The sequence below is a fragment of the Erinaceus europaeus genome, chromosome 20 (assembly GCF_950295315.1).
Source record: "Erinaceus europaeus chromosome 20, mEriEur2.1, whole genome shotgun sequence".
Classification (NCBI taxonomy): Eukaryota; Metazoa; Chordata; class Mammalia; order Eulipotyphla; family Erinaceidae; genus Erinaceus; species Erinaceus europaeus.
In genome coordinates, this window is record NC_080181.1 from 37163242 (window position 1) to 37285137 (window position 121896).

At 43.7% G+C, this 121896-nt stretch overlaps 1 protein-coding gene and 1 long non-coding RNA gene across 2 annotated transcripts; one reads left to right on the forward strand and one right to left on the reverse strand.

Annotated features, from left to right (window-relative positions):
- The first annotated feature begins 56590 nt into the window (after window positions 1-56590).
- TUBGCP5 (tubulin gamma complex component 5) lies at window positions 56591-121479 on the forward strand. Its single transcript, XM_007533890.3, has 23 exons — window positions 56591-56796; window positions 59277-59330; window positions 60962-61070; window positions 64292-64388; window positions 65535-65614; window positions 70482-70617; window positions 71509-71623; window positions 73139-73228; window positions 75223-75316; window positions 76226-76472; window positions 82249-82451; window positions 85593-85708; window positions 88042-88310; window positions 94579-94777; window positions 95671-95859; window positions 98829-99011; window positions 103657-103741; window positions 103967-104087; window positions 106123-106301; window positions 108942-109067; window positions 111201-111289; window positions 118188-118288; window positions 120907-121479. Exons 1-23 carry the CDS (start codon window positions 56651-56653, stop codon window positions 120951-120953), a joined length of 3075 nt encoding a protein of 1024 aa, XP_007533952.1. The 5' UTR covers window positions 56591-56650; the 3' UTR covers window positions 120954-121479.
- On the reverse strand, window positions 85695-105078 carry LOC132534847 (uncharacterized). Its single transcript, XR_009546552.1, has 3 exons — window positions 104959-105078; window positions 92080-92218; window positions 85695-85806 (listed from the first exon to the last, which is right to left on the reverse strand). It is a non-coding gene; the product is annotated as an uncharacterized LOC132534847 (long non-coding RNA).
- Window positions 121480-121896: the final 417 nt, after the last annotated feature.

Sequence of the window (121896 nt, forward strand, 5' to 3'; positions counted from 1 at the left end):
CCCCCTCTTCCTTTACCCTCCCCTCTCCCTTTCTCTCTGTCCTATGCAAGGACAGTAACAACAACAACAACAACAACAGCAAGCACAACAATGATCAAGCAACAAGGGCAGCAAAAGGAGAATAAATGATCTGCAGGAGCAGTGGATTCCAGGTATATGTATCGAGCATTGGCAGTAACCCTGGAAGCAATCAATAAATAAATAAATACATACATACATACATACACATATATATATATAAACTCATAGAGAAAATATACAGGTAATATACATGTATACATGTGTCGGTGTATCCACTTTGTAAATAAATGTACATGCACTTTTGTTTATCTAGTGAAGCAGACCTGCAGGGGTCTACCTTTCTCTCACCCTTCTGTGTTTCCACTCCTCTCTCCCTTTCTCTCTGTCCTATGCAAGGACAGTAACAGCAACAACAACGATAATAATAACCACAACAAAGTTCAGGCAACAAGGGCAGCCAAAGGGGAAAACATGGTCTGCAGGAGCAGTGGGTTCGTGGTGCAGGCCCCTAGCCCTGACAATAACCCTGGAGGCAATCAATCAATCAATCAATCAATAGATAACGAATACATAAATAAAAAATACAGGTATTATACATGTATACGTGTCTCTGTGTTTCTACTGAGTCAAATGTAAATGTGCTTTATTTATATAGTGAAGCAGATCTTCAGGGGGCCTATCTTTCTCTCCCCCATCTCTCTTTCCCCTCCTCTTTACATTTTTCTCTGTTCTCCGCAAGGACAGTAACTATCACAACAACAATAATAATATTATTAATAACCACAATATTCAAGCCACAAGGGCAGCAAAAAGGGAAAAAATGGAACATAGGAGCAGTGGATTAGTGGTACTGGCACTGCGCTATGGCAATAACCCCTTGTGGCAATAAATAAATAAATAAATAAATAATACAAGTAATATACAAGAATATGTCCCAGTGTGTGTTTCCACTGTGTAAACGTAAAAGCACTTTTATTTACTTATTTATATTTTATTTAGATACCTAGCCAAGAGAATTTCTTTTCATTGCTAAAAAAATGTCACATTAATTAAGCTTAGCAGGTGGTGCCTCACCTGGTTAAGCACTCATGTTAAACTGTAGGAGGACCTGGGTTCAAGACCCTGGTCCCCACTTGCAGTGGGAAATCTTTACAAGTGGTGCAGATGTGCTGCAGGTATCTCTCTGGTTCTCAAAATCTCTGTCCCTCCCTTGTCTCTCAATTCTTGACTGTCCATTCCAAAAAATAAATCAAGATAATAGAAAGCAAAGAAAAAAGAAGAAGAAGAAGAAGAAGAAGAAGAAGAAGAAGAAGAAGAAGAAGAAGAAGAAGGCGGCAAAATGAAATATCCCAATATTTCAAGGGGCTGCTCAGAACAATGCTTTCCTTATTATGATCCTCACAGCATACCATATTCAGAAAGGAAAAAGACACCGCGTTTTTTTTTAACCCAGTTTATTTAATTTATTTATTCATTTATTTATTGAGGTGTTAATGTTTTACATTCAACAGAAGACTAGGGCTCTGATGCCAGAGGTCTCAAGTACCCCTAGATGGCTCTCTGCCTCTACAAAACCAATCGATCAACCCGTGCATCACTCCAACCTTCCATCCATCCATCCATCCATCCATCCATCCATCCATCCATGCTTCCTTCCATCCATCCATCCATCCATCCATCCATCCATCCATCCATCCAACTATCCATCGACCAATCAACCAAGCTAAGTACAAAAGGAGATATAACCTTGAATGATAAAGACAGTCAAGCCTGCACAGATACGTTGCCAACTGGGCAGTTCGGCTGAATAGGGCAGAGGAGCTGATCCAGGGAATGTGGTGGGGGGTATGGGTGTGGGTGTGGGTGGGGTGAGCAGGTGAGTCTGTGAGCTGGGTCACGTCAGGGACGCGGAGGGGGGGTGTGGGCAGCTGTCACAGGCGAAATGTCAAAAGCGCTCGAGCTGGTGATCAGGGCACCCGGAAGTGAGGAGAGACAAGAGGAGAGGAGCCGACAGGAGAGGACAGGAGAGGAGAGGAGAGGACAGGAGAGGAACTGAGAAACCCACCTGGACAGAGGTAGCATACCGGCATCCAGCAAGGCAGGCAGGCATGCAGGCAGCTGTGGCCTGGGCTCCCTGGCTCCTGGGCGCACCTCCTCCTTTGCTCTCTTGGCTGCCAGCCCCAAGGTCCGTCGTCGGTCAGCGCTGTCCTCCCGTTCTTCCGTCCCTCTGTGCCAGGGCCCAGGGGTCTGGTTGCTGCCGCCTGACATAGTGGCAGGACAGTTGGGCTGCCCAGTGCCAGTGCGCCTGCGCACAGAATCCTGGGGGGGGGGACATCACAAAGGGCTGGAAAGTTTGCTAGGCCACGAGGACCCCGCCCACCCAGTTGACCCCTAGGGAGGCAGTGGTGGTGGCAGCAGCCATGACACCCACCCTGAACTTGATCTGAGGGGTGGTGGCCAGCCACCAGAGCCAGAGCCCCAGGCAAAAGCCAGCGCAGGTGGGCAGGGCTCCGGGGCAAGGGGCACGGTGGGGGCGGGTCAGGGGGCGGGGCCGGCATCTGACAGCCCAGGGCTGGGGTCCAAGGGCCGCCAGGACCCTGTCCAAGCAAGTGCACTGACACACAGACAGACTGACTGACTGACAGCCCCCACCCCACAGACACCCCCCAGGGCCCTGGGAGCCCTGAGCTGCCCCGGATCTGGCGGGCAGCCACCTGGACACAGGCCTCCATAGTGGAGGCCCCTGTAGACCCCGTTGCCTGCTGACAGCGGCCCTCCTCCCCCTCCCTCTCCCTCTCCCCCTCCCCCTCCCCTTCCTCATCCTCAGAGGGACTCACTCAGGGCCCTTGGCCTAGGCAAGCCAGGGCTGCTGCTCTGGCTGCTGCAGCTGCTATCCAGTGGGTGGGTGCAGGTATCTGGCCCTGTCAGTTCCTGATTCTTGGGACCTGCCTGCCTCCAGCTCCACCCACTCTCCAGTCCAGCCCCCTCCCCCTCCTCCGCAAGGATGCCCCCTTTTCCCCTTGCCCCCTGTCCCCCAGCTCCCCAACTGTCATCTACTGTTTGCCTCCTTTCCTGCCAGCCTGCTGCTGCCCTCCAGCCCTGGGGGCCCTGGGCCAGCCCAGCTGCCATCTTCACCATCCTGCAGGGGGACCTGCCCTAACGCCCTGCCACCACAGGCACACACAGCCCTGCACCTATTCAGGGGCTCCCCTGCCTGCAGCCTGCCCCCCAAACAGTCTCCTTCTGCCCCTCAACCCCCTTCTAACCCCTGTCAGGGCCCCTCACACACACCTGGGCATGAGTATCCCACACATGCACATCTCTCCCCTCCCCCTCCACTCCATTTGCACTAAGGATGGCAAGAGTCTTTTTCTCTGGGTATCCCCAGGGGAGTTGGGTCTGTCCAATGTCCTGGGGAGCCGGAACTGCAAACAATCTACAATGTAGCATTTGGATCTCAGGCAACCCAATCCCAAGTGCGCTGTGCAAGCCTAGGACTGGCGAAAACACCCCACTCTGAGCACAAGGTCTGCCTGGGGCAGTGGCTCCTCCAGTGGTCTCAGAGACAGGCAGAGGCAGAGGCAGACAACGTTTTCAGGTTCAAAACCTATACTTCCCAGAAGCTGGTCCATCAGTAGGGTAAAAAAAAAAAAAAAAAAAAGGCTTTTTTTTTTCATTTCCCCCTGCCTGACTCTCCTGTGTGATGCCTGTTTCTCAGTGAAACAAGGGAAAAAATCTTTTGGGGAGGGAGCAGGACCAAGATGCAGGCAGGTGGACTCCGTGGAGGGTGGATGGGTAGGTGGACCATGCCCTGGCTCCAGAGCCCCAGCTGCTGTTCCAGGCGCTCTCTGATTCCAGAGATCCCCCTGTGGCTTCTCATGAGACTATTTCCAAGACTGATCCTCAGGATATTGAGGATTCAAAAAATAGACAGGTCATATTGCTGTCAAAAGGAAATCCAGGGAGGTTGGGCAGAATGTCAGAGGGTTAAGAGGTGGTGGAGGAAACGAGGGGACAGGCAGAAGGATCCACGGTATGGCCCCCAGACCCCCACCTGCAGGGGAGTCGCTTTACAGGGGGTGAAGCAGATCTTCAGGGGCTCTATCTTTCTCTCCCCCCTCTTCCTTTCCCCTCCCCTCTCCCTTTCTCTCTGTCCTATGCAAGGACAGTAACAACAACAACAACAAGAAGCACAACAATGATCAAGCAACAAGGGCAGCAAAAGGAGAATAAATGGTCTGCAGGAGCAGTGGATTCCAGGTATATGTATCGAGCACCGGCAGTAACCCTGGAAGCAATAAATAAATAAATACATACATACATATATACATACATACATACATATATATATATATAAACTCATAGAGAAAATATACAGGTAATATACATGTATACATGTGTCGGTGTATCCACTTTGTAAATAAATGTACATGCACTTTTGTTTATCTAGTGAAGCAGACCTGCAGGGGTCTACCTTTCTCTCACCCTTCTGTGTTTCCACTCCTCTCTCCCTTTCTCTCTGTCCTATGCAAGGACAGTAACAGCAACAACAACGATAATAATAACCACAACCAAGTTCAGGCAACAAGGGCAGCCAAAGGGGAAAACATGGTCTGCAGGAGTAGTGGGTTCGTGGTGCAGGCCCCTAGCCCTGACAATAACCCTGGAGGCAATCAATCAGTCAATCAATCAATAGATAACGAATACATAAATAAAAAATACAGGTATTTACATGTATACGTGTCTCTGTGTTTCTACTGAGTCAAATGTAAATGTGCTTTATTTATTTAGTGAAGCAGATCTTCAGGGGGCCTATCTTTCTCTCCCCCATCTCTCTTTCCCCTCCTCTTTACATTTTTCTCTGTTCTCCGCAAGGACAGTAACTATCACAACAACAATAATAATATTATTAATAACCACAATATTCAAGCCACAAGGGCAGCAAAAAGGGAAAAAATGGAACATAGGAGCAGTGGATTAGTGGTACTGGCACTGCGCTATGGCAATAACCCCTTGTGGCAATAAATAAATAAATAAATAAATAATACAAGTAATATACAAGAATATGTCCCAGTGTGTGTTTCCACTGTGTAAACGTAAAAGCACTTTTATTTACTTATTTATATTTTATTTATTTACCTAGCCAAGAGAATGTCTTTTCATTGCTAAAAAAATGTCACATTAATTAAGCTTAGCAGGTGGTGCCTCACCTGGTTAAGCACTCATGTTAAACTGTAGGAGGACCTGGGTTCAAGACCCTGGTCCCCACTTGCAGTGGGAAATCTTTATAAGTGGTGCAGATGTGCTGCAGGTATCTCTCTGGTTCTCAAAATCTCTATCCCTCCCTTGTCTCTCAATTCTTGACTGTCCATTCCAAAAAATAAATCAAGATAATAGAAAGCAAAGAAAAAAAGAAGAAGAAGAAGAAGAAGAAGAAGAAGAATAAGGCGGCAAAATGAAATATCCCAATATTTCAAGGGGCTGCTCAGAACAATGCTTTCCTTATTATGATCCTCACAGCATACCATATTCAGAAAGGAAAAAGACACCGCGTTTTTTTTTAACCCAGTTTATTTAATTTATTTATTCATTTATTTATTGAGGTGTTAATGTTTTACATTCAACAGAAGACTAGGGCTCTGATGCCAGAGGTCTCAAGTACCCCTAGATGGCTCTCTGCCTCTACAAAACCAATCGATCAACCCGTGCATCACTCCAACCTTCCATCCATCCATCCATCCATCCATCCATCCATGCTTCCTTCCATCCATCCATCCATCCATCCATCCATCCATCCATCCATCCAACTATCCATCGACCAATCAACCAAGCTAAGTACAAAAGGAGATATAACCTTGAATGATAAAGACAGTCAAGCCTGCACAGATACGTTGCCAACTGGGCAGTTTGGCTGAATAGGGCAGAGGAGCTGATCCAGGGAATGTGGTGGGGGGTATGGGTGTGGGTGTGGGTGGGGTGAGCAGGTGAGTCTGTGAGCTGGGTCACGTCAGGGACGCGGAGGGGGGGTGTGGGCAGCTGTCACAGGCGAAATGTCAAAAGCGCTCGAGCTGGTGATCAGGGCACCCGGAAGTGAGGAGAGACAAGAGGAGAGGAGCCGACAGGAGAGGACAGGAGAGGACAGGAGAGGACAGGAGAGGAACTGAGAAACCCACCTGGACAGAGGTAGCATACCGGCATCCAGCAAGGCAGGCAGGCATGCAGGCAGCTGTGGCCTAGGCTCCCTGGCTCCTGGGCGCACCTCCTCCTTTGCTCTCTTGGCTGCCAGCCCCAAGGTCCGTCGTCGGTCAGCGCTGTCCTCCCGTTCTTCCGTCCCTCTGTGCCAGGGCCCAGGGGTCTGGTTGCTGCCGCCTGACATAGTGGCAGGACAGTTGGGCTGCCCAGTGCCAGTGCGCCTGCGCACAGAATCCTGGGGGGGGGGACATCACAAAGGGCTGGAAAGTTTGCTAGGCCACGAGGACCCCGCCCACCCAGTTGACCCCTAGGGAGGCAGTGGTGGTGGCAGCAGCCATGACACCCACCCTGAACTTGATCTGAGGGGTGGTGGCCAGCCACCAGAGCCAGAGCCCCAGGCAAAAGCCAGCGCAGGTGGGCAGGGCTCCGGGGCAAGGGGCACGGTGGGGGCGGGTCAGGGGGCGGGGCCGGCATCTGACAGCCCAGGGCTGGGGTCCAAGGGCCGCCAGGACCCTGTCCAAGCAAGTGCACTGACACACAGACAGACTGACTGACTGACAGCCCCCACCCCACAGACACCCCCCAGGGCCCTGGGAGCCCTGAGCTGCCCCGGATCTGGCGGGCAGCCACCTGGACACAGGCCTCCATAGTGGAGGCCCCTGTAGACCCCGTTGCCTGCTGACAGCGGCCCTCCTCCCCCTCCCTCTCCCTCTCCCCCTCGCCCTCCCCTTCCTCATCCTCAGAGGGACTCACTCAGGGCCCTTGGCCTAGGCAAGCCAGGGCTGCTGCTCTGGCTGCTGCAGCTGCTATCCAGTGGGTGGGTGCAGGTATCTGGCCCTGTCAGTTCCTGATTCTTGGGACCTGCCTGCCTCCAGCTCCACCCACTCTCCAGTCCAGCCCCCTCCCCCTCCTCCGCAAGGATGCCCCCTTTTCCCCTTGCCCCCTGTCCCCCAGCTCCCCAACTGTCATCTACTGTTTGCCTCCTTTCCTGCCAGCCTGCTGCTGCCCTCCAGCCCTGGGGGCCCTGGGCCAGCCCAGCTGCCATCTTCACCATCCTGCAGGGGGACCTGCCCTAACGCCCTGCCACCACAGGCACACACAGCCCTGCACCTATTCAGGGGCTCCCCTGCCTGCAGCCTGCCCCCCAAACAGTCTCCTTCTGCCCCTCAACCCCCTTCTAACCCCTGTCAGGGCCCCTCACACACACCTGGGCATGAGTATCCCACACATGCACATCTCTCCCCTCCCCCTCCACTCCATTTGCACTAAGGATGGCAAGAGTCTTTTTCTCTGGGTATCCCCAGGGGAGTTGGGTCTGTCCAATGTCCTGGGGAGCCGGAACTGCAAACAATCTACAATGTAACATTTGGATCTCAGGCAACCCAATCCCAAGTGCGCTGTGCAAGCCTAGGACTGGCGAAAACACCCCACTCTGAGCACAAGGTCTGCCTGGGGCAGTGGCTCCTCCAGTGGTCTCAGAGACAGGCAGAGGCAGAGGCAGACAACGTTTTCAGGTTCAAAACCTATACTTCCCAGAAGCTGGTCCATCAGTAGGGTAAAAAAAAAAAAAAAAAAAAAAAAAAAAGGCTTTTTTTTTTCATTTCCCCCTGCCTGACTCTCCTGTGTGATGCCTGTTTCTCAGTGAAACAAGGGAAAAAATCTTTTGGGGAGGGAGCAGGACCAAGATGCAGGCAGGTGGACTCCGTGGAGGGTGGATGGGTAGGTGGACCATGCCCTGGCTCCAGAGCCCCAGCTGCTGTTCCAGGCGCTCTCTGATTCCAGAGATCCCCCTGTGGCTTCTCATGAGACTATTTCCAAGACTGATCCTCAGGATATTGAGGATTCAAAAAATAGACAGGTCATATTGCTGTCAAAAGGAAATCCAGGGAGGTTGGGCAGAATGTCAGAGGGTTAAGAGGTGGTGGAGGAAACGAGGGGACAGGCAGAAGGATCCACGGTATGGCCCCCAGACCCCCACCTGCAGGGGAGTCGCTTTACAGGGGGTGAAGCAGATCTTCAGGGGCTCTATCTTTCTCTCCCCCCTCTTCCTTTCCCCTCCCCTCTCCCTTTCTCTCTGTCCTATGCAAGGACAGTAACAACAACAACAACAAGAAGCACAACAATGATCAAGCAACAAGGGCAGCAAAAGGAGAATAAATGGTCTGCAGGAGCAGTGGATTCCAGGTATATGTATCGAGCACCGGCAGTAACCCTGGAAGCAATAAATAAATAAATAAATACATACATACATACATACATATATATATATATATATAAACTCATAGAGAAAATATACAGGTAATATACATGTATACATGTGTCGGTGTATCCACTTTGTAAATAAATGTACATGCACTTTTGTTTATCTAGTGAAGCAGACCTGCAGGGGTCTACCTTTCTCTCACCCTTCTGTGTTTCCACTCCTCTCTCCCTTTCTCTCTGTCCTATGCAAGGACAGTAACAGCAACAACAACGATAATAATAACCACAACCAAGTTCAGGCAACAAGGGCAGCCAAAGGGGAAAACATGGTCTGCAGGAGTAGTGGGTTCGTGGTGCAGGCCCCTAGCCCTGACAATAACCCTGGAGGCAATCAATCAGTCAATCAATCAATAGATAACGAATACATAAATAAAAAATACAGGTATTTACATGTATACGTGTCTCTGTGTTTCTACTGAGTCAAATGTAAATGTGCTTTATTTATTTAGTGAAGCAGATCTTCAGGGGGCCTATCTTTCTCTCCCCCATCTCTCTTTCCCCTCCTCTTTACATTTTTCTCTGTTCTCCGCAAGGACAGTAACTATCACAACAACAATAATAATATTATTAATAACCACAATATTCAAGCCACAAGGGCAGCAAAAAGGGAAAAAATGGAACATAGGAGCAGTGGATTAGTGGTACTGGCACTGCGCTATGGCAATAACCCCTTGTGGCAATAAATAAATAAATAAATAAATAAATAATACAAGTAATATACAAGAATATGTCCCAGTGTGTGTTTCCACTGTGTAAACGTAAAAGCACTTTTATTTACTTATTTATATTTTATTTATTTACCTAGCCAAGAGAATGTCTTTTCATTGCTAAAAAAATGTCACATTAATTAAGCTTAGCAGGTGGTGCCTCACCTGGTTAAGCACTCATGTTAAACTGTAGGAGGACCTGGGTTCAAGACCCTGGTCCCCACTTGCAGTGGGAAATCTTTATAAGTGGTGCAGATGTGCTGCAGGTATCTCTCTGGTTCTCAAAATCTCTATCCCTCCCTTGTCTCTCAATTCTTGACTGTCCATTCCAAAAAATAAATCAAGATAATAGAAAGCAAAGAAAAAAAGAAGAAGAAGAAGAAGAAGAAGAAGAATAAGGCGGCAAAATGAAATATCCCAATATTTCAAGGGGCTGCTCAGAACAATGCTTTCCTTATTATGATCCTCACAGCATACCATATTCAGAAAGGAAAAAGACACCGCGTTTTTTTTTAACCCAGTTTATTTAATTTATTTATTCATTTATTTATTGAGGTGTTAATGTTTTACATTCAACAGAAGACTAGGGCTCTGATGCCAGAGGTCTCAAGTACCCCTAGATGGCTCTCTGCCTCTACAAAACCAATCGATCAACCCGTGCATCACTCCAACCTTCCATCCATCCATCCATCCATCCATCCATCCATCCATCCATGCTTCCTTCCATCCATCCATCCATCCATCCATCCATCCATCCATCCATCCATCCAACTATCCATCGACCAATCAACCAAGCTAAGTACAAAAGGAGATATAACCTTGAATGATAAAGACAGTCAAGCCTGCACAGATACGTTGCCAACTGGGCAGTTTGGCTGAATAGGGCAGAGGAGCTGATCCAGGGAATGTGGTGGGGGGTATGGGTGTGGGTGTGGGTGGGGTGAGCAGGTGAGTCTGTGAGCTGGGTCACGTCAGGGACGCGGAGGGGGGGTGTGGGCAGCTGTCACAGGCGAAATGTCAAAAGCGCTCGAGCTGGTGATCAGGGCACCCGGAAGTGAGGAGAGACAAGAGGAGAGGAGCCGACAGGAGAGGACAGGAGAGGACAGGAGAGGACAGGAGAGGAACTGAGAAACCCACCTGGACAGAGGTAGCATACCGGCATCCAGCAAGGCAGGCAGGCATGCAGGCAGCTGTGGCCTAGGCTCCCTGGCTCCTGGGCGCACCTCCTCCTTTGCTCTCTTGGCTGCCAGCCCCAAGGTCCGTCGTCGGTCAGCGCTGTCCTCCCGTTCTTCCGTCCCTCTGTGCCAGGGCCCAGGGGTCTGGTTGCTGCCGCCTGACATAGTGGCAGGACAGTTGGGCTGCCCAGTGCCAGTGCGCCTGCGCACAGAATCCTGGGGGGGGGGACATCACAAAGGGCTGGAAAGTTTGCTAGGCCACGAGGACCCCGCCCACCCAGTTGACCCCTAGGGAGGCAGTGGTGGTGGCAGCAGCCATGACACCCACCCTGAACTTGATCTGAGGGGTGGTGGCCAGCCACCAGAGCCAGAGCCCCAGGCAAAAGCCAGCGCAGGTGGGCAGGGCTCCGGGGCAAGGGGCACGGTGGGGGCGGGTCAGGGGGCGGGGCCGGCATCTGACAGCCCAGGGCTGGGGTCCAAGGGCCGCCAGGACCCTGTCCAAGCAAGTGCACTGACACACAGACAGACTGACTGACTGACAGCCCCCACCCCACAGACACCCCCCAGGGCCCTGGGAGCCCTGAGCTGCCCCGGATCTGGCGGGCAGCCACCTGGACACAGGCCTCCATAGTGGAGGCCCCTGTAGACCCCGTTGCCTGCTGACAGCGGCCCTCCTCCCCCTCCCTCTCCCTCTCCCCCTCCCCCTCCCCTTCCTCATCCTCAGAGGGACTCACTCAGGGCCCTTGGCCTAGGCAAGCCAGGGCTGCTGCTCTGGCTGCTGCAGCTGCTATCCAGTGGGTGGGTGCAGGTATCTGGCCCTGTCAGTTCCTGATTCTTGGGACCTGCCTGCCTCCAGCTCCACCCACTCTCCAGTCCAGCCCCCTCCCCCTCCTCCGCAAGGATGCCCCCTTTTCCCCTTGCCCCCTGTCCCCCAGCTCCCCAACTGTCATCTACTGTTTGCCTCCTTTCCTGCCAGCCTGCTGCTGCCCTCCAGCCCTGGGGGCCCTGGGCCAGCCCAGCTGCCATCTTCACCATCCTGCAGGGGGACCTGCCCTAACGCCCTGCCACCACAGGCACACACAGCCCTGCACCTATTCAGGGGCTCCCCTGCCTGCAGCCTGCCCCCCAAACAGTCTCCTTCTGCCCCTCAACCCCCTTCTAACCCCTGTCAGGGCCCCTCACACACACCTGGGCATGAGTATCCCACACATGCACATCTCTCCCCTCCCCCTCCACTCCATTTGCACTAAGGATGGCAAGAGTCTTTTTCTCTGGGTATCCCCAGGGGAGTTGGGTCTGTCCAATGTCCTGGGGAGCCGGAACTGCAAACAATCTACAATGTAACATTTGGATCTCAGGCAACCCAATCCCAAGTGCGCTGTGCAAGCCTAGGACTGGCGAAAACACCCCACTCTGAGCACAAGGTCTGCCTGGGGCAGTGGCTCCTCCAGTGGTCTCAGAGACAGGCAGAGGCAGAGGCAGACAACGTTTTCAGGTTCAAAACCTATACTTCCCAGAAGCTGGTCCATCAGTAGGGTAAAAAAAAAAAAAAAAAAAAAGGCTTTTTTTTTTCATTTCCCCCTGCCTGACTCTCCTGTGTGATGCCTGTTTCTCAGTGAAACAAGGGAAAAAATCTTTTGGGGAGGGAGCAGGACCAAGATGCAGGCAGGTGGACTCCGTGGAGGGTGGATGGGTAGGTGGACCATGCCCTGGCTCCAGAGCCCCAGCTGCTGTTCCAGGCGCTCTCTGATTCCAGAGATCCCCCTGTGGCTTCTCATGAGACTATTTCCAAGACTGATCCTCAGGATATTGAGGATTCAAAAAATAGACAGGTCATATTGCTGTCAAAAGGAAATCCAGGGAGGTTGGGCAGAATGTCAGAGGGTTAAGAGGTGGTGGAGGAAACGAGGGGACAGGCAGAAGGATCCACGGTATGGCCCCCAGACCCCCACCTGCAGGGGAGTCGCTTTACAGGGGGTGAAGCAGATCTTCAGGGGCTCTATCTTTCTCTCCCCCCTCTTCCTTTCCCCTCCCCTCTCCCTTTCTCTCTGTCCTATGCAAGGACAGTAACAACAACAACAACAAGAAGCACAACAATGATCAAGCAACAAGGGCAGCAAAAGGAGAATAAATGGTCTGCAGGAGCAGTGGATTCCAGGTATATGTATCGAGCACCGGCAGTAACCCTGGAAGCAATAAATAAATAAATACATGCATACATACATACATACATATATATATATATAAACTCATAGAGAAAATATACAGGTAATATACATGTATACATGTGTCGGTGTATCCACTTTGTAAATAAATGTACATGCACTTTTGTTTATCTAGTGAAGCAGACCTGCAGGGGTCTACCTTTCTCTCACCCTTCTGTGTTTCCACTCCTCTCTCCCTTTCTCTCTGTCCTATGCAAGGACAGTAACAGCAACAACAACGATAATAATAACCACAACCAAGTTCAGGCAACAAGGGCAGCCAAAGGGGAAAACATGGTCTGCAGGAGTAGTGGGTTCGTGGTGCAGGCCCCTAGCCCTGACAATAACCCTGGAGGCAATCAATCAGTCAATCAATCAATAGATAACGAATACATAAATAAAAAATACAGGTATTTACATGTATACGTGTCTCTGTGTTTCTACTGAGTCAAATGTAAATGTGCTTTATTTATTTAGTGAAGCAGATCTTCAGGGGGCCTATCTTTCTCTCCCCCATCTCTCTTTCCCCTCCTCTTTACATTTTTCTCTGTTCTCCGCAAGGACAGTAACTATCACAACAACAATAATAATATTATTAATAACCACAATATTCAAGCCACAAGGGCAGCAAAAAGGGAAAAAATGGAACATAGGAGCAGTGGATTAGTGGTACTGGCACTGCGCTATGGCAATAACCCCTTGTGGCAATAAATAAATAAATAAATAAATAAATAATACAAGTAATATACAAGAATATGTCCCAGTGTGTGTTTCCACTGTGTAAACGTAAAAGCACTTTTATTTACTTATTTATATTTTATTTATTTACCTAGCCAAGAGAATGTCTTTTCATTGCTAAAAAAATGTCACATTAATTAAGCTTAGCAGGTGGTGCCTCACCTGGTTAAGCACTCATGTTAAACTGTAGGAGGACCTGGGTTCAAGACCCTGGTCCCCACTTGCAGTGGGAAATCTTTATAAGTGGTGCAGATGTGCTGCAGGTATCTCTCTGGTTCTCAAAATCTCTATCCCTCCCTTGTCTCTCAATTCTTGACTGTCCATTCCAAAAAATAAATCAAGATAATAGAAAGCAAAGAAAAAAAGAAGAAGAAGAAGAAGAAGAAGAAGGCGGCAAAATGAAATATCCCAATATTTCAAGGGGCTGCTCAGAACAATGCTTTCCTTATTATGATCCTCACAGCATACCATATTCAGAAAGGAAAAAGACACCGCGTTTTTTTTTAACCCAGTTTATTTAATTTATTTATTCATTTATTTATTGAGGTGTTAATGTTTTACATTCAACAGAAGACTAGGGCTCTGATGCCAGAGGTCTCAAGTACCCCTAGATGGCTCTCTGCCTCTACAAAACCAATCGATCAACCCGTGCATCACTCCAACCTTCCATCCATCCATCCATCCATCCATCCATCCATGCTTCCTTCCATCCATCCATCCATCCATCCATCCATCCATCCATCCATCCAACTATCCATCGACCAATCAACCAAGCTAAGTACAAAAGGAGATATAACCTTGAATGATAAAGACAGTCAAGCCTGCACAGATACGTTGCCAACTGGGCAGTTTGGCTGAATAGGGCAGAGGAGCTGATCCAGGGAATGTGGTGGGGGGTATGGGTGTGGGTGTGGGTGGGGTGAGCAGGTGAGTCTGTGAGCTGGGTCACGTCAGGGACGCGGAGGGGGGGTGTGGGCAGCTGTCACAGGCGAAATGTCAAAAGCGCTCGAGCTGGTGATCAGGGCACCCGGAAGTGAGGAGAGACAAGAGGAGAGGAGCCGACAGGAGAGGACAGGAGAGGACAGGAGAGGACAGGAGAGGAACTGAGAAACCCACCTGGACAGAGGTAGCATACCGGCATCCAGCAAGGCAGGCAGGCATGCAGGCAGCTGTGGCCTGGGCTCCCTGGCTCCTGGGCGCACCTCCTCCTTTGCTCTCTTGGCTGCCAGCCCCAAGGTCCGTCGTCGGTCAGCGCTGTCCTCCCGTTCTTCCGTCCCTCTGTGCCAGGGCCCAGGGGTCTGGTTGCTGCCGCCTGACATAGTGGCAGGACAGTTGGGCTGCCCAGTGCCAGTGCGCCTGCGCACAGAATCCTGGGGGGGGGGACATCACAAAGGGCTGGAAAGTTTGCTAGGCCACGAGGACCCCGCCCACCCAGTTGACCCCTAGGGAGGCAGTGGTGGTGGCAGCAGCCATGACACCCACCCTGAACTTGATCTGAGGGGTGGTGGCCAGCCACCAGAGCCAGAGCCCCAGGCAAAAGCCAGCGCAGGTGGGCAGGGCTCCGGGGCAAGGGGCACGGTGGGGGCGGGTCAGGGGGCGGGGCCGGCATCTGACAGCCCAGGGCTGGGGTCCAAGGGCCGCCAGGACCCTGTCCAAGCAAGTGCACTGACACACAGACAGACTGACTGACTGACAGCCCCCACCCCACAGACACCCCCCAGGGCCCTGGGAGCCCTGAGCTGCCCCGGATCTGGCGGGCAGCCACCTGGACACAGGCCTCCATAGTGGAGGCCCCTGTAGACCCCGTTGCCTGCTGACAGCGGCCCTCCTCCCCCTCCCTCTCCCTCTCCCCCTCCCCCTCCCCTTCCTCATCCTCAGAGGGACTCACTCAGGGCCCTTGGCCTAGGCAAGCCAGGGCTGCTGCTCTGGCTGCTGCAGCTGCTATCCAGTGGGTGGGTGCAGGTATCTGGCCCTGTCAGTTCCTGATTCTTGGGACCTGCCTGCCTCCAGCTCCACCCACTCTCCAGTCCAGCCCCCTCCCCCTCCTCCGCAAGGATGCCCCCTTTTCCCCTTGCCCCCTGTCCCCCAGCTCCCCAACTGTCATCTACTGTTTGCCTCCTTTCCTGCCAGCCTGCTGCTGCCCTCCAGCCCTGGGGGCCCTGGGCCAGCCCAGCTGCCATCTTCACCATCCTGCAGGGGGACCTGCCCTAACGCCCTGCCACCACAGGCACACACAGCCCTGCACCTATTCAGGGGCTCCCCTGCCTGCAGCCTGCCCCCCAAACAGTCTCCTTCTGCCCCTCAACCCCCTTCTAACCCCTGTCAGGGCCCCTCACACACACCTGGGCATGAGTATCCCACACATGCACATCTCTCCCCTCCCCCTCCACTCCATTTGCACTAAGGATGGCAAGAGTCTTTTTCTCTGGGTATCCCCAGGGGAGTTGGGTCTGTCCAATGTCCTGGGGAGCCGGAACTGCAAACAATCTACAATGTAACATTTGGATCTCAGGCAACCCAATCCCAAGTGCGCTGTGCAAGCCTAGGACTGGCGAAAACACCCCACTCTGAGCACAAGGTCTGCCTGGGGCAGTGGCTCCTCCAGTGGTCTCAGAGACAGGCAGAGGCAGAGGCAGACAACGTTTTCAGGTTCAAAACCTATACTTCCCAGAAGCTGGTCCATCAGTAGGGTAAAAAAAAAAAAAAAAAAAAAGGCTTTTTTTTTTCATTTCCCCCTGCCTGACTCTCCTGTGTGATGCCTGTTTCTCAGTGAAACAAGGGAAAAAATCTTTTGGGGAGGGAGCAGGACCAAGATGCAGGCAGGTGGACTCCGTGGAGGGTGGATGGGTAGGTGGACCATGCCCTGGCTCCAGAGCCCCAGCTGCTGTTCCAGGCGCTCTCTGATTCCAGAGATCCCCCTGTGGCTTCTCATGAGACTATTTCCAAGACTGATCCTCAGGATATTGAGGATTCAAAAAATAGACAGGTCATATTGCTGTCAAAAGGAAATCCAGGGAGGTTGGGCAGAATGTCAGAGGGTTAAGAGGTGGTGGAGGAAACGAGGGGACAGGCAGAAGGATCCACGGTATGGCCCCCAGACCCCCACCTGCAGGGGAGTCGCTTTACAGGGGGTGAAGCAGATCTTCAGGGGCTCTATCTTTCTCTCCCCCCTCTTCCTTTCCCCTCCCCTCTCCCTTTCTCTCTGTCCTATGCAAGGACAGTAACAACAACAACAACAAGAAGCACAACAATGATCAAGCAACAAGGGCAGCAAAAGGAGAATAAATGGTCTGCAGGAGCAGTGGATTCCAGGTATATGTATCGAGCACCGGCAGTAACCCTGGAAGCAATAAATAAATAAATACATGCATACATACATACATACATATATATATATATAAACTCATAGAGAAAATATACAGGTAATATACATGTATACATGTGTCGGTGTATCCACTTTGTAAATAAATGTACATGCACTTTTGTTTATCTAGTGAAGCAGACCTGCAGGGGTCTACCTTTCTCTCACCCTTCTGTGTTTCCACTCCTCTCTCCCTTTCTCTCTGTCCTATGCAAGGACAGTAACAGCAACAACAACGATAATAATAACCACAACCAAGTTCAGGCAACAAGGGCAGCCAAAGGGGAAAACATGGTCTGCAGGAGTAGTGGGTTCGTGGTGCAGGCCCCTAGCCCTGACAATAACCCTGGAGGCAATCAATCAGTCAATCAATCAATAGATAACGAATACATAAATAAAAAATACAGGTATTTACATGTATACGTGTCTCTGTGTTTCTACTGAGTCAAATGTAAATGTGCTTTATTTATTTAGTGAAGCAGATCTTCAGGGGGCCTATCTTTCTCTCCCCCATCTCTCTTTCCCCTCCTCTTTACATTTTTCTCTGTTCTCCGCAAGGACAGTAACTATCACAACAACAATAATAATATTATTAATAACCACAATATTCAAGCCACAAGGGCAGCAAAAAGGGAAAAAATGGAACATAGGAGCAGTGGATTAGTGGTACTGGCACTGCGCTATGGCAATAACCCCTTGTGGCAATAAATAAATAAATAAATAAATAAATAATACAAGTAATATACAAGAATATGTCCCAGTGTGTGTTTCCACTGTGTAAACGTAAAAGCACTTTTATTTACTTATTTATATTTTATTTATTTACCTAGCCAAGAGAATGTCTTTTCATTGCTAAAAAAATGTCACATTAATTAAGCTTAGCAGGTGGTGCCTCACCTGGTTAAGCACTCATGTTAAACTGTAGGAGGACCTGGGTTCAAGACCCTGGTCCCCACTTGCAGTGGGAAATCTTTATAAGTGGTGCAGATGTGCTGCAGGTATCTCTCTGGTTCTCAAAATCTCTATCCCTCCCTTGTCTCTCAATTCTTGACTGTCCATTCCAAAAAATAAATCAAGATAATAGAAAGCAAAGAAAAAAAGAAGAAGAAGAAGAAGAAGAAGAAGGCGGCAAAATGAAATATCCCAATATTTCAAGGGGCTGCTCAGAACAATGCTTTCCTTATTATGATCCTCACAGCATACCATATTCAGAAAGGAAAAAGACACCGCGTTTTTTTTTAACCCAGTTTATTTAATTTATTTATTCATTTATTTATTGAGGTGTTAATGTTTTACATTCAACAGAAGACTAGGGCTCTGATGCCAGAGGTCTCAAGTACCCCTAGATGGCTCTCTGCCTCTACAAAACCAATCGATCAACCCGTGCATCACTCCAACCTTCCATCCATCCATCCATCCATCCATCCATCCATGCTTCCTTCCATCCATCCATCCATCCATCCATCCATCCATCCATCCATCCAACTATCCATCGACCAATCAACCAAGCTAAGTACAAAAGGAGATATAACCTTGAATGATAAAGACAGTCAAGCCTGCACAGATACGTTGCCAACTGGGCAGTTTGGCTGAATAGGGCAGAGGAGCTGATCCAGGGAATGTGGTGGGGGGTATGGGTGTGGGTGTGGGTGGGGTGAGCAGGTGAGTCTGTGAGCTGGGTCACGTCAGGGACGCGGAGGGGGGGTGTGGGCAGCTGTCACAGGCGAAATGTCAAAAGCGCTCGAGCTGGTGATCAGGGCACCCGGAAGTGAGGAGAGACAAGAGGAGAGGAGCCGACAGGAGAGGACAGGAGAGGACAGGAGAGGACAGGAGAGGAACTGAGAAACCCACCTGGACAGAGGTAGCATACCGGCATCCAGCAAGGCAGGCAGGCATGCAGGCAGCTGTGGCCTGGGCTCCCTGGCTCCTGGGCGCACCTCCTCCTTTGCTCTCTTGGCTGCCAGCCCCAAGGTCCGTCGTCGGTCAGCGCTGTCCTCCCGTTCTTCCGTCCCTCTGTGCCAGGGCCCAGGGGTCTGGTTGCTGCCGCCTGACATAGTGGCAGGACAGTTGGGCTGCCCAGTGCCAGTGCGCCTGCGCACAGAATCCTGGGGGGGGGGACATCACAAAGGGCTGGAAAGTTTGCTAGGCCACGAGGACCCCGCCCACCCAGTTGACCCCTAGGGAGGCAGTGGTGGTGGCAGCAGCCATGACACCCACCCTGAACTTGATCTGAGGGGTGGTGGCCAGCCACCAGAGCCAGAGCCCCAGGCAAAAGCCAGCGCAGGTGGGCAGGGCTCCGGGGCAAGGGGCACGGTGGGGGCGGGTCAGGGGGCGGGGCCGGCATCTGACAGCCCAGGGCTGGGGTCCAAGGGCCGCCAGGACCCTGTCCAAGCAAGTGCACTGACACACAGACAGACTGACTGACTGACAGCCCCCACCCCACAGACACCCCCCAGGGCCCTGGGAGCCCTGAGCTGCCCCGGATCTGGCGGGCAGCCACCTGGACACAGGCCTCCATAGTGGAGGCCCCTGTAGACCCCGTTGCCTGCTGACAGCGGCCCTCCTCCCCCTCCCTCTCCCTCTCCCCCTCCCCCTCCCCTTCCTCATCCTCAGAGGGACTCACTCAGGGCCCTTGGCCTAGGCAAGCCAGGGCTGCTGCTCTGGCTGCTGCAGCTGCTATCCAGTGGGTGGGTGCAGGTATCTGGCCCTGTCAGTTCCTGATTCTTGGGACCTGCCTGCCTCCAGCTCCACCCACTCTCCAGTCCAGCCCCCTCCCCCTCCTCCGCAAGGATGCCCCCTTTTCCCCTTGCCCCCTGTCCCCCAGCTCCCCAACTGTCATCTACTGTTTGCCTCCTTTCCTGCCAGCCTGCTGCTGCCCTCCAGCCCTGGGGGCCCTGGGCCAGCCCAGCTGCCATCTTCACCATCCTGCAGGGGGACCTGCCCTAACGCCCTGCCACCACAGGCACACACAGCCCTGCACCTATTCAGGGGCTCCCCTGCCTGCAGCCTGCCCCCCAAACAGTCTCCTTCTGCCCCTCAACCCCCTTCTAACCCCTGTCAGGGCCCCTCACACACACCTGGGCATGAGTATCCCACACATGCACATCTCTCCCCTCCCCCTCCACTCCATTTGCACTAAGGATGGCAAGAGTCTTTTTCTCTGGGTATCCCCAGGGGAGTTGGGTCTGTCCAATGTCCTGGGGAGCCGGAACTGCAAACAATCTACAATGTAACATTTGGATCTCAGGCAACCCAATCCCAAGTGCGCTGTGCAAGCCTAGGACTGGCGAAAACACCCCACTCTGAGCACAAGGTCTGCCTGGGGCAGTGGCTCCTCCAGTGGTCTCAGAGACAGGCAGAGGCAGAGGCAGACAACGTTTTCAGGTTCAAAACCTATACTTCCCAGAAGCTGGTCCATCAGTAGGGTAAAAAAAAAAAAAAAAAAAAGGCTTTTTTTTTTCATTTCCCCCTGCCTGACTCTCCTGTGTGATGCCTGTTTCTCAGTGAAACAAGGGAAAAAATCTTTTGGGGAGGGAGCAGGACCAAGATGCAGGCAGGTGGACTCCGTGGAGGGTGGATGGGTAGGTGGACCATGCCCTGGCTCCAGAGCCCCAGCTGCTGTTCCAGGCGCTCTCTGATTCCAGAGATCCCCCTGTGGCTTCTCATGAGACTATTTCCAAGACTGATCCTCAGGATATTGAGGATTCAAAAAATAGACAGGTCATATTGCTGTCAAAAGGAAATCCAGGGAGGTTGGGCAGAATGTCAGAGGGTTAAGAGGTGGTGGAGGAAACGAGGGGACAGGCAGAAGGATCCACGGTATGGCCCCCAGACCCCCACCTGCAGGGGAGTCGCTTTACAGGGGGTGAAGCAGATCTTCAGGGGCTCTATCTTTCTCTCCCCCCTCTTCCTTTCCCCTCCCCTCTCCCTTTCTCTCTGTCCTATGCAAGGACAGTAACAACAACAACAACAAGAAGCACAACAATGATCAAGCAACAAGGGCAGCAAAAGGAGAATAAATGGTCTGCAGGAGCAGTGGATTCCAGGTATATGTATCGAGCACCGGCAGTAACCCTGGAAGCAATAAATAAATAAATACATGCATACATACATACATACATATATATATATATAAACTCATAGAGAAAATATACAGGTAATATACATGTATACATGTGTCGGTGTATCCACTTTGTAAATAAATGTACATGCACTTTTGTTTATCTAGTGAAGCAGACCTGCAGGGGTCTACCTTTCTCTCACCCTTCTGTGTTTCCACTCCTCTCTCCCTTTCTCTCTGTCCTATGCAAGGACAGTAACAGCAACAACAACGATAATAATAACCACAACCAAGTTCAGGCAACAAGGGCAGCCAAAGGGGAAAACATGGTCTGCAGGAGTAGTGGGTTCGTGGTGCAGGCCCCTAGCCCTGACAATAACCCTGGAGGCAATCAATCAGTCAATCAATCAATAGATAACGAATACATAAATAAAAAATACAGGTATTTACATGTATACGTGTCTCTGTGTTTCTACTGAGTCAAATGTAAATGTGCTTTATTTATTTAGTGAAGCAGATCTTCAGGGGGCCTATCTTTCTCTCCCCCATCTCTCTTTCCCCTCCTCTTTACATTTTTCTCTGTTCTCCGCAAGGACAGTAACTATCACAACAACAATAATAATATTATTAATAACCACAATATTCAAGCCACAAGGGCAGCAAAAAGGGAAAAAATGGAACATAGGAGCAGTGGATTAGTGGTACTGGCACTGCGCTATGGCAATAACCCCTTGTGGCAATAAATAAATAAATAAATAAATAAATAATACAAGTAATATACAAGAATATGTCCCAGTGTGTGTTTCCACTGTGTAAACGTAAAAGCACTTTTATTTACTTATTTATATTTTATTTATTTACCTAGCCAAGAGAATGTCTTTTCATTGCTAAAAAAATGTCACATTAATTAAGCTTAGCAGGTGGTGCCTCACCTGGTTAAGCACTCATGTTAAACTGTAGGAGGACCTGGGTTCAAGACCCTGGTCCCCACTTGCAGTGGGAAATCTTTATAAGTGGTGCAGATGTGCTGCAGGTATCTCTCTGGTTCTCAAAATCTCTATCCCTCCCTTGTCTCTCAATTCTTGACTGTCCATTCCAAAAAATAAATCAAGATAATAGAAAGCAAAGAAAAAAAGAAGAAGAAGAAGAAGAAGAAGAAGGCGGCAAAATGAAATATCCCAATATTTCAAGGGGCTGCTCAGAACAATGCTTTCCTTATTATGATCCTCACAGCATACCATATTCAGAAAGGAAAAAGACACCGCGTTTTTTTTTAACCCAGTTTATTTAATTTATTTATTCATTTATTTATTGAGGTGTTAATGTTTTACATTCAACAGAAGACTAGGGCTCTGATGCCAGAGGTCTCAAGTACCCCTAGATGGCTCTCTGCCTCTACAAAACCAATCGATCAACCCGTGCATCACTCCAACCTTCCATCCATCCATCCATCCATCCATCCATCCATGCTTCCTTCCATCCATCCATCCATCCATCCATCCATCCATCCATCCAACTATCCATCGACCAATCAACCAAGCTAAGTACAAAAGGAGATATAACCTTGAATGATAAAGACAGTCAAGCCTGCACAGATACGTTGCCAACTGGGCAGTTTGGCTGAATAGGGCAGAGGAGCTGATCCAGGGAATGTGGTGGGGGGTATGGGTGTGGGTGTGGGTGGGGTGAGCAGGTGAGTCTGTGAGCTGGGTCACGTCAGGGACGCGGAGGGGGGGTGTGGGCAGCTGTCACAGGCGAAATGTCAAAAGCGCTCGAGCTGGTGATCAGGGCACCCGGAAGTGAGGAGAGACAAGAGGAGAGGAGCCGACAGGAGAGGACAGGAGAGGACAGGAGAGGACAGGAGAGGAACTGAGAAACCCACCTGGACAGAGGTAGCATACCGGCATCCAGCAAGGCAGGCAGGCATGCAGGCAGCTGTGGCCTGGGCTCCCTGGCTCCTGGGCGCACCTCCTCCTTTGCTCTCTTGGCTGCCAGCCCCAAGGTCCGTCGTCGGTCAGCGCTGTCCTCCCGTTCTTCCGTCCCTCTGTGCCAGGGCCCAGGGGTCTGGTTGCTGCCGCCTGACATAGTGGCAGGACAGTTGGGCTGCCCAGTGCCAGTGCGCCTGCGCACAGAATCCTGGGGGGGGGGACATCACAAAGGGCTGGAAAGTTTGCTAGGCCACGAGGACCCCGCCCACCCAGTTGACCCCTAGGGAGGCAGTGGTGGTGGCAGCAGCCATGACACCCACCCTGAACTTGATCTGAGGGGTGGTGGCCAGCCACCAGAGCCAGAGCCCCAGGCAAAAGCCAGCGCAGGTGGGCAGGGCTCCGGGGCAAGGGGCACGGTGGGGGCGGGTCAGGGGGCGGGGCCGGCATCTGACAGCCCAGGGCTGGGGTCCAAGGGCCGCCAGGACCCTGTCCAAGCAAGTGCACTGACACACAGACAGACTGACTGACTGACAGCCCCCACCCCACAGACACCCCCCAGGGCCCTGGGAGCCCTGAGCTGCCCCGGATCTGGCGGGCAGCCACCTGGACACAGGCCTCCATAGTGGAGGCCCCTGTAGACCCCGTTGCCTGCTGACAGCGGCCCTCCTCCCCCTCCCTCTCCCTCTCCCCCTCCCCCTCCCCTTCCTCATCCTCAGAGGGACTCACTCAGGGCCCTTGGCCTAGGCAAGCCAGGGCTGCTGCTCTGGCTGCTGCAGCTGCTATCCAGTGGGTGGGTGCAGGTATCTGGCCCTGTCAGTTCCTGATTCTTGGGACCTGCCTGCCTCCAGCTCCACCCACTCTCCAGTCCAGCCCCCTCCCCCTCCTCCGCAAGGATGCCCCCTTTTCCCCTTGCCCCCTGTCCCCCAGCTCCCCAACTGTCATCTACTGTTTGCCTCCTTTCCTGCCAGCCTGCTGCTGCCCTCCAGCCCTGGGGGCCCTGGGCCAGCCCAGCTGCCATCTTCACCATCCTGCAGGGGGACCTGCCCTAACGCCCTGCCACCACAGGCACACACAGCCCTGCACCTATTCAGGGGCTCCCCTGCCTGCAGCCTGCCCCCCAAACAGTCTCCTTCTGCCCCTCAACCCCCTTCTAACCCCTGTCAGGGCCCCTCACACACACCTGGGCATGAGTATCCCACACATGCACATCTCTCCCCTCCCCCTCCACTCCATTTGCACTAAGGATGGCAAGAGTCTTTTTCTCTGGGTATCCCCAGGGGAGTTGGGTCTGTCCAATGTCCTGGGGAGCCGGAACTGCAAACAATCTACAATGTAACATTTGGATCTCAGGCAACCCAATCCCAAGTGCGCTGTGCAAGCCTAGGACTGGCGAAAACACCCCACTCTGAGCACAAGGTCTGCCTGGGGCAGTGGCTCCTCCAGTGGTCTCAGAGACAGGCAGAGGCAGAGGCAGACAACGTTTTCAGGTTCAAAACCTATACTTCCCAGAAGCTGGTCCATCAGTAGGGTAAAAAAAAAAAAAAAAAAGGCTTTTTTTTTTCATTTCCCCCTGCCTGACTCTCCTGTGTGATGCCTGTTTCTCAGTGAAACAAGGGAAAAAATCTTTTGGGGAGGGAGCAGGACCAAGATGCAGGCAGGTGGACTCCGTGGAGGGTGGATGGGTAGGTGGACCATGCCCTGGCTCCAGAGCCCCAGCTGCTGTTCCAGGCGCTCTCTGATTCCAGAGATCCCCCTGTGGCTTCTCATGAGACTATTTCCAAGACTGATCCTCAGGATATTGAGGATTCAAAAAATAGACAGGTCATATTGCTGTCAAAAGGAAATCCAGGGAGGTTGGGCAGAATGTCAGAGGGTTAAGAGGTGGTGGAGGAAACGAGGGGACAGGCAGAAGGATCCACGGTATGGCCCCCAGACCCCCACCTGCAGGGGAGTCGCTTTACAGGGGGTGAAGCAGATCTTCAGGGGCTCTATCTTTCTCTCCCCCCTCTTCCTTTCCCCTCCCCTCTCCCTTTCTCTCTGTCCTATGCAAGGACAGTAACAACAACAACAACAAGAAGCACAACAATGATCAAGCAACAAGGGCAGCAAAAGGAGAATAAATGGTCTGCAGGAGCAGTGGATTCCAGGTATATGTATCGAGCACCGGCAGTAACCCTGGAAGCAATAAATAAATAAATACATGCATACATACATACATACATATATATATATATAAACTCATAGAGAAAATATACAGGTAATATACATGTATACATGTGTCGGTGTATCCACTTTGTAAATAAATGTACATGCACTTTTGTTTATCTAGTGAAGCAGACCTGCAGGGGTCTACCTTTCTCTCACCCTTCTGTGTTTCCACTCCTCTCTCCCTTTCTCTCTGTCCTATGCAAGGACAGTAACAGCAACAACAACGATAATAATAACCACAACCAAGTTCAGGCAACAAGGGCAGCCAAAGGGGAAAACATGGTCTGCAGGAGTAGTGGGTTCGTGGTGCAGGCCCCTAGCCCTGACAATAACCCTGGAGGCAATCAATCAGTCAATCAATCAATAGATAACGAATACATAAATAAAAAATACAGGTATTTACATGTATACGTGTCTCTGTGTTTCTACTGAGTCAAATGTAAATGTGCTTTATTTATTTAGTGAAGCAGATCTTCAGGGGGCCTATCTTTCTCTCCCCCATCTCTCTTTCCCCTCCTCTTTACATTTTTCTCTGTTCTCCGCAAGGACAGTAACTATCACAACAACAATAATAATATTATTAATAACCACAATATTCAAGCCACAAGGGCAGCAAAAAGGGAAAAAATGGAACATAGGAGCAGTGGATTAGTGGTACTGGCACTGCGCTATGGCAATAACCCCTTGTGGCAATAAATAAATAAATAAATAAATAAATAATACAAGTAATATACAAGAATATGTCCCAGTGTGTGTTTCCACTGTGTAAACGTAAAAGCACTTTTATTTACTTATTTATATTTTATTTATTTACCTAGCCAAGAGAATGTCTTTTCATTGCTAAAAAAATGTCACATTAATTAAGCTTAGCAGGTGGTGCCTCACCTGGTTAAGCACTCATGTTAAACTGTAGGAGGACCTGGGTTCAAGACCCTGGTCCCCACTTGCAGTGGGAAATCTTTATAAGTGGTGCAGATGTGCTGCAGGTATCTCTCTGGTTCTCAAAATCTCTATCCCTCCCTTGTCTCTCAATTCTTGACTGTCCATTCCAAAAAATAAATCAAGATAATAGAAAGCAAAGAAAAAAAGAAGAAGAAGAAGAAGAAGAAGAAGGCGGCAAAATGAAATATCCCAATATTTCAAGGGGCTGCTCAGAACAATGCTTTCCTTATTATGATCCTCACAGCATACCATATTCAGAAAGGAAAAAGACACCGCGTTTTTTTTTAACCCAGTTTATTTAATTTATTTATTCATTTATTTATTGAGGTGTTAATGTTTTACATTCAACAGAAGACTAGGGCTCTGATGCCAGAGGTCTCAAGTACCCCTAGATGGCTCTCTGCCTCTACAAAACCAATCGATCAACCCGTGCATCACTCCAACCTTCCATCCATCCATCCATCCATCCATCCATCCATGCTTCCTTCCATCCATCCATCCATCCATCCATCCATCCATCCATCCATCCATCCAACTATCCATCGACCAATCAACCAAGCTAAGTACAAAAGGAGATATAACCTTGAATGATAAAGACAGTCAAGCCTGCACAGATACGTTGCCAACTGGGCAGTTTGGCTGAATAGGGCAGAGGAGCTGATCCAGGGAATGTGGTGGGGGGTATGGGTGTGGGTGTGGGTGGGGTGAGCAGGTGAGTCTGTGAGCTGGGTCACGTCAGGGACGCGGAGGGGGGGTGTGGGCAGCTGTCACAGGCGAAATGTCAAAAGCGCTCGAGCTGGTGATCAGGGCACCCGGAAGTGAGGAGAGACAAGAGGAGAGGAGCCGACAGGAGAGGACAGGAGAGGACAGGAGAGGACAGGAGAGGAACTGAGAAACCCACCTGGACAGAGGTAGCATACCGGCATCCAGCAAGGCAGGCAGGCATGCAGGCAGCTGTGGCCTGGGCTCCCTGGCTCCTGGGCGCACCTCCTCCTTTGCTCTCTTGGCTGCCAGCCCCAAGGTCCGTCGTCGGTCAGCGCTGTCCTCCCGTTCTTCCGTCCCTCTGTGCCAGGGCCCAGGGGTCTGGTTGCTGCCGCCTGACATAGTGGCAGGACAGTTGGGCTGCCCAGTGCCAGTGCGCCTGCGCACAGAATCCTGGGGGGGGGGACATCACAAAGGGCTGGAAAGTTTGCTAGGCCACGAGGACCCCGCCCACCCAGTTGACCCCTAGGGAGGCAGTGGTGGTGGCAGCAGCCATGACACCCACCCTGAACTTGATCTGAGGGGTGGTGGCCAGCCACCAGAGCCAGAGCCCCAGGCAAAAGCCAGCGCAGGTGGGCAGGGCTCCGGGGCAAGGGGCACGGTGGGGGCGGGTCAGGGGGCGGGGCCGGCATCTGACAGCCCAGGGCTGGGGTCCAAGGGCCGCCAGGACCCTGTCCAAGCAAGTGCACTGACACACAGACAGACTGACTGACTGACAGCCCCCACCCCACAGACACCCCCCAGGGCCCTGGGAGCCCTGAGCTGCCCCGGATCTGGCGGGCAGCCACCTGGACACAGGCCTCCATAGTGGAGGCCCCTGTAGACCCCGTTGCCTGCTGACAGCGGCCCTCCTCCCCCTCCCTCTCCCTCTCCCCCTCCCCCTCCCCTTCCTCATCCTCAGAGGGACTCACTCAGGGCCCTTGGCCTAGGCAAGCCAGGGCTGCTGCTCTGGCTGCTGCAGCTGCTATCCAGTGGGTGGGTGCAGGTATCTGGCCCTGTCAGTTCCTGATTCTTGGGACCTGCCTGCCTCCAGCTCCACCCACTCTCCAGTCCAGCCCCCTCCCCCTCCTCCGCAAGGATGCCCCCTTTTCCCCTTGCCCCCTGTCCCCCAGCTCCCCAACTGTCATCTACTGTTTGCCTCCTTTCCTGCCAGCCTGCTGCTGCCCTCCAGCCCTGGGGGCCCTGGGCCAGCCCAGCTGCCATCTTCACCATCCTGCAGGGGGACCTGCCCTAACGCCCTGCCACCACAGGCACACACAGCCCTGCACCTATTCAGGGGCTCCCCTGCCTGCAGCCTGCCCCCCAAACAGTCTCCTTCTGCCCCTCAACCCCCTTCTAACCCCTGTCAGGGCCCCTCACACACACCTGGGCATGAGTATCCCACACATGCACATCTCTCCCCTCCCCCTCCACTCCATTTGCACTAAGGATGGCAAGAGTCTTTTTCTCTGGGTATCCCCAGGGGAGTTGGGTCTGTCCAATGTCCTGGGGAGCCGGAACTGCAAACAATCTACAATGTAACATTTGGATCTCAGGCAACCCAATCCCAAGTGCGCTGTGCAAGCCTAGGACTGGCGAAAACACCCCACTCTGAGCACAAGGTCTGCCTGGGGCAGTGGCTCCTCCAGTGGTCTCAGAGACAGGCAGAGGCAGAGGCAGACAACGTTTTCAGGTTCAAAACCTATACTTCCCAGAAGCTGGTCCATCAGTAGGGTAAAAAAAAAAAAAAAAAAGGCTTTTTTTTTTCATTTCCCCCTGCCTGACTCTCCTGTGTGATGCCTGTTTCTCAGTGAAACAAGGGAAAAAATCTTTTGGGGAGGGAGCAGGACCAAGATGCAGGCAGGTGGACTCCGTGGAGGGTGGATGGGTAGGTGGACCATGCCCTGGCTCCAGAGCCCCAGCTGCTGTTCCAGGCGCTCTCTGATTCCAGAGATCCCCCTGTGGCTTCTCATGAGACTATTTCCAAGACTGATCCTCAGGATATTGAGGATTCAAAAAATAGACAGGTCATATTGCTGTCAAAAGGAAATCCAGGGAGGTTGGGCAGAATGTCAGAGGGTTAAGAGGTGGTGGAGGAAACGAGGGGACAGGCAGAAGGATCCACGGTATGGCCCCCAGACCCCCACCTGCAGGGGAGTCGCTTTACAGGGGGTGAAGCAGATCTTCAGGGGCTCTATCTTTCTCTCCCCCCTCTTCCTTTCCCCTCCCCTCTCCCTTTCTCTCTGTCCTATGCAAGGACAGTAACAACAACAACAACAAGAAGCACAACAATGATCAAGCAACAAGGGCAGCAAAAGGAGAATAAATGGTCTGCAGGAGCAGTGGATTCCAGGTATATGTATCGAGCACCGGCAGTAACCCTGGAAGCAATAAATAAATAAATACATGCATACATACATACATACATATATATATATATATAAACTCATAGAGAAAATATACAGGTAATATACATGTATACATGTGTCGGTGTATCCACTTTGTAAATAAATGTACATGCACTTTTGTTTATCTAGTGAAGCAGACCTGCAGGGGTCTACCTTTCTCTCACCCTTCTGTGTTTCCACTCCTCTCTCCCTTTCTCTCTGTCCTATGCAAGGACAGTAACAGCAACAACAACGATAATAATAACCACAACCAAGTTCAGGCAACAAGGGCAGCCAAAGGGGAAAACATGGTCCGCAGGAGCAGTGGGTTCGTGGTGCAGGCCCCTAGCCCTGACAATAACCCTGGAGGCAATCAATCAGTCAATCAATCAATAGATAAAAATACATAAATAAAAAATACAGGTATTTACATGTATACGTGTCTCTGTGTTTCTACTGAGTCAAATGTAAATGTGCTTTATTTATTTAGTGAAGCAGATCTTCAGGGGGCCTATCTTTCTCTCCCCCATCTCTCTTTCCCCTCCTCTTTACATTTTTCTCTGTTCTCCGCAAGGACAGTAACTATCACAACAACAATAATAATATTATTAATAACCACAATATTCAAGCCACAAGGGCAGCAAAAAGGGAAAAAATGGAACATAGGAGCAGTGGATTAGTGGTACTGGCACTGCGCTATGGCAATAACCCCTTGTGGCAATAAATAAATAAATAAATAAATAATACAAGTAATATACAAGAATATGTCCCAGTGTGTGTTTCCACTGTGTAAACGTAAAAGCACTTTTATTTACTTATTTATATTTTATTTATTTACCTAGCCAAGAGAATTTCTTTTCATTGCTAAAAAAATGTCACATTAATTAAGCTTAGCAGGTGGTGCCTCACCTGGTTAAGCACTCATGTTAAACTGTAGGAGGACCTGGGTTCAAGACCCTGGTCCCCACTTGCAGTGGGAAATCTTTATAAGTGGTGCAGATGTGCTGCAGGTATCTCTCTGGTTCTCAAAATCTCTATCCCTCCCTTGTCTCTCAATTCTTGACTGTCCATTCCAAAAAATAAATCAAGATAATAGAAAGCAAAGAAAAAAGAAGAAGAAGAAGAAGAAGAAGAAGAAGAAGAAGAAGAATAAGAAGGCGGCAAAATGAAATATCCCAATATTTCAAGGGGCTGCTCAGAACAATGCTTTCCTTATTATGATCCTCACAGCATACCATATTCAGAAAGGAAAAAGACACCGCGTTTTTTTTTAACCCAGTTTATTTAATTTATTTATTCATTTATTTATTGAGGTGTTAATGTTTTACATTCAACAGAAGACTAGGGCTCTGATGCCAGAGGTCTCAAGTACCCCTAGATGGCTCTCTGCCTCTACAAAACCAATCGATCAACCCGTGCATCACTCCAACCTTCCATCCATCCATCCATCCATCCATCCATCCATGCTTCCTTCCATCCATCCATCCATCCATCCATCCAACTATCCATCGACCAATCAACCAAGCTAAGTACAAAAGGAGATATAACCTTGAATGATAAAGACAGTCAAGCCTGCACAGATACGTTGCCAACTGGGCAGTTTGGCTGAATAGGGCAGAGGAGCTGATCCAGGGAATGTGGTGGGGGGTATGGGTGTGGGTGTGGGTGGGGTGAGCAGGTGAGTCTGTGAGCTGGGTCACGTCAGGGACGCGGAGGGGGGGTGTGGGCAGCTGTCACAGGCGAAATGTCAAAAGCGCTCGAGCTGGTGATCAGGGCACCCGGAAGTGAGGAGAGACAAGAGGAGAGGAGCGGACAGGAGAGGAGAGGAGAGGACAGGAGAGGAACTGAGAAACCCACCTGGACAGAGGTAGCATACCGGCATCCAGCAAGGCAGGCAGGCATGCAGGCAGCTGTGGCCCGGGCTCCCTGGCTCCAGGGCGCACCTCCTCCTTTGCTCTCTTGGCTGCCAGCCCCGAGGTCCGTCGTCGGTCAGCGCTGTCCTCCCGTTCTTTCGTCCCTCTGTGCCAGGGCCCAGGGGTCTGGTTGCTGCCGCCTGACATAGTGGCAGGACAGTTGGGCTGCCCAGTGCCAGTGCGCCTGCGCACAGAATCCTGGGGGGGGGGTGACATCACAGAGGGCTCGAGAGGTTGCTAGGCCACGAGGACCCCGCCCACCCAGTTGACCCCTAGGGAGGCAGTGGTGGTGGCAGCAGCCATGACACCCATCCTGAACTTGATCTGAGTGGTGGTGGCCAGCCACCAGAGCCAGAGCCTCAGGCAAAAGCCAGCGCAGGTGGGCAGGGCTCCTGGGCAAGGGGCACGGTGGGGGCGGGTCAGGGGGCGTGGCCGGCATCTGACAGCCCAGGGCTGGAGTCCAAGGGCCGCCAGGACCCTGTCCAAGCAAGTGCACTGACACACAGACAGACTGACTGACTGACAGCCCCCACCCCACAGACACCCCCCAGGGCCCTGGGAGCCCTGAGCTGCCCCGGATCTGGCGGGCAGCCACCTGGACACAGGCCTCCATAGTGGAGGCCCCTGTAGACCCCGTTGCCTGCTGACAGCGGCCCTCTTCCCCCTCCCTCTCCCTTTCCCCCTCCCCCTCCCCCTCCCCTTCCTCATCCTCAGAGGGACTCACTCAGGGCCCTTGGCCTAGGCAAGCCAGGGCTGCTGCTCTGGCTGCTGCAGCTGCTATCCAGTGGGTGGGTGCAGGTATCTGGCCCTGTCAGTTCCTGATTCTTGGGACCTGCCTGCCTCCAGCTCCACCCACTCTCCAGTCCAGCCCCCTCCCCCTCCTCCGCAAGGATGCCCCCTTTTCCCCTTGCCCCCTGTCCCCCAGCTCCCCAACTGTCATCTACTGTTTGCCTCCTTTCCTGCCAGCCTGCTGCTGCCCTCCAGCCCTGGGGGCCCTGGGCCAGCCCAGCTGCCATCTTCACCATCCTGCAGGGGGACCTGCCCTAACGCCCTGCCACCACAGGCACACACAGCCCTGCACCTATTCAGGGGCTCCCCTGCCTGCAGCCTGCCCCCCAAACAGTCTCCTTCTGCCCCTCAACCCCTTTCTAACCCCTGTCAGGGCCCCTCACACACACCTGGGCATGAGTATCCCACACATGCACATCTCTCCCCTCCCCCTCCACTCCATTTGCACTAAGGATGACAAGAGTCTTTTTCTCTGGGTATCCCCAGGGGAGTTGGGTCTGTCCAATGTCCTGGGGAGCCGGAACTGCAAACAATCTACAATGTAACATTTGGATCTCAGGCAACCCAATCCCAAGTGCGCTGTGCAAGCCTAGGACTGGCGAAAACACCCCACTCTGAGCACAAGGTCTGCCTGGGGCAGTGGCTCCTCCAGTGGACTCAGAGACAGGCAGAGGCAGAGGCAGACAACGTTTTCAGGGTCAAAACCTATACTTCCCAGAAGCTGGTCCATCAGTAGGGTAAAAAAAAAAAAAGGCTTTTTTTTTTTCATTTCCCCCTGCCTGACTCTCCTGTGTGATGCCTGTTTCTCAGTGAAACAAGGGAAAAAATCTTTTGGGGAGGGAGCAGGACCAAGATGCAGGCAGGTGGACTCCGTGGAGGGTGGATGGGTAGGTGGACCATGCCCTGGCTCCAGAGCCCCAGCTGCTGTTCCAGGCGCTCTCTGATTCCAGAGATCCCCCTGTGGCTTCTCATGAGACTATTTCCAAGACTGATCCTCAGGATATTGAGGATTCAAAAAATAGACAGGTCATATTGCTGTCAAAAGGAAATCCAGGGAGGTTGGGCAGAATGTCAGAGGGTTAAGAGGTGGTGGAGGAAACGAGGGGACAGGCAGAAGGATCCACGGTATGGCCCCCAGACCCCCACCTGCAGGGGAGTCGCTTTACAGGGGGTGAAGCAGATCTTCAGGGGCTCTATCTTTCTCTCCCCCCTCTTCCTTTCCCCTCCCCTCTCCCTTTCTCTCTGTCCTATGCAAGGACAGTAACAACAACAACAACAAGAAGCACAACAATGATCAAGCAACAAGGGCAGCAAAAGGAGAATAAATGGTCTGCAGGAGCAGTGGATTCCAGGTATATGTATCGAGCACCGGCAGTAACCCTGGAAGCAATAAATAAATACATACATATATATATATATATATAAATTCATAGAGAAAATATACAGGTAATATACATGTATACAAGTGTCGGTGTATCCACTTTGTAAATAAATGTACATGCACTTTTGTTTATCTAGTGAAGCAGACCTGCAGGGGTCTACCTTTCTCTCACCCTTCTGTGTTCCATTTTTTCAATCCATACTTCAGTCCATCCTGAAAAGGTATCTATAAAAACTAACATATATTTATACCCGTATTTTCCCAGTTTTACCTCAGTTAAGTCTATCTCCCAGTAGGCACCTGGTCTTCTTCCTTTTTCACACACCCCAGAATTTCTAGACTGGTTGCTAACATTTGCAAGTCTGCAGGCTTTGCATTCTGCAACTATTTCCTTAATCAGTTGGCTCTTGTTGTGGATTTTCAGGCTGGCTTCTTGCAAAAGTTCAGCAATTTTCCTTCTTCCCCAGATAGGTGGTTCTGTGTATATGCTGTAGCAGGTGTTTGGCCATGGCTTGGGTTAAGATGAGTTTACCAGCAGCTGTCACCCACCAGTTACCATGCTTGTCAGCAAGATGTAACTTTTTTACCTGGAGCTCATCATCTCTTGTTTATTCTGGCTTATCAGGCAGGGTGAGCTCTCCAGGGTTCGGCAGACAAAGAGCTAATTCATCAGTTCTTTCTAATGCTACTTGTCTGGCTGTGATATCTGCTAGGTGGTTGCCCCGTGCCACAGGACTTTCTCCTTTTTGGTGTCCAGGGCAGTGTATTATGGTCACCTCATCTGGCATCCAGATAGCCTCTAATAGGTCTAATATTCTTGTTGGTTTTTGATAGCTTTACCTTCAGCTGTGAACAGTCCCCTTTATCGATATATAGCCCCATGGATGTGGGCTGTGGCAAAGGCATAGCGGCTATCAGTGTAGATTTTAAGTCTTTTCCCTTTTCCTAGGTTGAGAGCTTTTGTGAGAGCAATTAATTCAGCTTTTTGGGCTGAAGTCCCTGCAGGCAGGGCGGCTGCCCACACAGTCTCATGTTCAGTAGTTACCGCGGCCCCAGCATACCTTACCCCATCTCTGAAGCTGCTCCCATCAGTATACCAGTTCACTTCTGTTCCTTTTAAAGGCTTTTAAAGGCTTTCCTTTTCAGGTCTTCCCGGAGGCTGGATGTGCAGCTCAGAATCTCAGAGCAGTCATGTAAGGGAGCATCTAATTCGGGGTCAGGAAGCAAGGTAGCTGGGTTCAAGGATGATCTGGATGAGAACTGAATGACAGGTGGGTTTAGCAGCAAGCTTTGATAATGAGTTAACCGGGCATTGCTGATCCACCTGTCAGGAGGTTGTCGAAGGATTCCATCTACAGCATGAGGAGTAGTCAGTCAATTTCTGACCAAGAGTTAACTTATTTTTTTTAATTTATTGGGGAATTAATGTTTTACATTCAACAGTAAATACAATAGTTTGTACATGCATAACATTCCCCAGTTTCCCATTTAACAATACAACCCCCACTATGTCATTTATCATCCTTCATGAACCTGTATTCTCCCCACCCACCCACCCCAGAGTCTTTTACTTGGGTGCAATACGCTAATTCCATTTCAGATTCTACTTGTGTTTACTTTTCTGATCTTGTTTTTCAACTTCTGCCTGAGAGTGAGATCATCCCATATTCATCCTTCTGTTTCTGACTTATTTCACTCAACATGATTTTTTCAAGGTCCATCCAAGATCGGCTGAAAAGGGTGAAGTCACCATTTTTTACAGCTGAGTAGTATTCCATTGTGTATATATACCACAATTTGCTCAGCCACTCATCTGTTGTTGGACACCTGGGTTTCTTCCAGGTTTTGGCTATTACAAATTGTGCTGCCAAGAACATATGTGTACACAGATCTTTTTGGATGGATGTGTTTCCTTAGGATATATCCCCAGGAGAGGAATTGCAAGGTCATAGGGTAGGTCCATTTCTAGCCTTCTGAGAGTTCTCCAGACTGTTCTCCACAGAGATTGGACCAATTGACATTCCCACCAGCAGTGCAGGGGGTTCCTTTGACCCCACACCCTCTTCAGCATTTGCTGCTGTTACCTTTTCTGATGTATGACATTGAGAGTTAACTTCTGAGCATCCTTTGTAAACATAACCGTAGAAGCTATGATGTGGAGGCACAGTGGCCATCCGACTGCCACTGAGTCTAGCTTTTTAAATAAATAAGCTAGGACCTGTCACCCCATGTTGGGTGCCAGGTGTCGAGCTGCGCTGCGGAGGAGAGAGAGAGGAGATCTGGAACGAAGAGGGAACACAAATCTTAATTTGCACTGGCACCTCAGAGTTGTGTGAGAGAGAAGCAGCTTGGGCCAGGTGGAGGTAGCAAAAATGGCCGCCTCACGCAGCAACCTTCCCTGTGTCTAACCACCGAAGTGAAGGCCCAACAAGAGAGAGAGGTGCGGGAGAAGAAGGGTTTTTATGGGAGTAGCTCTCATGAGAATGGGAAGGGGGAGGAGTAACCATAGCACTCCAGGGTAGGATAATAACTCTCGTGAGAATGGGAAGGGGAAGGAGTAACCAAAGCACTTCAACTATCAAGGGGAATTGACAATGCCGAGGGCACAACATTACATCTCGAGGGAACTAGCAATAGCCTGAGGGGACAACATGGCAGATGTGACTGCATCTGCACAATTTCCCAGCAAGGACCCCTTTTGCTATCCCTTGCTTTTCATCTATGAAAAGGTGAAAGGGTTTAGTCACATCAGGCAGTCCCAAGGCCGGAGCTGACAACAGAGCATGCTTTAGTTGTTTAAAGACACTCTCATGAGCCTCAGTCCATTTAAAAGGCTGCCCTTCTCGGGTCACCTCATAAAGGGGTTTTGTTATTTCGGCAAAACTGGGGATCCACAGCTGGCAAAATCCCACCAACCCCAAGAATTCTCTTACTGCCCATCGGGTCGTGGAAGTATACCTCTGCTCTTTTCAAACCCTCGGGGAGGATGAGCCTCTCAGCCTTTCCACTGAGGGCGTTCTGCAGTAGCTGCCAACAATACCTTAGTGAGATTGCGAGTCTGTCGCTTGCTAGCTGCTGTCATTGTCTGTAGTTGGCATTCTTCAAGGGTCTCTCAGTTGTTAAAGACTTCCTCTACTACTGCCTGTAGTTCTAATCTATCTATTTTCTGGAGATTTTTTTGAATATCAGGGGCAACCTGGTTTACAAAGGCCATAATTACTGCTAACTTTTTCTCTGGAGCTTCTGGGTCTAGGGGAGTGAACATTCGATATGCCTCCATAATTCTTTCTAAGAAGGCAGCTGGGGTTTCTGTCTTTTCCTGTTGCACACTACTAACCAAATTGATGGGTCAGCATGCAGCTGCCCAGAGACCTCCCATTAGAATCCGGTGATAGACCTGGGGCTTCTCCTTACCTTCAGGTGAGTTAAAATCCCAGGTGGGTCTCATCAGAGGTAAACTGGCATCTATCAGGGCTGGGTTTAAGGCGGGGTTCCCATCTACCCCAGGCATGTATTTTTGGGCTTCCGAGAGGATCCTTTCTCTTTCTTCCGTGGTAAAAACAATCTGTAAAAGCTGCTGGCAGTCATCCCAGGTTGGCTGATGGGTAAAAATAACAGAATCTAACAGGTCAATGAGTGCTGCTGGTTTTTCTGAAAACTTAGGGTTCTGCATTTTGCAATTATAAGGGTCACTAGTGAAAAACGGCCAATACTGTATCAATTGTTCGCCGTTCTCATTTGGGGGTCCTAGGGCTCGTAGGGGCAGGGCCACTGAGTCGGGGTTTCTCTGGGCTGTATGGGCTCTCGTACGAGGAGGGTTCTGTAAGTCCTGGCCTGCTGCTGGGGGTTCCTGTGGGGCTGGGGTAAGTTGAGGTTGGTAGGGAGGAGGGTACTCTAGGAGGTCTATTTCGGGACCACCTTGGAAAATAGGGTAAGAGGGGGAAGTTAGAGGGGGTGTGGAGGGGGCAGTAGGTTGACGATAAGAATTCTTTAAAGCAAGAATGGTGGGTATCAAATCTTGTGGAGGAATAAAAGGTTTTAGCCAAGAGGGGAGGGGGTTCTCTACCAGATCCTGCCAAGTAAGGATATGAGAAATCTGGTCCAGGTGTCCTGGGTGTCTGAAGATGATGTCTCTGGGAGCACAGATAGTAGGTAGGTTCCATGTTCCTTCTGGGGGCCAACTGGTAGAGAAAGTTGGCCACTTATCTTGACAATAAGTGATCATCCAGTCTTGTTTTACTCCTAGACTTAAATTGTGAGCTCTCTGTTTGAATTCTTTGAAATTATCCAGGACCATAGTCAGAGGAGTCGAAGTAGCCTGACTCCTGACTTTGGACTTAAGAAAGACAAAACTGATAATGAATACAAAGACAACACACACAAGGAAAATACAGAGACAACATACACAAAGAGAATACAGAGACAACAACATTTTTAAAGAAAACTCTAGAGGCCCAGCCACCAACACTCCAAACCAACGGATGGGAGGACAGCCTCTTGCTGCTTCCCTACAGATGGGAGGATGGCCTCTCTCCACCGCTTCCCTACAGATGGGAGGACAGCCTTTTGCTGCTTCATGGGCACGACCCACTCTCCCCTTCCAAATTTGCGAGGGGGATCCAATCCCCTACAGCAGGGCCTGAGACATCTCCCAGGACCCTGGACCCCAGCCGCCCAGTGTGTCCGCCTTCAACTCCAAGGGTCTCTCGCTACAGATGCCTGAAGTTTGACCGGTCTTGCTGCTTCTCTACAGATGGGAGGACGGCCTCTCACACCACCACTTCCCTACAGATGGGAGGACAGCCTCTCACTGCCCCTTCCTTACAGATGGGAGAACAGCCTTTTGCTGCTTCGTGGGAGCGACACACTCTCCACTTCCAAATTTGCGAGGGGGATCCAATCCCCTACAGCAGGGCCTCAGACATCTCCCAGGACCCTGGGCCCAGAGCTGCTCAGCACGTCCACCTTCAACTCCAAGGGTCTCTCGCTATAGATATACTGGTCCTGAAGGCTCAGTGAGGCTGGCGTTCCTTCAGTGAGATGGGGATCCTGAACGAGACCCCAAATGTTGTGCCCAGAAGTTCGAGTCCCGATCTCACACAAGGAAGACCAGCATCACATGCAATAGCAAGAGCCTTTATTAGCAAGCTTAAGCTTGGGTCACTGACACCCTTCCACACAAGGGGCTCAAGAGTCTGCTGCTGACGACCTCGCAACATTGTTGCTCTTGGCTTTTAATAGTACACAGAAAAAGAGTGGTTGTTTTCAGTTTAACTGCTGTAACAAGGAACTGTTGGTTTCAATGTAAAAGTCTCTAACAAGTAACAGTTTGGTTTCAGTGTAACAGTCTCTAAGAAGTAACAGTTTCTAATCTCTACATTCTAATCTCCACACCCTCCTCTCTCCATATCTCATTGTCCTATCCAACAACAACTCTAATAACTACAACAACAAGGGCAACAAAAGGGAATAAATAAATAAATAAATAAGATGTTAAAAAAAAGAAATTCTGAAAAAAAAGAATTATTTAACTAGACTCTGACCTGAAAGGCTAATGATGACACTATATTTTTAATTATTTTTATATTTATTTATTCCCTTTTTGTTGCCCTTGTTGTTTTATTGTTGTTATTGATGTCCTTGTTATTGGATAGGACAGAGAGAAATGGAGAATGTGGGGGGGGGCAGAGAGGGCAGAGACACAAAAACACCTGCAGACCTGCTTCACTGCTTGTGAAGCGACTCCCCTGCTGGTGGGGAGCTTGGGATTCAAACCGGGATCCTTACTCCAGTCCTTATGCTTTGCACCACCTGTGCTACCACCTGACTCCCGGCACTATAGATTCTTTACTTAAGTGTTTATTAACCCCAGATACCTTCTGTTCTACCCCTACTTCTTCTCACCCTACTCTCTAGTTATTTGAGTAGTTATATACTAAGTAGTAAATAAAGTTTACCAGTCCAGTTTTAATCTCTGGCAAGCCCTTAACATGGTCACCACCTGGCAGCTTCCAGTATATATACCTTGACAATTGGCTGAAAGTACTCTGACAAATGTAAGCTAAGTAAAAGATAACCTCTAAGATATCCCTATTGTAACCAGAAAACAAGCTAATACTAAAAACTTTGAAGTTAACTGAGGCCCTTCTGAAAACTTATATGTACTTCTTTCTTATTTCATTTATTATTAGATAGAGACAGAGAGAAATTGAGAGGAAAGGAGGAGGTTGTGAAGGAGAGAGATAGAGACACCTTCGACCCTGCATTAGCATTCATGAAGCTTTCCCCCTGCAAGTGGGGACCAGGGGCTTGAACCTCGGTCCTTATGCACTCTAATGTGTGTGCTTAACCAAGCACACCACCTCTTGGCCCCCCAATGTATTTCTTTCTTAACTCAAGGCTGGACTCCACAGATAAACCAGCTTAAATAGAAGTTTAGCAAAAATGTGTAATGATCATTTGAGTATCATGCAACAAATGGCCTTCAAGGCCCTAGCTACAGGGAGAAATTTTTAATTTATAAGACAGAAGATGGATTACAGAAACTGGGTGGTGACAAGAGATGGACTTTCATAGTCATGGCTATTTACCAATGCCAGGCCACCTTATCAGTGGGGTCATAGTCATAGAATTTTAAAATCCCCTGATAGATACTATTGGCCTAGACCTCTAGTAGATCACCCTCTATATATACTATCACTGGTCACCTCCATCATCAACATCATCATAAGTCCTTTTATGGGCCTCTCCAGGACCTTTCCCTCAATGGAGAGCAGCAGTGATAATTCTTTGAAGGAAGCCTAGGTCAACCTATTCTACCACATGAGGAAGATTGGTCCTGAAATGAGTGTAGCCTAGAATGTCCCCATCTATGACCATGTACTTACAAGCTCATAATGACAAGGGCTTGGAAGTTACCTAAGCTCCTATGCTAAATATGAATACACATGGGTCCCAGGTCATATTGATGTGGTACACAATTAATCATATATATCTTGAATTTTAATATGAGAGCCACTCTGTCCTAATCCAGTGCTCAAGTTTCATAATTCTCAGCCTAATTTCATGTTCATAGTTCAGTCAAAAATTGTTAAAGTCCTAGTCTCCTAAATTACTCTTACTTAAAGAGATATCCTATCTTCCTCTCATCCTGGATTTCTAACTCTTATTGACTCTAATCCTATTCTTTGGCTCCCTCATAAGTTTAGTCCTCATACCCCATGCAGTTTTCCCATGTTTCATCTCTCTCATCTAGTTTCTTGACCATCACATGCCTTCCATCATGCAGGCCACCTCCCAGGACATGGCTAAGACAATATTCCTTTATTTTTAATTTTTAATTATTCATTTATTATTAGATAGAGATAAAGAGAAATTGAGAGGGGAGGAGGAGATAGAGAGGGAAAGAGAGAGATACCTACAGCCTTGATTCACCATTTATGAAGCTTTCTTCCTGCAGGTGGGGGCCAGAGACTTGAATCTGGGTCCTTGTGCCCTGTAATGTGTGAGCTTAATCAGGTGAGGCACCACCTGGCCCCACAGTATTCCTTTTCCAGGCACCTAAAAATACTTCACCCATGATCAACTAGAATAAGTGTGTCACGCTGTATCCTCATATCGTCTTTTAGGTTCCAGAATAAAGGAAATATGCTGACCCCTTCCTCTTATGGAAACCATTTATCTTGCTAAAACAGACTGAAGGTGATGTGCTGGGAATAAGCAGACCCCTCACCCACAGAGGAAGATTTACTCCTGCCTTCACCAGACATCTAACCAGAAACATCTCCAAAATAGATAATAAATCCTGTGACCCATGCCATGATGCTACTTCCATGCCAGAAAGAGATATAAAGCCACCAGCCTGCCTGACATTGAGCTTCTCAGATCCCCATCTCTGGGCTCCTAGATCCTGACTGGGGATTTTCAGCTGGACTCTCTTTGGCCTAGCTATGACTCCTAAGCTACTTCAGCTCTCCCAGCTACTTCAGCTGGGTTCTTCAAGCTCTCCCCTTGCTACTTCATTAAAATTTCTGTTGTCTACACTCCTGACGCTATTTGTCTCATTTTGCATCTTGGAATTCTTACATTTGGTGCTAAAACCTGGGAGGAGCTATGGAGGTGCCCTGTCTGCTATCATTTGTGTCACGCTTTCCTAACAATGAACATCTGTGAAAACAATTGACAATGTAGAAAGAAAAATGTTACAATATAATGACACCCATATAGGACAAACACATGGACATCATATCAAATGGTGTAAAATGTGTTTTGTAGTAACATAGGGAACAAAACAAAGAGTTCTGTTATAGGGGATCTTCTTCAAAGGGGTAAGAGAATACATAATCATAGCTACAAGGAAAAATAAATTTTAAAAAATCCAAATTGGCAGAGAACATTTAAGAAATTTATTATTGGGAGTCGGGCTGTAGTACAGCGGGCTAAGCGCAGGTAGTGCAAAGCACAAAGACCAGCATAAGGATTCCGGTTCGAACCCCGGCTCCCCACCTGCAGGGGAGTCGCTTCACAGGCAGTGAAGCAGGTCTGCAGGTGTCTATCTTTCTCTCCTCCTCTCTGTCTTCCCCTCCCTCTCTCCATTTCTCTCTGTCCTATCCAACAACAACAATAATAACTACAACAATAAAGCAACAAAAGGGAAAAAATAAATAAAATAAATATATAAAAAAAGAAATTTATTATTATTTGTGTGTGTGTGTTTTCCTGATTTTTTTTAATTGGGGAATTAATGTTTTACATTCAACAGTAAGTACAATAGTTTGTACATGTATAACATTCTCCAGTTTCCCATATAACAATACAACCCCCACTAGGTCCTCTGAATCCTTTTTTTTTTATAATTTATTTCTTTATTAGGGAATTAATGTTTTACATTCAACAGTAAATACAATAGTTTGTACATGCATAACATTCCCCAGTTTCCCATTTAACAATACAACCCCCACTATGTCATTTATCATCCTTCATGGACCTGTATTCTCCCCACCCACCCACCCCAGAGTCTTTTACTTTGGTGCGATACGCCAATTCTATTTCAGGTTCTACTTGTGTTTTCTTTTCTGATCTTGTTTTTTAACTTCAGCCTGAGAGTGAGATCATCCCATATTCATCCTTCTGTTTCTGACTTATTTCACTCAACATGATTTTTTCAAGGTCCATCCAAGATCGGCTGAAAAGGGTGAAGTCACCATTTTTTACAGCTGAGTAGTATTCCATTGTGTATATATACCACAACTTGCTCAGGCACTCATCTGTTGTTGGACACCTGGGTTTCTTCCAGGTTTTGGCTATTACAAATTGTGCTGCCAAGAACATATGTGTTCACAGATCTTTTTGGATGGATATGCTGGGTTCTTTAGGATATATCCCCAGGAGAGGAATTGCAGGGTCATAGGGTAGGTCCATTTCTAGCCTTCTAAGAATTCTCCAGACTGTTCTCCACAGAGGTTGGACCAATTTACATTCCCACCAGCAGTGTAGGAGGGTTCCTTTTTGACCTCACACCCTCTCCAGCATTTGCTTCTGTTACCTTTTCTGATCTATGACATTCTCACAGGAGTGAAGTGGTATCTCATTGTTGTCTTTATTTGCATTTCTCTGACAATCAGAGACTTGGATCATTTTTTCATGTGTTTCTCAGCCTTTTGGATCTCTTCTGTGGTGAATATTCTGTCCAAGTCCTCCCCTCAGTTTTGGATGGGGTTATTTGTTGTCTTGTTGTTGAGTTTGGCAAGCTTTTTATATATGTTGGTTATTAAACTCTGATGTATGGCATGTAAAGATCTTCTCCCATTCTTTGAGGGGTCTCTTGGTTTGGGTAGTGGTTTCTTTTGCTGTGAAGAAGTTTTTTAATTTGATGTAGTCCCATAGGTTTATACTTACCTTAGTCTTCTTTGTAATTGGATTTGTTTCATTGAAGATGTCTTTAAAATTTATGTGGAAAAGAGTTCTGCCAATATTTTCTTCTAAGTATCTGATAGTTTGTGGTCTAACATCCAATTCCTTGATACACTTGGAATTTACTTTTGTATTTGGTGAAATACAGTGGTTCAGTTTCATTCTTCTGCATGTTTCAACCCATTGTTTCCAACACCATTTGTTGAAGAGACTCTGCTTTCCCCATTTAATAGTCTGAGCCCCTTTGTCAAAGATTAGATGTCCATAGGTGTGGGGGCTCACTTTTGGCTCTCAATTCTATTCCACTGGTCAGTGTGTCTATTCACATTCCAGTACCAAGCAGTTTTGATTCCTTAGTTTTTTCTATGTTTACTATCATGTCGTCTGCAAATAGGGAGAGTATGACTTCTCTTCCAATCTGTATGCCTTTAATTCCTTGCTCCTGCCTGATTGCTATGGCAAGAACTTCCAACACTTTATTTATTTAATAAATTAAAAATAATAATTAAAGAAAAACAAACAAACAAACAAAACAGACACAACGTAGAAAGATGGATCAGAAAACACAACCCAACAATATGTTGTCTACAGGAAACCCACCTGACTCAGCAAGACAAACACAGACTCAAAGTGAAAGGATGGAAAACTATCATACAGGCCAATGGCCCACATAAAAGGGTTTGTGTGGCTATGAACCTCCCTCTCAGTACTACCTTAGTTGTGTCCCAAATAATTTGATAGCTTGTATCTTCATTTTCATTGAACTCTTGAAACATTTTGATTTCTCCCTTTATTTCCTCTTAGACCCAGTAGTTGTTAAGGAGTGTACTGTTGAGCTTCCACATTTTGGGACTATTACTAATCTTTTGTTGAATAGTAATGGTGATAGTGGGCAGCCCTGTCTAGTACCTGACCTGAGGGGAAATGCTTCCAGTTTTTCACCATTGAGTATGATGTTGGATCTAGGTTTGCTATATATAGACCCCAATATCTTCAGGAATTTTCCATCTATTCCCTTTTTTTGTAGTGTTTTGATCATAAAGGGATGTTGTATTTTGTCAAAGACTTTCTCTGCATCTATTGATATGACCATGTGGTCTTTGGTCTTGCTTTTGTTGATGTGGTGGATCACATGGATTGACTTACGTATATTAAACCAATATTGCATGCCTGGGAGAAACCCCACTTGGTCATGATGAACAATCTTCTTAATATACTGCTGTATCCGGTTGGCTAGAATTTTGTTCAGTATTTTAGCATCTATGTTCATCAGAGATATTGGTCTGTAGTTTTCTTTTTTGGTTGTGTCCCTGTCTGTTTTTGGTATCAGAGTGATGTTAGCTTCATAGAAGCTGGCAGGGAGTATTCCAGTGTCTTAAATCTTCTGGAAAACTTTTAAAAGTAGAGGTATTAGTTCTTCTTTGAAGGTTTTGTAGAATTCATTTGTAAAACCATCTGGTCCAGGACTTTTATTTTTTGGGGAAGTTTTTGACAACTGTTTCAATTTCATTGGCTGTGATGGGTCTGTTCATGTTATCCATTTCCTCTTTACTTAGTTTTGGAAGTTGGTAGGTATCTAGGAAATCATCCATTTCTTCCAGGTTTTCTAGCTTGGTGGCATATAGTTGTTCATAGAAGCCTCGCATGATATGTTGAATTTCTGCGGTGTCTGTTGTGATATCTCCTCTTTCATTTACTATCCAATTTATTTGGGTCTTCTCCCTTTTTTGTTTTGTGAGATTTGGTTTGCTAAAGGTTTGTCAATTTTGTTTACTCTTTCGAAGAACCAACGTTTACTTTCGCTGATCTTTTGTATGGTTTTCTTATTCTCAATGTTATTTATTTCTGCCCTAACATTAGTGATTTCTGTCCTTCTGGTTGCTTTAGGGTTCCTTTGTTGTTCTTCTTCTAGGTCTTTAAGATGTGCAATCAGGCTGTTTATTTGTGCTTTTTCTTGTTTCCTAATGTGTGCTTGTATAGCTATGAACTTCCCTCTCAGTACTGCCTTAGCTGTGTCCCAAATATTTTGATATCCTGTGTCTTCATTTTCATTAAATCTCAAAACATTTTGATTTCTTCTTTGATTTCCTCTTTGACCCAGAGATTGTTAAAAAGTGTACTGTTGAGGTTCCACATTTTGGGACTATTATTAATCTTTTGTTGATTGTTAAGTGTTAGTTTAATTCCACTGTGGTCTGAGAAAATGCTTGGGATAATTTCAATACTTTTTGAATTTGCTGATGCTGTCTTTGTGGCCTAACATATGGTCTATCCTTGAGAATGACCCATGTGGATTTGAGTAAAATGTGTATTCCAGTTTCTTGGGATGAATGACTCTGAAAATGTCCAATAGTTCTAGTTTATCTATCTCTTCATTTAGCTCCCTTATGTCTTTATTGATTTTCTGCCTGGATGATCTGTCAAGTTGAAATAGTGGGGTGTTGAAGTCCCCTACTATGGCTGTGTTGTTGTTAATATATTGCTGTAGCTCTTTCAGTAGACGTTTGATGTATTTAGATGGCTTCTCATTGGGTGCATAGATGTTAATAATTGTTAAGTCCAGGGGGTCGGGAGGTGGCGCTGTGGGTTAAGCGCATGTGGCGCAAAGCGCAGGGACCAGTGTTAAAGATCCCGGTTCAAGCCCCTGGCTCCCCACCTGCAGGGGAATCACTTCACAGGCGGTGAAGCAGGTCTGCAGGTGTCTGTCTTTCTCTCCCCTTCTCTGTCTTCCCCTCCTCTCTCCATTTCTCTCTGTCCTATTCAACAACGAATTGCGTCAACAAAGGCAATAATAATAACCACAACGAAGCTACAACAAGGGCAACAAAAGGGGGGAAAAAATGGCCTCCAGGAGCAGTGGATTCATGGTGCAGGCACTGAGCCCAGCAATAACCCTGGAGGAGGAAAAAAAATAATAATAATAATTGTTAAGTCCTCTTGATTGACTGATCCTCTGAGCATTAAGTAGTGTCCATTCCTATCTTTTTTAATCTATTTTAATCTATTTTAATCTATTTTAAAGTCTATCATGTCAGATATGAGAATAGCTGTTCCTGCCCTTTTGTGTGGGCCATTGGCTTGTATAATAGTTTTCCATCCTTTTACTTTAAGTCTGTGTTTGTCTAGTTGAGTTAGGTGGGTTTCCTGTAGACAACATATTGTTGGGTTGTATTTTCTGATCCATCTTCCTACTCTGTGTCTTTTTTTTTTCCTCCTCCAGGGTTATTGCTGGGCTCAGTGCCTGCACCATGAATCCACCACTCCTGTAGGCCATTTCCCCCCCCTTTTGTTGACCTTGTTGTAGCTTCGTTGTGGTTATTATTATTGCCCTTGTTGACGCAATTCGTTGTTGGATAGGACAGAGAGAAATGGAGAGAGGAGGGGAAGACAGAGAGGAGGAGAGAAAGACAGACACCTGCAGACCTGCTTTACCGCCTGTGAAGTGACTCCCCTGCAGGTGGGTAGCCGGGGGCTCGAACCGGGATCCTTACGCCGGTCCCTGCGCTTTGCGCCACATGCGCTTAACCCACTGCGCCACCGCCCAACCCCCCTCTGTGTCTTTTAATCGATGATTTCAGGCCAGTGACATTTATTGATATCAAAGATTGAAAATATTTTAACGCCATTCTTATAGAGTTTTAGAATGTTCTGATATATGTCCTATTTATGATGGTCTGTTTATAGAAGACCTTTCAGAAATTCTTTCAGGGCAGGCTTGATGATTATTGATTCCTTCAACTGTTGCTTGTCTGAGAAGGTTTTCATGCCTCTGAATGACAGTCTAGCAGGATATAGTATTCTTGGTTGAAACCCTTTCTCATTGAGCACTCGATAGATATCTTGCCATTCTCTTCTGGCCTGTAGTGTTTGTGTGAAGAAGTCTGCTGCTAATCTTATGGGTTTTCCTCTGTAGATGACTCTTTGTTTTTCTCTTGCAGCCTTCAGGATCCTTTCTTTATCCTTATTCCTTTCCATTCTAAATATGATGTGTCTTGGTGTCTTTAAGTCTGGGTTAATTCTGTTTGGGACCCTCTGGGCTTTTTGAATCTTTATGTCTTTGATGTTGTCTAGACTAGAGAAGTTTTCAGCTATTATGACCTGAAGAATGCTTTCTTCTTCTCCCTCTCTTTCTTCCTCTGGTAAGCCAATAATGCGTATATTGTTTCTTTTGAAGTCATCCCATAGGTCTCTGTTGTTGTTTTCAGCATCTCTTAATCTTTTTGAGATCTCTTACTTCTTTTTTAGTTGTCTCTAATTCATGCTCAATCTTGCTAATTCTGTCTTCAGCCTCATTGATTCTATTCTCTCTGCCCTCTACTGTTTTCTGGAGTTCATCTATTTTGTTTCCCTGTTCTGATATTGTTTTAGCTTGTTCAGCTAGTTGTGTTCTTAGTTCAGCTATTTCAGCTTTCAGCTCTCTAATAACCTTGAGATAGTTACTGTTTTCTTCCAGAGTCTCATTTGTTGTTCCTGTATTTTTTATTACAATTCTTTCAAACTCTTTACTAACTCCTGTGATTATTTCCTTAGCTAATGTTTGGATGTTGACCTCGTTATTTTGTGCTTCACCCTTTGGGGGGCTTTTAGCTGGACTGTTGTCCTGGTTAGTTTCTCCAATATTTCTTCTTGTTGGTTTAACCATTTTATATATTATGTTATGAGTTCCCTCTCTTAGTAATTTTCAAATTACTGATCACTATTTCCTGGATTGACTTGTCAATCCAGTAAGGTAATTAAAGGGTTCACAGTGGTGGAAGTTAACAGTTGTTTCAATAGTATTTTAATCCCTGAGTTGGAGCTCAGTGATTTAAAAGCCTCTTTTTTTTTTCTTCTCTGTAGGCTATGGGAGCCTGAGGGCTTCTAACTTAATCACTCCTAACCAAGAGATAAGGCAGGGTGTGGCAGAGATAGTCTGGTGGTTATGCAAAGAGACTTTCACAGCCCCACAGCTATGCCACCGAGGTATAGGTCTTCTCCTGAATTTGCTGGTTAGATCTCTGTCCCCCGGTGTCCCTCTCTGCCACTGCTCCAGATTCTGAGGGCAGTAGCAATGGAGACTCAGAGTTGCACTTGGTGAGTCTCCGGGGAGTCCTCTCCTCCCTTCAGCTGTCCCCTTGTTGGTGGGACAGACTGGAGGTGGTGTCTCAACTAATAGAGCGTCGGACTATTACCAGCCACTTAGTCTTTCCCTAGGCTCCTCTCTGTCACCAGCCACGTGTTTGCACTCACCTGTGATTTGGTGAGTTCCTGTAGTCATTCTAGTCCTGTCTTGTTTCAGTCCCAGGTGGTCTCCTTTGGTATTCCTAGTTGATCCGGGAGAGGAGAGGAGAGAAACAGATCTGCCAGAAATTTATTATTTTTTAATTGGGGGAATTAGTGGTTTACAGTGAAAAGTAAATAAAGTTGTTGATACATGTGTAAAATTCCTCAGTCATGGTCTAAGAGGTGGCACAATGGATAAAGCATTGGATTCTCAACCATGAGTTCCTAAGTTCAATCCCGAGCATTACATGTACCAGAGTGATATCTGGTTTTTCCTTTCTCTTTATCCTCCTATCTTTCTCACGAATAAATAAATAAATAAAATATTTTTAACAAAATCCTTAGTCTTCTGCAAAACACTCTGACTCCCTGCCTAGGTCTTCCTCCATTACTGTGCAACCAGGATCTGATTATTGAAAACAATGAATATGGAAGGCAGAGCCAAGATGGCAACTTGGAGGCACCTGCTGGTGTAAGCTCCAACAATAATGATTGGATAGGGTAGGATACTGGGGCATCAACAGGATGGTGAATAAGGGGTCCTAAGTGTGACACCAAGGAGGGGTCCTATAGCTCAATTTTGGGTTAGAAATCAGAGGGAAAAGAAAGGAAATCTTTTGATTATTTCTGAAGTGCACCCCTACCCCCTACCCCATAACCAGACCCCAGGGGCTGGAGAACTGCTATTAGCAGGCTCCCTGCTGAGCTTTTTTCTTTACCAAGATTCCTGGCTCACCAGGGGTGTCCTATCAATCCTTTTCCTTTTTGATTGCCTTCTCTCTCTCTTGTTTTCTTTTTCTAAGTGGCTAGAGCTCTATTTGAGTGACAAAATATCTGACCAATCAGAGCCTCACCCCTTCCTGGGAAAGCCGACCTGGAGGTTTTTTTTGTTTGTTTGTTTGCATTTTTAACAATTGGCTGTCTTTGCTCAGGCTGCCTGAACCAATCCGGAGCCATCCAGGCTGCAGACTGACTGTTAGGGTTTTTTATTCTATTCTATTTTATTACTATTATATATACACGCATGTCCCTTCTTCAGGTTGACCAAAATTAACTGTTATTGTTTTTTCCATTGCTAGGTGACTGGTTGTCCTATCAATTGTGAGAGGAACTTGTTTAACTCTACCTCTTACATCCACTCTCCCTTTTCCCTCCTCCTACCTAAATAATAAAAAAAAAAAAACCTCTTTCCTTTCACTTCTTTTTTTTCTTTTTCTTTTTTCTCAATCTTGTCTTCTTTTCTTCCTTCCTCATTCTTCTGCTTTCTGATTTCACTGATACTCATTTGTGAATTATTTGGGGGAATAAATCAGACTCAGAGTGGACTCTCTCTGTGTGTATCTCTTCTCTACTTCCCTTTCTCCTTTTGCTACCCCTAGAATTTACACTGGACAGTACATTTGCATAATTGTCTATTCTTGCTTTCCCTTTTTTCCTTTCTCTTTCTTTTTCATTTGGATTTGGTTGCCATTTTTTCTTGGACTAGAGGTGTTGTTTGGCTAACTGGTATTGGTTAAACTGCATCAATCCTTGCTTCAGTTACTATTGTTATAATTTCTGAGGATGGTGACTGCATTTGTCATAAAGGTATTTAGTATAACTGTTGGTCATCATTTCTCCTTTGGCTAATTCTGCTTCTGTTTCTATCCATGCTGGTCATCACACCAGGTTACCTTGCATTGCTTAACACTATGGTCTATTTACATAATCACTGTTTTGTCTGAGACCCACCCTGCCTGCAGGGCATTGGTTTAAAAAAAACACTAATACAGCTACAGGCCCTTTGAAATATAACTAAAATATGCCTACTAGCTATCTACAAAATGGAGGACTCCCTAACACTTCATCTGTACTATTCCAGCCATTATTGTTCAACAATTTGTTTGGCTTTGTATGTTAACTGTCTTTTCAGCTACCAGGTTCCCAGATACTAGCATGATGCTAACCAGACTTCCCTGGACAGACAACCCCACCAATGTGCCTTGGAGCTCTGCTTCCCCAGAGCCTTTCCTCACTAGGGAAAGAGAGAGATAGGCTGGGAGTATGGATTGACCTGTCAACACCTATGTTCAGAGGGGAAGCAATTACAGAAGCCAGACCTTCAACCTTCTGCATCCCACAATGATCTTGGGTCCATACTCACAGAGGGTTGAAGAATAGGAAAGCTGGGAGTCGGGCGGTAGTGCACATGGGGCAAAGCACAAGGGCCGGTGTAAGGATCCCAGTTCGAGCCCCCAGCTCCCCACCTGCAGGAGGTTGCTTCAAAAGTGGTGAAGCAGGTCTGCAGGTGTCTATCTTTCTCTCCTCCTCTCTGTCTTCCCCTCCTCTCTCCATTTCTCTCTGTCCTATCCAACAACAACTACAACAAGCACAACAACAAGGGCAACAAAATGGGGAAAAAATAGCCTCCAGGAGTAGTGGATTCGTAGCGCAGGCACCAAGCCCCAGCAATAACCCTGGAGGCAAAAAAAAAAAAACTAGAATAGGAGAGCTATCAGGGGAGGAGATGGGATATGGAGGTCTGGTGGTGGGAATTGTGCTGAGTTGTACCCCTCTTATCCTATGGTTTTGTCAATGTTTCCTTTTCATAAATAAAAAAAATTTTAAGTTGTTTATCCTAGCCATGACCACAGAATGCGAGCTCAGACCTACAGGGATGCAGAGGTTACATAGGCTCCTGTGCTGAATATGGACCCTAGATAAATCAATGGTGTTTATAGTTAACAATATTTATATACTTTTCCCATATTTGGGAAGCTACTCCTTTCCCTGATCCAGCTTTCTAGTCCTTTTTCCTACTATGACACCATCTCTGCAGATGGTAACTTGGGTCCACCTGCATATTAGATGTTAGACTCAGGCAAAAACTGTCTCTGTTTTTCTGTCTCCTTCTATCAAAATAAGTCAAGCCTAGAGCAACAACAACCTCAGCAACAACAACAACAAGGGTTCTTTTTAAAAAGATTTTATTGATTTATGAGAAAGATAGGAGGAGAGAAAGAACCAGACATATGCTGCCGGGGATTGAACTCAGGACCTCATGCTTGAGAGTTCAATGCTTTATCCACTGTACCACCTCCTGGACTACAACAAAGGTTCTTTACATAACTTTTAAATTCTAATACATCAAAATACCTAATACATCAGACAGGCAGACCAGTTTTCTACATTGGAGGGTTTTTATTGGATGACAGTACACACAAACAAGGTTTATCACTTTCATTCGGACTGGTGGTTTTCAAGCTCAGCAGTGGAAGGATTTAGTTTTGGCAAAAGCCTGTAAATATTCCCTGCCCTTGATAGCCCTCCAGCCCACTCCCTCCTGCTCCAGTAGAAAGGACTTGAGCAGGAAGTCAGATGCTAAGCATTTGGTTCAGGGGGTGGAGCAAGGAGGCCACCAGTACCCCTTGCTGCTGACTCCTCTCTGCACTCATGGGCACCTTGGAATATACCTAACAGACCTACTAGCTTTTTCCAAAACAGAGACCCCAAATCTTCATCTGCAATATTCTTGCCTTTAGGTTCATGACTAGCCAACAATTTGTTCTGCTTTATATTTTAACTCTTTTTTTCAGTCACCAGGTTCCAGATGCTACCATGATGCCAACCTGACTTCCCTGAACAGGCAATCCCACCAATGTGTCCTGGAGCCCCACCTCCCCAAACCTCTGCCCCACTAGGGAAAAAGAGACATAGGCTGGGAGTGTGGATTGACCTGCCAATGCCCATGTTCAGCAGAGAAGCAATTACAGAAGCCAGATTTTCCACCTTCTGCACCTCACAATAATCCTGGGTCCTTTATCCAGAGGGATGAAGAATAGGAATGCTATCAAGGAAGGGGACTGGATATGGAGTTCTGGTGGTGGGAACTGTGTGGAATTGTACCCCTCTTATCCCATAGTCTTGTCAATATTTCCATTTTATAAATAGTTTTTAAGTTCTATTTATTTATTTACTTATTTGTGGATGCTGGTGAAATAGCTTACTTGGATAGCGTGCTGCTTCATGTGCATGGCCCAGGTTCAAGTTGAGCCCCTAGTGTATAGAAGGAAGCTTCTGTGCTATGGTCTAGTTCTCTCTCCTTCCCTCCTCCCCTCCTTCCCTCCATGTGTGTGTGTGTGTGTGTGTGAGAGAGAGAGAGAGAGAGAGAGAGCACTAAAGGGGGAGAGGGTGGGGGGAGGGAACCATGCCAGTACTTATGGTTCAGGGAATCAAAACTTGTGGTCTCATGGATACAAATCCTGTGCTCTATAACTGTGTCAACTCCCAGGCCACTCTCCCAAAAACTTCTGTAAGCCTCCAGAAGCCAATACAGACTAGGCCAGGTATACAGTATCACTAAACTTACCACAGTCTCATGTATGGCAAAGCCAACAGAGATAACTCATATCATTCTTATCCTTCCCATGTGGACATCAGGATTAATTGGGCGGTAAAGGTGAAAATGGAGCCTTTGGCAAAACTGCAGATATGCATGGGACCATGACTTTGATGCACTTCTAGAAAATGTATTCCAGAACCATGCTGGAGGGGTATGCTATCAGGGAAAAAAAAAATGCCAGCATTTCTTCACACAATTCCCACAAATGGGTCCCTATCCCCTACAGAGAGATTGACTTTCGGGGTGTCTCTCTCGTTCTCCGGCAGGTGTCCTCCAGGGGAAAGGTAACGGGCTGGTTCTTTCTTGCTCATGACAGGGGTGACACGAGGTAAAAGACACCAGGGGACTCTTAGCGTGAATCTAGAATCTGAGTCCTTGAGTCCCAGAATCCTAGAGTCCGTTTATTGGCAAAGTGGACATGAGTTAAATAGAAAAGCAATGGAGGTAATTATTGTTGCAATATGACAGAAATTACAGGTTTCTTAACAGTCAGCATGCCCCTAAGGTAGGGGGCTGGTATGACAGGAATTGATGAGATATAAGACAGTTATTTTCCATAACACAAGCAACTTAATTATCCAAAGGTATTTGAGAGAAGCATAGGGGTTAAACCCGTAGGGTGAGACAGAGAGAAGATGGATATCAAAAGGCCATACAGTTTGGAATTTCTCTTGTCTGGGGTCTGAGGTGTGTGATGAAGTGTGTGATAAGGTGTGTTCTTCTGTGATCAGAAGGTGACTTTGAATAAGTGAATCTGCAGCCATGTGGCCTGCAGTTAATGGAGGGAAGTACTGGGGTATCTGTGGGCCTGAGAGTCAAGAAGGAAAGAACCAAGTCTGAGTTTCCCCCCTTATGCTCACCTCGGTTGAGAGAGACTTACCAAGAGGTTATCTTCTCAGACCTCCATCCAAAGATGGGGGTGGTTCTCCCTAAGCTCTATCAGGCTCACACATGTTCCCAACAATTGACTAGTTAGGCCCAGCCATAGAGACCCACAGAAGAAAACTGGGGTTCAATGGTGCCTTGAACAAGGTTTATTTATAAGAGACAACTTAAGAAAAAAATTTCCATTTCCCCTTCCAGAAAGGGTCACTGGCCCTGAGTCAATCAGCAAGTCACTGTGCACATCCTGAAACCAAACTGTCCGAGGGAGGCAGAAAAAAAAGTTATGTGTGTATATATTTTTTAATTTTTGAGATAAATAGCAAGAACTAGAATATAGATTTGGGATGCCAAGAAAAATAGTTATAAACACACACACACACACAGTTGAAATTGGAATAGAAAAGATTGTCTAGTGAGTTAAGGTGGTAGCACGGCGGGTTAAGTGCAGGTGGCAAAGCACAAGGACTGGTGTAAGGATCCCAGTTCGAGCCACCAGCTCCCCACCTACAGGGAAGTCGCTTCACAAGCGGTGAAGCAGGTCTGCAGGTGGCCGTCTTTCTCTCTCTCTCTCTGTCTGCCTTCCCCTCTTCTCTCAATTTCTCTCTGTCCTATCCATCAATAACAACAACAATAATAAAACAACAAGAGCCAACAAAAGGGAATAAATAAATAAAAATAAATTTTAAAAAGATATCTGGTGTATTAATCCATTTGAGCAATTAAAACACAGTGTCATAGACTGAGTAGCTTATAACAAAATGTTATTTAAAAAAAGGAGTCAGCAGTAGCACAGCAGGCTAAGTGCACATGACACAAAGCACAAGGACTGGCATAAGGATCCAGGTTTGAGCCCCCCGGCTCCCCACCTGCAGGGGAGTCGCTTCACAAGCGGTAAAGTAGGTTTGCAGGTGTCTTTCTCTCGCCCTGTCTTCCCCTCCTTTCTTCATTTCTTTCTGTCCTATCTAACAATGACAACAACAATATAACAACAACAATAATAACCACAACAACAATAAGAAAACAAGGGAAACAAAAGGGGAAATAAATAAATATAAAAAATTTAAAAAGAAAATATGATCCACTGTAAACCATTAATCTCAATAAAGAAAAAATAATAAAAGAAAAAAAGAAAAGATTAAAAGATTAAAAGGAGGGCATATAAATTCCCTTCTGTAAAGATTAGCTATATTGGAGCCAGGTGATGGCATACCTGGCTGAGTGTACATGTTACAATGTGCAGGATCTGAGTTCAAGACCCACCTGCAGGGGAAAAGCTTTGTGAGTGGTAAAGTGTTACAGGTGTCTCTCTCCCTTTCTATTATACCCTTCCTTCTTGATTTCTAGCTGTTTCTCTCCAATAAACAATAAAAATTATTTAAAATTTGAAATAAAAGGAAATTTAAAAGATTAGCTACACTGCTATAGTTTTCTCCTGTTTTAATTACTGAATATCAAATATTTACTGAATATCAAATATTCATTTACTGAATATCAAAGCAGAGAAAAACTGAGATGAAAGAGGAGGTAAAAAGAGAGAGAGAGAGCGGTGGGTGGTGGCACCTGGTTGAGCACACATGTTACAGTGCTCAAGGACCAGGGTTTGAGCCCCCAGTTTCCACCTGCAAAGGGAAAGCTTCACAAATGGTGAATCAGGGCTGCAGGTGTCTGTCTCTTTCCCTCTCTATATCCCCTTTTTTTTTTTCCATTTCTGGCTGTCTCTACCCAATAAAAATAAAGATAATAAAAAACATTTTAAAATAAAATATTTTAAAAAGAGAGAAACCTGCAGCACTGCTTCAGTTTGTGAAGTTCTCTCTTACCCCCCACCCCTTGCAACCTGCCACCTTCACCTCACCCCTGCAAGTGGGGACCAAGGCCTTGAACTTGGTGGCATGTGCACTCAACCTGGCACCAATGTTCCTCTTCTTAATGGAATTCGTGCAATCACAGTTAGATTTAGCTAGCATTCTGTGGCCTGTATGTTTGCAACCACCTTCCCCCAAATTCCTGGTATTTGGACAGGGAGCCTTTGCAGCCAAGTGGAACACTCATGAATAGAATTAGAACTCCAGTGAGCTCCCCACACCTTCAGATGTTGAGGATACAGCCAAAAGTCAGTTTCCAAGAAGACAGCCTTCACCTAAGCATGGTAGCACCCTAACCCTGAATTCTACCTCCAGAGCCGTGAGAATAAAATCATATTATTTACAAGCCACCTAACTGCCATGTTTTTCTTACAGCAGAAAAAAAAAAACTGTAAAGGTTATGAGCAATTCTTAGTGAAGTTAGTATAAAGGTACTAGTTTAATCACACACGTACACGCACATGCACACAAAGTTGCTCCACTTCTGACAGGCAAGGTTTATAAAATTATCCTGTGCGGAGAAGCAATTACTGAAACCAGACTTTCCACCTTCTGCACTCCATAATGATCCTGCGTCCATACATACTCTCAGAGGGATAAAAAATAGGAAAGCTATCAGGGGAGGGGATGGGATACAGAGATCTAGTGGTGGGAACTGTGTGGAGTTGTACCCCTCTTATCCTATAGTCTTGTCGATATTTCCATTTTATAATTTTTTTTAAAACTATGCTCTGGTCACTGGAGTCAGTCAGTAACGGCAGTAGCAGCACGCTCAGCCCGTGTGCCAACCTGCTCTGCTGACACCTGCTGTCTGCGGCCTCCGCAGAGGCTGAACTAAGAAATCACTAGAGATCAATCACCTCGAGAAAGAGAAGGGACCTTGCAGGATGACTGACAGGCCATAGCCAGATATGGCACCAGATAATGCAGGTGCACTCAGTACCTACAGAATGAAATAAGGCTGTGCTCAAAACATCGTAAGTTAAATAATCAACCAATGTGGAAAAAAAAAGAGGAAAGAGAGAGAGAAAGAAAGAAGAGAGAGAGAGAGAAAAAAAATGGAGGGAGAGAGCGCCCATTACTAATCTCACTAGTAATAACGGCTACCTGCGGAACAACCCAAACGCAGCCAGCAGGAACTGAACCGCTCACTGGAGAAACCTGCAGAGAATAGTGCTTCCAACTCACGCAGCGGGGCTGCAAACTCTCGCGAGAGTATATAGCTGCGGTTTAACAGGCGAGAGCTCGAACTCTCGCGAGAGTGGAGGCGGAGTAACGGAGGCGCGGCACTAGGAGCGGGTGGGAGCTAGTGGTGGAGCGGCCCAGAGTCGGGGTCATGGCTCGCCCTGCGCTGCTGGGCAGCCCGCTCGACAGGCAGCAGGAGCGCGACGTGAGGGAGCTCGTCCGTCATGTAGCGGGTCTCCAGGACGAGACAGACCCCAGCTTCCAGCTCGCCCTGAACTTCGTCTGGTCCAACTTCAGGTGAGGTGCATGGCGCCGGGTCTGGGGTCGCGGGGCTGCGGGTTGGGCCGGCAGCCTGGGGGCGGAGCCGCTCCTGAAGGCGCTCCAGGTGCTTGTCTGCCTAGAGAAAAATGGTCTTGTCATGCTCAGACCTGGTGTCAGTGTGGTGGTGTGTGTGAAACTAGATCATCTGCAAGCCGTTATTAAATATCTAATTAGGGAAAGAAACACAACTGCTCTTGGTGACACCCACCCCCTGCACCTTTCATCCGCGCTCTCCTTGACCCTGCTGTGCTTTTGCTTTTTCCAAGACGCTTAACAACACATATTATTGTTGACTGTGTCTCTTCTGCCCCCAGCTCCTAAAACTGCAGCTTACAGGAAGACAGTTATCTTGGACTGGTTTGGTTTTCTTTTTCTTTTATTTTGTTTTTGTCCCCCCCCCCCCCCTCATTCTCACACTTAGAAGTACACACCAAAGGGAGTCGGGCGGTAGCTCAGCGGGTTAAGCGCAGGTGGCGCAAAACGCAAGACCGGCATAAAGATCCCAGTTCGAGGCTCCGACTCCCCACCTGCAGGGATGTCGCTTCACAGGCGGTGAAGCAGGTCTGCAGGTGTCTCTCTTTCTCTCCCCCTCTGTCTTCCCCTCCTCTCTCCATTTCTCTCTGTCCTATCCAACAACGACGACATCAACAACAACAATAAAACCACAAGGGCAATAAAAGGGAATAAATAAATAGAAAGTACACACCAAAGCATAAAATGCAATTGATAAGACGATATCTCATGGAATTCATTTTAAAAATTGTATGTAGGGGGTCGGGCGGTGGCGCAGTGGGTTAAGCGCATGTGGCGCAAAGCGCAGGGACCGGCGTAAGGATCCCGGTTCGAGCCCCCGGCTCCCCACCTGCAGGGGAGTCGCTTCACGGGCGGTGAAGCAGGTCTGCAGGTGTCTATCTTTCCCCTTCTCTGTCTTCCCCTCCTCTCACCATTTCTCTCTGACCTATCCAACAACGAATTGCGTCAACAAGGGCAATAATAATAACCACAACGAAGCTACAACAAGGGCAACAAAAGGCGGGGGGGGGGGAAATGGCCTCCAGGAGCGGTGGATTCATGGTGCAGGCACCGAGCCCAGCAATAAACCTGGAGGAGGAAAAAAAAATTGTATGTAGTTTAGAGACTTGGGTGAAATCAGAACTAGCTTTCTCTGGTTTTTCATTAAAGAGAATAGAGATTACACAATAAGTTTTTGAAATAAACTTGCTACTTAAATGTAACTTCCGACAGTGCCCGAACAAGTTTTGTCAAACAGAATGCTGTATACCAAATAACTATTTTACTAATATTTCTGAATATAATTAGGTAGGTGGACATCATGTTAAGTTTTGAAAAGATAGAAATTACCTCATTTTTCTTCTCTTTTAATTTTACTTTTTATTATAGTGATTTAGTATTGATTTACAAAATTATGAGATGACAGGTATAATTCCACACCATTGCCACCACCAGAGTTCTGTCTCCATCACCTCCACTGGAAACTGCAGTAATTCTTACACCACAGATAAGGGTTGACTGTTGTGTCTATAACTACCTCTATATTTATATATATTTGTTCATTTTTTTTCTCTGGTCCTACCTTCTCTTCCTTTATTTTATTTTTTTAAATTATCTTGGATAGAGACAGCCAGAAATCGAGAGGAAATTGGGTGATAGAGAGGGAGAGAGAGACAGCTGCTGCACTGCTTCACCACTCGTAAAACTTTCCCCCTGCAGGTGGGGACCAGAAGCTTGAACTCTGGTCCTTGTGCATTGTAATATGTGCACTCATCCAGGTATGCCACCACCTGGCTCCCTCTTGTCTTCCTTTCTATGTCACACCTACACCTATTTCTACTTGTTGTTTTATTGTTGTAGTTATTTTTGTTGTTAGATAGGACAGAGAGAAATGGAGAGAGGAGGGAGAGAGAAAGACATCTGCAGACCTGTTTCACTGCCTGTGAAGCGACTCCCCTGCAGGTGGGGAGCCAGGGACTCACACCGGGATCCTTATGCCGGTCATTGTGGTTTGCGCCACCTGCGCTTAACCCACTGAGCTACAAATGTCCTTCTTTTATCCTCTTCTCTGGGTCCTGATGGAGTTTGGAGTTCAGAGCCCTGTAGTTGTCTTCCCCTAACATTTCTCCCCCTCTGGGACCAAAATTATGTTTTGGGGTGCAGAAGATGGGAGTTCTGGTTTCTGTAATTACTTCTCCACTGCATATGGGTGTTGGCAGGCCTGTCCATACCCCTAGCCTGTCTCTTTTTCCCTAATGGGATAGGGCTCTGGGGAGGTTAAGGTCCTGGGAAAACATTTTGTAAGTGGTGAAGCAATGTTGCAGATGTCTCTCTATCTCTTCTCTGGAGGAACGTGGGAGGCTATTAGAATAGTCTGGTTACACGTATGACAATGTAGATTAAAAGAATTGCTGCTTCTTCTTCTTTTCTTTTTTGTCTTTTAGATTTCATCGATTCTTGGACATCAACAGCCACAAAGTAGAAAAGATAATACAAGGGTAAGTCAATTTTATATGTTTGTATTTTTGTACATACTAAGAATTTTGTATGCATGTATCCTTTTTTAAAATCACATTCTTAGGGGGGGTGATACTTTATAAGATTGTTGTCACAGTTGTGAAGTTTCTTATTTCCCTGTGACAGGTGTCAGCACAACATACCCTCACCAGCTTTCATATTCTTCTGCTATAGGCCACAGGGTTTTCAATAGCTTTTTTAACCCTTTCCCTGCCTCCCTCCTTTAGAGTCCTTAGGGAGCTGATACAATAAGCCATAACTAAAATTTCATCCACTGTGACAGGGAGATAGCCCACCTGGTAAAGAGCATAATTTACAGTGTGTAAAAACCTGGGTTCAAGCCCTCCACTACCACATAGAAGCAACTTGATAGGGGAGGCTTCACGTGTTGAAGCAGTACTGTGATGTCTTTCCATCTCTTTCTGTCTCCTTCCCTTTCCCACCTCTCTCTTCCTCCCCCCCCCCCATCTCTTTCTCTCCCCCTCTCCCTCTCCTCGTCTTCTACCCTCTATCTTAAAGGAAAAGAGTCTGATGGTAGACTGGGATTGCAAAGGTACAGAGTCCCAAGGGTAACTCCGGTACAAAAAAAAACTTTTTTTACCCTCTGTTTCTCAAGTTTTTTTTTTTTTTTTTTTTTCCTCCAGGGTTATTGCTGGGCTCGGTGCCTGCACCATGAATCCACCGCTCCTGGAGGCCATTTTTCCCCCTTTTTGTTGCCCTAGTTGTTGCAGCCTCGTTGCGGTTATTATTGCCATTGTTGACGATGCTTTGTTGTTGGATAGGACAGAGAGAAATGGAGAGAGGAGGGGAAGACAGAGAGAGAGGGGAGAGAAAGATAGACACCTGCAGACCTGCTTCACCGCCCGTGAAGCGACTCCCCTGCAGGTGGGGAGCCGGGGGCTCGAACCGGGATCCTTACGCCGGTCCCTGCGCTTTGCGCCACGTGCGCTTAACCCACTGCGCCACCGCCCAACTCCCTCAAGTTGTTTTTTTTAATTTATTTTCCCTTTTGTTGCCCTTGTTTTTGTTATTGATGTCATTGTTAGATAGGACAGCGAGAAATGGAGAGAGGAGGGGAAAACAGAGAAGGGGAGAGAAAGATAGATACCTGCAGGCCTGCTTCACTGCTTGTGAAGTGACTCCCCTGCAGGAGGGGAGCTGGAGGCTCAAACCGGGATCCTTACACTGGCCCTTGCATTTGCGCCATGTGCGCTTAACCCACTGTGCTTAGCCCACTGGGCTACCACCCGACTCCGTTTCTCAAGTTTTATCTGTGCGTGAGATCATCTATTGTTCATCCTCTGGCTTATTCCACTTAAGAATACTTTCCAGTCCCATCCAGGCAGTATCAAAGGAGAAAATTTCATCATGTTTTACAGCTGAGTAGTATTCCATTATGTTTATATGCAACAACAACCACTCATCTATCCTTGGAAGTTTGGGTTGATCAAAATTGTGTTTATAACAAATAGTGCTTCAGTTGACCTAGATGTGCATAGATTTCTTCAAATAGATGTTTTTGTGTTCTTTGGGAAGACAAAATATAAACTGATACATTATAGATCTTCATTAATGTAACTTTTAACTGATGATTTTTTTAAATACATTTCAGAATCTATGAAAAATTTATTGTACATTCTGATCTCAGCAAAGCTGCTAGTTGGAAGAAATTAACTGAAGAATTCCTAAATGCATCACTTCCGAGCATTAACAAAGTAAAGGTATATCTTCTACTGCAAGTTTTTTAGTGTTTTGTTTATTTCATTTTAATGAGAGTGATATATATAGAGAAAGCCAGAGCATTGCTCATCTCTGCCTGATGGTGGTGCTGTGGATTGAAACTGTGACCTCAGAGCCTAGGCCATTCATTAGTTTTGCATGACAGTGATGTTATCTCCTCAGTGCTCTACCCTTAGTTCTGTGATTATGTGTTCTACTATTTTCAACTTGAGTATTATCAGTTTGACTAGTTATGAACCTAAAGGCTGGAATAGTGCAGATGAAGATTTGGGGGTCTGTTTTATAGATCGTTAGTATTCCTATTTTAGTTCTATTCCAAAGGACCCAACTATACTAGGTTTTTTTTGTTGTTTTTTTTTTCTGAGCCTGACATCTGATATGCACAATTTATTATTGTATGGGGAAATGATGTCATGGCTAGAAAAAGAAGCAGATGGATCAGGGAAGAGAGTAGCTCCCAAATATGGGAATGGGGTATAAATATTGTTGACTGTAATCTCCATCAGTTTGATCTGATCTGGGACCTATATTCATTTTAGGAGCCTATGTGACCTCTGCATCCCTGTAGATCTGAGCTCACATTCTGTGGTCAGGAGTAGGAATGTTCCAAGCTGCCCCAATTTCAGGACCCATCTTCCTCAGGTGGAACATAGAGTATGTTGTCCAGCCTCTCTTCGGAGGATGGGACATTATCATTATTGATCCAAGTTGAGGGCAAGGTCCTATGGGGGGGCCCACAAAGGAGTCTGTTTTGTTGTTTGTGATAGAGATGACTGGTAACAATGGAGAGAGGGGTTTATTCGAGGTCTAGGCCCATCATGTCTGGGAATCTCAGGACTCACTACTAGGGTCCCAGCTGATGGGGTGGCCTGATAGTGACTAAAGAGTCATCGTTAAAGTATGCCAGTCTCTTGCCCTTATTCAACTTTTGCAGTCCTTGCTTTGATAAGGTTAGCTTTGGAGTGAGTGAGAAAACTGTAATAGGAAGTAGGTGAGGAGGGTATCTAAGTCTAAGTAGACACTATTTCATTAGGAACTTTATACTGACTCACTGCAGACTATTGTGTACTTTTGCTTTCAGGTATATATATATATATATTTCCCTTTTGTTGCCCTTGTTTTGTTGTTGTTATTGATGTCGTTGTTGTTGGATAGGACAGAGAAATGGAGAGAGGAGGAGAAGACAGAAGGGGGGAGAGCTATGGTTTTGTTAATTAATCCTTTCTTAAATAAAAAAAAAAAAAAAGAAGAAGGGGGGAGAGAAAGATAGACACCTGCAGACCTGCTTCACCACCTGTGAAGCAACTTCCCTGCAGGTGGGGAGCCGGGGATTCGCACAGGGATCATTATGCCAGTCCTTGCACTTTGTACCATGTGCGCTTAAATTTTCTTCGCTGCTGCCAGACTCCTTCAGGTATATGTTTTGCCCTAATTTATGGATACATGTGCTTTATCTTACAGGACCTGGTCTATATCTAGGTTTGGGGACTTTGTTAGGTTCTTTGTTAGGAAGTGAACCACCTAGAATGGAATACTATGAAAGGAAAGGTCTCACCCGAGTAATGAGGGTGAATGGTTGACATTCCACGCCTGACGTCTTTGGACGCAGTCTGAATCCGAAGTGAAGCATGCTGATGTGGTAGTTGTTGCATTGATCAGGTTGGGATCAGCGGATGCAATATCATGTGGTATGAATTGAGAGAAGCATGCAGGAAAGTGAGCCCCACCCTAGAGGTTCTAGGACTGGGGGAAATATAGGCTCTATAGAGGAAGTGAGAGGTTCCTGCTGTCTTAGGGTTAAGAAGACAATCGATAGTCATTGCTGTAATCACATTATTTGGCAATTGGGTTAACTTTGAAATGTCCCGAAGGTGGGTTCATTGTTCTTAATAACTGTGTATTATTCCATTGTGTATATATACCACAGCTTTCTCAGCCACTCATCTATTGTTGGGCACCCAGGTTGTTTCCTGGTTTTAGCTATTACGAATTGTGTTGCTATGAACATAGGCGTACACATATCTTTTTGGTTGGGTGTTATAGAGTCCTGGGAGTATTACTGGGTCATATGGAAGATCCATGTCTAGCCTTGAGAGTTCTCCAGACTGCTCTCCACAGTGGTTGGACCAATTTACATTCCCACCAGCAGTGCAGAAGGGTTCCTTTGTTCCCACAGCCTCTCCAGCATTTGTTGCTGCTGTCCTTTTAAACTTGGTAACAGTTAAAGCATTTTTCCCCCCATGCACCAGGGTTATTGATGGGGCTTGGTGCCTGCACACCAAGTTGACTGCTCCTGACAGCTGTTTTTTCCTTTTCTATTTACTTGAAAGGACAGAGTTAAATTGACAGGAAAAAGGATAGGGAGAGCAAGAGAAACACTGTTTTCACCAGTCCATGCAGGGGATGAATAGGGGTTTGAATCAGTTCCTTGTGCATGGTAACATATGAGCTCAACCTAGTGCACCACTGCTTGACTTTAAATAATTTTTTTTTTGCCTCCAGGGTTATTGTGGGGCTCAGTGCCTGCACTAGGAATCCACTGCTCGTGGAGGCTATTTTTCCCATTTATTGCCATTGTTGTTGTAGTTGTTATTGTTGTCATAGTTGTTGTTATTGTTGTCATAGTTGTTGTTGTTGGATAGGACAGAGAGAAATGGAGAGAGGAGGGGAAGACAGAAGAGAAAGATAGACACCTGCAGACCTGCTTCACCGCTTGCAAAGCGACCTCCTGCAGGTGGGGAGCCGGGGGTTCGAACGGGGATCCTTATACCTGCCCTTGGCCTTTGCATCATGTGCGCTTAACCCACTGCGCCACTGCTCAACTCCCTAATTGTAATTTTTAAGACAGAACTTTGGTATATGAAAAACTTAAAAGTTGAATAATAACAAAAGAGCCTGTGTAATCTTTTCTCAGATTACCATACCTTTTCCTCCATCTTTCTTTGTCTTGTCCTTAATATTTTTGAAGTGTGCAGGCTAGTTATTACTTGGTAGGCTATTCCTTAATTTAGGTTTTCTGATCGTCCTTCATTATCATTCAGGTAGGTTCCTAAGATTGGGATTTAAGGTTTAATTGATGTTTTCTCAAGTTAGAAAAAAAATAGAATAGAATGTCATGGAGCTGACTTTTTTAAATCATACTATTTTAGAAAGCTCTTAGCAACTTCAGTGATTCATAAATTTTCATTTTTTTGTTTTAAAGACAGATGCACATTATTCCATACTGTTACTACTTCTATGTCTGTCTGATTCTCCTTCAAACAACAATTATGTGGAAACACCAAGAGATAAAGAAGTGGGTGAGTAACCAAATGCACAGATAAATAAAATAAAGAGAAATCATCCATTGCTTAATTAAATATTTTGTTGCTTTGGATGCAGCTATAATTGTTTACTTACAACAATTAATCCACTTTATATTGCATCAAAAGAAAAATTACTTAGAGAATTTAAGATAGTAAATATTGTTTCAATATTTAATTCTTGTTTCTCAAGTGCACTTTTGAGTTTGTTAGACTTTTCCCTCTATGGTTTTTCCCTTTTTTTTATAATACATATTTTTTTTTATTAGTGATTTAACAGTGATTGACAAGATTGTGGGAAACAACCCAGGTGTCAAACAACAAATGAATGACTGGGAAAGTTGTAGAATATATACACAATGGAATACTACTCAGCTGTTAAGAATAATGAACCCACATTCTCTGATCAAGTTTAGATGGAGCTAGAAGGAATTACATTAAGTGGGATAATTCAGAAAGAGAAAGACTAGTATAAGATGATCCCACTCATAAACAGAAGTTGAGAATGAAGAACAGAAAGGGAAATGCAAAGCAGAATTTGACTGAGTTTAAAAGTATTACACCAAAGTAAAAAACTTGGGGGAGAAGAGAGTATATTTTCTGCTCCACAATAGGGTGTAGGGTTAGGGACACAAGATTTTTGATGGTGGAAATGGTGTTAATATATATATTTCTACTAACTTATAGTTTTTTATAAGTCACTAATCAATATGAAGGGACAAATAGATTGAATGTCTTGAGCGTTTTAATGTATAGACTTCAGTTCCTTTAATCTAAGCACTTAAGATTTCAAATTAGTTAACTGAGTGAATTTCAACACTGGGCTTAAGTTGTTAATGCATTTCTAATAATACCTTTTTAAAAAAAAAAAAAATCAAATCATATACAACCTTAGACTAGGGAGACCCGAAGCAACTGGTCTTGTCAGTACATAGGCAATAGTTATTTGTAAATAGCATTAAATGACATAAATCATGGTAAGGTCTTGTATGGAACCTCTGGGATTTTGCTTGTTTTCCTTCATGCTTCTTTTGATCCATACCATTTGATACTACATCTGCTGATCTCAACCAAATCAGTGTTTCACTTTGGACTACAATACATTTTTATAAAGCTGATGAGATTCTCCTGTTAATGTTTTAGAAAAGAAAGATGATTTTGACTGGTGGAGATACTTGACAGAAGGTGAAGAAATTGATGTTGGTCCAAACGCAGACACACCAGTAAGTGGCAATAGTTTTTTTTAGGAAATGATTTTTATTATTAGTGATTTAGCAATGGTTTACACAGTTAAAATGTATTAGGTATAGGGGTCATGTTGTAACACACCCACTAGAACGTACTTGTTAACTTGTACAAGGACTGAGGTTTGAGCCCCTGGACCTCATCTGAAGAGGGAAACTTCACTAGTGGGGAACCAGTGCTGCAAGTCTCTTTTTCCCTCTCTATTTCCCTTCCCTCTCAATTTATCTCTGTCTCTATCCAAACAGGAAATAAGCAAAAGATAATAAGAAATAAAGGTCACTGGGAGCACTGGATTTGTCGTGCAGACATGGAGCCCCAGGAATAACCCTAGTGGCAATTTAAAAAAAATTTTTTTTTAATTCCAGGAGTGGGGAACTAGGCGATAACACACCTGGTTAAGTGCACATAATACTATGTGCAAGGATCCTGGTTTAAACACTCACTCCCTGAGCATCTCTGCAGGTGTCTGTTTTTCTTTCTCCCTCCTCTCTCAGCTTCTCTGTCCTATGGAATAAAATAAGGAAGAAAAAAATCTCAGGAGTGTATTTTCACATCACATGTGCATGATTCACTTCTTCCACCACCAGAGTTCTGACCTGCCTTCCCTACCCCTCCCCCCACTTTCCACTTCACTCTGATAATCATCTTAGTTCTCATAAAATTTAAGAATTCCTTTAAAATTTAAGAATTGCTTACTATTTATTTTTGTTGACTTTAATCGCCAGTATTTTGTCTGTGAGTAAACTATCCAATAGTTGTCTTTCACCTCTTTTTATTTAAGATTTATTTATTAACATGAGCTAAAAAGAGGAGAACAAAGATCATCACTGGCACATTCAGTGCCCTAGATTAAACTGGGGACCTCATGCTTCAAAGACCAATGCCTTAAACACTGTGCTGCCTCCTGGGCTTCTTTCTTTCACCTCTTAATTCACTTAACATTTAGTTTCATCCATTTTGTCAAGTCATCTGTTGATGGGTATTTAGAGTTGGTTCCATGTTTTGGTTATTGTCTGTAATGCAACTGTGAACTCTGGTACACTGTTGATGGGAATGCAGATGAGTGTAGTCCCTATAGAAAACAGTGTGCAGTGTCCTTAAGCATGGAGAGAGAGGTGCATATATCCTTTTAAATTGTTTTCTTGTCATTTGGCTATGACTTTGGGGGTGGTATTGCTGGATCACAAGGTATTTCCATTTTTACTCAAGGACTCCCCATAGTATTTTTCATAGGGGCTGCACCATTTTGCATTCCCACCAACAGTGTAACAGAGTTTGGCAATTAAAATATAGATGCATAGTCTAAAAGGTGAAATAATAGATCGTGTGTTGGATGTGTTTGGGTGAAGTCCTGAATTTAATCTCTGGTATTGTATATGCCATAATAACGGCTCTTGTTCTCCCAGTTTGTTAGCAATATTGCCATATATGTGTATGTGCACACCAATAATAGTTCCCATGAGTCCTTTTGCCTTGGAGCAACCTAATTGGAAAACTTTTTGTTTGCTAAGTAGTTTCTTAGTGAAGATTTACCAAGATTTTTGCACCAAAAATGACTGGTTCTACCCAGAGCCATATACAGATTTAACATAAACCCTATCAAATTTCTTCAAGAGAGCAGAAGAAAAGATACAAAAGTTTCTCTGGAGACAGAAAATACCCAGGATAGCCAAAGCAGTCCTGAAAGGAAAGAGTAAGAATGGAGGCATTATGCTTTCTGATCTCAAAACATACTACAGGGCCACTATTATCAAAACTGCCTGGTACTAGAGCCAAAATGGACACAAAGACCAGTGAAATAGAATTGAGAGCCCAGAAATCAGCCCTATACATATGGTCAACTAATTTTTTACAAGCACACCCAAAACATCAAATGGAAAAAGGAGGACTTATTTAATAAATAGTGTTGGGAAAATTGGATTTAAGCATTCAGAAGAATGAAACTTAATCACCACATTTCACCATATATAAAAGCTTACTCTAAAGTGAAACAAAGATTTAGAAGTTAGGCTAGAAACTATCAAATATTTAGAAGAAACTATAAGCTGAATTTTCCTCCCTATAAGCTTTTTTTAAAAAAATATTTTATTTACTTATGAGCTGGGTGGTGGCATACCTAATTGAGTGCACAATGTGCAAGGACCCAGGTTCAAGCCCCCGGCCCCCACCTGCAAGGGGAAAGCTTTGCAAGTGGTGAAGCAGTGTTGTAGGTGTCTCACTGTCTCTTTCCCTCTCTGTCTCCCCTTACCCTTTTGATTTCTTGCTGTCTTTATCTAAGCAGTAAAGATAAACTTTAAAGATTTCATTTATTTGTTAATGAGAAAGCTAGGAGGAGAGAAAGAACCAGACATTACTTTGGTACATGTGCTGCTAGGAACTGAACTCAGAACCTCATGTTTGAGAGTCCAGTGCATTATCCACTGTGCCACCTCCCAGACCACTTTCAACATCTTCACTGACTCAAATCCAGTTGCAAGGAAAACAAAAGCAAAAGTAGACCAATGGAACTACACCAAAATGAAAAGCTTCTGCACAGCAAAAGAAATCACTGCCATAACAAAGGAACCCCCCCACACACACACACAGAATGGGAGGAAATCTTTATGTCATAAATCAGGCAGAGGACTTATAACCAAAATACACAGTGAACTCACCAGACTTAACAATAAGAAGACAAACAATCCCATATTTGTATGGGAAGAAGATTTGGGCATAATCTTCTCCAAAGAAGAGATTCCCAGGGCCAACAAGCATATGAAAAACTGCTCAAAGTCACTGATGATCAGGGAAATGCAAATAAAAATGAGGCACCATACCACTTTATACTTGCGAGAATGTCACAGATTAGATAAGACAGAAACTCGAGCGAGCGTTGGAGAAGCTGTAGGGAAGAAAGGCACTCTCCTATATTACTGGTGGGAATGTAAGTTGGTCCAACCCAATAGAAAACAATCTGGAGATGCATTAGAACTTTAGAAATGGGCCTTATGGGAGTCAGGCAGTAGCGTAGCAAGTTAAGCGTAGGTGGCACAAAGCACAAGGACCAGAGGAAGGATCCCGGTTCGAGCCTCAGCTCTGGGGGTGGGGTGGGGTGGGGGGGGGAATGTCGCTTCACAAGCAGTGAAACAGGTCTGCAGGTGTCTATCTTTCTCTTCCCCCTCTCTGTCTTCCCCTCCTCACTCTATTTCTCTCTGTCCTATCCAACAACGATGACTACAACAATAAAAAAGGGGAGGAGTCGGAGGGTAGTGCAGCTGGTTAAATGCACTTGGCACAAAGCACAAGGACCGATGTAAGGATCCCCGGTTCCCCACTTGCAGGGGAGTCGCTTCACAGGTGGTGAAGCAGGTCAGCAGGTGTCTATCTCTCCTCCTCTCTGTCTTCCCCTCCTCTCTCCATTTCTTTCTGTCCAACAATGACGACATCAATAACAACAATAATAACTACAACAATAAAAAAAAGGGCAACAAAAGGGAATAAATAAATAAATAAATATAAAATATTTAAAAGTGCAACAAAAGGGAATAAATAAAGATTTTAAAAAAGAAACGGACCTTATGACCCAGAAATCCCTCTCCTAGGGATTTACCCAGGGAAAACAAAAACAGCTATCCAAAAAGACCTGTACACACAGTTTGTAATAGCCTAATATTGGAAGCAGCCCAGATGCCCAATGATAAGTGAATGACTAAGTAAGTTATAGTACATATATACAATGGAATACTATGCAGCTCTTAAAAGTGATACAGTTATCTCCTTTGTAGTATTGTGGTCAGAACTTGAAGACCTTATGTTGAGTGAGACAAGCCAGTAAGAAACAAACCAATGCTTAATGATCTCACTTATAGGTAGAACTTTAGCGCAAAGATCAGTAAGGGAAAACAGTGAAACTTGGACTATGGCATGTTACACCAAAGCAAAGGACTCTGTGAAAGGAGGGTAAGGGAAAAGATGAAGAGACATTGGGATCCTGTTGTGCTTCCTAGACACCAATTAAGGGGAGAGTAGAGGTTGTGCCTATGTGTTAAAGACCATACTGTAACCCTCCCAATAAAAGTTTTTTTTTAAGAAAAAAAAAGACTGCACCAAAACCATTGCCACTAGAAGTATCTAAAAAGATAAATGCATCCCTTAAGGAATTAGAACTTTTGGAATTTTTACCACTCAAAGGGATTCTAACCTTTACTTGTTATTATTAAGGTTTAGCTCTTTATTAATTAGAACCAGAACACTACTCTGACACCATGTGATTAAACTTGGACCTCATGGTTGAGAGTCCCAACAGTTTTAGCCATTGTGCCGCCTTACAGACTGCTCTGTCCTCCAATAGTCACCTTTTTTGTTTTTCTGCCACCCAGATTATTTCCACTCCTGGCAATCTCTTCATTCACTCTATATTTTCTCTAGATCAGAGGTGGGGACCCTTTTTTTTTTTTTCCTTTGGGCCATTTAATCTTGATGACATCATAGGTCATACAAAATTAGCATTTAATGTTGATATGAAGAAAGACCCTATACTTAATGAATTTCAAGTCACACCTGCAGTTGCCTTTGCAGGACCAGACCAACTGACTTTCAGAGCCATATGTTCCCCACCCCTGTTCTAGATAGGAGGTGAAAGAAGGAGAAAAAGAGTGAGACAGAGAAAGTCCTCAGCACTGCTCCACTGCTTCTGCAGCTTTCCTCCTGCAAGTGCTTCCATCTGGCTACCTGGGTCCTTACACATTTAGTGTAAATGGTATTTGGTATAGTCTATTTTCTGCTGGAATTTTCTTTAATCTTCTAATCTAAATAGCTCCAGTTGTTAGACTCAAAAAGAATAAGACAATATCTTTGTTTAATCAGAATTGGTCAGAAGAAAGTGAAGGTGAAGATAATCAACAGCCCTTAAGCAGAGAGGACTCTGGAATTCAAGTGGACAGGACACCATTAGAAGAACAGGATCAAAACAGAAAATCGGGACCTCATATCAGCTGGAAAGGTACAGGCATCATATCCTAATAGAATTTTCTTTTTTTCTTTTTTTAAGATTTTATTTATTTATTATTGAGAAAGATAGGAGGAGAAAGAGAGAACAAGATATCACTCTGGTACATGTGCTGCCAGGGATTGAACTCTGGATCTCATGCTTGAGAATCCAGTGCTTTATCCATTCATTGTGCCACCTCCCAGACCACACCTAATAGAATTTTCTAGAAGAAAAGGCAAACTTTGAGAATTCCATACAATTTAAAATATTAGCTCTGGGGCAGAAGGTAGATAGACTAATGGTTATGCAAATAGACCCTTGTGTCTGAGGCTCCAAAGTCCTAGATTCAAGCCCCTGCAGCTCTATAAGCCAAAGTTGAGCAGTGCTCTGGTGGGGGGAAAAAAAAAAAAATATATATATATATATATATATATATATATATATATATGCACTGTCCTTATCCCCTAGACCATTCATAGATTTTTCTCCTTTAGTATTTATGAAGTAGTATCATAGGATGAATGTTGAAGAAGGAAGTGTGCAATGTTTAATAGTTCTGAGAACATTATTAGTCCTGAATGTGTTCCTATAAAATATTTATTTTGTTTGGGTGTGTGTATGTTTGCTTTTTAATATTTTATTTTGACTAGAGACAGAAATTGCAAAGGAAAGTGGAGATAAGGAGAAAGAGTGACAGACACCTGCAGTACTGCTTCACCACTTGTGGTCAGGACCAGGGACTTGAACCTGGGTTCTTGCACATGGTAAAGTCTTTGTGCAGTCTGCACTATTTCCTGGCCCACTCAGTTGAATCTTCATGGGTTCATAAGTCCAAGGAGTACAGCAAAGCTGATCAGCTATTTTTGTTGTTAATTTCTATAAATGTAAATTTCCTTCTAGCAGAGGAGTCAGATGACCAAAGCTGGCTAGAACAGCATGTGGTTCATCAATACTGGAAAACCAAGTCCTCCAAGTTTCTTCATAGTTCACATTTGCACTCCAATTTAGCTGCTGTCTGGTAAGAAGCTAAAATTTTCATTTAATGTAAACAGAAAAAGAAAGCTTTTTTCTTGCTTTGTTCTTTTGAAAACTTTTGATTTATGATTTAAGTAATTTCCTGAAATTTAAGTTTTTTTTTTTATTGAGAATACAGTTGAACAGTTTTTAATCTTTTAAAGTGCATTGATGTATTTTTAAGGTAATTTCTTTTATTTATTTGTTTATTTTCCCTTTTGTTGCCCTTTTTTTATTGTTGTAGTTAATATTGTTGTTGTTATTGATATTGTTGTTATTAGATAGGACAGAGAGAGGAGGGGAAGACGGGGAGAGAAAGACACTTGCATAACTGCTTCACTGCCATTGAAGCAACTCCCCTGCAGGTGGGGAATTGGGGGCTCGAACCGGGATCCTTATCCCGGTCCTTGCACTTCACGCCACGTGCACTTAACCCACTACACTACTGCCTGACTCCCACATTGATGTATTTTACACAATTGACTAGAGCATAACTCTGTCCTGGCATCTCTAGCCAGTGTCAGAGATTGAACCAGAGTCCGGTACCTACAAGTCCTTTGCTCTGCCAGGTGAGCTGCCTCCTTGGCTACTAAATAAAATTTTTATTTAGTTATAATATCTTTTGACTTATTATATTCAAGCTGACTAAATTGGTACACATAAGGCACATCTTTTTTAATTCACTTGCATGGAAATAGTTACATTTTTTGTTTGTTTTTACTGGGAGGAATTAATGGTTTACAGTAAATACAGTTTTTTTATGTGTAAAAATTCTTAATCTTCTATAAGACTGTCACCCCTAGCCTAGGTTCTCCTCCACCATCATGCACCAAGACCTGAAGTTTCTCCCCCAGAGTCCTTTACTTTGGTGCTATATATAATTTTAAACATTTGTCTATACCAGTAATAAACATAAAATTGATTGATTTAATGAAACGGGACTACTATTGCACCTGTGTAGTGTTAGGGGAGGTGCTAGAATCCTAGGCTTCATACTCAAGCCATTGAGCCACATCACTGGCCACTGATTTTAATGACTTTTAAGTAAATGTGTCAACTGAAAGTTTTTTTTTTAATTTTTTTATATTTATTTATTTTCCCTTTTGTTGCCCTTTTTGTTGTTGTAGTAGTTATTATTGTTGTTATTGATGTCATCGTTGTTAGATAGGACAAAGAGAGATGGAGAGAGGAGGGGAAGACAGAGGGGGAGAGAAAGATAGACACCTGTAGATCTGCTTCACCACTTGTGAAGTGATACCTCTACAGATGGGGCTCGAACTGGGGTCCTTATGCCATTCTTGTGCTTCACACCACATGCACTTATAACCTGCTGTGCTACCTCCCGACTCCCTCAACTGTAAGTTCTTTATGCCTGTACCCATTATCATCTGAAAGTTAGAGAGGACACTTCTAGTATATGTTTATTTGTTTATAGATTACTCCTTAAATTACAGCCAAATTGTGTATGTTTTTGAGGCTTGCAACTATATTTAATGGAAAATTTGATATCTGCTAACAGGGACCAGCACTTGTATAACAGTGATCCATTGTATGTTCCAGACGACAGAATTGTTGTTACTGAAACACAAGTTATTCGTGAAACTCTATGGTAAGTCCTGTTAACTGAATAATGTGGATTTTATTAGTGGGGCGCAGGATTTTAGATAACATTTCATAAATAATTTGGGTTGAAGGAAAATTACATTATAACATTACGTAAGGTCTCAGTTGTGCACCATTAGAAATCAATATCTATATACACAACATTAAGTTTTCTAGAATTCTATCTTTCTTTCTTTCTTTTTTTTTTTTTACCCACCCACCTGACCCAGGGCCCGTGTCTGTTCACATTCAGCACAGGAGCCCGTGTGCCCTCTGCGTCCCTGTCAGCCTGAGCTCGCAGTCCCTGGTCACAGCTGGAACATTCTAGGCTGCTCTCCTGTCAGGACCCATCTTCCTCGAGGGGCAGAGCAGGCTGACCGGCCTCCCTCCAGAGAGCTGGGAGTCCCCACCATGGCTGCTCTGTGGTGAAGGCAGGTCCTGGAATGGGGCCTATGACTTTAGTGATTTTTGCTTAAGCTTGATAGTCAGCAAGGAGACGGGCTAAAAATACTGTCTGGGAAGATGTCCTCAGAGTTGAGAGTAGGTCTAGAAAGAGCATCTGATTCTGGGGTTCTTACCTAGGGTTCATTTCAAGATAGAATTCTATCTTTCAACATCCATCTTTTACTTGATTTACCTTCCCTTTTTCTCATTTTCTTTCTCCATCAGTTTCATCCTAGTCTAAAAGTTTGTTTTATTAAGTGTGTTCATTGGTTTCTCTGTAAGCTACCTATGGATGAAATAAGGAATTTATCTTTTCTTTCCCCATCTGATTTACTGCTGTGATTTTTATTCATGGCTATGTTAAAATCTCACTTCAAAACAAGAATTCAGGTTTACTCTTTATTTTTGTTAAGCAGAGCAGACTGTACCCATGCCCAGCAACAACAGAGTCTCAGAATATAGAATCTGTTCACAAAAATAACCATGAGAAATGCCACATAGAGTGCAAGTGCTGTGACTTTCACATTCTGGCCCTCTGCCTTAAAGCATAACATTGACCTTCTTAGAAATGGACAGGACCAGGTGGTGGCACACCTGGTTGAGTGTACATGTTACAATGTACAAGGACCCAGATTCAAGCCCCTGGTCCCCACCTGCAGGGGGAGAGCTTTGCAAGTCGTAAAGCAGTGTTATAGGTATCTCTTTGTTTCTCTCTTTTTCTATCAACCCCCCTTTTCCTTTCAATTTCTGGCTGTCTCTATCCAATAAAGATAATACAAAAAAAAAAAAAGGACAAATTGGACTATCCCGTATGTGGAGGAATTACTTTGATAATTGACAATGCTATTTAGACTTCTCTTTCAGATACAGAATATCATGAGTCTTAGGGTAATCAAATAAAAAGAATAGATGTCTTTTACTTTCTTTATTGGCTGACCTCTTTTACTCATAGTTCTGAACTTTTTGTTAAAAATTTTTTGATCAGGAGTCAGGCGGTAGGTAGCACAGCGGGTTAAGCACACATGGCGCAAAACACAAGGACTGGCCTAAGGATCCCGGTTTGAGCCCCCGGCTCCCCACCTGCAAGGGAGTTGCTTCACAAGCAGTGAAGCAGGTCTGCAGGTGTCTATCTTCCTCTCCCCCTCTCTGTCTTCCCCTCCTCTCTCCATTACTCTCTGTCCTATCCAACAATGACAACATCAATAACAACAACAGTCATAACTACAACAATAAAACAAGAGCAACAAAAGGGAATTTTTTTTAATGTTTTTTTTAAAAAATTCTTTGGCTTGGAGCTGGGCAGTGGCAACCTGGTTGAATGCACACATTACCATGCACAAGGACCCAGGTTTAAATCCCTGGTCCCCATTTGCAGGAGGAAAGCTTCATAAGTGGTGAAGCAGTGCTGTAGGTGTCTATCTGTAGGTCTCTCTATCTTCCCCATCCCTCTCAATTTCTTTCTATTCTGTCAATATATATATTTTAAAAATACTCTTTGGCATTACTGTAGTGAAATTTCTCTAGACTTATGGTATATTCTTTTCTTTTTTTTTCCAGGTTACTTTCAGGGGTAAAGAAGCTCTTTATGTTTCAGTTGATAGATGGGAAAGTAACTGTGAGAAATAATGTTATAGTAACTCATTTGACACAGGTAAGTTATTTATATTATAAATAAAATAATAGAAGATGTAAATTTTGGTTAGAGTATCTTTAGATTGGGAGCCGGGCAGTAGCGCAGTGGGTTAAGTGCACATGGCACAAAGCCCAAGGACTGGTGTAAGGATCCTGGCTCAAGTCCCCGGCTCCCCACCTGCAGGAGTCGCTTCACAGGTGGTGAAGCAGGTCTGCAGGTGTCTATCTTTCTCTCCCCCTCTCTGTCTTCCCCTCCTCTCTCTATTTCTCTCTGTCCTATCCAATGACGACAACAACAACAATAACTACAACAATAAAAAAAAAATAAGGGCAACGAAAGGGAATAAATAAATATTAAAAAATAAATACTATAAGTTAAACAACATTTTTAGAATCTTAGCTATATTTAATTTTAATAATGAAAATAATCTAAAGATAGTCTTTTTTTAACTTTTTAAAAATATTTATTTCCTTTTGTAGCCCTTGTTGTTTTATTGTTGTAGTTATTTTTGTTGTTATTGATGTCATTGTCAGGATCCTTATGCCAGACCTTGCACTTTGTGCCATGTGCGCTTAACCCGTTGCACTACTACCCAACTCCCTGTATTTAGTTTTTTAATTTTACTTGTGACATTCACACTTGTTTTAGACTAGTGTTTTCTGTTTTTTTAATTTTTTTTCTGTCTTAAGAAAGCTGTGTACTGTGTGTATTTTATCTTATATATGTTTTTAAAGTATAAATTATACATGCTATACAAATCAATACAAAAATCACATTATTTCCTTTGTATATAAAACTAAATATTTTTATTATGTTGTTTTCCACTTAACAATCATAAAATTAGAACAATCATAAAAATCATTTACAGTGGGGGGTATGGATTACAGAGGACTGACTTTAAATAATTGCAGTTTGCTTCTGTTGTAGAGCTGCCTGCGATCAGTACTAGAACAGATAGCTGCATATGGCCAGGTTGTGTTTCGGCTCCAGGAGTTCATTGATGAAGTCATGGGTCACAACCCTGAAAACATGTTACCTGGAAATGGTTCCATTGCTAAGAAGTCAACTGAAGCTCCCTTTAGAACATACCAGGCTTTCATGTGGGCCCTGTACAAGTATTTCATTAGTTTCAAAGAAGAACTGACAGAAATTGAAAAGTGCATCATCAATAATGGTATTTAGATATTTGTATCTTTTAAGGATAGTGCTATTCTCATTTCTGGCAGTGTTGTAATTTTTAAAAATTTAACAGTGGTGGTTTATGAGTTAACCTTAGTTTTTAAAACTAAGTATTTCAGAAGTATAATCTCCTACCTTTTTAAAGTGTGTTGCCACACCTCACCCCCTACCAAAACGCTAATATTCTTCCACCAAAGTCTACTGGACACCCTGTCCCCTTCCAAAACACTCCTTCCACCCCAGTCTCTTATGATAACCTCAGTTTCAAACAGAAGACTTGTCTTCATTTGGTTTTGCTTATTCCCTTGTTTTATTTATAGTCACCAAGTGAGAGAGAGCTGTAGTTTTGTCCTTTTATATATTTTTCCTTTGGTATTTCTTGCAAGGTTGGGTTTTTTTGGTAGTAAATTCCTTTAACTCTTGCTTATGTGAAAAGCTTGACATTACTCCTTCAAACCTGACTGATAACCTAGCTGGATAGCATATTGTTAGGTGGACGTCTGTTCCATTAATAATTTTGAATATGTTGTGCCAGTTCTTTCTAGCCATTAGAGTTTCTGTTGAGAAGCTAGCTGGCAGTATGAATGGGTCTTTCCCTACAGGTGATTCTTTGCTTTTCTTTAGATGGTATTGATATTCTCTCTTTATATTTTATCTTGGCCATTTTAATTACTGTGTGTCTTGGTGAGTGTAGATTTGGATTTTATTTTTTTATTTTTTGCTCTTCAAGGTTCTAGGATCTGAAGTTCTGTCTCCTTCAGTTTGGGAAAATTCTTGGCTAATCTTTTTTCAATTAAACATTCTCTGCCTTTCTTTGCTCTATCTAGCACCCCAGTAATGCAAATATTGTTCCCCTTGGTGGTGTCCCATAACTCTTTTATTTTTCCCCCCATTTTTTTTTTAACAATTTATTTCGTGTTGCTGGTTTTTGTGAATCTCTTCCACTACCCTTTGCTAATGCTCACCACTCTGACCTACAGCTTCTGTTTTTTACTTGTTTGCAGATAGACTCCACTATATTTTTGTAGGCCAGTTACTATATGCTCTGATTTCTATTATGACTTCTTTCATACTTTATTTAAAGGCTTTGTTGAAGTTTTCAGAAGAAAGATTTTTTTCATTTCAGTGAGAATCCTTAGTACTCTGGCTTTGAAGTCTCCTTTAAGAAAATTTTGAATTTGGGGATTTCCTTAAACTGCTGGCATGGTCCAGTATTGGAGGCTATTTCCTCTGTATTCTCATTATGTTTGAGTCTTTGTGAGGACCAGGGCTAGGAGTTTGTGTTTGAGCTGACCAGGGCAGTATCCGGGGTTCTCAGTCTCAAATACCCCACTTAGGCTATAACACCTATAATCTACCAAATTAGAAGTTTGAGACTAAAGGTATGTTAGAGACTGGAATCCTTCTCCCTGGTTGCACTCTACATAGTTAGTTGCTATAAAGACTTTGTTCCAGTATGACTGCTTTAAAACTGCTACTGCAGTTTTTAAATAAGATACTGTGGTCTGTATCTTATTTCCTCTTTCCCATTTGTAAAGTTGTGAGCACAAAGTTGGTAATAGTTTGAGGTGCCAAGAGTTTTGGTTCAGCCTGCTTACTTACCTAACTAAAGTTCTGTATCTTAGTGGTTTCTTCCAGTTATGGTTTATTGTCTCGTATTGGGGTAGCAGAAAATGAATGTGGTGTGGTCTAGGAGGTGGCACAGTGATAAAGCTTTGGACACTCAAGCATGAGGTCCTGAGTTCTATCCCCGGCAATACATGTGCCAGAGTGATATCTGGTTCTTTCTCTCTCCTCCTATCTTTCTCATTAATAAGTAAAATCTTAAAAAAAAAAAAAAAAAAAAGAAAGAAAGAAAGAAAGAAAGAAAGAAAAGAAAAGAAAAAAGAAAGACAGAAAATGAATGAGGCCATGGGTCTGGTGGGGATCTGGAGTCGCAGAGAAGGACCAGGAGGGCACTGAAGAGCAGAACCACAAGTGCTGGGCAGGCTGAAGCAGGGTTATAGGAAGAATTGAGGGGGCTGCACTTGGCAGGCTGATGGGGAGGACCTTCTTTACCTGAACTGCTGTCCTTTTTGTAGAAGCCTAGTTGCAATCCAAGACCATTTCTATAAAGTGTATGTTATGTATGATTATGTATGTTAAGATTTTGCAGTTTTTGTGTAGATTTGAAAGAAGACAAACCACATTGGCTTCTTGGGTCTGTTTACATTGCTGCCTGATTAAAAGGTTTGAAAACTTCCTTGACAAATATGGAAATATGAATAAATTCATTTTAAAAAACTTAATTTTGTATTTTAAGTTTTTTAAATATTCTTTGTTGTTGCCCTTGTTATTGTATTGTTGTAGTTATTACTGTTGTTGTCGTTGTTGGATAGGACAGAGAGAAATGAAGAGAGGGGGTTGAAAAGACCTACTTCACCACTTGTGAAGTGACTTCCCTGCAGGTGGGGAGCCGGGGGCTCGAACCGGGATCCTTATACCTTGCGCTTTGCACCACCTGAACTTAACCTGCTGTGCTACCACTCGACTCCCTAATTTTGTATTTTAAAACATACATATCTCTGAAAATCCAAATAGTACAAAAGGACTTATAGTGACATTTGTTTTTGTCCGTCTGGGCCACTTCCCCAGTTCAGTCTACCTCCTGAGGTTATATGATTGGTTATCTCTGCAGCACTACAAGCAATAACCACTTGTTTGTAAGTGGTTTTACAATATATACAGTAAGTTTTCTGAAACAGCAGTTCTTTTTTATATAGATCACTTTATTGAGGGTGAATATTGATTTACAAGATTGTTGTTCTCACATGTACAATTTTATCTCCCTATAATATTTGTAAACACACCACACATACTACCAGCTTGTTCTCCTCCAGCAAAGGACTCTGGACTTCCACTTTACTTTCAAGCCCTTCTGCATTCCTTCATTCCCTTTTTAAAATTTCACCCTGTATTTTCACTTTTGTTGTTTCTAATGTGGATCGTTAGAAATGTAGGTGAGATCATTTGTCCTTCTGACTTATTTCACTTAACATGACTTCTTTGATTTCCATCCAAAATGTGGCAAAAGAGAGGTTTTTTTGTTGTCGGTGGTGGTTTTTTTGTTTTTTTTCCTTTTTTGCTGTCAGGGTTATCACTGCTCTTGGAAGCCTTTTGTGCTTTTTTATCCCCCTTTTTGTTTTTTTTTCTGCTTGATAGAGAGTGAGAGACACAGAGGGGGAAGAAATCTACACCTCTACTCTGCCACTTGTGAAGCATACCCCCCCCCCCAATCCTTCAAATGAGGACCAGGGGCTTGAACCCAGGTCCTCATACAGGAAAATATGTACACTCTTCCAGGTATTCCACCAACAAATCCAATTTCATCATGTCCTATAGCTGAGTAGTATTCTGTTGTGAATATATACAAGTGCCTTAACCACTCATCTGTCATTGGAATTTTACATTGTTTCTACATGTTGTTTATAGCGGAGAACACTGCAGTGAGCACAGATGTACATAGATCTCTTCATGTAAGAATTTTTTTTTTGTGGGGGTCAGGCTGTAGCGCAGCAGGTTAAGTGTAGGTAGCACAAAGTGCAAGGTCCGGCATAAGAATCCCGGTTCGAGCTCCCAGCTTCCCACCTGCAGGGGAGTCGAGGTGAAGAAGGTACAGGTGTCTATTTTTCTCTCACCCCCTCTGTCTTCCCCTCCTCTCTTCATTTCTCTATGTCCTATCCAACAACAATGACATCAATAACAACAATAATAACTACAACAGTAAAACAAGGGCAAGAAAAGGGGAAATAAATATTTTTAAAAAAATTTTGTTGTTCTCTGGATAGATACCTAGGATGTTGCTGGATTGTATGGTAGGTTCATTTTTAATATTTTGAGGAATCTCCAGATTGTTCAAGGACTCCTTCCAACCAGCACTTTTTGTTTCTATCCCTTTTTAAATATATGGCATTGTATCACAGGTTTGAAATGGTAACATCTTTATTTGTATTTCTTTATTAATCAATGACTTAGGGCACTTTTCACATGCCTGTTGGTCTCCTGAATCTCCTTTTTAGCAAAATCTGTTTCAATCCTCTCTTCATTCTTAGTGTATTGTTTGTTACTGAATTCTGTTAACTCTGAATATTTTTATTATGAGACTTTTGTTTGATGTTATGTATAGCATGTATCAATAGAAATCTTTTCTAGTTCAATAGGGTGCTTTTTGCTGAGCATGCTTTCAGTTTGATCTAATCCCATTGGGTTTTGTTTTTTGTTTGTTGTTGTTCGTTCGTTTCTATTTTCCCAGCTGTTGAACTCCATTCTTTTTTTTAAAAAAATTATTTATTTATTTATTTATTAATGAGAGAGATAGGAGGAGAGAAAAAGAACCAGACATCACTCTGGTACATGTGCTGCCAGGGATTGAACTCAGGACCTCATGCTTTAGAGTTCAACACTTTATCCATTGCGCCACCTCCTGGGCCACTTGAATTCCACATTCTTCAAAGACTTTTCTGAAATAGATATTGTGTGGTATGTTCTACCAGTATTTTCATCTATATATTTTATGATGTCTGATCTAATATTCAAAATTTAAAACCACTTTGAATTTACTTTTGTGTATGATGAGATGTGACTCATCCTTCCGTGTATTGCCACTCAGTTTTTCCAACATTATTTATCAAAAAGACTTACTCCTCTTAATGTTCTGGGTCATAAATTAGTAGTCCATGTGTAAGGGCTTATTTCTGGGTTCTCACTTCTATTCTGTTGATCTCTGTATCTGTTTTTGTTCAGCACAGCAGTTTTGATTATTATGGACATGTAGTATGATTTGAAGTCAGGAAGTGTGCTATCTCTAGTCTTTTTTTCTCAAGAATGGGATTTCTAGGTCAGAGGGCATATGATGGTTTGTGTGATTTTGTAAGATGTTACCCCATTATTCTCTACAGGGTTACTGATTAGTAAATGTATGCTTTACCAGCAGTGTGTGTAAATATTTTTTTTCCACACTCTTATCTTGATTTTTAGATATAAACTGGTAAGGTGGTTTAGCCTTTTTCCTCTTGTCTGTTTGCTACTGCGGTTAAAAACAGTACTGTGAAGTTCTGTGTTCCCATCACCCAGCTTCCACAAATGGTGTCTCCTACATAATTACATTATGCTACCAAAACTAGGAAATCAGTATTAGTATAGTGTGTTAACCAGTCATGGGTTGTTGTGAGTTTCATCAGTTTTGCAGACACTTGCTATTAGGATGGGAGGAATATTTATGCATAATCCTATGGCATTATATCAGGTCTGCTAATTGTTGTTATCATCTCTACATGGTGGATCTATAGATCTATAGAGGTGTTGTTGTTATCATCTCTACATGCGGATCTATAGAGCTCCCTGAAAGAAACCTACAGTTGCCACCCCTTTGTAGCCATCCTTTCCTGCACTAATCTATAGCCCATTGCAATCTGTTTTTCATTTTCCCACTTTAGTTTTAATTTTCATTCCTTAATTATAAGTATGATGAAATGTTTTTGTATATTTAATAATTTCATGTACTTCCTTTTCTGTGTACTATCAGTAGCATTATTACATAGTATATATTTTACATTATATGTATATTATTATATAACCTTTCTATTACAATGTGTTTTCTTTTTAAGGAAATAAAGTCCTTGTAATATGTGAGATAAAACCCACCACCCTCCAGTTTGTCAGGCCTTTCCCTGTTCATATTTGGAAACAGATATTTTCCCTTGCTAATGAGTTTGATGTCTTGATATTTTCAGATACTACAATAACGCTTGCAATAGTGGTGGACAAGTTGTCACCTCGACTGGCTCAGCTCAAGGTTCTACACAAAGTATTTAGTACTGGAGTAGCAGAAGTTCCACCTGACACTCGAAACGTAGTCCGGGCATCTCACCTGCTCAACACATTGTACAAGGCTATTCTTGAATACGACAATGTTGGAGAAGCCTCTGAGCAGACAGTATGTGGAATTCTTGCCTATAAATTTTAAGTATGTTTTATTCTGCCAAATTAGTAATGGATAGCCTGGCAGAGAGAGCTCTTTAATTTTTAATGTAGTACAGTGGGGTGACCCCAAGGCCTCACACATAGATTTTTTTTTGACTCTGTCCTTTTTTTTTTTAAAGATTTTTTTTAATATTGATTTATTCCTTTTTGTTGCCCTTGTTTTATTGTTGTAGTTATTATTGTTGTTGTTGTTGAATAGGACAGAGAGAAATGGAAAGAGATGGGGAAGATAGAGGGAAAAGACCTGCTTCACCACTTGTGAAGTGACTCGCAGGTGGGGAACCGGGGGCTTGAACCGGGATCCTTATGCCAATCCTTGTGCTTTGCACCAACTGCGCTTTACCCCCTGTGCTACTGCCCGATTCCCGTTTGACTCTGTTCTTAGAGGTAAACAGATAGATAGCAAAGCATCAATCCACTGTCTGTCTGTGATGCTCCCATTTGATGCTTGGGAACAAACCCATGTCCTCACACATGAAAAGGTGTGAACTTACCTGCTAAGTCATCTTTCAGCCCTTGGCAGCACTGTCGTAAAACTAAGGCCTAGTTGCTCAGAGAGGTATCCCAGCAGTGGAGCAATGGACTTGAATGCTTGAAGTGTGAGTTCCATCTCCAGAATTACATATACAAGAGCAATGCACTGACTCTCCCACTCTTTAAATAAAACTATAAAAAAACAAAATAAGAAAACTATAAAAAAGTTCTTTTTAACTAACAAAATTCATTGGTGAGGCAGATGCTTAGGGTTTTGTTTCCCAATTTAAGGATGGAAAAAGCTGACTATCAATGCCAAGATCACCAAAGATGAAGCAAGAACAAAGCAAAACATAAAGGCAAGATGTGAAAAAAATGTTACGAATTTAGATAATTGCAAGAACCTTTTTTTTTTCAGAAGTTCCAAGTTCACCCTCCTCTCCATATTCTTTTTTCATTTTTTTAATATTTATTTATTTATTCCCTTTTGTTGCCCTTGTTGTTTTATTATTGTAGTTATGATTGTTGCTGTTATTAATGTTGTTGTTGTTGGACAGGACAGAGAGAAATGGAAAGAAGAGGGGAAGACAGAGGGGGAGAGAAAAATAGACACCTGTTAGACCTACTTCACCACCTGTGAAGTGACTCCCCTTTAGGTAGGGGAGCCAGGGGCTCGAACCGGGATCCTTACGCTGGACCTTGCACTTTGAGCCTCCTGTGCTTAACCCACTGCGCTACCACCCGACTCCCACAAGAACCCTTTCTTAAAAATACAAGTCTATTACATGGTGTATCTAAAGTAGTCAAATGTACTGAAGCAGAAAGTTGAAAGATGATGTTTAATAGCTAAGAGTTTTCATCTTACAGCATAAAAAGGTCTAAAGTTCTATTTCATAATGGAAAATACTTAACATTAATTGGACTATAGCTAAGATAATACATTTTAGGGTTTTTCTTAAACTAGCTTTAAAAATTCAAATTTTAAAATAACCTGGAAAGCTACAGGATTGTTTGGGCTTATATTTTAGTTGTTTCCTAATTTATTGGTATAACTTTGTTTTCTTACCATCTTGATACTATTTTAAGCTAGTTGATTTATCTGAGCTATGCATATATTTTCTTATTGGGAGCTACAGTCGAATGAAAATATTTTCTCATTTTTTAAATGGTGCTATTTTACTAATAGCACAGCTTTTGTGAGATAATGTATCCCAGTATAGAGTGTCAGTGTTAGACTATTGTCCCTGTACAACTTCAACTCTCAGAGTTCTGGTGTGGACCTGAGATTATATGGTCATCCCCTACTTGGTTTTTTTTTTTTCTTTAAGCCTTTGTTATCTCTATTTTCTTTTTTTTTTCTAAGCCATATATTTTTCTTTATTTTTTTTTAGAATGAATGCAAAATGTTTTCAGTATAGTTTTTTATGTTTTTGTTTGTGACTAGTAGTAGGATACAAGATTGACCTACTACCAAAGTACTATATCCCCTTCTTACCACCTCCCAAGGACAACCACTGTAATTGTCACAAGTCTTACAGTTTGCTTGCTTCTGTTGTATTTGTTGTTTGTTTTTAAATTCATATGTATCAGATCTCTAGATTCCACATCTGAGTGAAATCATCTGATAGTTGTCTTTCATCTCTTCACTTACTTGGCTAAACATAGTCACCTCCAGTTCCATCCATTTTGTCCCAATGGACACAATGTCATTTTTTTTTTAATTGCACAGTAGTATTCAATGGAATATATATCCTGTAACTTCTTTAGCCAGTTATCTGTTGATGGGCATTTAGGCTGCTTCTACTCTTTGGCTATTGTGAATAATGCAGCTATGAACATATGGGGGTGCAATATGTCCATTTGAATTAGTGTTTTGAGTGTCCTTTGGATAAATGCCGAAGAGGGATATTACTGGATCATAAGATAACTCCATTTTTATTTGTTTAAGGACTCTCCATACAGTTTTCCAAAGGGTCTGCATCAGTTTCTAAGCCTTTTTTTTTCCCCTATGTCACTTGACAGTACAGAGAAATTGAGAGGGCAGGGGAGGTTAGGAAAGAGAGAAAGATAGACACTTGTAGTACTTCCTTCACTCGTAAAGCATCCCCTCTCCAAGTAGGGACCAGGACCTGGAACCCAGCCATTGGTAATGAGTGTTTAACCAGGAGCATCACTATCCTACACTCAATAAGCCATTTTTTATTTCTGATTAATTTTTTACAAGATTGTAAGATTACAAGGTATATAGTTCACAGTGCACCCTTATATGAGTTTTTTTATAAGAATTTTAGAGTATAGGCTTTTAGTTTATTTTCAAAAGCTTAGAGATAGCATATTTCACGTATTTCAGAAAATCTAAGTGGGTGAGACAGCGGCGTAACTCCATAGAGCACACACCTTTCCATACTCTAGAGACCCATATTCAAGCTCCAAGCTCCTCCCTGCAGGGGGGGAGCTTCACAAATGATGAGGTAGTGCTGCAGGTGTCTTCTCTTTCTCTGTCCTCTATTTCTCCCTTCCCTCTCAATGTCTGTCAACTAAAGAAAGGAAGAAAAATGTTTGCATCTTGTTCCATCAAGAGGCAAATAAGTGCTGAGACTGACCTGTACATTCTTTCCAGGTCTCCCTCCTGTTTTCTCTCTGGGTAGAAACAGTGCGGCCCTACCTGCAGACAGTCGATGAGTGGATTGTGCATGGCCATCTGTGTGACAGTGCCAAGGAATTCATCATCCAGAGGTGGGGGCTGCTGATAAGTACCATGGGGGACATGCGGAGCACTGTATTCTCTTCTCTCATGTAGCAAACTGGCACTTAAATTAGTTTCAGATGATTCTCTATAGAGGGACAACAATTTGAGTGATAGGCCCGTGTTCTCACCCAAGGCAAATCTTATCTATTTTTTTTTCTTTGTTGGATAGAGACAGCCATAAATTGAGAGGAAAGGGGGTAATAGAGAGACAGAGACAACTACAACACTGCTTCACCACCTGCAAAGCTTTCCACCTACAGGTGGGGACCAGGGGCTTGCTCATAATAATATGTACACTCAACCATGTGTGCCACCACCCGGCCCTAAGTCCTATTTTTTTTAATTAATTAATTTATTTATTTATTGGATAGAGACAGCCAAAAATCAGAAGGAAAGGGGAGATATAGAGGGAGAGAGACAGAGAGACACCTGCAGCCCTGCTTCACCACTTATGAAGCTTTCTCCCTGCAGGGGAGGACCAGGGGCTCAAACCTGGGACCTCACACACTATAACATGTGCGCTCAACCAAGTGTGCCACCACCTTCCCCCCATCCTATTCATTTTTATAGAAGAAAGATATTGGGTACAAACAAAAAGATACCTTTACCAAGTTTTAATTCAGCTTACAGTTTTTCTTAGCAAAAAAAAAAATTAATGACAATTTGTGGCTTAACCAATAGTGCACACTACTTTCCCTATAATGAATTTGGCAGGGGCTAGGAGAAAGCTCATCTAGTAGGATGTGTGCCTTGTCATGTGGGTGACCTCAGTTTGAACCCCATTGTCATAAAGGAGTACCACAGCACTAAGGAAGCTCCCTCTATCTATGTGTCTCATCTAAAATAAAAAGAATGGAAAAAACATCAGCCTAGCAATGGTGAGATACCAAAGCCACCAAAAAAAAAAAGAATTTAGGTGAATCGAATGATTTTAGCTACCGCCAGTTTCAATTATCAACTTGCTAAGTGTTTGAAAATATTCCAACAATATTTAATCAGACAAAGAAAATCTTAGTCCACCTTACTCTTTATTCTCCTCAACTTTACTAACAGAAAGACATAGACTACAGTGCTTTGAGTTCTGTACTATTTTAAGTTCTGTACTCTCTACATATATTGTTCTTTTTTAATTAATTTATTTATTCCTGAGAAAGATAGGAATGAGAGAAAGAACCAGACATCACTCTGGTACATGTGTTGCTGGGGATTGAACTCAGGGCCTCATGGTTGAGAATCCAATGCTTTATCCCAGACCACCATACATTGTTTTTATTGAGAACTATCCATTTAACTGGTCAGTGTTCAAGAACGGTAACCATGTTTACACAGTGCTCCAATAAATGAGCTGGCCTCTCCTCAAATGAGTGTGTGTGTGTGTGTGTGTGTGTGTTTCCTGGGAACAATCCCAGAGCCTCTCACATGTATGATACTACTGAACTGCAACCCTGACCCAAATTCTTCTCTATATTTTAAAAGAAAGAAAGAGAAGAGTGGTCCGGGAGGTGGCGCAATGATAAAGCTTTGAACTCTCAAACGTGAGGACCTGAGTTTGATCCCCGGCAGCACATGTGCCAGAGTGATGTCTGGTTCTTTCTCTCCTATCTTTTTCATTAATAAATGAATAAAATCTTTTTTTTTTTAAAAAAAAAAAGAGAAGAAATCTCTGTTCCACCATTCATGAATATTCTTTTTTTTTTCCTTTTTTTTTTTTTTTTTGCCCCCTTTTGTTGCCCTTGTTGTAGCTTCGTTGTGGTTATTATTGCCCTTGTTGACGCAATTCGTTGTTGGATAGGACAGAGAGAAATGGAGAGAGGAGGGGAAGAGAAGCGGAGAGAAAGATAGACACCTGCAGACCTGCTTCACCGCCTGTGAAGCTACTCCCCTGCAGGTGGGGAGCCGGGGGCTCGAACCGGGATCCTTACGCCGGTTCCTGCGCTTTGTGCCACATGCGCTTAACCCACTGCGCCACCGCCTGACCCCCCCATTCATGAATATTCTTCAGTGCAGTTGTCCAGGGTACTTTCATGTAGTGCCAAGAGTCAAACCCAAGGCCTCCTGTGTGGTGAGACATTTAATTTAGTACTACATGCTTACTTTGTTTGGGGCATGAGAGATAGCATAATGGTTATGCAAACAGATCCTCATGCCTGAGACTCTAGGGTTCCAGATTCAATCCCTTGCACTGGTAGTAAAAAAAGAAATAAATAAATAAGGATTTCTTTGTTTTGCAGTCATTGATTATGACTGCATTTCAACTATATAAGCTAGAGCACATGTTATCAAGAAAGTTAAAATTTTAAATCTTTATGATTCTCTCTAGAAATAAAAATGTTCCAGTATATCACAGAGACTTTTGGTATGCAACTTACACATTATACAGTGTGTCAGAAAAGACTGAAAGTGAAGAGAGAATGAGTGACAGTGGGAGTGCGAGTTCTGGCAGTGAACAGGGGACTTCCAATAGGCAGCACACCATGGTGTCCTTCCTCAAGCCTGTGCTGAAGCAGATCATTATGGCCGGCAAGTCAATGCAGCTGCTAAAGAACCTGCAGTGTTCAGAGGGCATCACCTGCCAGGCCACAGCTCGAGGTAACAAGTCTTTTCCTTTCCTTTGCCTCCCCTGTATCCAGCCACTGCTAATCCTAAAATGAGTCATTGCTTTTGAAACTTGAGGATTATAATTTTTTTATTTTCATGGAAATTATCACCATCATCAAAAGTAAATATCATGCTGCTCTTGATCAAAAAAAAAAAGAAAGAAAAGGATTGTCCTCACTAAAATATTTCAAAGACAGTAGTAATAAACTGTGTTTCCTGACTCCTAACTCCTTAGAATTTGCCCTTATGTTTTTTCATGCTGTGTAGCATTTAGTTTGTGAGGACCAGGAAACTGACAGTAATTTGTTGAAGAGTTACTCAAACTTGATCATAGATTTTGAGAAAACTTTTATGTAATTCCTGAACTCTCTGACATAGAAAACATCAACTATATTTCAAGGTAAATCAACTGACAAGAACTTGAGAGGCTACCATAGCTGTTGTGTTTATAAATTATTTTAATGTTAGTTACATTATTTTGTATTGTAGCATCTCACTAATACTTTGATTTTTGTGGAAATTTTTTTTATTGAATAGTAAAATATAGTGAGTTTTCTTTTTTTTTTATAGTGAGTTTTCAAAGGCCACTGTCAAAAGTGTTTTTTTCCAATTAAGTTGACTCAAATTGGTGTTCTCATAGTGTTGTGCAGTTTGATGGAGACTTGATTTTCACATCCTACGCACAACATTTCTCTGTCCAATAGAATAATTAGCATATACTTTGGTTATTAGACGATGAACTTTGCAGTTGTTTAACAGAGGACACAAAAAATGTTTAGTACTATTATATAAAGAAATAAAATTAGGGGGTTGGGGGGGGTCGGGCGGTAGCGCAGTGGGTTAAGCACATGTGGCGTAAAGCGCAGGGACCGGCGTAAGGATCCTGGTTCGAGCCCCCGGCCCCCCACCTGCAGGGGAGTCGCTTCACAGGCGGTGAAGCAGGTCTGCAGGTGTCTTATCTTTCTCTTCCCTCTCTCTCTGTCTTCCCCTCCTCTCTCCATTTCTCTCTGTCCTATCCAACAACGAATTGCGTCAACAAGGGCAATAATAATAACCACAACGAAGCTACAACAAGGGCAACAAAAGGGGGGGGGGAAATGGCCTCCAGGAGCGGTGGATTCATGGTGCAGGCACTGAGCCCAGCAATAACCCTGGAGGAGGAAAAAAAAAAATTAGGGGGCTGGGCTCGGTGCCTGCACAACGAATCCACTGCCCCCGGAGGATATTTTTTTCCCTTTTGTTGCTCTTGTTGTTTATTGTTGTTGTTGTTATTGTTACTGTCATTGTTGTTGGATAGGACAGAGAGAAATGGAGAGAGGAGGGGAAGACGGAGAAGAGGAGAGAAAGATAGGCACCTGAAGACCTGCTTCACCGCTTGTGAAGCGACCCCCCTGCAGGTGGGGAGCTGGGGGGCTTGAACCGGGATCCTTACGCTGGTCCTTGCTCTTTGTGCCATGTGCACTTAACCTGCTGTGCTTCCACCCAGCCCCATGAAGATGCTTTTAAAATTTATATGGAAAAGAGGTCTGTCAATATTTTCCTCTTAAGTATTTGGTAGTTGCTAGTCTAACATCCAAGGGGTGTTAACGTCCCCTACTATTACTTTGTTGCTGTTAATATATTTCTGTAGCTCTTTCAGTAGATGTTTGATGTATTTAGATGGCTTCTCATTGGGTACATAGATGTTAATAATTGTTGAGTCCTCTTCATTAACTGATCCTCTGAGCACTAAGTAATGTCCATCCCTATATTTTATTTATTTTAGGGTCTATCGTGTCAGATTGAGAACAGCTATTACTGCTCCTTTTTGTTGTCCATTGGCTTGTATAATAGTTTTCCATTCTTTCACTTTGAGTCTGTGTCTTGCTGAGTTAGATGGGTTTCCTGCAGACAACATATTGTTGGGTTGTGTTTTCTGATGCATCTTCCTACTGTGTGCCTTTTAATAGGTGAACTCAAGCCATTGACATTTATTGATATTATAGAATGAAGATATTTTAATGCTATTATCCTAAACTTTTAGAGTGTTCTGATATATGGAATGTTTATGATGATGTGATTATTAATGAGACCTTTCAGAACTTCTTGCAGGGCAGGCTTGGTGATAGTTGATTCCTTTGACCCTTGCTTGTCTGAGAAGGTTTATATGTCCCCCTTAGTCTGAATGACAGTCTAGCAGGATACAGTAGTCTTGGTTGAAAGCCTTTCTCATTGGGTGCTCAACAGGTGTCTTCATATTCTCTTCTGGCCTTTAGTGTTAGTGTGGAAAAATCTACTGCTAATCATATGGGTTTTCCTCTGTAGGTGACTCTTGGTTTTTCTCTTGCAGCCTTCAGGATCCTTTATCCTTACTCCTTTTCATTCTAAATATGATGTGTATTGATGTCTTTAAGTCTGGGTTAATTCTCTTTGGGACCCACTGAGCTTCTTGAACCTTTATGTCTTTTATGTTGTCTAGACTAGGGAAGTTCTCAGCTGTAGATGCTTCCTTCCCCTCCCTCTCTTACTTCCTCTGGCAAACCAATAATGTGTATATTTTTTTGAAGTTATCCCATATGTCTCTGTTGTTGTTTTCAGTATCTCTTAATCTCTTTGCGATCTCTTACTTCTTTCTTAGTTTTCTCTAATTCATCTTCAATCTTGCTAATTCTGTTTTCTGCCTCACTTATTCTATGTCACCTCTGTTGTTTTTTGTAGCTCATCTGTTACCGTGTTCTGATATTGTTCAGCTAGTTGTGTTCTTATTTTTAGCTCAGCTATTTCAGTTTTCAGCTTCCTAATCACCTCGAGATAGTGTTTTCTTTCAGAATCTCATTTTCTGTTCCCCCTTTTCATTGATATTTCATTCAAACTCTTTCCTCACTCCTGTCACTAATACCTCAATTAGTATTTAGATCTTGTCCTCATTCTTATGTGCTCCTACCTTTGGGAGGGTTTTAGCTGGATTTTTGTCCTGGTTCATTTCTCCAATGTTTGTTCATTGTGTATGATGTGTAATGAGATCCCTCTTAAAAAGTCCACAGTTATGGAAATTAATAGTTATTTCAGTGTTATCTCAGTCCTTGAGGTGAAGCATGGTGGCTCTTAAACCCTCTTTTGTACTTTATCTTCCCTGAAGGCTTTGGGAACCTGTGGGCTTTTTAACAGTAAGGTTGTTTTTGTTTGTTTGTTTGTTTTGTTTTTTGCTTAATTAGTCCTAACCTGGAGATAAAACTGTGTGGGGGGAGAGATAGCACAGTAGTTATGCAAAGAGAATCCCATGCCCCCAGGTCCAAAGCCCCAGTCCCAGTCAGCTTCTCTGACAGCAGCAAGAGCCAAGCTGGGCTAAAAAAAAAACATCCTGTTTGTACTCCATGGGTTCTGAAGCAATTATTCAATGTGTCTCTGAATTCATGGGGAGAACAGTGTGGAAAAGCTACCACTTTACAGCCCCACTTCCAGACCACTGAGAGTGTATGTCTTCTCCTGAGTTACTCCATCAGGTCTCTGCCCCCAATTTCAGCACAGGACCTCCCTGCTGCTGCTCCAGCCTCCAAGGGACAGTAGCAATGGAGACTCACAGTTGCATTTGGTGAGCCTTAGGGGATCCTCTCCTCCTGTCAGCAGTTTATTTGTTGATAAAACTCAGACTGAAGATGGTGCCTCATCTGGCAAACTGCTGTACTATTACCAACTGCTTGGGAATAGATACGGGCTTTCAGCCCTAGGAATCTCTCCTTAGGCCCCTCTCTGTCCACAAGCCACACGTGTTTGCACTCACCCATGACTTGGTGGGTTCCCAAAGTATTTTGAGTCTTGTCTTGCTGTGTTCTCAGGTGATCTTCTTTCTTATTCTTAGTGACTGGATAGAGGAGAGAGAAACAGCTGCTGCTACTCTAGCCCCACCTCCAGAAGTCTCTCTAATAAAAGATTTTTAAATAAAATTTTCTTTTTCTTTCTGCCACCAGGGTTGTCAATGAGGTTCTGTATATGCCCTATGTATTTACTGATTGAGTCCTGTGAGCTAGGAATAGTCTCACCAGAGTGCTAGAGCTGAAGGGTTGACATTCCACACCTGGTGTCTCTGGGCACAATCCAAAGTGAAATGTGTCAAGGTGATAATGGTTGCATTGATTTAGTTGAACTCAGCAGATCAAATGGTGTGGATCGAATGAAGCCTGCAGGAAGACAAGTCATGTCTTGGAGTTTCCAAGACTGGGAGAAATATGGGTTTTTTGTTTTTTGTTTTCCTCCAGGGTTATTGCTGGGCTCGGTGCCTGCACCATGAATCCACCGCTCCTGGAGGCCATTTTCCCCCTTTTTGTTGCCCTAGTTGTTGCAGCCTCGTTGCGGTTATTATTGCCATTGTTGACATTGCTTTTGTTGTTGGATAGGACAGAGAGAAATGGAGAGAGGAGGGGAAGACAGAGAGAGAGGGGAGAGAAAGATAGACACCTGCAGACCTGCTTCACCGCCCGTGAAGCGACTCCTCTGCAGGAGGGGAGCCGGGGGCTCGAACCGGGATCCTTACGCCGGTCCCTGCGCTTTGCGCCACATGCGCTTAACCCACTGCGCCACCGCCCGACTCCCAAATATGGGTTTTTATAGAGAATGGGGAGGGTTCCTGCTATCTCAAATTTTAAGAAGGCAATAGATAATTATTATTGTAACTAAGTTATTAGTGAATTTGGTATATTTTGAAAATTTCATGGCTAGGATTTGCTGTATCATAAAGACCTTACCATGATTTATGCCATTTAATGCTATTTACATATAACTGTATCTTATATAGTGACATAGCCAGTTGCTTCTGGTCTCCCGAGTCCAAGACTAGGTGATTTAATATTTCAGTTAAACAGTCTTTATTAGAAATATATTAAAATATTGACACAGCTGAAGTAGTACTGAGAAGGACACTGATAGCCATACAATCACATATTAAAGAACAAGAAAAAGCTCAAATAAACGACCTCACTGCATGCCTTAAGGACTTAGAAGAAAAGGAACAAAGGAACCCTAAAGTAACCAGAATGACAGAAATCACTAAAATTAGAGCAGAAATAAACAACATTGAAAATAAGAGAACCATACAAAAGATCAGTGAACCCAAATGTTGGTTCTTTGAAAAATTAAACAAGATTGCCTAGCCAGACTCACTAAAGAAAAAAGGGAGAAGACTCAAATTAATAGAATTGTAAACGATAGAGGAGATATCACAACTGACAACACAAAAATCCAGAAAATCATGTGAAACTTCTACAGAGAACTATACACCACCAAGCTACAGAATCTGGAAGAAATGGAAGAATTCCTAGAAACATATGCCCTTCCAAAACTGAACCAAGAAGAACTACAAAACCTAAATGCACCAATCACAGACAAATCAAAACAGTTATTAAGAATCTCCCCAACAACAAAAGTCCTGGACCAGATGGCTTCACACATGAATTCTACAAAATCTTCAGGAAATAGTTAATATGTGTGCATATATCTTTTTGGATGGGTGTGATTGTATCCTTAGGATATATCTCTAGGAGAGGAATTATTGGATCATACAGAAAGCCCATTTCAAGCCTTGTGAGGGTTCTCCAGACTGCTCTCCACAGAGGTTGGACCAATTTACATTCCCACCAGCAGTGCAGGAGGGTTCCTTTGTCCCCTCAGCCTCTCCAGCATTTGTTGCTGCCACCTTTTCTGATGTGTGACATTCTCACAGGAGTGAAATGATATGCCCTGTGAATCTACTACCTTCTTTTTTTAAAAATTTTTTTATATATTTATTTTCCCTTTTGTTGCCCTTTTTTTTTTTTTTTATTGTTGTTGTAGTTGTTGTTGTTATTGATGGCGTCGTTGTTAGGACAGAGAGAAATGGAGAGAGGAGAGGAAGACAGAGCGAGGAAGAGAAAGATAGACACCTGCAGACCTGCTTTGCCACTTGTGAAGCGACTCCCCTGCAGGTGGGGAGCCGGGGGCTCAAACAGGGATCCTTATGCCAGTCCTTGAGCTTTGTGCCACATGCACAATAGAAATTGAGAGATAGGGAAGATAAATAGGGGGGAAAAAGGCCAGACACCTGCAGACCTCCTTCACCACTTGTAAAGTGTTCTCCCTGCAGGTGGGGAGCAGGGGCTCAAACCCAGGTCCTTGCACTTAGTAATAAGTTCTCTAAACCGGGTGCACCACTGCCCGGCCCCCTAATAAACTTTTTTAAAGATACTCTTAGTATTTCCTAATATTGGCTACCAGGATGTAGTTTACTTTACTTCTTTCTATGTTGCAGATGCAGAAAGAAAAAGTTTATATACCCTTTTCCTGGAATCTGTGCAGTCACGGCTTCGACATGGAGACGAAACCACTGCACCGGTCCTCTCTGAGCAGCAAGCAAACAAAGAGAACCTAATCAAGATGCATTCCATTGCTGAGAGGCATCTTGAACTGGATGATGTTCACGATCCGCTGCTAGCTATTAACTTTGCTAGGTGACACACCTGCAGTTTTTCCTTTTTTTTTTTTACTTGTGATTAATAGTTACAAGATTATAAAATTGGAGGCTGTAGTTTCACACCATATGCACCACCAAAGTTCTGTCTTTCCATCTTTCCACCTCCCAAAGATATAATCACCATAGTTCTCACAAAGTCTTAGGAACAGTTTGTTTGCTTCTGGGCTTTTTGTGTAAGTTCATGTATGTCAGTTCTCTAGATTCCACATGAGTGAAACTATTTGGTAGTTGTCTTTCATCTCTTATTTTGCTAAACATAATCACCTTTAGTTCTATCCATTTTGTCCCAAAGAACACAATATCATCTTTTTTTTTTTTTGATACACTGGCAGCATTTTCATTAAACAAAATGACAATATTTGATAACTTTTTTCCTGCCAGGTAGGGCTTTTCCACTTGAAAGCAAGAACTTTCATAGCATCTTCTTTCTGGTAAATTGACATAAACAAATACTGCATTTACTTATTTCAATTGTGTAATCGAGTCTCTAACTTGAGGAAATCTACAAATTTCTGTCTTCTTGTACCCTGGGCCCATGGGGAAGAAATGCTGCCACTCACCCAGAGGATAACTCTAAAAAGTCTGAGTCAGAAATGGGTGTCATATTGAGTCAGACCCCCATCAACATGTCCCTTGCTCTTAGCTGCTCAGCCCAGTGAAACCAGTTATTAATGCCCACATGTGCCCTGTTCAGTACCTGACTCTGAACAATCAGTTTGTGCAAATGATAGTTTAAGGAAAACTGATTATTTTTTCTGTATCTGTTGGCAATTCTAATACTAAAAGTAAAATACAGGACTTCAACATTTTGATAAAAGAGAATTCTATTGATAGCATCTTCTAAAAGACTTTATTTCTTTTATGTTAAAGGTTGTATTTGGAACAGAGTGATTTTCATGAAAAGTTTGCCGGTGAAGATATCTGTTTGGATAGATCATCAGAATCTGTGACCTGCCAGACTTTTGAATTAACACTGAGATCTTGCCTTTATCCTCATATTGACAAGCAGTATCTAAATTGCTGTGGAAACCTTATGCAAACTCTAAAAAAAGATTACAGGTATAAGGAAGTAGTTTAATTTATTGTTCTTAAGAATTGAGGGACCTGGAGCTATCTCAGTGGGTAAAGTGCATGCTTTACTTTGCTTGAAGCTGTAAATTAAGTCCCTAGCAACACGTGAGATTGTCATAGACAGCTAGGGGTGACATAGTCGGGGAGCTCCATGATGGGATTTTTTTTTATTATCTTTATTTATTAGATAGAGACAGAAATTGAGAAGGGAGGGAGTGGTAGAGGAGAGAGACAGACAAACCTGCAGCACTGCTTCACCACTCATAAAACTTCCCCTGATGGTGAAGACTGGGGGCTCAAAACTGGATCCTTGAGCACTATCATATGTGTGCTCAATCAGGTGCGCCATTACCTAGCCCTCCATGATGGGATTTTATATCCCCTTAGGATATAGAATGAAAAAAAAATTCTGAGGAGGCTGCTCAGAACTGTAATGCATGCACAAAACCCTTGCATCTTTTGTTTTTGTTATATTTCTGCTACTTTGTCCAATTTTCTACTGTATTTTACATGTTCTTCTGATTTCTAAAGTAAAATATACACTTTTTAAAAATATTTATTTATTCCCTTTTGTTGCCCTTGTTGTTTTATTGTTGTAGTTATTGTTGTTGTTGTTGTTGGATAGGACAGAGAGAAATGGAGAGAGGAGGGGAAGACAGAGAGGAGGAGAGAAAGACACCTGCAGACCTGCTTCACCGCCTGTGAAGCGACTCTCCCTGCAGGTGGGGAGCTGGGGTTCGAACCGGGATCCTTATACCGGTCCTTGTGCTTTGCGCCACCTGCGCTTAACCCGCTGCGCTACAGCCCGACTCCCCACTATTTTTTTTAATTGTAAAAGATAGCTTTTGCCACCAAAGTTATCATTGGCTGTGTACACAGCACACAACTCCACCTCCCCCAGTGGCCATTTTCTTTCTTTTTTTTTTTTGTAGAGACAGAAAGAAATCATGAGTAGAGAGAAGGAAATACCTGCAGCAATGCTACACCACTTGTGAAGTTTCCAAACCTTGCAGGTGGAGGAACAGGGGTTTGAACCCATGTCATCAGGCATAATAATGTATACTCTGCTACCATCAGGCCCCAATTTTAAAACTTAAAGGGCCTAAGTAGTGGTTCATTTGGCAGAACTCATTGCCTTTCATGTGTGAGACTACAAGTTTGAGTCCCACAAAAGAGCATCACAAACAGAAATGAAGGAGTTCATAAAAATGGTGGAACATTGCTTTGGTGTCTCTCTAAAAATATATCAACATTAAGACAGGAAGGGAGCTCAGTGATATTACCCTTATAGAGTCCCTGATTTCAGTTTCCACACTGCATATTTTTAAAATGCTTTGGAAAAGAGATAATATGGGACCAGGCAGTGGCACACCAGGTTAGGTGCTCACATTGCAATGTGCTAGGACCCAGGTTCAAGTCCCTGGTCCCCACCTACAGAGGGAAAGCTTCACGAGTGGTGAAGCAGGGCTACAGGTGTCTCTCTGTCCCCCTCTCTTCGTATCACCCCCTCCCACTTCAGTATCTATCCACCAATAAAGAAAAATATATTTTTTAAAAAGAAAAGAGATAATTTACCCAGTAAAATGACCGCCTTACCATACCTAAGACTATATGTTAGTACCCCAGTACATCATTGGGGGCAGCATAGCACTGGAGGAAGCTCCATTAGGTGCTATGGTATCTGTCTACAATGAAAGAGTTGACCCCAGAGGCTGTGGCTTTACAAATGTTTATGGGCCTGAAACACATTAAAACAAACAACAAACAAGGGTACAATTCTGCACAATTTCCATAACCCGATCTCCATATCCCATCCCCTCCCCTGATAGCCTCCCCATTCTCTATCCCTCTGGGGGTATGGATCCAGGGTCGTTGTGGGTTGCAGAGGGTGGAAGGTCTGGCTTCTGTAATTGCTTCCCCGCTGAACATGGGCGTTGACTGGTCGATCCATACCCCCAGCCTGCCTCTCTCTTTCCCTAGTAGGGTGGGGCTCTGAGGAAGTGGAGCTCCAGTACACATTGATGGGGTCGTCTGTCCAGGGAAGTCTGGTCAGTATCAGGGAAGTCTGGACAGACGACCCCATCAATGTTTACTGGAGCTCCACTTCCTCAGAGCCCCACCCTACTACGGAAAAAGAGAGGCAGACTGGGGGTATGGATCGACCAGTCAACGCCCATGTTCAGCGAGGAAGCAATTACAGAAGCCAGACCTTCCACCCTCTGCAACCCACAACGACCCTGGATCCATACCCCCAGAGGGATAGAGAATGGGGAGGCTATCAGGGGAGGAGATGGGATATGGAGATTGGGTTATGGGAATTGTGCGGAATTGTACCCCTCTTATTCTATGGTTTTGTTAATGTCTCCTTTCTTAAATTAAAAAAAAAAAAAACAGCAAGTCATTAAGAGGTATTAGTGGGGGTGGGGGGTGTCGGGCAGTAAGTAGCCCACCTGCTTAATTAAGCAAACATAGTGGGAAGTGCAAAGACTAGTGCAAGGATCCCAGTTCGAACTCCCACTTCCCCACCTGCAGGGTGGGTCGCTTCGCCAGTGGTGAGGCAGGTCTTCAGGTCTTTCTTTCCTCCTCTCTGTCTTCCCTTCCACTCTCAATCTCTCTCTGTCCTATCCAACAACAATGGGGAAAAATAATTGGTCTCCAGGAGCAGTAGATTCATAGTGCAGGCACCAAACTCCAGCAGTAACCCTGAAGGCAAAAAAAAAAAATTAAAAAATAAATAAAAAGTATTAATAGGATCTGAGAGATAGTCTGAGCAACGTCATTTATGCAACACTTTCATAGGACTCTGAAGTCCCAGTTTCTGCCCCTGGGACTGCTATAAACCAGAGCTTAACAATGCTCTGGTCAAAAAAAGAGGTAAAAGAGGTGTTAGTACTTCTAAACTTGTTTCCAGAATTTTTATCTTAAGAACTTAAAATTTTTCTCCCTTATTTCTCCAGGTTGGTTGAATATTTGCAGGCCATGAGAAATTTTTTCTTAATGGAAGGTGGAGATACCATGTATGACTTCTACACATCGATTTTTGATAAAATAAGAGAAAAAGAAACATGGCAGAATGTGTCTTTTCTTAATGTCCAGCTCCAAGAAGCAGTAGGACAACGTTACCCTGAAGATAGCACTCGGTAAGTCATGGGGGACATGTTTTATTTTAAAGATTATATAAAATAATCCATGTGCTCTAGCTCTGTTCTATGAATTTCTCTATGTCCTTTTAATATTTATGCTAACACTATGAAATTTACTAAAGTTACTTTACATATCAGGAAACTAAGGAGAGCTGAGTTAAGTGAGAGGACACTATGAAGTGGGAGAGATGGCTTGTCAAGGCCTAAGAGTCCCTTCCTGTGATGACAGTTATGCTGACTTATCCTTCCCACACCCCCACCTCTGTGCCTCAGGCCTTATCTGAAAAAAATGAGAACAAACTCCTCAAGGCTTCAGAGACTGTGATTCCTACCACATTCTGTTAGAAAGTTACAGCTCAGCTTTAGGGGTGGGAAATAGATTCTACCATTAATAGTCTGGATCTTTGGCACCTCGGAACAGATGAACGAAATGTGTCTCATGAGAGAATGTATTTTACTGTCTGACTCATTTTCCCAGCCTTCTTTCTTACACATTACACTTTATTCTCTTTTTTAAAGATTTTTTTATTATCTTTACTTATTTATTGGATAGAGATATCCAGAAATTGAGAGGAAGAGGAGAGAGATAGACACCTACAGACCTGCTTCACCGCTCATGAAGCTTTCCCCCTACAGGTGAGGACCAAGAGCTTGAACCTGGGTCCTTGTGCATTGTAACATGTGCACTCAACTCGGTGCACCACCACCAGGCCCCACATTACATTTTATTCTCCCACGACTTCACAGCTTATAGGCCTATATCATTTCCTGTTTCCCTAAGAGCTGTGCTTCTCACCCCACTCATTAGTGTCTTCTCATGTGATGTTTCCTCCCACCGTGTGCATTCCTTTTTATGTGACCAACAGTGGTCTAGTCCTCTGCACAGCTCAACCTAGTCTTCTAGGGTTCAGGAGGTAACTACTTTCTGTGGGGCATGTACTCCTTGGTGGGTAAGGGATTACCCTTCTAATGCCTCAGGAAGATTTTCTCTTTTTTATTTTTTTTAAATATTTATTTCCTTTTTGTTGCTTTTATTGTTGTAGTTAATATTGTTGATGTCGTTGTTGTTGGATAGGACAGAGAGAAATGGAGAGAGGAGGGGAAGACAGAGGGGGAGAGAAAGACGGACAGACACCTGCAGACCTGCTTCACTGCCTGTGAAGTGACTCCCCTGCAGGTGGGGAGCAGAGACTCAAACCGGGATCCTTATGCTGGTCCTTGTGCTTTGCGCCATGTGCGCTTAACCAGCTGCACTACCGCCCGACTCCCTCAGGAAGATTTTTATGAGGTACTCACTAATCATTTAGTGGATGAACATGTTAGAAGCTAAATAAAATAAATGCTGACCAGTGGCTGATGTGAATTGAGGCAGCTAGTACATAAACCACAGATAGACCTTTTCTTTCTCGGCTTGTTACCTCACTTCTTGCATCTGGCTCACACTTAAATCTTAGGTGTTTAACCAGCATCATCATGTGGAACTCTTAACCACAGGAGAGTGACATAACTTCTCTGTGCACTGACAAGATTTTTATAGAGACCAAATAATATAAAGCATAGCATCATTTCCATAACCTGTGTTAGTTTTTTGTTGTTGTTGTTCTTTTGTTTGTTTTTTCCTACTGAGAGTCACATTTCAACCAGCATCTGGAAGAAATGGATAAAGCGGGGCCAGGTGGTGGTGATCCTGGTCAACTTGAACGCACCTATTACAATGTGCAAGGACCTGAGTTCAAGCCGCCAGACCCCACCCACAGGGGGAAAGTTTTACAAATCTTTGTCTCTCCCTCTCTATCACCCCCTTCCTCTTGATTTCTGGCTGTCTCTATCCAATAAATAAAAAGATAAAAAAATTGATAAAGCTATACTTTAGAAATGTCCCATATTGTCAGTGCACATGCCTGCATATTCTCCCTGAATACCCTCCATCTCCACCTTCTCAACCTGAATTTTACCAGATTTAAGCAATCAAGGGGTATGTGTGTGTGTGTGTGTGTTTAAAACTTTGTCTCTTCTTCTATTTTTATAATCTTATGTATTTATTTTATTTTCAATATCATTTATTTTTGCTCTAACATTTCCCTCTGTTGGCTTTGGATTTCTTTTGCTTTTATTTTTCTAATTCTTTGACATTCAGATAATTTATTTGAGCTTTTTTCTTCATTTTTTTTATTTCTTTATTGGGAGATTAATGGTTTACAGTTGACAACGAAACAGTTTGTGCATGCATAGTATTTCCCAGTTTTCCACATAACAGTTCAACCCCCACTTAGATCCTCCTCTGCCATCATGTTCCAGGACCTGAACCCTCCCCCTTCTTTATTATTTTTTTTAAAGTAGTCATTTATTTCACAAAGATTTTGAGTATTTTCCTGTAGTGAAATAGCAGGCACTATTATTTTCTTCTATTTTTTACTACTACTTTACAAAATTACAAAGTAACAGGTTCACACTGTTCCCACCACCAGAGTCTTCCCTATACTGGAAACTATAGTGGTTCTCCCAAGGTCACAGATATGAGTTGATTATTATTTCTATAACTATTTTTTGTAAGCATTTTTTTTTTTTTTTTTACCAGAGCACTGCTCAGCTCTGGCTTATGGTGGTTCAGGGGAGTGAACCTGGGACTTTGGAGGCTCAGGCATGAGAGTTTATTTATATAACCATTATGCTATCTCTCCCCACCCTGTTTCTATAAATATCTGCCTATCTATCCAGATACAGATTTTTTTGTCTCCATTTTTTCCTATGGTCCTGCCTTCTCTTCCTTTCTAGTCATACCTACACCTACTACTACTTCTAAATATCTTTTCTTTTTTCCTCTTCTCTCTCAGTATCCTGATGGAATTGAGTTTCAGAGCCCTCTAGTCATCTTCCCCTGTCATTTCTCCCCCTCTGGGAGTATGAACCAGAATTCTTTTGGGGGTGCAGAAGATAGGAGTTCTGGTCTCTGTGATTGCTTCTCTGTCAGACATGAGTATTGGCAGGTTGATCCATACCCCTAGCCTGTTTCTGTTTTTCCCTAGTGGGGTAGGGTTTTGGAGAGGTAAGGTTCTAGAACACTGGTGAGACCTTCTGTCCATGGAATTCGATAGCAGCTGCACCTTGGTGTCTGAAAGGCAATAAGTTATGAGACAGGACAAAATGTTTAATAAATAGAAACCAAAAAGTAGGAATAGAACAGGTGAGAATGGGGATTTTACAGTGGTAAGAAGCTAGGAATTCTGTTTTAGGTAAGCTAATGATTTTTGCCTGAGCAACATTGAGGTGAGCTAAAAATATTGTCTGGGAAGATGTAGTTAAGAGTTGAGAATAGAACTAGAAAGCTGAAGAAAATCTATAAATACGATTAACTGTTTACCCCATCAATCTGACTCAGGACCCATGTTAATACTTAACACAGGAGCCTTTATTACCTCTGAGTCCTTGTCAGGCTGAGCTTACAGTTCATGATCACAGCTGGGAGTATTCTGGGCTGCACTTACTTAGAACCAGTGTTCCACGAGTGGCAGAGTAGGATGACCCAGCAAAGTGGGGCAGTCCTTACTATTGCTACTTTATAGTGAGGTCAGGGTCCTAGAGAGGGCCACAGGAGGGCTTATGGTAATGTTCCTGATGGAAGTGACCAATGATAGTGGAGAGAAGCGTCTGTTAGAGGTCTAGGCCCACTGTATCTATGAAGGGATCCTGACTTGGGCCCCAGGTGATGGGTAGCCTTGTACTGACGAGAGAGGACACCATTAACTGAGCCAGTCTCTTGCCCTTTTCAGCTTTTGCAGTCCCTTCTTATCTGATAAGCTTGGATTTTCTCCCAGCTATTAAGCATTGTCATTTGTTGTATCCAAATTGGTCTATAAGATCTGGCTTCAAGTTTGGGAGGGAACACACCAAGGATTTTAGTGGGGTCTAAATTAGCCTTGAGTTTTACTGCATTTACTTGTTTGATGGTTCTAATAAAGGTTGTCATAGGGACAATAGTTGTTCTTTAATTGATATAAATTTTTTGCCAATATATCTCTTGGCCAATTGTATAGAGTGTATCTTCTAAAGATCAAGGGGTGACAATAATGCTATGCTGTCAGAAGAGATTAGATGTATTTTAGTTACTCTCTTGTGTAGTTGAGTAAATAGAGTGACTGAGGGAAGTGAGGCAGGGGTGTAGGAGAGGAGGGTGTCTAGATTTGAGTAATAAATGTATGAGTGACAATTCATAGTGCCTTCTTTAGGCCTTTCTACTAGATTGCCAAATTTTGTATGTCTAAGCCTAATCCCAGTGAACTATTAAGCACTTATACTTTGAAGTATATAATTGCCCCTAGTTTATGTATATATGTATATATGTATATATGTACCCAGTCCCCTAGGCCCTAGCCTATATCTAGGGTCTGTAACTTTGTTGGAGAGTGTGACATCTGAACTGGAACTGGGAAATCTCATATGTTAGGAAAGATCTCACCTGGTTATTGGATGTGGAAAGCTGACATCTCAGGCTTGCCGTCTCTGGATACAATCCGAAGCAAAAGTCAATAACAGCATAACATAGCATGGTGGCATTGGTTGCATTGGTAAATACAGTTTTTCAAAGAACATTGTATATGATCAGAGTACCTTAATAAACTAAAAATAAGCTTTTCTTATTTAGACTGTCTATATCTTTTGAAAATATTGACACAGCTAAGAAGAAACTCCCTGTTCATATCTTAGATGGCCTCACACTTAGCTACAAGGTATGTATTATTAAACTACTTTTTGTATTGAGAGAAATGCCAGAGCACTGCTCTTGCATATACATTCCTGGGATTAAACCCAAGGCCTCAGGTATACAAGTCCTTCAATTTATCTATCAAGTTTAAACTAACTCCCTATTGGGGAAAAAAAAATGTTTTCATTAAAATTAAAACATACAAATTATAGGATACTTTTATTCTAATCTTGTACTTTTATTTTCATAGGTTCCATGGCCAGTAGACATTGTTATAAGTTCGGAATGTCAAAAAATTTATAATCAAGTGTTCCTCCTCTTACTACAAATAAAGTGGGCAAAATACAGTCTTGATGTTTTGCTATTTGGTGGTAAGGTTTGTTTTCAATATGAAAATTGTCATTTAATTTTAACCTTTTTTCAGAAGTATACATTGCCTTTACAGCAGTTTTGTTTTTGTGTTTTGTTTTCTTTTTCTAATAATTCTATCAGGGAAATAATGATTTCAGGACATAGGTACAGCCTCTAATCTCCTCAGAATGAGTATCTAGCATCTGTGCACCACTCCTATCACCCATCCAAATATTTTTCCATCATGTCCTCTTCCTCTCCTGCTCCCAGCTGTGCCCTCCCCCCACAGTCCTTTACTTTGCTGCAATAAATATACCCAGTCCAGATTTCATCTTGTGTTTTCCTCTTTTCTTTTTTCTTAGTTTCCATCTTTGGCTGAGATCAGCCAGTATTTGTCCTTGTTCTTTATCTTACTCAACATGATCCTTTCAAGTTCCATCAAGATGAAGCAACATAGAAGAGTCCATCATTTTTTATAGCTGTGTAGTGTTCCATTATGTTTATATGCCACAACTTTCTTACACTATTTCTTAGATCTCAGAATTAATTTCCCTGAATGAACTACCCAGAAATCATACCATAATCATTCTGATATACAGTGACTTAATTTGGAATTTAGCCATAATAGATATTCTTAGGTTATTCAAAGATTTTTTTTATAATTTTTATTAGTGATTTAATAATAATCAACAAGATTGTGGGATAAGAGGGGTACAGTTCCCACCATCAGAACTCTGTATACTATCCCCTCCATTGCAAACTTCCCTACTCTTTATCCCTTTAGGAGTATGGGCCAGAAATCTTTATGGGGTACAGAAGGTGGGAGGTCTGGCTTCTATAATTACTTCTCTGCTGGACATGGGCATTGACAGGTCAATCCATACCCCTCACCTGTTTATGTCTTTCTTTAGTGGAGCAAGGTTCTAGGGAGGTGCAGTTCCAGGACAACTGATGAGATTGTCTTTCCAGGGAAGTCAGGTTGGCATTGTGGTAGCTTGTACAACCTGGTGGTTGAAAAGCATTAAAAAATAAAGCAGGGAGTCGGGCGGTAGTACAGCAGGTTAAGTGCACGTGGTGTGAAGCGCAAGGACCGGCTTAAAGATCCTGGTTTAAGCCCCCAGCTTTCCGCCTGCAGGGGAGTCCCTTCACAGGCGGTGAAGCAGGTATGCAGGTGTCTATCTTTCTCTCCCCCTCTGTCTCCCCCTGCTCTCTCCATTTCACTCTGTCCTATCTAACAATAACAACAATAATAACTGCAACAACAATAAAAAATAACACGGCAACAAAAAGGAAAGTAAATTTTAAAAAATAATAAAAAACAAAACATAAAGCAGAACAAATTTTTTAATAATCAGGAATCTAAGGGTAATAAGATGTCAGCTGAGCTTTGGGATCTTCATATTGCAAGAAGCTAGGAAGTCTATGTTAGGTACAGTCCAAGTGGCCCATGACTTTACTCATTTTTGCCTGAGCCTGATAGCGTGCAGATGGGCTATAAGTATTGTCTGGGAGGATTGTGTCAGAATTGAGAATAGGACCAAAAAGCTGAATCAGGGCAGAGAATCAAAGATTTTTTTTTTTTTTAATGACAAGTTCATAGAACTTGGTGACAGTGATAATCAAGGTGATGTGGGAACTTTTCACTGCTTCACCTTCCAGAGACTGAAGGTGGGATTCCTTCAGCAGTGTGTCCTTTCTGAGGGCAGTGCCCACACCCCTTAGAGTTCTGGCCTGTGCTAGTGTGGTTGGGATTTTATTTATTCCATTTTGTTGCCCTTGTTCTTTTATTGTTAGAGTTATTGATGTCGTCATCGTTGGATAGGACAGAGAGAAATGGAGAGAGGAGAGGAAGACAGAGAGAGGGAGAAAAAGATAGACACCTGCAGACCTGCTTCACTGCTTGTGAAGCAACTCCCTTGCAGGTGGGGAGCTGGGGCCTGGAACCAGGATCCTTACGCCAGTCCTTTGCACCACCTGCGCTTAACCCGCTGCACTACTGCCCAACTCCCGAGAAGGTACTCTTCTTACCTGCTTTGTTTTGTCAATCTTTTACAGAACTAGCTAGTACTACTGAAAAGCCACAATTTAAAGAAGGACTTGCATCTGAACAAGACAAAACCACTGACTTTGGAACAAAAAAGGAGCCAGTAAAGCAGCAGATCCATCGTATGTTTCTGTTAAGAGTGAAGCTAATGCACTTTGTGAACAGTTTACACAACTACATCATGACCAGGGTTAGTGTCCATTGGCCTCAGTGATAGTATATTACTTGTGATATATTTGTAAATACAGATGAGCCCACAAACTATTGTCTGTGAATGTGAAAGTAGCACATATTAAAAATTTAATCATAGCATGACCTGGCAGTGAGGGTGAAATGTTCTTTGGTCATGCACGTATGTCCAGAGAGACTGTCATTCCTCCATCCAGCAACCTTTGGGCCAAGTGCACCCAGAACTCCTCTTCAGTAATTGCTCTCTACGCTTGCTATGTAGTCCTTTAATGTCCATTAGCCCAAGGACAGAGTAGACCCAGGAAAATGGCTTTAGCTTTTAATGACACCTAGAATGTGTTTGGTAGTGTGGGAACAAAGAGAAAAATGTAGTCAGGTTAAATACTTTTTTCTTAAAAGTAAAAAAATAATGGCTGATTTTCTTGTTTTCTTAAACATGGTTTTGTGGCGTGGGGAGACAGCATAATAGGTTTGGGTTTTTTGTTTGTTTTTGTTTTTTCCAGGACTTTTAGATTTTATTCAGGAAAACTGAGAACAGTTACATGCTTGAGTACATATGGGCTGGGATAGAGATCCTGAGAAGCTACTCATATGTTGACAGTTCAGGCATGACAGAGAGATGACAGCATACTGTTTATATAAAAACCTTTCATGCCTCTGCCTCTTGAAGTCCCAGGCTCAATCCTCAGCACTACCATTAGTCAGAGCTGATCGGTGCTCTGGTATCTATCTATTATTAAAATAAGTAAATATATATATATTTTAATTATTTATTCCCTTTTGTTGCCCTTGTTGTTATTATTGTTGTTATTGATGTCGTCGTCGTTGGATAGGACAGAGAGAAATGGAAAGAGGAGGGGAAGACAGAGAGGGGGAGAGAAAGATAGACACCTGCAGACCTGCTTCACCGCCTGTGAAGCGACTCCCCTGCAGGTGGGGGGAGCCGGGGGCTTGAACTGGGATCCTTCTTCTGGTCCTTGAGCTTTGTGCCACGTGTGCTTAAGCTGCTGCGCTACCGCCCAACTCCCGTAAATATATTTTTTCAAGTGGTTCATTCTGAAGTTACTTGAATAATAGTAGTATTGGAAGATAGTATCTATTTGAGTTTCTTTTTAATTTTTTTATATATATTTATTTTCCCTTTTTTGCCCTTGTTTTATTGTCGTAGTTATTGTTGTTGTTGTCATCATTGTTGGATAGGACAGAAAGAAATGGAGAGGGGGAGAGAAAGACCTGCTTCACCATTTGTGAAGCAACTCCCCTGCACGAGGGGAGCCAGGGGCTTGAACCAGGATCCTTATGCCGGTCCTTGCACTTTGTGCCATGTGCGCTTAACCCGCTGCACTACTGCCCGATTCCCATCTGTTTTGGGTTTTAAAGTTCCTAAAAATGCCTCATTTCTTGTCATTGTAGTACATAAGTTTGAGAAATGCTAGGTACACAGTGATCTTCTCTACTCTCTGTGGCTGCATTGGTTGTCTTCAGAGTTTTAGCCTTGTGAAGCAACTCCCCTGCAGGTGGGGCATGTCTCCTTTTTTAAATATTTTTTTAAAAAATAAAGACAAATATATAAATAGTAAAACATAAGAATAGATAAATTTGTTGTAATTATTTTACTATAAAAATACAGGTTGTTTAAAAACTATGCTTTTTTTTTTTTTGTGGTCTGATATATTGGCCCCACACCCTACAGTAAATACTCTTTGTAGGTAATTGTTCTAATGAATTATCACCACCATCATTCTAGGATAAAGAGTGATATTATAAAATTTCAGTGTAATTATTAAAGAATGAATTTAGGTGGTCCAGGAGATGGTGCAGTGGGTAAAGTGTTGGACTCTCAAGCATGAGGTCCTGAGTTCAATCCCTGGCAGCACCTGTACCAGAGTGATGTCTGGCTCTTTCTCTCTCCTCCTATCTTCTTCATTAATAAATAAATAAAATCTTTAGGGGGTCATGCAGTAGCACAGTGAGTTAAGTACACATGGTACCAAGCACAAGGACCGGTGTAAGGATCCCGGTTTGAGCCCCTGGCTCCCCACCTGCAGGGGAGTCACTTCACAGATGGTGAAGCAGGTCTGCAGGTGTCTATCTTTATATCTCTCTCTCTCTGTCTTCCCCTCTTCTCTCCATTTCTCTCTTTCCTATCCAACAACGACAACATCAATAAATACAACAGTAAAACAAGGGCAAAAAAAAAGGGAAAATAAATATTTTACAAAAATAATAAATAAGGGAGTTGGGCAGTAGCACAGTGGGTTAAGCGCACGTGGCGCCAAGCGCAAGGACCAGCATAAGGATCCTGGTTCAAGCCCCCGGCTCCCCACCTGCAGGGGAGTCCCTTCACAAATGGTGAAGCAGGTCTGCAGGTGTCTTTCTCTCCCCCTCTCTGTCTTCCCCTCCTCTCTCCATTTCTCTCTGTCCTATCCAACAACAACGACATTAATAACAACAACAATAATAACTACAACAATATAACAATAAGGGCAACAAAAGGGAATAAATAAATATTTTTTAAAATAATAAAATCTTTTTTTAAATGAATGAATTTAGAAGTAGATAAGATCAGCAAAAACTTTTGTGTGTAAAACACAATTTCTCAAAGATACCTACTGACTAAACTTCATCTTTCTCTTCCAAGATTCTGCACAGTACAGGACTGGAGTTTCAACATCAAGTTGAGGAAGCCAAGGATTTAGATCAATTGATTAAAATTCACTATAGATATTTGTCAACCATCCATGACCGATGTTTGTTAAGAGAAAAGGTATGTGAAATGTCACCTACAGACTTGGCTACTTGAGCTCCAGTGGTGCAATGGGTTAGCGCGTGGTACTTATACAGACTTGGCTACTATAGCATGAATGTTGGCCAAGGAAAGCTGTCTTGTTTCTTTGGAATTCCATACTAATTAAGGTTCCACTCTGTAGAATATTCTTTCAGAAAGACCAGATCAAGTAAACTTGCAAATTTGTACCACTTCTAGAAATTATGTCTGAGTAAGACACATAAGAACGATTATGGCGGGAGACAGGCAGTGGCATAGCATGTTAAGCGCACGTGTCGCAAAGCGCAAGAACCCACATAAGGATCCCAGGTTGAGCCCCTGGCTGCCCACTTGTAGGGGAATCACTTCACAGGCAGTGAAGCAGGTCTGCAGGTGTCTGTCTTTCTCTCCCCCTCTCTGTCTTCCCCTCATCTCTCCATTTCTCTCTGTCCTATCCAACAACAACGACATCAGTAACCACAACAATGTTAAACAACAAGGGCAGCAAAAGGGAAAATAAATATTAAAAAAAAAAAAAAGAACTGTTATGGCTATCTACCTGCAGGAGGAAAGGTTTGTGAGTGGTGGAGTAGTGCTGCAGGTATCTCTCTTCCTCTCTGTCACCCACATGATTTCTGGCTGTCTCTACCCAATAAATAAAGATAATAATAAAAAATAAAAATAAAACTGTTATGGCTCAGTAGTAGAAAGCATGCTTTCCCTATGTGAGACCCTGGGTTCAATCTCTAGCATTCCTTTGGAGCTCTGTGTACAGCATTAAGGACACAAATGGGTGGAACTTTATGAATAAAACAATTCACTGATGTTCTCCCTCTGCCTACTTATGTCTCTTTCTCTACTGAAAAAAATACAGAGAGTGAAAATTGAACTGGGAAGCCCACACAGCATTATCAAACAGGCAGGAGACCATGGAGTTGTACACCGGTACTAGTTTTTTTTCAAAGGATTCTTTATATTTTTTTCTTTTTTTTTTAATTTATTTCTTTATTGGGGAATTAATGTTTTACATTCAACAGTAAATACAATAGTTTGTACATGCATAACATTCCCCAGTTTCCTATTTTGGATTCTTTATATTTTTTAAGAGGAGGGAATGAGAACGAGGACCAGAATACAGTTCAGCTCTGTCATAAGATGGTGCTATGTTTTGACTGTAATCTCTGGGCCTTCATCTACATCAGTTGGTGCTCTGACAGACCAAACTATCTCTTTGCCCCCCCAAGCACCACATTGGGGCAGGGGGAAGCCTACTTTGACAATTTTTACTCACTCTGCACTGCAGTCAGAGTTACTGTAAAACAACTTGCAATGTAGAGTAGTTGTCAACAAGTGTGTCTAGGTTAGTGTGACTATGCAGAATTAAATGATCTCATGGCCTGGAATTACTTCCCCATTTCACTGGGGAGTTTAATGAACTGTCCCAAGAAATGGGAACAATCTGTTGGTCTGTCTATGTGTCTTGGGTCGATACACATGTAATCACATATGCCATCCGACTTAAGTATGTGTTTTTTTTTTTACTTTCATTTATTATTGAACAGAGACAGAGAGAAATTGAGAAGGGACGGGGAGACAGAGAGGGAAAGAGACAGAGAGATGGGCAGGGATAGATAGCATAATGGTTATGCAAACAGACTGTCATGCCTGAGGCTTCAAAGTCTTAGGTTCAATCCCCTGCACCACCATAAACCAGAGCTGATCAGTGCTCTGGTAAAAAAAAAAAAAGAAGAGACAGACAGACAGAGAAACATCTACAGCCCTACTCATGAAGTTTTCCTTCTACAGGTGGGGACCAGGGGCTTGAACCCAGGTTCGTGCACACTATAACGTGGGCTTAACCAGGTGTGCTACTGCCTGGTCCCTTAAGTGTGTTTTTTGTGGTAACCTTGTGCCCTTCCTTACACATAAAAGGCAGTCATTGTAATAATGTGTGTGTGTGTTTTCAGGAAATTTATAAGAAAAAAAACTAGAAATAAAAAAAAATTAAGGATAAGTTTATTCAAAAAACACACACACAAAGAAGGTAGGCATGGTTTCTTAAGTAAAAGTGTCAGTGTTGTTGCTAAAGTATCCTTAGAGAGCCTTTGTTCTGTCTTTTACTTTGATCTGCAGGTCAGCTTTGTGAAAGAAGCCATCATGAAGGTGTTAAACTTGGCACTCATGTTTGCTGAGGGTTGGCAGGCAGGCCTGGGAGCTTGGCGGTAAATACGTGGTTTTGTGGAGACTGTGTTGACTTATTACTTCTTTAAACATGACCTGTAACTTCCCTATTGGCTGATTTCATTCTGAGAACCACTTTTTTCTTTTTGGTAACATATCACTTACACACTTACATTTCAGAAAGAATGAATTGTTTACCTACACTAGGCAGCATAAGGAGTCATATAATTATTTTATGAGCAGTAAGCAATAGGAAAAATCTGAGGGGCCGGGTGGTGGCACACCTGGTTAAGCATACTTTACAGTGTGCAAGGACCTAGGTTTGAGCCCCCAATCCCCACCTGTAGGGGGAAAGCTTCATAAGTGATGAAGCAGGGCTGTAGGTGTCTCTCTGTCTCTCTCCCCCCTCTCTTCCCCTACTGTCTTGCTTTCTGGCTATCTCTATCCAATCAATAAAGATAACTAACAAAAAAAAAATCAAGTTTTTCTTTAACAATTTAAACCAGCAAATAATCTTAGATCTTTATTTTTTTTCATCCATATAATTTTTCTTATTGGGGGATTAATGTTTTATACTCAACAGTAAATACAGTAGTTTGTACATACATAACATTTCCCAGTTTTTATGGACACCTTTAAACATACACAGAAGTGGAGAGAAGTCACCCCACTTCTGTAGTTTACAAACAATGACTGTCATAATTTCCACCACCCTTACTGATACTTGCTAAACTATTTTAAAGCAGATTCGGAACATCATTCTAGCTAAACTTCCAAAGATGTATTTAGGTTAGCTATGATTTTTCATTCCTGTCACTTTGAAAAAGAGAAACCTCAAAGGGGTGGAACTTTTTTCCTACCTAAAGTACATCCTCTACTGCTAGCTTGAACATACGACTCAATTTTTTTGTGTGCCTGCCTTGTTTATAAAATTATGTAGTGAGGGGCCAGGTGGTGGTTCACCTGGTTGAGCACACATGTTGCTATGCTCAAGGACCCGGGTATGAGCCCATGGTCCTCACCTGCAGGGGGGAAAGTTTTGCAAGTGGTGAAGCAGTGCTACAAATGTCTATCTCTCCCTCTCGTCTCCTCCTTCCTCTCGACTTCTGGCTGTTTCTTCAATAAATAAATAAAGATAATAAAAAAATAAAATAAAATTATGTAGTGATAGGCCACTATCAGTTCTCCTGAAGTAAAAGTGTTGGTTGGTCTGATAGGTTGTTAGAATAAGAGCTTTTACTTAATTCAATGAGTAAGGAGATGAGTGTTTACTGTAGTGCTAATATAACTAACAAATTTATAACTCTAACAAAAATACTCTGAGTAAAAATATGTCATATTTTTTGCTTGTTTTGTTCTTTGTTAGGTTGCTGGGGAGATAGCATAATATTTATGCAAAATGAAATTTATACCAGGCTCAGAGGTCCAGGTTCAGTCTCTGGCATCACTATAAACCAGAGCAGAGCAGTGCTCTGGGACTTTTGTGTGTTTTGTTTATATAAAAATAAAAGGAAACATAGATTTTTATTTTATTTTTCTTTAATTAGTGAATATTGATTTACAAAATTATAAGATAAAAGGGATGTAATCCCATACCGTTCCCACCACCAGAGTTCTGTGTCCCCACCCCCTCCACTGGAAACTACAGTAGTTCTCCCAAGGTCACAGATATGGGCTGATTCTACAACTAGATAGGTAGATAGATAGATAGATAGATAGATAGATAGATAGATAGATAGATAGATAGATGATAGATACATATACATACATACATACATACATACATACATACATACATACGAGCAAAGAGACTCATGCCTGAGGCACCAAAGTCCCAGGTTCAGTTCCCCCATACCGCCATAAGCCAGAGCTGAGCAGTGCTCTGGTTAAAAAGATAGATAGATAGATAGATAGATAGATAGATAGATAGATAGATAGATAGATAGATAGATACGTGATAGATGGATGGGGCAGGCGGTGGTGCACCTGGTTAAGTGCACACATTATAGTGCTCAAGAATCCAGGTTCAAGTCCCTGGTCCCCACCTGCAGGGGGAAAGCTTCACGAGTGGTGAAGCAGGTCTGCAGGTTTCTCTCTGTCTCTCTTCCGCACTATTCCCCCTTTTCTCACAATTTCTCTCTGTCTCTATTCAAAATCAATAAAGATTTTAAAAAATTAATTTTTAATCCCCCCTCCCCCCATTTTTTTCTAGGGCCTTCACTTCCTTTCTAAGTCACAGCTACACCTACTACCACTTCTCAGTGTCTTTTCTTTTTTCCTTTTTTCTGTCACATAAGAGAAACAAGCTGGGGAGACAGTATAATGGTTATGCAAAAGACTTTCATGCCTGAGGCTCCAAAGTCCCAGGTTCAATCCCTAGCACCACTATAATCCATTGCAGTGCCCGTTGCTTTCTGTGTATATCTTTCTCTGTATGTCTCTCTGTCATTAAAAATAAATGAATTTTAAAAAGAAAAAAGATGGGCGGGGGTAGATAGCATAATGGTTATGCAAACAGACTCTCATGCCTGAGAGTTCAATCCCCTGCACCACCATAAACCTACTGAACAATGCTCTGGTAAAAAAAAGAAAAAAAAAAAAGATTGATTTTAAGGGGGGGGCAGTGGTGCACCCAGTTAAGCGCACATATCACCAAGTGCAAGGACCCACATTCGAGCCCCCACTACCCACCTGCGAGAAGTCCACTTCATAAGCAGTAAAGCCAGTCTTCAGTTGTCTATCTTTATCTCCCTCTCTCTGTCTCCCCATCCTCCCAATTTTTCTCTATCCTGTTAAAAAAGAAAGAGAGAGAGAGAATGAGCAACAGTGCCTGGCTTCCTCTGGTGTCTTCCAGATTTGGAAAGCATAGATTTTAAATAAAATAGACATCTTTACTTTGTTATTGTCATCTCAATATATGTAACACATATGTCTCTTTCCATGTCACTGTGAAATGGAGGAGAAAGTAATAATACCGGGTGTCAGGCGGTAGCGCAGTGGGTTAAACACACGTGGCACAAAGTGCAAGGACCAGCATAAGGATCCTGGTTCGAGCCCCCGGCTCCCCACCTGCAGGGGAGTCGCTTCACAGGCGGTGAAGCAGGTCTGCAGGTGTCTTTCTCTCCTCCTCTCTGTCTTCCCCTCCTCTTTCCATTTCTCTCTGTCCTATCCAACAATGACGACATCAATAACAACAGCTATAACTACAACAGTAGAACAAGGGCAACAAAAGAATAAATAAATTTTTTTTTAATTTTTTTTAAAGTAATAATACCTGCACTACATATGCTTTGTTAAAATTGGATTTTTTTTTTTCAGTTTCTTCCAACATGTTAAATCATTTGAAAATTTTTTAAAAGGGGGGGGATTCGAAAGACTTCGAGAAACATGAACTTTTGGACTTGCAAAATAGCTCACTGAACACTGTGCTTTTCACCATGTGTGGCAGGTTTGAGCCTGGCCCTGAATTGGAGGAAATCTTCAGTGCTGTGGCCTCTCTGCCTCTCTATCTCTAAATAATAAGGAAAAATAAAAGAAAATCAGCTATTATAATTTATGAAAATTGGTTATAATTCAAACTTAAAGAAGAATCGGGGGCTGGGTGGTGGCACATTGGGTTAAGCATACATAGTGCAAAGCACAAGAACCCACACAAGGATCCTAGTTCAAGCCCCTGCTCCCCACCTGCAGGGGGGTCGTTTCACAAGTGGTGAAGCAGGTCTGCAGGTGTCTTTTTTTCCCCCTTTAACTTCCCCTCCTCTCTCAGTTTCTCTCTGTCCTATCCAATTAATAAAGTAAAATAAAATAAATGGCCACTAGGCCACTAGGAGCAGTGGATGTGTAGTGCTGTCACTGAGCCCAGAGAGAACCCTGGAGGTAGATGGAGAAGGAAGGGGGGGGAGGAGAAGAAGAAGAAGAATCGGGGCTGGGTGGTGGTGCTCATGATTGAGCACACATTACAATACACAGATGCACAAGTTCCCAGGTTCGAGCCACCAGTCCCCACCTGCAGGGGAAAAGCTTTGCAAATGGTGCAGCAGTGCTGCAGATGTCTCTGTCTTTCTTCCTCTCTGTTACCCCTTCCCTCTGGATTTGTGGCTTTTACTCTCCAATAAATATAATTTAAAAAATAAAATAGGGGCTGGGCCGTGGCACAGTGGGTTAAATGCACATGATGCAAAGCACACGCATCGGGGGTTCGCTTGCATGGGGGAGGGGGTCGCTTCACAGGTGGTGAAGCAGGCCTGCAGGTGTCTAATCTTTGTCTTCCCCTCTCTGTCTTCCCCTCCTGTTTCCATTTCTCTCTGTCCTATCCAACAACAAAGACAGCAATAATAACAACAACAATAAACAACAAGGGCAACAAAAGGGGGAAAAAATAGCCTCCAGGAGCAGTGGATTACTACTGCAGGCACTGAGTCCCAGCAATAACTCTGGAGGCACAACATTAAATAATCAATGTGACATTTCAGTAACTGAGGGATTTAGCTGTCTGATGTTGTGAAAGTTAAGTACTTTTAAGTAAAAGACATTCTGGCTGTGCTTTATTTTTTTTTTAATTTTTTATTTATAAAAAGGAAACACTGACAAAACCATAGGGTAAGAGGGGTACAACTTCACACAGTTCTTACCACCAGACCTCGGTATCCCATCCTCTCCCCTGATAGCTTTCCTATTCTTTAACCCTCTGGGAGTATGGACCCAAGATCATTGTGGGATGCAGAAGGTTGAAGGTCTGGCTTCTGTAATTGCTTCCCCACTGAACAGGTCGATCCATACTCTTAGTCTGGCTGTGCTGTAAAAGAACTCCTGTGCATTGAAATATATATGACTGAACAAAATATATATGATTGAACAGCTGTGATGTCTCAGATTTGCTCCTAAATAACACAGCAGGGGGAGTCAGGCAGTAGTGCAGCAGATTAAGCACACATGGCACAAAGCACAAGGACCAGTGAAAGGACCCCAGTTTGAGCCCCTAGCTCCCCACCTGCAGGGAAATCACTTCACAAGCAGTGAAGCAGGTCTGCAGGTATCTATTTTTCTCTCCCCTTTTTTGTCTTCCCCTCTCTCCATTTCTCTCTGTCCTATCCAACAACTACATCAATAATAACTACAACAATAAAAAACAACAAGGGCAACAAAAGGGAATAAATAAATATTTAAAATAAATAACACGGCAAGACTGGGTTCTAAGTTGGGCTGCCAGGGGTGAAGATGGTCAGAAAGCTACACCCTGGGGGTCGGGCGGTGGCGCAGTGGGTTAAGCACACGTGGCGCAAAGCGCAGGGACCGGCGTAAGGATCCAGGTTCAAGCCCCCAGCTCCCCACCTGCAGGGGAGTTGTTTCACGGACGGTGAAGCAGGTCTGCAGGTGTCTGTCTTTCTCTCCCCCTCTCTCTCTGTCTTCCCCTCCTCCCTCCATTTCTCTCTGTCCTATCCAACAACAAAGCAACGTCAACAATGGCAATAATAACCGCAACGAGGCTGCAACAACTAGGGCAACAAAAAGGGGGAAAAATGGCCTCTAGGAGTGGTGGATTCATGGTGCAGGTACCGAGCCCAGCAATAACCCTGGAGGAAAAAAAAAAAAAAAAAGAAAGTTACACCCTGTGGGAGCACTTCATGAGCAGTGAAGCAGGCCTGCAGGTGTCTCTCTTTCTCTCCCCTCAATTTCTCTCTGTCCTGTCAAAATAAAAAGAAAAAAGATAATTTTTTTTAAAAAAGGCCACCGGGAGTGGTAGATTAGTAGTACAGACACAATGGCTACCGCAGAAGTAGCTATTGGTGGCCAAAAAAAAGGGAAGAAAGTTCCACCCTGTGGTACCCTCCTCTCCTATGTATGTTTTAAAGTACTAAATTTAGGGTTTTATGCTTTTAATGTATCCCTTATTTTAAATATATATGCTTTGAAAAATACAAATATAGGTAGTCGGGCGGTAGTACAGCAGGTTAAATGCACATGGTGCAAGGACCAGCTTAAGGATCCCGGTTTGAGCCCTCTGCTCCCCACCTGAAAGGGAGTTGCTTCACAGATGGTGAAGCAGGTCTGCAGGTCTCTATCTTTCTCTCCCCCTCTGTCTTCCTCTACTCTCCATTTCTCTCTGTCCTACCCAACAATGACAACATCAATAACAGCAACAATCATAGCTACAACAATAAAACAACAAGAGCAACAGAAGGGAATAAATAATTTTTTTAATAAATATTTTTTTTAAATATAAGCACAGGACTACATAATGGAAAAGAGACTAGTTCCCCCCCCCCCATTTTCCAAGTTCCAGGACCCAGTACCATCCTGAATCTTCAGTTATACATCCCTATGAACCTTCAGACACTTGACAGCTTTTACTTCAAAGTAGGGCAAGATATTTCATATACTGTTTGTAACTTTTAACTTTTCCCAAAAAATCTTAACTACATTTAAAAATCCAATTTTTTTTTTTCTCCTTTTTTTGCTTCCAGTGTTACTGCTTTGGAGCTTGTGCCTACACTGTGACTTCTGTTCCCTGTGGCTTTTTTTTTTTCTTTTGTCCCTTTTACTTTTTTTTTCTTTTATTATCTTTATTTATTGGCTAGAGGTAGCCAAAGGGGCGGGAGTGATAGAAAGGGAAACAGACACCTGCAACACTGCTTCACCACATTTGAAGCTTTCACCCTACAGGTGGGGACCAGGGACTTGAACCAGGTCCTTGTGTATTGTAACATGTGCACTCAACCAGGTGTGCCACCACCCAAGCCCCCCTTTTTTTTCTGACAGAGACAGAAATAGGAAGATCTGATAGAGACAAAACTAGAGAAGGGAAGAAAAAGGCACCTCAACACTGCTTAACCACTTGTGAAACTTTCCCCCTGAAGGCAGGGACAGAGGTTAGAACCCAGGTCTTTATACATAGAAATGTGTTGCACTTAAGTAATTGGAATTGACTTTCTTTCCTAGAATGGAATCTATAGAGAAAATGGAATCTGACTTTAAAAACTGCCATATGTTTCTTGTAACCATTTTAAATAAAGCTGTTCGGAGAGGATCCTTTCCCCATTGTAAGTATACCATATTACTACTTTCTCACTTTCTTATAGCTCAGTCAGTGTCTATTACTTTGGTATTAACCCCACAAATAATTAGAACTTTTTTAATTACCATGTCCAAGCCTGAAAAGTTCCTTTGCATTGCTTTCAATTGCTATTTAAGAATTGTAGTAGGAGTCAGGTGATAGCACAGCGGGTTAAGCGCACGTGGCCAAGGACTGCGTAAGGACCCTGGTTCGAGCCCCCAGCTCCCCACCTGCAGGGGAGTCGCTTCACAGGTGGTGAAGCAGATCTGCAGGTGTCTGTCTTTCTCTCCCTGTCTCTGTCTTCCCCTCCTCTCTCCATTTCTCTGTCATATCCAACAACAAACGACATCAGCAACAACAATAATAACCACAACAAGGGCAACAAAAGGAGGGGGGGGGTAAAGGCCTCCAGGAGCAGTGGATTCATGGTGCAGGCACTGAGCCCCAACAATAACCCTGGAGGAAAAAAAAAGAATTGCAGTGCTTGGGAATTAGGCAGTGGCGCAGTGGGTTAAGCGCACGTGTTACAAAGCACAAGGATCAGCATAAGGACCCCGGTTGGAGCCTCTGGCTCCCCACTTTCAGGGGAGTCACTTCACAGGCAGTGAAGCAGGTCTGCAGGTGTCTGTCTTTCTCTCCCCCTCTCTGTCTTCCCCTCCTCTCTCCATTTCTCTCTGTCCTATCCAACAACAACGACAACAATAACTACAACAATAATAACTACAACAACAATAAAAAAGGGCAACAAAAGGAAAATAAATTTAAAAAAAAGAATTGCAGTGCTCAAATGTAAAGCATGAGAATTAAGTACCTTGCTTTCTAGTTAGTGTACCCTTTGTACTATGTGCCCTAAACCAGTGCGCTACTGCCCAGCCCCTGTTGTACCATTTGTTATACCAGTGAGTTCCAAGTAAATGGAAGAATAGATTTCATTCACACATGTAGCCTTTGTAGATGTTCCTTTTCAAAAGATTAGGGTGATTTTGGTTACTTTTTTTTTCTTTTAGCAATTTTTAAACTCTCACACTGCCATTTAACACTGGGAAGTGAGGCCTGATAGCACAATACATGAAACTGGAAGAGTATAGTCTCTTAGTTAAGTCTTGAAGAAAGTTATTTAATCTGCAGAAACAAAGAACTGAGTAGTATTCTTTTTTGTTTGGTTGGGTTTTTTTTTTTAATATATTTATTTATTTTCCGTTTTGTTGCCCTTGTTTTTTTATTGTTGTATTTATTATTGTTGTTGTTATTGATGTCATCATTGTTAGATAGGAGAGAAAGAAATGGAGACAGATGGGGAAGACAGGGGGAGAGAAAGATAGACACCTGCAGACCTGCTTCACCGCTTGTGAAGCGACTCCCCTGCAGGTGGGGAGCTGGGGGCTGGAACCTGGATCCTTATGCCGGTCCTTGGGCTTCTCGCCACGTGCGCTTAACCCGCTGCGCTACCGCCCAACTCCCTGAGTAGTATTCTTTTGTGCAACTTTTTTAAAAAATATTTTTAGTATATTTATTTATTTATTTTTCCTTTTGTTGCCCTTGTTGTTTAACATTGTTGTGGTTATTATTGTTGTTGTTATTGATGTCATTGTTGGATAGAACAGAGAGAAATGGAGAGAGGGAGAGAGAAAGATAGACACCTGCAGACCTGCTTCACCACTTATGAAGCAACTCCCCTGCAGGTGGGGAGCCGAGGGCTCAAACCGGGATCCTTAAACCGGTCCTTGCGCTTTGCGACACATGCGCTTAACCTGCTGCTCCACTGCCTGACTCCCTTCTGCAGCTTTTTTTGGGTAAAATATGCAGGGTAAATAATCTCATCCCTATCACTTCATATGCAGATAGTGATGAGCTCAAGAGTGACATTTGTGTGTGGAAGCAGGGACTTGTGCATCACATTCCAAAACATACATACTCAGTGAGCTTTCTCCAGCCCCATCTTTTTTTTTAATACTGTGTTAGAATAAACATTGATGCATTGGTTCATTTTTATATTGGTTGATGGTCATACAAATAAGATCCCCTGGTAGTTACAACACTGTATTTTTTAGAACTGACTTCAGATTTTGTACGATAAGAGCCAAATGTGGTTTATTTAGCAAAATCATCAGAATCCTTGTGCAAAATTAAAATAATCATAAATAGAAATAAGTCTTACTATTTCAATTTGTATTTAATAAATATCATTTTATTATGTATCAGAAATAACCCGTATTTTAGTTAAGTTGTAAAATATTTTTTAAAATATTTTAGTTGTGCATTTACGAAAGCCTTACTCCATATTTCCAAATATATAAACCTTTTTCTTTTTTTTAATCTTTTTTTTCTTTTGCTTTTCCCCCCATTTGTTGCCCTTGTTGTTTTATTGTTATTGTAGTCATTATTGTTGTTGTTATTGATGTTGTCGGTGTTGGATTGGACAGAGAGAAATGGAGAGAGGTAGAGATGACAGAGATGGGGAGAGAAAGCGACTCCCCTGCAGGTAGGGAGCTGGGGGCTTGAGCCGGGATCCTTGAGCCTCGTGCCACCTGTGCTTAACCTGCTGCACTGCCACCCAACCCCCATAAACCTTTTTCTTTAACCTTGTTTTTATTCCTTCTTCAGTGGAATCTCTAGCACTATCACTCATGGCTGGAATGGAACAAAGTTAAATGTCTTGAATAAGAAGAATGTCACACTTTTTCTGCATACATGTTTCGACCACATATACTGAAATGTAGAACACTTTCTATTTATTTCAAAAACGTCTATACTAGGCCAGCTAGCTAAGCAGGTAGGTTGTATACCTTGCCCAGGAAATGGCCCTGGTTAAAACCCATGTACGACATGGGAGGCACTTTGACACCAGAAGACTCTGTTGCTGTGATATCTCTGTCCCTCCCTCTGTCTCTGAATGAAAAAGCAATCTGGAGTAGTAAAATTACAAGCCCCAGCTCCACAAAAGAAGAACATATATACTGACAAGACAGGTGAATTTACATTTTTCTCTGGGAGATTATTGAAGAGTTAGAAGATAGTGTGTACAAAATTGTATCAATAATGCGAAATGTACATAGGCTACTTATACTTCTAATTCCAACCATAAGCTATAAATTTGTTATTGACACCTTCAAATGTGAATTATATTAGTTTTAGAAAATGTAATTACTGATATCAAAATAAAGCATTTTTAAATTTTCTTGGTTCCTTTTTGCTTGGTCATAGAGCTTAATTGTTTTAATATAATTGTTTGGGTTTTTTTTTAATTTATTTTTTATTTAAGAAAGGATAAATTAACAAAACCATAGGGTAGGAGGGGTACAACTCCACACAATTCCCACCACCCAATCTCCATATCCCATCCCCTCCCCTGATAGCTTTCCCATTCTCTATGCCTCTGGGAGCATGGACCCAGGGTCGTTGTGGGTTGCAGAAGGTAGAAAGTCTGGCTTCTGTAATTGCTTCCCTGCTGAACATGGACGTTGACTGGTTGGTCCATACTCCCAGTCTGCCTCTGTCTTTCCCTAGTAGGGTGGATCTCTGGGGAAGCAGAGCTCCAGGGCACATTGGTGGGGTCTTCAGTCCAGGGAAGCCTGGTGGCATCTGGAACCTGGT

Excerpts from the sequence above, each read along its gene's own strand:
- TUBGCP5 (XM_007533890.3), top strand. The coding sequence starts at position 56,651 with ATGGCTCGCCCTGCGCTGCTGGGCAGCCCGCTCGACAGGCAGCAGGAG. Across the intron at positions 95,860-98,828 it reads ACTCTAAAAAAAGATTACAG|GTTGGTTGAATATTTGCAGG; the intron begins GTATAAGGAAGT and ends TTATTTCTCCAG. Across the intron at positions 103,742-103,966 it reads GCCTCACACTTAGCTACAAG|GTTCCATGGCCAGTAGACAT; the intron begins GTATGTATTATT and ends TTATTTTCATAG.